The following is a 117,695-nucleotide window of genomic DNA, read 5'->3' on the forward strand; positions in this document are numbered from 1 at the left end:
ATTGAGCACTGGAAATGTGGCTAGTATAGCTGATTTTGAATTTTAGTTAATTAAAATATTTATTAGCCAATGAGCCCATGTGGCTAGGGGCTGCCATACTGGACAGCGCAGCTGTATGGAATGTGGTCGCTGCTTAATTGGCTGCTGAACCCTGTCAGAGAGCTGGCGCTAGTTTTCAACTGTCTCAGGTAACCGAAAAATTATTTTTTGTATAAATAAAACGATGAAAGAACCTCTCTTAATTTGTGTAAATCAAATTCGCAGGGCTCTCGAGTCTTATGTAGGCAAGTTAAGTGAACTCAATTGCTAACTGTGGTCCAGACGGTGGTGTCCAGAGTGGGCAAAGCGAATGAGAAACTGCTCCCAGAAAGGCATTATTACAGCACAGTTATGACCACTTGCATCTCCTTATTTCTTCCTCGTGTTATGAAGGGGCTTTGTAAATGGGTAAAGTGCCATATGGATTTCCCACTGGAGTAGAATTTCCCAGTGAGCCCGTCCCTACCTAAACACTCCCCACAAAAGCCTATTAGAGACTAAACGAAGGGGCATCGTTCCGTTCAGACCAGCACCTATGGGGATTCTTAGTGAGAGGGTGTAACAGAGGGAGGGTGGCAAAGATGGGGTAAGAAAAGAATAGGTGGGAAATGAGGGATAGAACTGAGTCAATAGAAAAGAAAATTATCTGGTGTCTCGGGTAAGAAACCAGCAATTTCTAAGAACTCCGTGGTGAGGATGCCTTAATGTACATTTATTAATTATTTACTAATGTGTGCAAACTCATTAATTTACCCCTGGGGAGATAAAAGATTCAGAAGCTTTCTGTGACCTGTAAGTCGATGGGAAGATGGGGATATGAGGGAGGCTGACCCCCTTGGTCATCAGAGTCCGTGCCCTGAAAAGGCAGGTGGAGAGTAAGGTTGGAGAGCTTAGAACTTCAGAGAAAATACTGAGGAAGGCAAAAAGCCAGCTGCTCTGAGTCCCAGCTCCAGGGCTTTCTTGGCCTGGGAGGACTGGGGAGGTTGAGGCTGGCAGTCCTCCCGCAGCCCTTCTCGTACATCAGACGCGAGTGGAAGAAGTTATGTTCGCATCCATAAGCCAGATTTCCCGTTCTTGTTCCCGTTTGCCCACTCTGGACTGCAGGGCCCTGCCCAGTTCCCGCCAGCTCTGAGGGAGCCCTCGGGAGGTGTCTCACGGGTGCTCCCAGACCAGTCTGTCAGTACAGTCAGCGCCAACGGTCATCACCGACTGTTCCTCTCCTGCTTCTCCAGCTCACGACCCTGAGCAAGGGCATCTCCTCTCTGCCTCTGAGGACAGTGCCCCTCATGAAAATGCCCATGTCTGTCCCCAAAATGCTGTCTTCCATGTTTCCAAAGCTGCTGAGCAGAGGCACCAGAGGTGCTGGGCTCCAAGCACAAATTTCCCTGATTTCGTGAAATATTTTACTGCCTCAGCACTAGAGCCACCTTACGTGTATCACCCAAATGCCCAGACCTCAGCAACCTGTGACTGCCAAATAAGGTTATTAAAGAAACTCAAAACCTAACTTTTAATGATAATGAGCTCCTCACCTGCCTCCCACCTGGTAGAAACCCAGTTCAATAGTTCTCTTTTCGGTATTTTGAGCCACCCTCACCCTCAGGAACTTATGCTGCCCCATGATTGACTCACTCACTAGCTTCCTTCCCTGCCTGGGGATCTGGTGTTCAGTCACATGTATGGGCCAGGCAGGGAGTGGCCAGACTCTGGAAATGGGATCACATCAGTCTTTGAGCGTCTTAGCCCCACCCAGCTGTTTCAGATAACACCCAAGTGTTTACAGCCGATGTCACCCCTCCAGCTTGAAGGAGAAGACAGCCATCACACAGGTCCAGCCATTCCCAGAGTCCTACAGGAAACCCAAGCTGGCCCTGTGGCTCCTGTGCCTAAGGTAGTGGGCCTCAGGGTTATGTAGGAGCCAAGGGAAAACGTCTTTGCCCTGTAAATATTTGCTGAAAAATCAACTGACAAAAGGCAGATTTGGCTGGGCACGGTGGCTCATGCCTGTAATACTAGCACTCTGGGAGGCCAAGGTGGGAGGATCGCTTGAGCTCAGGAGTTCGATCAGCCTGAGCATGAGTGAGACACCATCTCTACTAAAAATAGAAAAATTAGCCTGGTGTAGTGCATGCCTGTAGTCCCAGCTACTCAGGAGGCTGAGGCAGGAGGATCCCTTAAGCCCAGGAGTTTGAGGTTGCTGTGAGCTAGGCTGATGCCATGGCACTCTAGCCAGGGCAACAAAGCAAGACTCTGTCTCAAAAAAAAAAAAAAAAAAAAAGGAAGAAAAGAAAGAAAGGCAGATTAACAGGAGAAAAGGCATGCAAATTTATTAACATGCACACGGGGCAGAATCACAGAGTAGTTATCCCCCCTTCAATGGGGCACAGAAACTTATGTATTCTTTTTCATACTGGAGGGAGGAGATGGGGAATGTAGACAATTCTTTTGAGGGTCAGTAAGTTATTAGTAGGGATAATGAATGGACCAAGGAGACAGAAATTAATTTGGAAATGATTCTCCTTGGAATTTGAATGAGCCCAAGAGGCAGGCACCGTCCTGTGGAAAAGTCCATCCAGGAGAGGTTGCGTTCTTTAGTCTCTTCTTCTGCACTCGGTTATCAAGTAACAGGGAGGGGACGAAGGCAATTGTGTTCTTTGGTAAGAAACTTTCTTGGACAGATAAGGAAATTCTGAGAGAGTCCCTCCCTGCACCTGGAAAAGGAGGAACAAGACAAGGTTAGAGGCTTATTTCTAAGACCTTTCCATTTTGCCCCTTTCCATTGCCCCTCCGAAGGTTCTGTGGCTCTCCCATTGTCTCCAGGCCTTGGCACTCAGGGGCACTTCTGCCAGAGTCAGGACTGGCCCTCGGTGTCAGCGCCTGGGCTCCAGTCTCAGGGACCGAGCTCCAATCCAAATTCCCAGCATGACTGGCTATGATTTGACCCTCACCTCTCTCTCCCAGAGACCTTCTCACCCACAGCCCTGGCCAGCACCCCGGAAATACGCACTGTAAGGAAACATATGTTCTTCCATTTTCTGCTTTCGCAATTGGCACAGTCATCTTCCTTGGCCCCAGCAAGCCACAAGCCAGCGCCAGGGGCAGGTTCCAGGACAGAGGGAGGGAGTCCTGTCAACAGGTGGAGCTCTGGATTGGCAGCACAGGGCAGCAGGTGGTGGGATGTTCATCAGTCTGTGTGGGAGTTAGCAGCAGTTAGCAGGAGGGGACTGAGGGATCCCACTGTCCCTGTGGTGAAGAGCAGTGGTGGGAACCCCCAGAGGCTCCCCAGTGCCTTTCTAGGTCACCAGCAGCCTCAGTGACACAGGGAGCATGGGTCTCTGCTGGAGGTGGAGAGCAGCTGTGCCCCGCACCTGCAGCTGCCTCCCTTGGGAGAACAACAGAAGACTCCACACTCAAGGGGCTCTGATCACTACCCCAAGCCAACCATCGCCCCTCCCTGGGGCCACTGTGTTTCATATCCCAGGAAACTTCAGCTCCCAGAACAATCTCTTTATGGCCTAAAATGGTGCTTGGCACACAGCTCATACTCAGAAAACATTTGTTGAATGAATGGAAGACTCTTAAAATCAGGCTGCTTAATTGTAGCTGCTGGTTTCATGGCAAAACATTTTTACTAGTCTGGCCAGAATCCTGCCCTCACTCCAGTCAGACTGGTTTGGATGACTTCATTTCACGGAGCTTGGACTCCTCAAAACAGCATCCTCACAGCATCATCTCTGAAAACAACACCATCATCTCAAAATAACACCTCCCTGTGTCATCAGCCAAACGTCTCAGCATCATCTCTCAAAACACCACCTCACAGCATCCTTGTCCTCTCCAGCAGCTCAACTCCTCTTTCCTGGGGCAGCTAGCAAATGTGGTGAGGACACCAGCAGGGACAGGTGACACTGCGTGAGGGACGTGTCTCCTCAGAAGGTCTGGAGGAAACACCTATCAAAATTCCTTTCCCAGAGGTGTTTTGGTGAGAGTGAGTAGATACCTTCCCATGATGAGTCCTATTCATTCTACGTCTGTTTCTGAAGGGCTGTTACTGAAAGCTCAGCACTTATCCCTGAGGCCACTTCAGAAGAATAAGAACAAGTGGTTTGAGGAGAAAGAAAGAGGAGTTTATTAATTTGCCAGCAAATGAAGAGGCTGGCAGACTCCCATCTCAAAGTACCAGCGTCCTACATCTGAGCAGAAGTACAGAGGTTTTTTTATTTTGGTTTTGGTTTTGGTTTTTACATTTCAGAGAAAGAATGGGTCAAACCACAAGAGTGGAGGAGACCCAGAGCTTTTAAAAGTTCTGATCAATCCCATCTTTGGCTAAGGCTATCTCATGACCCGCCCAGATTAATCCTCTCTTTGGCTAAGATAATCTCCCAACCTCTGCCCAGACAATTCCCTAGAGCCATCTCCTGTGGCACAAAGAACAAAAGACATTCCCTGTCCCTCCCAACCACTGGTCGGAGGCAGGGGTGCAGGTCCTAGTTCTCCGAAAGGAGCGTGGGATGTCTTAAAGAGACATAAAACATTTTGCCATTTTCTCAAGCCATTTCTTCTGTTACAGGGCTCACTCCATATCAGGCACTATTCTATTCATAGAAGCTGAGGTACAGCAGGGAACAGAACAAAGTCCCTGCTCTCATGGAGTTTACACTCTAATGAGGGAAGATGGACAAAAACAAATATTTCAGGTGGTGATTGTGCTAAGAAGAAAAACCAGAGTAATGGGGTACGGAATGGCTGGGAAGGACAGGAATGTGTGTGTGTTATCTGAGGAAGAGTGTTTGGAGAAGGTGTTCCTGACACAGGGGAAGGGAGCTTTGTGTGTGCATCTGGGGGAAAATGGTCCAGGCAGAGGAATTAAAAACACAAAGACCCTGAAGCAAGAGTGTCTGTTGTGCTTCAGGAACAGCAAAGCAACCAGTGTGGCTTGAGTGAGGGTGAGAGGGGTAGGCAATTTGAGAGGTGGCAGGGAGCTAGATCATGAAGGTGGGGTGAAGATTTTGGATATATTCCAAGTGGCCAAAGGAGCAATTAAAGGGTTCTGAGCAGAGAAGTGGCATGATCCCACTTGAGTGATAAAAGGAACACACTGGCTGGGTACTGACTAAACTAGACTCGGGCAAGGGTGGGAGCAAGGAGGCAGAAGGCTTTGCAGTGATCCGGCTGAGCGCTGTCATGGTGGAAGTAGCTGGAAGTGGATGGAACCTCAATATATTTCAAAGGCAGAGGCAACAAGATTTTCTGGTGAATTGTATGTAAGGAAGAAAGATAAAAGTCAAAGATGACTCCTGAGATGACTCAGATCTGAGCAAATAGGAAGAATGAAGCTACCATGAGGAAATGCTTTCAACCCTGGGATCTTGTATTTCTCTGAAAAGAAAATGAAAATCAGGAACCAAGAAAAGGACATGCTAAGGACCTGGGTACAGTGATCATAGTCCACTGAAGTTGGTGACCCTGCAAATGTGTGTACTGAGAGGCGTGTAAGTACAAAAGGAGCACAATGAGGACCACGACACCATTGTGGGTGCCAACGCAGCTGAGTACACTGCATACGTCCCGGGTGAAGCTACAGGCGTGCATTGGGACAGGCGTGTGCCATGCAGCACACTTGGGCAAAATCTTGTTAAAACAGCAGCCTGGAGGGCAGTTACTCATCTTATTTTAACTAATTTATGTACTAGACTTTTGACATGAATTGTTCAGTAAGATTCATCCACCTCTAATATCTTCTACGGCAAAACTTTGAGGTTTTATTTGGGATTTGTGTATGAGAAACCCATACCCAGGAATAAGACCTGCAATTGGTTTACTCTAAATTCTCATAGACAATAAATTACTAATTTTGTGCAGAAGGATTTGGCCTTGGACTTCAGTTTTTCTTACTTATAAGCTGGTGAAAATCCATAACTCATACAGCCAACAGCATAGTCTTTTCCTCATAGGTTTCCTTTGTCCAGGGAATCTTCCAGATCCTTCTTGGCGAGCACCACACTGAGATTGTCCCACATGGTGAAGTTCGCTCTGTGACGTTTACTTCTAGTTTCAAACAACTTGTTCCTACTCATGGTCAAGAATTCTTATTTTTTGCTTACACTCATATTTCAAAGAGGATCTGTTTCTCTGATACCTATAAAATGCTGAATGCCAGCTCTCCTTCCAGCCAACCACCTGATGGGGTAGTTCTGTTTCCTGCCATGATGAGTTTCTGTCTGGAATCAGCCTTCTGTGTGAGCTTCGGCAACGGGAGGTGTATCCTAAACCCCTTCTGAGAGGAGCCATTGTTACACACAGCACACAGGAGACCATAAACATAGAGGCTGCTACACCACCAGGAAGTTTTCAGTAATATTTTGTATATATTTTGCTCATAGGAATGCATCTCTAGTTTAATGACAAAATAAGAAAACACAAACTACTTTGAAAATCTTCATTCTTGGAAGCCTATAAGGTAGAAGGTACCAGTAAATTTTCCCTGACAGCATGGACTAATGGTGATGGGATCTCACTGTGTTGCTCTGGTTGGCCTCAAACTCCTGGGCTCTAGTGATCCTCCCACCTCAGCCTCCTGAGGAGCTGGGACTACAGGCACAGGCTCAGCTACTTCTTAATGTATAAGTATAATTTGCCTCCCTGACTCACCTGCACACAGACTCAGAATCATTCCAGTGGTATGCAGGTCAGGCTCTGGGAATTCTGGACGCGTGGCCTGCCTGGGACAGTACAAGGTTTTTTGGGTCTAGTTTTGCCCTTGCCTTAGTGAGAAACACTGGACAACGTCACAGATATCCCTGTTTCGAAGACCCACCTTTCTTGTTTTAAGCAAGGAAAGCCCTACTCGCTATATGTGCAAGTGTGCAAGTGTGAGGAATAACCAGGATGTTCCCCCTGAGTACCATAACAAGCTGATAGAGCCCCGCCCCGCCCGGGCATGTTCTTATTCAAGAAAATGCTTCTGGCTTGCCCTCTGATATTCAGGTGGCCTCTCTTTCAGGGGTCAATAGAACATACAAGATTTTAACCCCATTGGCCTCATGCACAAACATTTAGAGAACACAAGCAAAGAAACTCGCAGCCACCGTAGGTTATCTAAGCTAGAAAAATTGTTCCCATAACCCAAAACATGCCAAAATCCAGATCTCCATTGTTTTATTGCTTGTCATGGAAGAACAATAGGTAGTCAATGTTTAGTTAACAGTGGAGTAATTATTTTTTTATAGCCTTTTGGGCAACGGGGTGGAATTCAAGGCTGCATGAGCCATGTTGTTCCATAGAATGCCACCAGAATGATACTTTAAGACTGGAAATAAAGCTTAGAAATCCTCTACTTGAGATTGGATGTTTCACTGGAAACAAGGTATTATTCAGTGTTATGTAAGTTCATCAGCCTGTGAACACTAAGAAATTTTCTCACAATTCTGAAAATGAGAAGTTGATGTAAACCAAGCCTTCACAGATGTATAATATCTTACGAAACTGGGCTCTATCCTGGAAGGGGAAGGCAGCTTATGGTAGCTATGCATGGGCTGGCTCAGAGCTCTTGCTTGGTTTCAGTACTGAGACAAGACTCTAATAGGCCAGGATGCTATGAGGGGAAAAGCCAGGAAGTGAAGCAGACGTTACCATAGCTCACTATCTTTTTCTTTTCTTTTCTTTCTTTTTTTTTTTTTTTTGAGACAGAGTCTTGTTCTGTTGCCTGGGCTAGAGTGCTGCTGTGGTGTCAGCCTAGCTCACAGCAACCTCAAACTCCTGGGCTCAAGAAATCCTCCTGTCTCAGGCTCCCACATAGCTGGGACTATAGATGTGCACCACCATGCCCGGCTAATTTTTTCTGTTTTTAGTTGTCCGGCTAATTTCTTTCTATTTTTATTGGTAGAGATGGGGGTCTCGCTCTTGCTGAGGCTGGTCTCGAACTCATGACCTCAAGCGATCCTCCCATCTCAGCCTCCCAGAGTGCTAGGATTACAGGCGTGAGCCACCATACCTGGACTTTCTGGGCACTCTTAACTGAAAGAACAAGCTGAAGCTCACGGGAGAGGAATAGACCTGTGACTGGGTGGTGTGAGCCTTGACAAAGAGGATCTCTTTTGGGTGATCAGAATCTATGCCCTCCAGCCAAAATCCAACTTAGTGCTGCCTAAACTCTTTCCCTCCCTCACTGTGGTTGCCTCAGGCTGCAGAGAAGTGGCCCTTTCTAGTTCCATACCCAGTACTCAGACTACAGGTATACAGGGAAGACATATTGGTCCCAGATGAATGAGAAAGCTATCAGAAAGATTTCACTTACACTAAGTCAAAGCAAAAAGAAAGTGTGCCAGGTTTGCCCATAATAAACTCCTATAGGAAGGAAAAAAACAATTACCTTTCCATGAGGCAAACATACAGGCAGGAGGGAAGGAACACATCACACCAAGGACAGAGAACCCAGTCTAAAAGAAACCATACTCTAAGAACAAAGGCACTCCATACAAAAACTTGTACGTGAATATTTATAGCAACATTATTCATAATAGACAAAAGGTAGAAACAACAAACATGCTCATCCATTGGTGATAGAGAAACAAAATGTGGTATAGCCATGCAATGAAATATTATTTGGCCATAAAAAGGAATGAAGTACTGATACATGCTCCAAGATAGATGAACCTTTAAAACGTTATGCGAAGTGAAAGAAGCCAATCTCATATCTCATATTATATGATTCTATTTATGTGAAATGTCCAAAATAGGCAAATTATCTATTTTGCCTTTCTAGACAAAAAATACATTAGTGATAGCTTAGAACTAGAGAGTGGAGGAAGAGGGGAGTGATAACCTAACCATACGTGGTTTCTTTTTGAAGTGAATAAAAACAGGCCGGGCGTGGTGGCTCACGCCTGTAATTCTAGCACTCTGGGAGGCAGAGGCTGGAGGATTGCCCAAGGTCAGGAGTTCGAAACCATCCTGAGCAAGAGTGAGACCCTGTCTCTACTAAAAATAGAAAGAAATTAGCTGGACAACTAAAAATATATAGAAAAAATTAGCCGGGCAGGGTGGCACATGCCTGTAGTCCCTTCTCCTAGGGAGGCTGAGACAGGAGGATTACTTAGGCCCAGGAGTTTGAGGTTGCTGTGAGCTAGGCTGACGCCATGGCACTCTAGCCCGGGCAACAGAGTGAGACTCTGTCTCAAAAATAATAATAATAAAATAAAGTGATAAAAATATTGTAAAATTGACTTTGGCAATGGTTGTACATATCCATCTACAGATTGAAGTGTATATGTTAAACAGATAAATTGTGGCCGGGCGAGGTGGCTCATACCTCTGGGAGGCCCAATTGGGAGAATCGCTGGAGGTCAGGAATTTGAGACCAGCCTGAGCAAGAACAAGACCCCAAGACCCCATCTCTACTAAAAAATAGAAAAAATTAGCCAGGTGTGGTGGTGCGAGCCTGTAGTCCCAGCTACTCAGGAGCCTGAGGCAGGAGGATTGCTTGAGCCCGTGAGTTTGAGGTTGCTGTGAGCTAGGCTGACGCCACGGCACTCTACCCATGGTGACAAAGTGAGGCTCTGTCTCAAAAATAAATAAATAAATAAATTGTATGGTATGTCAATTAAATGTCAATAAATCTGTTTGAAAAATAAGATCTATCAATGTTGTCAAAAGAGACACATTTAAACAAAAAATAAGAGACAGAAAATTTGAAAAAATTTAGGTAAGGGCCAAGACAATAGAAACTACACTGATTATTCTAACTGAGAAAATTTAACGCAGAGACTTGGTTAAATAGGCATTCAAAAATTGGCAAAACAAAAAGGGTCAACGAGATAACAGTCTTAGCAACTGCAGTAAGCAGCTTCCACCCCTGGGGAAATAGAGGAGTAAAAGAGATGGATGTTTTCTGAACTTAGAAAGTGAGAGCAGGAAGGCCATGGAGTTGGGACGTGGACCTCTGAGGAAGGGGTGCCCTGGTTGCTCAGGAGTTTGGAGAAGAGGCCCCATGGGACTGACCTTACTTCTCTGAGGAGGGGTCCTGTCCAGCGGTTGTTTATTCCTCTGAGGGGGTACCACAAGGCTGGTTCTAGGAGTGTGCAAGGAAAAGCTGGAAACTGGAACCAGCTGCTGCAGTTGGGCCGACGTGCTGTTCTGGGTTCACTCAGACAGGAATCACATGCAAACAGAAAGGAGCGAAAGGAGTCTTCTCCCTTCTCCTGCCTTCTTTTTCTTTCTTTTTGCTTTTGTTTTTTAAAGGGGGAGGGTGGTGGGATCTCCTGCTTTCTGATTTCTTTCCAGTTGCCTACTCTTGGCAGAGCCTAACAGGAAGTGCAGTTTGCAGGTTTCTAACTTCAGCATTGCAAAGGTCTGAGCGGAGAGACAATGGATTAATAATCAGGACAGATGACTTGATAAAACATCAAAATGAGATGAAAAGGATGATTGCCAAGCTAAGGAAACACTGAAACCAAAACAATCCTGTTACATTGCACCATGGCACAATTTGGCAATGAATCAAGTTGAATCGATAACATGGAGAAAAGGTTTGATTTAATCATAGTAAATTCAGAAGACAAAGAAAAACTTATTAAAGCAAGTAGCAAGAAGATAACATATGTGAAAGACAAAGATGTTTCAAATAAGAAAAATCATAGCCCAAGAATCTATCAAAGGTTAGAGAAAGACATTTAGAAATATTACACAGAAAAATTTCCCTGAAGTGACAAAATAACTTAATTTTCAAATATAAGGGTTTTATTGTAATACCAGGAAAATGTTAGAGAATGGTTGGCATTGAGATACATTGTCGTTAAGATATAGAACTTCAAAAGTAGAGAAAAAATTCTTAAGTGGGTTAGAATCAAACTAGCCTCAGACCCTTCCATAGAGCAATGTAGACAAAGTTCCGAGGGGAAATTTTTTTTAACAAAAGCAAGACTCAAGAATAGTTGTTGTCTAAGTCTAAATAAAACAAGAAGGCATTTTCAAACATGAAATAATACAGAATATGAGGCTATCTTGAAATGGATAAAAATATTTTGCAGCTCCTCTCATCAAAAGGTAAAGTCTTTTTCTTCATCTTTTGAATGTGTGCTGGCCTTATGATTTGTTTTTCCCAATGAATTGTGGTGGAAGGGATAGTACGTGAGTTCCAAGCCTAGGCCTCAAGAAGCCTTGCATCTTCCATGCTCTCTGTCTGCTCCCACGTGAGCAAGCCTGAGCTGGCTTGCTGGAGAGGAAACAAGGCACTTTGGCCGATTGCCAGACCTCAACGATCCAGTCCCAGCCAAACTACCAGCCCACTGCAATTTCAAAAGTGATCTGAGAGAGCTCCACAGAGCCTTCCGGTTCAACTTAGCTAAATTTGCCAATACACAGATTGTGATCTAATAAAACGATTGATGGGAGTGGTTTATAACACGAGTAAGGGCTAACCGATACATGACCAAATCCAAATAACCAATTCAAAATGAAGTCAGAAATAGAGCGGTGAACAAGGGATGCATGTAAATACTAAAATCAAGACAAATCAGTAGGGAAATTGTGGATAAATAGAATATAAATGTTATAAGGCCTGACAAGGTAAAAAAGATAAAAGCAAAAAATTAGAAGTGCAGGGAAGAGGTGGCAGAAAGTGAAAGAGTGCGAATTTATCTTTAATAATAGGGGATTTAGCACTGACCAACATTGAAACATTGTTTGAAAAGTTACTCTGTCCTATTAATGATTTTTATAATTTTATGAGAAACCTTTTATGAATCAGTCTCTCTTGAGATGAAGTAACATGCATCTGAATGGTTCCTTCAGTTTTCTTCTATTGTTAAATTCAAATAAGAATACATTCAACACTGTATTTTAAAAATAGTATGTGCAGGAAGAACCTATTCCTGTTAGTGTCACTCTATCTATGTATCTCTCTTTCCGTCCTTAAATCTGAATTTATGAAGATATTAGTTTTCTGTGATATTAAAATTGGGATGGGCCAGGTGTGGTGGCTCACGCCTGTAATCCCAGCACTTTGGGAGACCGAGGTGGGAGGATTACTTGAGCTCAGGAGTTTGAGACCAGCCTGAGCAAGAGTGAGATCCCATCTCTACCATAAAGTAAGAAAAAAAACCCAGCCGGGCATTGTGGCTCATGCCTGTAGTCCTAGCCACCCAGCAGGCCGAGGCAGAAGGGTTGCTTAGAGCCCAGAAGTTGGAGGTTGCAGTGAGCTACAGTGACACCACTGCACTCTACCCAGGGCGACAGAGTGAGACTCTGCCTCAACAATAACAACAACAACAAAAACAAGGCAATTGAACACCTCTCCTCACAACCCCCTACTCTTTTTATAAAAATTAAAATTAAGGCCGGGCGTGGTGGCTCACGCCTGTAATCCTAGCACTCTGGGAGGCCGAGGCGGGTGGATTGCTCAAGGTCAGAAGTTCGAGACCAGCCTGACCAACAGCGAGACCCCGTCTCTACTAAAAATAGAAAGAAATTATCTGGCCAACTAAAATATATATAGAAAAAATTAGCCGGGCATGGTGGCACATGCCTGTAGTCCCAGCTACCCGGGAGGCTGAGGCAGTAGGATTGCTTAAGCCCAGGAGTTTGAGGTTGCTGTGAGCTAGGCTGACGCCACGGCACTCACTGTAGCCCGGGCAACAAAGCGAGACTCTATCTCGAAAAAAAAAAAAAAAAAAAATTAAAATTAAAATTGGGATGATTTGAAATTTTTTGTATTTTGGAAAATTCTATAAAGGGCTTGTATTAGTTTTATCAAAACAACAAGGGTTTAAAAAGAGTTTACAAGAAAGTTTTACAAATAGTCCCAGTGGAAAGGGAGCACTTGCACAGAGAATGTCAAAATGGCATTATGCTCTAAGATGTGATCTGTCTAAATTGGTGGTTCTCAATCATGGCTACACATTATAACCACTAAGGAGCTTTTAAAAAATACCAATGTCCAGACCCATTAAATCAAAATCTCTGGGAGTGGAGCCTGGGAACTAAAATGTTTTAAATGTTCCCCAGGTGATTCTGATGTGCAACTCTGGCTGAGAACCACTTGACTCACAGGCCATATAGACACATTCCCAAGATGCAGTGCTTGTTGCTGGAAGGTCAGGACATTCCATTCTATGCCTCCTCCAACCCACAGGACGTCCACACCAGGACCAGTCAGTCACTGAGGAAGAAGGAGAGAACGAATACTGGATTGGCTATGAGCAGTCTGTTTTCCCTTACCATCATAAGATGCCTGTCAGCAGGGACCCTGGCAACATGTTTTCTTGTTTACATCCAGGAGAGAGACTGGCTTCGTGCCCCTAGAAGCTCTGAGTTGGCACCTCTTTGTGTCTTTTACTTGCCCATTACAGAATCAATTTCTAGCGAGCTGGATAGAATTATTGTGATTGGCTTACTAATGCTTCTCAAACTTTATTGTGTATAGGCATTGCCCAGGAATCTTGCTAAAATGCAGATTCTGATTCCGTAGGTATGGCATGGGGCCAAGATTCCGCATTTCTAACAAACTCCCAGGTGATTAGAATGGCTATTGAGGTGTCAATTACAATGTCCTCAACTACCAAGCACACCAGATATTTGCATTAGCTGAGGAGTACATTTTTTCCTTGTAGGTAAATCTAAAAGAGAAGCCAACTGTAATCAGAAGTGCTTAATGAGCATGGCAGATTGCAAAACATATGTGAAGGCACAGAAGCAAGAAACTGCTCACTGTGCATAAGCAATCAGGGGCTGGAGAGGAGAAAGGGACACAGGCAGAGTCAGATTACTAAAAGGCTGGGCTTTAACCTGTGTCCTGCAGAGCACAAAACCTGTCAGAGACTTTCCATAAAAAAAGTCTTCTACCGTCAAATGTGGTTGGGACACATTGCATACTATGCTCCTCACTTGGATATTTACAATGCACATTTTGATTTTAAAGGTGCTAAGACATCTGGCAGTAAAGAAACCTTTTGTCAAATAGAGATGATATCTCATAGGCAGGGCAGGCTATATAATTTTTGGAGCCAAGTGCAAAATGAACATGAGAGGCTCCTTTTCCAAAAACCATTAAGACTTTCTATGGTGACAAGAACATTAAACCAACTGTAGAATCCTTCCAATCTCAAGGTCTGGTGCAACTGCACAGGTCACACGGTCACGAAGCCAGCCTTGCTCATGGAGGTGTTGAGAGCATTGAAAGAGACAACGTGGCCAGGCGTGGTGGCTCACGCCTGTAATCCTAGCACTCTGGGAGGCAGAGGCGGGAGGATTGTTTGAGCTCAGGAGTTCAAGATCAGCTTGAGCAAGAGTGAGACCCCGTCTCTACTAAAAAAATATAGAAAGAAATTAGCTGAACAACTAAAATTATATATAGAAAAAATTAGCAGGGCATGGTGGCACATGCCTGTAGTCCCAGCTACTCGGGAGGCTGAGGCAGGATTGCTTGAGCTCAGGAGTTTGAGGTTGCTGTGAGCTAGGCTGATGCCACGGCACTCTAGCCTGGGCAACAGAGTAAGACTCTGTATCAAAAAAAAAAAAAAAAAAAAGACAATGTATGGAAAGTGCTTTGGTGTTGTATACTGTAAGCGCAAATAAATAACTTTGGTATACACAGGGCTTTTATTTATGACTACTGGTTGTAACAGGACGTCACTTCATCTAGCTCAAGGAAAAAGCAGAATTTGTTATAAGGATCCAGGCATGTATGTCAGACTCCAGCCAACTGTAGAGGCAGCCAGCCAGGCACAGAAGTGGAAGAGAAACATTGTCTGGGCTCTTTTTTTCTCTCTCAACTCCACTCTTCTCTATGGGTTCCTTGTTTACAGGGTTAGACAAGTCAGCCCAAGAGATCCCAGGTTTAAGGGACTTCCCAAGGGTGACTGGGGTTTCATAGTCCCAATTCGATATACTGAGGGAGGGCCACTAATGGGTTTATCTATTTTCACTTGGACTGAGCAACTTCTGCTGTTACCAGCCCAAGGGACAGCAAAGGAGAAATCAGGCAAAGTGTCTACCTCCCAGTATCTCCCATTTTTACTCAATCAAGGGACATTGCTTAAAGAAACATCTATTAACACTGAACAGAACACAATGGGAAATGTCATCGTGGGTGATGGGGAACAATGGGATGGTTGAAGCAGAGGCCTGTGTGCCAGGAATTGGATTTGCATTTTAGATGGCAGTGAGCAGAAATGATGGGAAGGAGTAAGTCTAGAGATAGGAAGGCTGATTAAGAGCCAGTTACAGAAATACAGACCTTGGAAACAAGGCTGGTGTTAGTGAGGGGGCAGAGGAAGAGACTGTCTCCAGAAATACTTAGGAAGTGAAAATCTGCAAGGCCTGGTAAGTTATCTAGACAGGGAGTAGCATTTCCCAAGTGTGCCCTGTTCAGTGTTAACAGATGTTCCTTTAAGAAATGTCCCACGACCAAGTAAGAATGGGAGACACTGGAGGTAGACATTTTGCCTGCCTTCATTGAGCTGGTAACAGCAGAGGAGTCTTTATGTACAGTTACTTAGTCGGAGTGAAAATAGATAAACCCATCAGAGGCCCTTCCTCAAAATATGGAATTGGGACTAAGAGACCCCAGTATCCCCAGGGACGTCTCTTTGCAAGAGAATGAAAAGGTGGTGGCATAGCCATCTGTGAAGACAGTGCAGGAGTGGGAGCTGGGGGATGGAAAGTGACTTCAGTTTTTAACATGCTTAGCAACAGAAAGAACATTAAAGTGTAAATAATCTAGTCTCAAATTTGAGCCTGTGGTAAAGGCTTGAGATGGACTCTATGTCAGACATTTTTTGGTAACAATTAAAAACCGAAGAGCTCATGCGTTCAGCAGGCACTGGGGGACATAGTGGAACAAAACACACATGGTCCCTGCCTTCGTGGGGCTTATGGTCGTCTAGGGAACACATACATTAAGGAAAGTAATTACAAGACCCTGAATGTTTACGAAGGGCCGAATGTCAGGAGACCCAGGCGCCCTGCAAACCATCAAGACCAAGTCGGACACGGTGCCCGTGCTGTCCCACATTACAGCCGTGTGACAGGGAGCGAGTTGGGTCAGACTCCAGGAACCACTTGTCTGCAGGAATGCCGGGCCAGGAGGTCGGCTGCGCCTGGGCTGGGCCGGTTTGGACTCTCCAACTAGCTTGTAAACTGCGCAGGAGAGAACGCTCAGCCTATGAGAAAAAACAGCCACGAATGACAACCGCTGGTCGCTGGAGACCGACGAGAGTTTCCTTTGTGTTCGCCCCGCCAAACACTGGGGCCGACGATGAGCTCAGAGACCGCTCCGCGGGCCCTGGGAGCAACCACCAGGAGAGTGACGGTCCACGCGCGGGAAGCAACTGTCCTCCTCCAAGCGCATCTGCATCGCCTTGTCGGGGGAGGTAAAGGGTGAAAGCAAAAGGCCTGATATGTCCGGCTCCTGTGGGTGTCAGCACCCGGAAGCGAAGTGCTACGAGGACCCCGCGGTGGCGCCACCGACACCCGCACGCACAGCTGGGGGAGAACAATGAGCTCCTGGGAGGAAGCCGAGGGAGAGCGAATTCGGAAGTCGAGGCCCCACGCTGGCAGACAGCTGAACGCAGCGTTCGGGAACACCACGCCTGCGCCGTCCGAGCCGGGCGCGCGCTCCCGCGGGGCGCCGAGACCAAGCCCAGGAGGGCGGGGGAGGGCACGCCGAAGGGACTGCCGAACAGGCGAGAGCGCAAAGAGCGTGCGCATGCGCAGAGCCCTCGCCTGCTCGCGCCCGGAGCGCGGGAGAAGGGACGCAAGCCACTGAGAAGAGCCGCGCCTCGGTGAGTGCTCCCCCTCCCCTTTCTCCCGGAGTGCTTTGCGCGCGCCCGGTGGGCGGGGGGAGGGGAGGTGGCGGTGGCAGCCATGTTGTTGTGAGTCTCTGTGTCTCACCCTCGGTACTTCGGTGGTTCGGAGGAGGAGGGGGAGGAGAAGGAGGAGGTGGGGTGGGGGGGGAGGGAGGTAGGTGGAGAAAGAAGACATTGCCGCCACCGAAGGCGGAGGAGGGGGAGGACGGCCACGAACGACGCCGTCGTGTGCCCAACGGTCGGTGTCCCCGGCTGAGGCAGCGCGGCCGCAGCAGCCCCGTAAGTCAGTCCGCCCTCGCTCCTTTTCCCGTCCTTTGGCGCTGCAGAGCCTGGCTCCCTGCGCTTTGTGTGGCGGCCTCGGCGGGAGCAGACCGTCGGCGGGAGGGAGGCCGGGGCCTGCGGCGTGCCCGGGCGAGCTGCGGCCTGGGGCCCGCTCGCACAATGCAGGGGGAGGGGTGCCGGAAGGGGGTGTGCGCTGGGCGGGGGAGGGGGCGCTGCGCTCTCCTTTCCCGCTTCCTTTCTCCCCCGCGCCCCCGCCTCGCGGGCTTGGGGCACCGACCGGGTTCGCCCTCCGTTTAGGCGCTCTTGGGGCTAGAGACCGAGCTGTGCGCCCGCTCCAGCTCTTGGGTTCGGAAAGTGGGGGAGAGGCCGGGTGGATCTAGAGAAGCGTGCGAGTTGGAAGTGGGTGAAGAGGAAGGAGTGGGTTTCTGCAAACAAGTGTAGGGATTCTCCAAGGCCCGAGTGTGTCCAGGAAAAGCTTGTGGTAGACATATGTGGGTTTGAAAGCAACAGTGACTTAAGTTCGACTTGTTTAGGTGCCATTGGTAAGGAAGGTTGTGTTTTGTTATAGGACTAGATTTCAGTACTCAAAGAAATACGGATTAAAACCAAGGACAAGATGAGCGGTTTCTAGTATTTTAGCAATAGTTTTGTGTCTGAACTGGGTCAGATTTTGGGGAAATAATTTTTTTAAGGTTTTATACCCAAACACGTGTAAAAGTTGGTGCTACTTCTGAGCACATAGCTGGAGAAAACGCACTTTTCTTAGCTTTTAATTCTAACATGTATTTAAGCTTTTGGGGAAAGGAGTGTATTGCCGGCATATTAGATTCAATAAGACATCGTGTCAGGACTTAGTACTTTGAGATATTTTACTTGTTAAGAAAGCTGGTGACATTTTTTTGGTGAAGGTTTTTAAGAAAAGCTTTAGAAAAATGCTTTTAAACGCTGCAGAGAAATGTAATATCAGTGAAGGTATTGTATGTCGGGAAAACAGTTTTAGTAAAGGAAGTTACCTGAGGATTTTAAAAGCTTGTTTAATGCTTAGATTCGTGTTTAATATGTGACTCTTCACCGTGTGACCTGGAGTTTTGGAGGAGGATTTAAGGAATTCTGACTAAGAGTACTGTTAAAAATACAACGATGAATATTTTTAATTGGTCGTTTCTGTTAGTCTTTTAATATCCTTTTAAAAAATTATGTACTTAATGTGCACAGTCATAAATGATGGCATTTCCCTTGTTGCAAGAATGTCTTTAAAATTCCAATTTTTGCTGGAATTGCGTTGTGTAGAATTGTCTCCATGTCCTTGAGGGCAGTTCTTTATGCAGGAAAGGTTTACACTGATTTTAAAAATTAAAGTTACATTTCAAAACCTGGCTTTTAAGTTCAGGTTATTTTTTTAAAGTTCAGTTTTGTTATTCTCCGCACAAGTGTAGCTATTTTATCTTCGAGTTAGACTTCGCATTAGCAAATGTAAGTATCTTCAAACAATTTAAGTAAACTATTTAATTTTAAGATATGGTTTTCTTTACTTGTCTTGAGTCCAAAGTTGTTAGGTTTTTCAGTATTTCAATTTTTTAAAAAAGCCTAAATTGCTGACATTTAAATTGCTTTTATAAAGCTATCACTTTACTAGGCCAAATTTTCTTAGGCATTACAAATACTGTATATAAAATACCAAATACAGATTTAACAACCCCTTATTTAACACAGATACTAATACTTGAATTTTGTTTCTCCTAAGCCATCCATACTTGTTTATAAATCTTCTGGTGTTGAAAGATAATTTGTCTTCCTGGGTAGGTACTTAATCCTAGTTAACATAAGTAATTATGGTCAGATTTGGGCCAGGTGTGACATCCAGAGTCAATTTTCTCAGTAACCAAGCTGCCTCCTTTTTATAGACACTGACTGACAGGGTCTTCATAATTTTAAGTGGAGGTTAGCTCCTATCTCCTGAACTCAAGTTCTGCATACTTTCTAATTTAAAGACCTTGCTGGGTTTCTAAGACATGAAAATATTCTGTATATTTTCACCTTAAAGTTTATGGGCATTTAAAATATCTGAATATTTGAATCTCACATGGTTTTGTCTGACTTGCATTCACAGCTTGAGGCCATCTTACTAACAGGTGTGAATAAGATAAAAACTGCACAGATAGCTGGGTAAATTGGTTTGTGACATTAAATAGATTTCTTGCTGTTTTTAAGAAGGCATTAAAATATAGTCTGACTTGCTCCTATTGTCCTGCCTCCTCATTCTTTGTATGGCTCAGACTTTTCCTCTCTTTCTCTCTCTGGGAGTTTTCCCTCTGCAGAAAGCACTTAATTTGTTCTGTTTTTCATGAGACTGCCTTTTTCTAGAGGAGGACAGAAGTTGTACAGTGCTACCTGTTGACTGGGTTAGGATAATTATGGGGTATGGTGTTGGGAAGCCACTTGGCCTAGATCTAAATTACATCTTCAGTGTACCTTTATCAGTAGTAAAGGAGATATATGGATTACCATCAGTCTAACTCCTGTCTCAGTTCTGAATTTTGGTGTGGTGGGAAAAGGTTTCCTCAAACTCTATCATTTAGAAGCTAACATTAATTAGTTTTAAAAAACAAATATAAAACTTTTATATTTGGAGACAGAAGATAATTTTCATTTAAAATTTATTGCTTTTGTAGTTGAAAAAGTGAACTTATAGAGAAGTGTTTTCAAGCTTTTCCAGTGAATGAAATACTATAGAATTACTATATAGGTAGATATATGATGACTGCTTTTTCTTCTCAGAGTTTCAGGTAGCAGTATGTTTAGAGACCAGTTAATGTTTTTTTCTCTAGTGACTTTTTCCTTCAGTAACTCAAAAGATCCATCTTTGTAAATAAAAAATTAAGACTTGCCTAATTAAACGTAAAAATCACCTTTTAAAGGGTTGTTTTAATTCTTAATGAAATTAGAATTTTTTCTTCACTTCTTGCTCTTACTATTCTCTTGTGAAGGGATAAAACGTTTTAGAGTAGAGTACTGGGAAACATCCATATGTGCACACCTCATGTGCTTATGATTATAGCTGCCAAGTACAAAAAAGGGAAGTAGTATGAAATGTGAAAGGAGAAGGGAGAAAATGGGGTAGTTGAATTGTCAGAATGTTAGATTGACTGCAAATGGGCAAGGGAAAAAAGGTGGTAATCACCTACTTGGAGCAAAATATGTGTTTGGACCACAGTGATCCCTTCCCCCTGAAATGTGTTTTCTGGAAGCAGTTTGGTTCAATTGGCTATAAAATGACACTACAAAACCACCTAGTCAACACTGCCTAGGAGGGTGTAACATGTAATTTGCCTGCAGACATACCTATGGTGCGGTGGTGGGGAGGTGGAGGTGGGGAAGGATTATGTACATTTTTTTTTAGTCCTGAAAAAGACACCAATAAGCATGTATGGCATCTGGTTTGAGGATAGTTCTTTTTGATTTCTGTTGTAGTACACATGTCAAGGGTAGCAAGTTCTAGATCTCAAAGTGGTGATCTCTGATTTTAGGCACTATTTCTGAAAGACTTATTAAAGGGCTCAATGGAAGAAAGTCTTTTTTTTTTTCCCCCCTTCCCTCCCGCCTCCCTAATTTGGGAGAAAGTCTTAACTAAGATGCGATTAATCTTATTCATTCAGACATTAAAGAAGGTAAATGAGTAGTAGAGGCAGGGTAACCATAAATGTAGGTCTTTATTAGGCAGTCAAATAAGGCAAATTTTAGATACAGTAAAATATGGATTGTATCCTATTATTTTGTTAAATACCAAAAACGTATACGTATAGGAGTTACTTGAATCTTCCATTTTGATGACCAGGTCAGTTGTTTTTTTTTCTAGGTAATTTATGATGAACAGAAGACCAGGTCAGTTTTTGAACTAGTTTATTAAGAACATCTTGATAGTATTTTATCAGTACTTTTAGCATGGTTAAATGCAAAATATTTTCTTTTTCATTCTTTTTTTTTTTTTTGAGACAGAGTCTCACTCTATTGCTCCGGCTAGAGTGCCGTGGGGTCAGCCTAGCTCACAGCAAGCTCAAACTCCTGAGCTCAAGCAATCCTTCTCCCTAAGCCTCCCGAGTAGCTGGAACTACAGGCATGTGCCACCATGCCCAGCTAATTTTTTCTATATGTTTTTAGTTGTCCAGCTAATTTTCTATTTTTTTTTTTTTTTTTAGTAGAGATGGGGTCTCGCTCTTGCTTGGGCTGGTCTCGAACCCCTGAGCTCAAACCATACGCCTGCCTCTGCCTCCCAGAGTGCTAGGATTAAAGGCGTGAGCCACCTCGCCCAGCCACAAAATATTGTTTTCTGTGGTAAAATTTGAATCTTTAAAACCAATTCAGCATAAACAGAATTAAGTTTTGAAGTTAAGAGAGGCTCTAGGTTTTGTCTACAGTTTTTTTTTTTTTTTTTTTTTTTGAGACAGAGTCTTGCCAGTGCCGTGGCATCAGTCTAGCCCATAGCAACCTCAAACTGTTGGGGTCAAGCAATCCTCCTGCCTCAGCCTCCCAAGTAGCTGGGACTACAGGTGTGTGCCACCATGCCCAGCTAATTTTTTTCTTTCTGTTTTTAGTTGCCCGTCTAATTTCTTTTCTTTTTTTTCCTGTAGAGACAGGGGTGTCGCTATTGCTGAGGCTGGTCTCGAACTCCTGACCTTAAGCGATCATCCTGCCTCTGCATCCCAGAGTGGTAGGATTACAGGCGTGAGCCACCATACCCAGGCTTAGTGCCTTCATTTAATTTCTAAATTATGTGGATTCTATACTAGCAAAAATGGAAGTACTCTAGGCTCTTGGGAAAAATAAATGGTTTGTCAGTTTTTACCAGAATTCTGGTTGAGAAAATATTCATGGGATATGGACATTTAGCCCATTTGTAGTCTGAATACTCTAAGTTGTATCTTCTCATTAAGCTAGAGTACCAGAAACCTGCACACATTTGAGGTTCCAGGCCTGTTGTGTGTCAGACTGTCTGTAGATATTGGTGATACATGGTTCTTGTTCTTGAATTTATTGTAAAGTGGAGAGAAAGAGTTAAATTCGTGATTACAGTGGAGTACACTACTAACACCAATGTGGTGTTACAAGAGTGCTGTGGACGCAGGGACAGGAAAAGCTTTCCACAAGAGATGAAGCTGAGTCTTAAAAGATTTGCAGAAGTTAAATTAGTCAAGAGATGGGTGAAATGGCATTCAGCCAGAGGGATTGATATCTGTAGTGACCCTGATGGGGAAGAATGGCAGAGATTAAAATGCAGGCATAAACTCATGCTACTCAGAAGGCTGAGATGGGAGGATCACTTGAGCCTGGAAGTTGGAAGTTGCAGTGAGCTATGATGACACCACTGCACTAGCCTGGGCAACAGAATGAGACTCCGTCTCAAAAAAAATATTTAAATACACAAACTGGGTTTTACTTTTTTTTTTTTTTTAATAGGGACAGAGTCTTACTCTGTCACCCAGACTAGAGCACCATGGCGCCATCATAGCTCACTGCAACATGGAGCTTCTGGGCTCAAGTGATCCTCCCATCTCAGCCTCCTGAGTAACTGGGACTATCGGTATGTGCCAACATGCCTGGCTAAATTTTTTTATTTTTGTAGAGGTAGGGTCTTTTTGTTACCGAGAATGGTCTTGAACTCCTGACCTTATGCCATCCTCCTGCCTCAGCTTCCCAAATCGCTGTGATGATAGGCGTGCGGCACTCTGCTTGTCAGGTTTTACTTTTTTAAAACCCCAACGTGTCATGAAGGTATGGCTGAAGACATAGTAGGTTTGAGTGTACGTGTAAATTTTTTTATTTTGACTCTAAAACTTTTGGAAGCTTACAGATAAGACTGAAATGAGGACATTCTTTTAGGTGATGCTTATTTTATTGAAAAGATGTTTTTCTGTAATTTCTTAACAAGCCATGATACACAGTCTGTTTATAGGTATATGTATTAGGAAAAATCTAGTCTTGCTCACACATTATCATAAACATACATATTCCTTTGAGATAAGCTATAGAAATCACTTATCTTTATTTTATTTTATTTTATTTTATTTATTTATTTATTTTGAGACAAGAGTCTCGCTCTGTTGCCTGGGCCAGAGTGCTGTGGCATCAGCCTAGCTCACAGCAACCTCAAACTCCCGAGCTCAAGCAATCCTTCTACCTCAGCCTCCTGAGTAGCTGGGACTACAGGCATGTGCCACCATGCCCGGCTAATTTTTTCAGTATATATTTTTAGTTGTCCAGATAATTTCTTTCTATTTTTAGTAGAGATGGGGTCGGTCTTGCTTTTGCTCAGGCTGGTCCCAAACTCCTGACCTTGAGCTACCCTCCTGCCTCAGCCTCCCCAGAGTGCTAGGATTACAGGCATGAGCCACCACTCCCTGCCAACGAAATCACTTATTTTTAGTGCTTAGATGTGGCATATTAACTAATTCATTCATTAAATATTTGAGTCTTTCCATATATGAGGCCATTGATTTCTAAGTTAATATGACTAGAAGAACTATATAAATGTGTTTAGTGATTTTATCATGTATATATTTTAAATATTTTAAAAAATACAAGTAGCGCATGGGAAATATTATGGGAGTGAAGAACTATAAAATTAAAAATGATGTGTATCCTTTTAGCAGATATAACCACTGTTAACAGTTACATGTAACTCTTTTTGATTGTTTCTTATGTAGCCACATATATATGGACTTGTGTTCTATTTTTACAAAACTGGGATGATAGAAACATGGACTGGTTTTCACTTTCCCTTTTCACTTAATATCCTGGAATATTTTTATAGTTTTCTCCCCTCCCTACTACAGTGTCCTTGCTATTTTGTCCTTTGACTTTTCTCATAACTAATAAACACTGGCATAACCAGAACAGTTGACAAAATTGTGTTAAGATTTTTTTCATTCTTAATTTTGAGAGAAGTTTTAAAGTCTGATGGGTAAATTCTATTATTAATACTAAAAAATGCCAATTAAATGCCATGAGAATTAAGAGAAAGATTGTTTGGTGTGGGTTTTATGGAGAAAGAGGCATTTGAGCTAAACTTTGTGGGGCTTGTGGAATTTGCCAGTGAAGACATAAATGGTAAAGAACTGTCCAGGGGGCTGCTGTATAGTGTAAGCAAAAGGAAGATTGGAGAGGGCCAGGCATCATGGCTCAAGCCTATAATCCCAGCACTTCAGGAGGCCAAGGAGGGAGGATTGCTTGAGGCCAAAAGTTCAAGACCAGCCTGGGCAACATAACAAGATCTGGTTTCTGCCAAAAAAAAGAAGAAAAATTAGCTGGGTGTGGTGGCACGCACTTGTAGTCTCAACTACTTCGGATTACTTGAGCCCAGAAATTTTAGGCTACAGTGAGCTGTGATTGTGCTATTTGCACTCCAGCCTGGGTGACAGGGCAATGCTCTGTCTCCAAAAAAAAAAAAAAAAAATTAGAGGAAAGAGCTTTTAGAGAATTGTATAATTAACATATTAGTTGAGTGATGGCTTATGCTTGCTTGGTGTGAGAAAAATGGGGCTTTTGGGGTCTTGATAGTATTGAGTTCTCTGCCATTTTAGTAGTTTTGTTTATTAGGGTAGGGAAGTTGGCCACAATGCCCTTAATTTGTGAAGTAGGAATATAGTACCTACTTTGGAGGATTATTGTGAGAATTAGATATAATGTGCCTAATATACAATATCTCTGGCATAAAAATGGGTGTTCAGTAAATTCTGTTATACTCTTTGGGGGAAGATTGTCTGGTTAAAAATTAGTCCCAAAATTTTCTTTCTTATGTGGAAGTCAGTTTTTAGGAAAATTTTGGCCGGGCGTGGTGGCTCACGCCTGTAATCCTAGCACTCTGGGAGGCCGAGGTGGGTGGATCGCTCAAGGTCAGGAGTTCAAGACCAGCCTGAGCAAGAGTGAGACCCCGTCTCTACTAAAAATAGAAAGAAATTATATGGACAACTAACATATATATATACACAAAAAATTAGCCGGGCATGGTGGTGCATGCCTGTAGTCCCAGCTACTCGGGAGGCTGAGGCAGTAGGATCGCTTAAGTCCAGGAGTTTGAGGTTGCTGTGAGCTAGGCTGACGCCACGGCACTCACTCTAGCCTGGGCAACAAAGTGAGACTCTGTCTCCAAAAAAAAAAAAAAAAAAAAAAATAGGAAAATTTTTTATAACACTAGTCAAAAGTATGATTGAGGAAGTAATAAGCCCAATTAAATTTATATAATGACTTGGACCCTAAATAAGTTAACCTTGAGGAAAGGAGCCACCTTTAAAAGCTATGGTTGATAAATGTTTTGTTTAAAAAATTTTTTTTTTCATCCTAATCGTGTACCTATCTCCTTCACGATGCAGCTTAAATACCATCTGGTTCATGTGACTTTCTGTTTTCTTTGTTTGCAGTAGGTAAAGTTAGTGCTCAATGATGATGTTCATTAAAAACAGTCCAGGGAGGATAACTACCAAAGAAAAAGTCATAAGCTGCTTAAGTCACTCTCTTTGTGTATTGACTTTTACATTTAGGTGACTCAACCAGGTTTTTATGTAATTTTGTTGTGTTTGTACTTGGTGCGAAAGGTAGCTGCAGCCTCCAGGTATAGAAGACTGATTTGGAGAAGTAGTGCCACTGGGAAGTTGCTGCCCTCAGGCATTTTGTGTTGGTAAATGTCCTCAGCACTACAAAAAATGTGAGGAGGAAGAGCCTTGTTCATTGTCTTGATTAAAATGAGCATTTTGTATTATATATGAAGGCATTTGTAAATTCATAGTCACTGTCCATATACTAGTTGATTTCATGATCTGAATTCACATTTCCTAAAATATAATGTTTTTTTCCATTCAGTAAATATTGAACTTTTTTTTTGTTGACCAGTCAAGTGCAGTAGTGAGAAGAGGGGAAAGTAGTAGAGCAAGGAGTTCAATGTGTAACTGACTGTAAACAATCAAGTGAGACAATTCACTACCTTCAGACTAGCCAATATTGAACATTTAGATGGCTAAGACACAGACCCTAGTCCCTTTGACCCCAGAGATTAATTTCTACTGTGGCTTTAAAATATAATTAAAGGATTATGAAAATGTGATGATTCGTGTCGTGGTGGTGTAGAGTGCTTTAATACCACTTATTGTAGCTCTAAATGCTTTTTTCTCATAACTTTGTGGTAGTCGTATGGTAAAGAATTGGATATGTCTGAGAAAATATAGTATTAATGACATAAATATGATATTAATGTATTTTCTTGATTCTTTACAGAAGCAGTTTGTCAACTTTTTGGATTATGTACTAGTAAATATGAAAACTGTCACAGAACTTATTCAAGTTGTTATTTGAGGTGCTTAATCTATTTTACTCACATAATTAGTCAAATTAGCTAATAATGTTAAAATTTAGAATGACCAAAATAAGACTTATCTTTTTTCTGTGCTAGGAAACAGTCATAACATCAGAAACTAACTTTAATTCAAATTTATCTCAAGATTACACTGGGTCTTGGTCATAGAAAAGTTTCTATGATGTATTTTCTATGTTAGCAAATTCTAATTGTTAATGTTAAAGGAAATAATATTGGGAGGTTTCAAACATTAGTAATGCAGACCAAGAAGACCTGAAGACAGAACTTACACCCCAAGCAGTACAGTGTGCCATAGCTCCTGAATACATTTTCTTCAAATAAACATACAATTCAATATTTTTTTTTTTTTTTTGAGACAGAGTCTCACTCTGTTGCCCAGGCTAGAGTGAGTGCCGTGGCGTCAGCCTAGCTCACAGCAACCTCAAACTCCTGAGCTCAAGCGATCCTCCTGTCTCAGCCTCCCGAGTAGCTGGGACTACAGGCATGCACCACCATGCCCGGCTAATTTTTTTTTTTTTTATATATATTTTTAGCTGTCCATATCATTTCTTTCTATTTTTTAGTAGAGATGGGGTCTCGCCCGGCCTGCAATTCAATATTACATAACCAGTTGCTGGTAGGTTCTGTTGCTTGTTAGAAGAAAAGATCATTTCCTCCTAAGATCTAACCATTCAGGGTGAAGTCATTAAATTCATGTCCAAATTCTAACTTTTTCATTGCCATCAGATGACACTAACATTTGTAGGTGCTACAGAGATAGCAGATTGGCATTTTGTAAAAATTTTGAAGTCCTACTTGCTGGCATGTGTGCAACCCTCTCCCAACCCCTTTGCCTTTATTATTGCCAATATGGAAATTATCAGAAGAGAGTTGAAAATGTTTATTTCTGTCCTGTTGTCTTGTCCGATTTCTCTTTCCTTGAGATTGAAATAAACAGTAACACCTTAAACTGAAAAACTGAGCCTGAGTCTTGCTGGGTGAAGTTGTTGGTATTTTTTTTTAATGTTTTCCCTGTAGCTCCCCCGTCATTGAAAGATAATAAAAATTACCTTCCTTTAGTTGTGATCTGAAATCCCCATTCATTTTAAGGGAAAAAAAATAATGCCTGAGGGTAGTATAAGTGGAAAGGTTGAAAGCAAAGCCCTGATGTTTAACTTTTACTGTGCTTTTATTGGGGAGTGGATTATTTGCATTTGATTTTTGTGGAGCAGTCAAGAGAGTAAATGCACTAGAGTAGAGGTCAGAAAACTATGGCCTGTAGGCCAAATTTGGCCCATCATCTGTTTTTGCACAGCCCACTCTGTCGGAATGGTTTTTACATTTTTAATTTGTTAGAAAAAATTAAAAAGAATAATATTTTGTGACATTGTGACACACACATAAAAACCTTATGAAGGCCAGGCACGGTGGCTCACACCTGTAATCCTAGCACTCTGGGAGGCCGAGGCGGGTAGATCGTTTGAGTTCAGGAGTTCGAGACCAGCCTGAGCAAGAGCCAGACCCCGTCTCTACTAAAAATAGAAAGAAATTAGCTGGACAACTAAAAACATATAAAAAATTAGTCGGGCATGGTGGCGCATGCCTGTAGTCCCAGCTACTCGGGTCGCTGAGGCAGAAGGATTGCTTCAGCCCAGGAGTTTGAGGTTGCTGTGAGCTACGCTGACGCCATGGCAGTCTAGCCCAGGCAACAAAGTGAGACTGTCTCAAAAAAAAAAAAAAAAAAAATAGGAAATTCAAATTTTACTATTCATGAAGTTTTATTGAGACACATCCATGCTGGTTCATTTTAGTATTGTTTACAGGTGCTTTTGTGCTACAGAAGCAGAGTTGAGTAGCTGCAACAGAGACCACATGGCCTGCAAAGCCCAAAATGTGTACTGTCTGGCCCTTTACAGAAAGTTTGTTGACCCCTGTACTAGGGACATGATTCACTCCAACAGTTAGAATGGATCCACAGAGCTAAGAGACCTTTCAAAATTATCCAGTTACTCAATGATCTCATATTTGGGCCACAGATAAAAACCTATAAGTAAGCAAAAAAAGGATATCAGTAAATCTGCTGTACTTTAATCTGTTTTTCTTTCTTTCTTTTCTTTTCTTTTTTTTTTTTTTTGAGACAAGAGTCTCAACTTTGTTGCCTGAGCTATAGTGCCGTGGCATCAGCGTAGCTCACGGCAACCTCAAGCTCCTGGGCTCAAGCGATCCTCCCAACTCAGCCTCCTGAGTAGCCAGGACTATAGGCACCTGCCATCACACCTGACTAATTTTCTTTATTTTTAGTTGCCCGGCTAATTTTTTCTGGTTTCTTATTCTAGTAGAGACAGGGGTCTCTTTCTTGCTCAGGCTGGTCTCGAACTCCTGAGCTCAAGTGTTCCTCCTGCCTTGGCCTCCCAGAGTGCTAGGATTAAGGCATGAGCCACCGTGCCTCACCTGTATAAGCATTTTCTTAATTACATACCCAAATATTTTTGATAGCTACATAATACCGTATTTTGTAATGATATGTTACATCCTTTATAGGTAAGGGTTGAGAAATCTACCTTCCCAGTGTAAACAGACATTACAGTGGTTTTCATACATTCAGTCCACCAGACTAGCTATTCCCTTGCAGATAACCACCTGTGTATATGGATCACATCGGTGATCGTTCCGCAGTGAGCTCTGAGTCCTGCCTTAAGTCAGACATGCTCTTCTGTTCTACAGCATTTGAAACTGAAGATACTGTTCCTGAATTTGTTACTCAGAATCCTAAATTTTAGTAAGAGCTCCTCGGGAAGCTAATGATAATGGTCTACAAAATGAAACAATTCCTTTATATGTTCTGGTTTCAGCAGTTTCTTGGTTTTGTCCTTCCCCCACATTGACTGCCTTCTTGGCAATCGTAGATCTTAGAGGTACTTTCTATTGTCCCTGCATAATTTTTCTCTTGGAGGTCAGCTTTGAGGATAGTGGCCAAAGCTCAGACTCACTGACATCTGAGTTTAGTGTAGCATAAAGGTCTGATCTTTTCATTTTTGGTTATAGATAACAGTAACCTAGGGACTAAATATTTCACTATTTTATGAGTTTGCATTTTCTTACGGATGCGGTGAACCAACTTTCTGGGAGTTGGGTCTGTCTTTAAGTTCTATTGGTAACTTTTACCTTTAGTAACTGAGTGTAGCACAGCTGCTGTTCCACACCATGGGTGACCACTTGGCTACCCAGGAATCAAAAATTCCTCATCCCCCATCCTTTGTCCTCCCAAACCACATGTTTTCGTGAGCCAGGGCTGTACTGGCAAATCCCACTTCTGACACCAAATGTAAGGCTGTAGGGGAAAAACTCGGTTTCTGCTGCTATGCTCTCACAACACAGAACACTCTGTGACCCCAGATGTATGGGGGTATCATACAAGCAATCAGTTCTGCAGTGAATTCGCCAGTGGACACCAGCTGGGTGTCTTGTAACTCAATTCTGATACTCTTTACCTGGGGAGAGCATCAGATCCCACAGATTGAGGGCTCAGTCCCATAATACTACCCCCCTGCCACCTCAGATGTCAGTTGCAAATTGTAGGTTTTCACCTATATTTCCAGCTGGCTATAAATTGGGGGTTCCTATGACCCCTTCCTTGTATTTATTTAATTTTCTTGAACAGAACTCAGGGAAACACATTACTTACATTTACCCACTTATTACAAAGGATATTGCAAAGGATGCAGAAGAACAGCCATATGGAAGAGATGGATAGGGCAAGCTATGGGAAAGGGGGCATGGAGTTTCCCTTCCCTCTGTGTGTGCCACCTCTAGGAACCTCCACAGGTGGAGCTCTTGGAATTAGAACTCTATTCTTTTGGGGTTTTATTAAAACTTTGTTATATAGGCATTGAAATTGTTGGCTATTGGTGATAACTGAACCTTCACCCCCTCCCACCTCCCTGGAGGGGGTGGGTGGGAAGGATTGAAAATTCCAACCCTCTAACCAAAAGGTTGGTTCCCCTGGAGTCCAGCCCTCATCCTGGGGTTATCTAGGGGCCCCCAGGCAATAGCTCATGAGCATACAAAAGACACTGATCATAGTTCACCATACCCTTGAGCTCCTAGGCTCAAGTGATCCTCTTCCTCAGCCTCCTGAGTAGCTGGGACTATAGGTGTGCACCACCATGCCCAGCTATTTTTAAAAATTTTTTGCATCGTAGTGAGATGAGATCTCACTATGTTGCATCAGCTGGCCTCAAACTCTTGGCTTCAAGTGATCCTCCTGGGTCTCCGAGATTGCTGGGATTATAGGTGTGAGCTACCATACCTGGCTATAGAGCTTTTTAATAGCTGACTTTTGAGTGCTTATGCTTCAGCCTCTGTTTTAGGTATTTTGTTACTGAATTCAGTGTTCCCTGGAAGTCCACGTGGCCGTTAACTGTGGTTACCCTCACATGAGGAAATTGAGAAAAAAACAATTTAGATTACTTGTCCAGAGTTACAGAACTACTAGGTGCCACAACTATAATTTGAGTTCAATTCTGTCCCTTTGTAAGCCACGTTAGTAAGCTTCATTGAGGAGTCTGAGCTTTATCTTTAAGGGAAGGATTAAAATATGAGAGTCCCATGATCAGAGTACAGGTCAAAAAGATGACTAATTACACTTTGGAGATTAGATTGTGGGATGGGGAGACAGGTAGAGAATTGCACTGTTTTAGGTAAGAGGTGATGGTGGTTTGAACAACAAGACAGCTGGAAAATGGATCAACTTAAGTGACTTAACAGGACTTGATAAGGGATTGGGTATTGGGTGTAAGAAGAAAAGAATTAAAATTAGAAGTAAGGGCGAAAGAAGAGTAAATTTGAAATTTCCTGTGGCACATCGGGGAATGGAAGGAGATAATTGGGAATTTTAAAGAGGAGAGATTTGTGATAAAATGAGAGATTGCTAAATATTGTACTCTGAATACTGTATTCTCAAAGCAGCTTAAGTAAAGTAAATGTTGCTTTCAGGTAGAATTGGATCACCATTTTATTGGTAGAGAGTGTATTTTGCTAAATATTCACAGTGAATTTTTTTTCTTTTTATCATTTCACAGGTAGAAATTTTTTTATCATTGCATAGGGCCCACAAATAATGAAATCTTGAGAAATTTTGAAAAATCTTAAGGAATTAGTAATGCAAAATAATTTTATAATAGGAAATACAATATAAAAATACAACTATTTTAGTGCTGAGTTTGCTTCTTTACTTTCCATCTGTTCTTTTGCTTAAGAACCCCTGACTTCCTGTTTTTCCACACATTTTTATATACAGGGTGTCCCACAAGTTGCCATACCTTGAGAAAATTGGAAGTTGTACCCACCTGTGGACAGGGCAAACCTGTCTTCATAGAGAAATCAGTTCTTGTCTATCTCATGTCATGCTAATATTAGTAATAACAGCAGTATAAATCAGAAATAGTTGATGCAGTCTGTTTAAAGTTTCTTTCTACTAACTTTTGTTTTTGTTATTCAACAGGTTTGATCTTTGGATGAAATGAATCATGATTTTCAAGCTCTTGCATTAGAATCTCGGGGAATGGGAGAGGTAAGTATGTATGAATACTAAGAATTTATATCTCACTTTAATTATTTTGAGCCATTGAAACTTTTTAAAACTAAATCTTATTGAAATAGTGGTTATATGCTTCAAACTAAACGGGAGGTTTTTAAATCTCAGATTATACAATCGTTTAGTTGGAATTTTAGCTTTTAACTTTTAGCAGTAGGTAATTTTTAATATGATTATTTGTGTCTAGGTGATTTGATTGACTTGGTTAGATAATGCCTTATATTTTGATAATGAACTATAATTAGCTTTGCTCAGAGGAAAATGACTTCCTTTATCCTTGTTCTGTTGTTTTATATATGTATGTTGTGTTTGGTTTAGCCACACTTGATTTGTTCACTATTCTCCCTCTAAAAAATCTCTTGTTCACCTAAAGCTGTTTGGTTAATAAACTTCTAATTCTTTACAAGAGTCTACTGAAAAGACCTGTCTGTTGTCCCATTGCTATCTTCAGTAGAATTAATCAGTTCATTAGACTTCTCCTAGTTCTTTATTATATTGCTGTTTACAGTTTGTTTTATATTTGTCTACCCTGTAAATTGCTAGCTTTGAATGCCTAGCACAGTTAGGTACTTTACATGTTTGAATGGATTTTATCATTCCTGTTATTCTATGTTTTTCTTTGGGGTACCCAATTTAACCTCACCATTACATATTTCAAGGCACCAAAAATACTTAGCTTCCCATATAGCTAATGAATATTTAGAGAACTTTATGAAAACTCTTGTGGTCACATCTATATTTTGTCATGTTCTATACTACTAACATAGACTTTGATAATAGAAAATAACAGTGAACAGACCTAAGACGTGTAATTAACTGCTTGCTCCTGGAGATTATTTTACTTTGGTAGATTAGAGACCTTCATGAGACTCACTCCATCCAATGCTGTGCTCTTCAGATGCAGAAAAAGAGTCCAGTCACTCCTTTGGGCCACAAGAGGGCACCCTGCAGCTAGCTAACCCTCCCCTTCTTCAGAACAGCGTTTTCCAAAGAGTTTGTCATTTTCAGAGGACTGATTTAAGGGTGAGTTAAGGTGCTTAAGCTTAAGTATTGCCAAAATAAACTTGTTAGTTCAGTGCATAAGGTAAAATTCTGGGCCCCAAGAAAAATTTGAGAGGAGTAATTTTTTTGTTAAAGAAAAAAAATGTAGCTTCATTACAGTGCAGTGTCTGCTTAGGCATTATTTATGCTGTGGGGGAATAAAAAGGCAGTTGAAAAGGGCTCTTGTTCTTTCCCTGCCACTTGTTTTCTTTGGTCTTTAGGAAGCAGAATAACATAATCTTAAAAGCAGATTTGAACAGTGTTTCAGCTTTCTAGTCTGTGAACTTGTTGATTCTTTTAAGAGCAGGTAGAGTTACACACCCCTACATTAATTCTAGTTAGACTCCTTATACTTTACTTCTTAGATGTATATTGTGTATATGTTTATAAATTGGCTCATTTTTTCCCTTTCTAAATAATATTTGATAAATCCAAAGGATATCTTTAAAAAAAATGTCATGAGCAGAAACGTAGTTGAAAGAGTTTAGTTATTTGGGGGCGGAGGAAGGGTATCTGAGGTTTTTGATAAAGAGGAGCTAGGTTGAATAGCATGTTAAATGAAATAAGCTTAAATCCAGGCTTTCTTAATGGACATGTCAGATACAGAGTAAAAGTGATTAGAATTTAGACTACCTGGTGGATAGCAGCAGGTCAATGTATCTGACCTTCATCCAGTAAAAATTTATTTTTAAATAAGCTGTCTTCACTAATTAAGTTTTTTTCTTAACAGTTTACCAACGAATACTGTTAAATCTAAGAGATAGCTAAGAAACCTACTCAGATTTCTGTCTCTGGATTCTCTCTCCCACAAGCCTTTCTATCTTTCCTCATCTCACAGGCAGCAGGGAACCTTCTGGGATTTCCTTCTTTGCCTGTCTCTCTCTCACCAGTCTTCTCCTCCTTTCCTGACAGGTGAGGTTTTGGTTTTTGTTCTATCCCAGAATTCTTTCATTGGAATAAATTTTAAAAAGGCTTGAGTTTTCTGGCTCCTGAGTTTTCTAAAAATGTTTGGGTTTTTTTTTATGCAAACTTTTTAAAAATAGATTGTCCTATTCTTGATTTTCTGCAAAAAATAGTTTTTGCTTATTGTGTCTTAAGTGTTGTAAATCTCTAGTGTACAAAGCATTGCATTTGCATATAGGACTAATTTCAAATGTATTATGTTTTGTAGATCATGATGGCTTTACTGAGCCATCATCAAAAGGGCAGTTTCTTCTGGTTGTTCGTCCAAAAATAAGGACAGATTTGTATTCATCTATTCATAAATTCACCCTTTCTGTTTTTTCCCTATAGCATATTTTTGTCAAAAGACCTGGCAGCATTATGTCATGTGGCTTAAAGAGCAAAGCTAATCCGCAGGAGACTGAACTCCTTCATTAGTGTAATGTTTTAATCAAATACACTGCAGAGGCACATCCCTATTATCTTCTTTACATTGTTGAGGTGTATATAACTAGGTTCCTGTTTATTTTTTTAAATAACAAGAAAGAGGATTCTGCCTGAAATTCTTTGGGGGAATGCAGGGTTTAACTTTAAATCACTGAGTTAATGTGTTTTATTTTGAGAGTATTTTTATAGGATAGTATGATAAATAATGCACCCTTTTTTCTGACACAATATTTAAAGAAAATGTTACAGAAAATTTATGTACTAAGATTCCACATGGTGTGATGAAGTGGAAAATAGAGGAGTAAGGAGACTTCTGTTTTCTCTCAGATCTCTCACTAGTATTATGAGTTTGAATAAGACTATTTTAAAAATAGTAATAAGAATAACCTTTTGTATGAATCACCACTCTCTCAAATGCTCTAGCTTTGATGTGAACTGTTAGGGATAACTGGAATGGAAACTTGCCATTTCAGATAATATTTAAAGAGCTGATCATAGTTTGTCTACATAATCCCTATCTTAACAAATCTGTCTTAAACTTTACCTACTATAATTGGAAGAATATCGTGATAATATCTTAAATTGGTTTTTTTTTTTTTTTTGAGACAGAGTGTCGCTCTGTTGCCTGGGCTAGAGTGCTGTGGCATCAGCCTAGCTCACAGCAACCTCAAACTCCTGGGCTCGAGCAATCCTCCTGCCTCAGCCTTCCAAGTAGCTGGGACCACAGGCATGCGCCACCATGCCTGGCTAATTTTTTCTATATAATTTTAGTTGTCCAGCTAATTTGTTTCTATTTTTTTTTTTTTTTTTTTTAGTAGAGACAGGGTCTTGCTCTTGCTCAGGCTGGTCTCGAACTCCTGAGCTCAAACGCTCTTCCTGCCTCGGCCTCGCAGAGTGCTAGAAGTACAGGCGTGAGCCCCCGCACCCGGCCTGTTTTTTTTTTTTTTTTATTATACCTAGTGGTGGATACTGGACAATTTTAGAAATATTGATGAGTTAAACTAATTGAGAAGAACTATCTTCTGTGATAGTTAAGTGTAACGAGAAGGACCTCAGAATTATTAAAAATGGGATCAAATCCCATTGCTACCATTTATCAGTTGTATATGGAACCTTAGACAGTTTAACCTCTGACTCTGTTTCCTTATGCGGAATGTTACTGTGTTAGGTAAGTGTTATCCCAAAGTCATGGGGTTTCATCATACCCCTGGAATATTAAAAACTGACTCAAGAAAATGAAAAAGGCAAATAGCTATAGACAAAATCTTTGTAGTGAATAATAATTCTTTGAAATAATTAGCCAGTTAAATATGAGCCAGTTAGTGTAAACTCATGTTTTATAATAAAGGATTCATACTTTTGGTAGTCAAAGTATTTCATATTTATGTGTTTGCCATGTGCTAGATGCTGTGCTAAGCAGTACTTATGTTATTTCATTCTAGTATCATAATAATTCTTATGACAGGACCTTTATTATTATCTTTCCTTTACAGATGGGAAAACTGGAGCTCAGAAAGGTTAAAAACCAGCCCAGAGCCACACAATAGTGCTTGAACAGCAGTTTGAACTCATGAGTGTCTTGACTATTTACAATACTACTTCCTGTTGGAAGTGATAGCATTTAATAATGTTTGCTGGGGATACTAAGGAATATTGGGAATGGAGAAGATTTGGGGAAGTGGTACAAGTTGAAAAAATAAAAAGTAGTATTATCTTTTATTAACAAAAAAGATTAAAACCTGGAAAAGCACCATTCTTGGGTTCTAGGAAATTACCTTGTATTTTTTGTTTTCTCCACAACTTACTTTTTAGCATTTATTCTTGTTTTTTATGAACTTCAGTTGTAAGTAGAGTGACCTTACATCCTGTATTTGCCCAGGACCATCCAGATATTTATGTGTTATACTATTATTACTATAATTCTAATAGCATCCCCTTTCTCAAACTGTCCCAGTTTGGATTATAAGTTATATGAACACCCTAATTTCAAACATCATAATGTAAACATTTAGCTTTTAAATCCTTTTGTCTTTGGATTATGTTAATTTGATTGGTTTGGAGATTTTATATAATTTGTATTAGAAAAATCTGAAATATAAGTATACCTTGTGTAAAGCCGGAACCAGGAATTTCATTGATTGATTGGTTTTTGATGCAGTATGCTAGGGTGCTGATTGATTTCTTTGGAGATGGAGAGGGCAAGCCACAGATACTTTTTTTTTTCTTTTTTTCTTCCTTTTTTTTTTAAATTTCTTTTTCTTTTTTTTTTTTTATTTTTCGCTTTCTCTTTTTCAACAACTCAATTTGAGTACTGACACAGAAACTTTTTAAGGAAAGGACATTGTATATTCACTTAGTCATATCCAGATTAAAAGGATAGAAGAGTAGGTTGACAAGAAACTCTTCGAGTTGCCTAATCTTGGTTTAGAGCTTTTGTTAGTTAGGGAACTAATTAATATGAAGTGATATTGTATAACATAGTTTACAGATCTGTGAGGTTTCTTAGCCTTGTTTTCTGTTGTAATATACTTCCCTATTTCTTTTACAGTAAAAGAGTCTCCAGGGGCAAATCTCTGTTTTTATTGCTGTTCTAATCAGTGCATTATTGAACTTTTTCTTTTCTTATTCTTCTTTAACTATTCTGTCCTGAGTTGTTGCCTTACCCTATATTTAGTCCATTTTAATCTATTCTTGGTCACCAGCTAGTAGTTTCTCTAAAAGTATTTGAATCAGTGTCTAAACTGTCACAGAAAAGTTTCTAGAATGTTGGTGAAGGCTTTGGTAGAAGTAATAATTTTAACTACTGAATTGTTTTTCTGTGCATGAAAACTTAAAAATGTTTGCAAAATGGAAAGCTACTTATAGTATAGTGCTTGGCAAAGTAGGCATGCTTGATAAGTGGTTGACAGATTTTTTTCCCCCTAGCTATGCAATTACATTTTAAAGCAGTTGTCAATGAAGGCATTCACAGAATCTTATCCCAGAAGACTCTGGAACAGGATCCTAAAAGAAGTTCTGTTATTTCTACTACCTCAGAAAATTAGCCTGTTTTAGCCACTTCTGGGTTTTTGATAAATGCTTCTGTTAGTTATAACTTTTAGATTCCTTACTTGTTCTCTTATTTTGAAACAGATTTTTCTTTGTGAAGTATGGGATAAAAGCATTTCTTTATTCTTTTAGGAATTATTTTCATCTTGAAATGGCTTATTTTTAAGGGATTAACTTGTTTTACTATGAATAAACATTCAGTTATTTAAATATATCAAGTATGGTGCTTTAATATCAATATTAGCTTTATGTTTTGTTTTAATATTTACATGAATCTTACGGTGAGATTTTTTAAATTGAAGGAATGGAGGAGGCTGTAGTTTATGTACCACAATCTTTGTTAGAGCAAATTATTGTCTAAAATGGCTATACTTTATAAATACAAATTATTTACAGTCCAAGAAGATCCTAATATCAAAAAACTTCTTGTTTTAAATAGTTTCTTTTAAAATCAGGAATATTTTGTTTAGCAAAAGATCTAAGTTAGGAGTATGCCCAAATTGAATTTTCCTCCCTCCCTTCAAAGCTGCTACTTTTGTTGTGTTTTTGTTTTTCCATTTTGGCTAATAGCACTACCATTTACCTTGTTACCCATGTTTTGAAAGTTTTATCTTTTTTACCCACCTTCCCCACCATTTGTGTTCAGATCCTTTGACTCTCAAATCTGTTTTACTTTCTCACTTCTTTCTGCGAATACCCTCTTTCAGTTCTTGCTATCTTGGCCCTCTTGTTGTAATTCTTCTCCTTGCCCCCTTCTCTTGGTTACAACTTGAGTTGTTTTCTAAAACATAAGGTCACTCTTGCTAACTTCTCTTGATTCCTCATTATTTCAATATGATATCCAGCTTCCTTACCATGTCTTTAGGGGACCTCATAATCTGACCTGGTTGACTTTACCAGCATCGTTCTTTGGCCTCCCCAATATCTGTTCCTCCATCTCATACCCTGTTCTATACACTGTACATTTTCTCAAGTTTTTGCCTTTGTTCATGCTTTACTGTATCTTACACACAATCTTACTTCTCAATCTTATCTCTTGCACAGATAATCTTACCTCTCAATTTAGTAATTCAGGTGTTACTAAGTTAAACATTTTATTATAGTTTATATGTTTGCGGGCTCCCTAAATATGAGGTCACTATGCCCTTAAAGAGGCAAACACAGGAAATTTAGTATGGTAAATATAGTAATAGAAGTATATACAGATTTGATTGTCAACCCTGAAAGAGTGGTCATCTAATTGTGGGCTGAGAGGGATGAGTATCTTATGAGTGCTTCTTTAAAATGCTAAGTGCACGTCTCCGAAAACCGATCTGTTCTTCTCAAATATATCCTAAGTCCTCCTCCTCTGGGTGACAGGGATGGTAGAAAGGAGAGACCTGGATGAATATTAAAGAATTATTAAAAATTGCCCAAATATACATTTTGAGTAATCAGTGAATGTTTGTATCAACATATTTTTATGTGCTGTGTATGTCGCAAGATAGGACAAAGCATAGCACCTTGAGATTGCTAAAGATTGTGGGCCTTTTCTATGCATATTTTCTACTATCCACGGTTTCTTGATATGGCATTTACATATTGATAGCATTCAGGAGCCAGTAAGAGTTGTAAAGTTCACTTCCACTGAGTAACTGAAGTAAGAAAGAAAAAATATTTTCCATCCTGGAAACTAAGGATAAGGAGGTGGTCTAAGGACAGAACTTGGAAGTGAAGAAAAATGGTAACCATTTGTGTGGATGTGTTTATTACGTTAAATGTCCTTGAGGAAGAAATTTAATAACCCTTTTGAATAAATGCATATATGAAGAGAATAGCATAATAAAACGTTTGAAAAAATGTAGAAAAGTCAGAAGTGGACTTTGGTTAATGTTTAGGTCTAGAATTATTAAGGCCAGTACATAAAAATAAGTGAAAAGTTATTTTACTTTAACAAGACAATTCAGAAATAGGTCACTCTGAATTTTCATTAGCTATAAAAACTAACATGTACATATCAGTGATATGTTTGCTATCTCCTGTATGTTCATTCTTTGTAATCAGAATAAAATTTAACTGTGATTCCCCCCCCCCCCCGCCCCCAAATAGCTTTTGCCTACCAAAAAGTTTTGGGAACCTGATGATTCAACAAAAGATGGACAAAAAGGCATATTTCTTGGGGATGATGAATGGAGAGAGACTGCATGGGGAACTTCTCGTAAGTTACCGGTGTATGTGTGACAATTATGAATATACTCAACGCTTTTTTTTAAACAAACCCTGCCCACCCTCAGCAAATACCAGGAGAAAATTTGTAATGTCTTTGAGGATTTTATAAGTCTATGCACATTTTCTTATGGCAGTTAACCCTTGTCTCTCTGGTAGCACATCTGTTGTACTTGATTAGTACACTTAATTTTAGAAGTGTTTGTTACAATAACATTTTATTAAGAAGTTTTTTGGTTTTTGTTTTTTAATTAACTCTGATTATAAAATTCTGAATTCCCATTAAAATAGAGGACATATTAATTTATCCATGGGAATTTTCAGTTGTATTAGATGACAGTGACTATCTAATTGCAGCTCAGTCTAGCTTTAGACATTTGCTGCACCCAGAACGGAAGTAAACTGCCTTGATAAGACCTGAGGGAGCAGGTCTTTGAATGCTTTTTATTTCTTTAAGTATTAGGGAAGAGACTTAGGTCTAAGAAACTGTTAAGGGAAAATTTACTGGTGTATAAGGAGTATAATTTGCAGAAATGACAGTATTTATTGTCATAAAGAGCATCATTATATTCTTAAGATAGCATATCATTTTACTGATTATGTTTTTAAATGATTATGATTTATAAAATCTGAGAGGTGTACAGATAGAATATCAACATGTATTTTACAAATAAGTTTTCTCTTTTTATTACCAAGTTTAACTCTTCTTGCTTAAACTATGCAGAATGACCAAAGTAATATGAAAACAAATTTCTGGATGGTAATTACCAATTAACATTGTATTTTGAGTGTAAATTACCAGGTGTTTCTTTATTCTGCATATCATTAAAATATGTTGAAAGATCTTAAGCTTCAATAGATTTTTTTAAAATTTGTTGTTCAACTAAAATAATTGCCAAAAAGCTAAAATTCAAAATTAGAAAGTTGTAGAAAATTGTATTTTTTTTTAAAATACTCATAATAGGATGAAAACTTTGGTAACAGATAATTTAGACTAAAATTTTCTTAAAATGTTGGAAATTTTGAGTTCAACCGCTACATAATATTCCAGCTTGGAGAATACAAACATAAATGAGATATGATCCTTGCCCTCAAGGAATTTTTTTTTTTCTGAATTAGAATTAATATTAGACTAGACTCCTAATTTAAAATATTCAGTAATTTGGACTGGATGTATTTTCCCCACAGATGACACATTCTTTGCCAAGAGTACATGTGCTTGATAACTTGATTGATGGATCTGTTTTGAAAGTTGAATAGATAATTTCTTTATTTACCAGAACTAAGTATTTTTTTAAGGTGTTAAAAAGCAAAGCACCTTGAGCACAGAATGGTAATGGGAGGTTATTTTCAAGATGGATGGTAGGGAAAATGCCAAATTTATAATTTTAATTGATTCTTTGTACTCCTCCCTCTCCCAACTTAACTTTGAGCTGCATAGATAAAATTTTGAAGTTAAATATTAGTCTTTTACCAGAAAACATGAGAAAATTAGAAATGAATGGAATTTCATTTGTTTACCTAACAGTTACCGAATGCCAAGCATGTACAAATATGAATAACACATTCCTTGTTCTAAAGGAATTGTCATTCTAAGAAACATCGGTTTTTCCATAACTGCAGGAGACTTATATATCACACCCTTCCTCAGTTGAAGTGAACTGCTTGTAATTGCCAGTTTCATTATGTTCTCCCAGCACTTCTAGGCCTTTGAACATGCAGTTTCTGTAAACTGAAATGCCTCCCGGTACCCCTATTCTCCCAAATTTTCTTACTTTAACTTTTTATCTTTCATATTTAGTTTAAATATTACCTCCTTTGGTAGTCACTCTAAGACTGCTAGGGATTGATGCCCCCATCTTTCTGTTCTTATAGTATCAATACAAATTGAAGCATTTGTATTCTATTCTGATTAAACCTGTAGTCTATTTGAGGGCAAAGACCATCTTGTTTGTGCTTGGATTCTCTGTGCGTAGCTCAATGCCTAGCATACTAGAGAGTAAATCAATATTTGAACTACGTAAATGCATGAGTGAATGATTGAATGAAAGGATATCATGAAATGGAAGTGTTATAATTTAGCTTAACAAAAGTAGCATCATTTCAAAATTACTATAGTTAATAAAATTATGCTCCTATGATACTTCATCCTAGGTAGTTTAAGGGCTAGACAGACTTAAATTCTGTTGTATTAGTGATTTTTTTTCAAACTCATTCATTTGTCTTTATAGCATTAAAGCCATGTGTTATGATCTCTCCAGCCCATAAACTGTGAGCTTGAGAAGTGGTTCTGCCAATTTGGAAGAAGTTATTTTTATTCTTCTAGATTTTATCCCTGAAAGTTTTTGTTATGAATTGTTACGTTGTGAATCACCAAAAGATGGTTAACTTTAATATGATTCTTACAAGCAACTGAGCCTTCAGGTTAATGTTTCTGCCTTCGTTGACCTTTTTAGTTTGACTGCTCTTTACAAAGGTTTTTACCTGTTTATTACCAAATGGCTCTTTCCTTCTGTGTTTTCAAGAGATGTGCTCCAGCCAGTGAGTCTCAACAGAATGAAGAGCTTTCTATAAAAATTAGTAATAATATTCAAAATAAAACAATATGCTAATTTTTTATACTGTGTATATTAATTTGTGTAACTACATTTTGTTTCATAAAATGTACAAATATGTAATTACATCCTTTCTTCCAAACAGACCATTCAATGTCCCAGCCTATTATGGTACAGAGAAGATCTGGACAGGGTTTTCATGGAAACAGTGAAGTAAATGCAATACTGTCTCCGCGATCAGAAAGTGGAGGCCTTGGTGTGAGCATGGTAGAATATGTATTAAGTTCTTCTCCTGCTGATAAATTGGATTCTCGATTTAGGAAGGGAACTTTTGTAAGTATTTTGAATAAAGAAATATTTAATATTTGCTTGGTAGTTATTTGGTTTTATTTTGTTTTTAAGTCAGATTGTCCCCCTCACTCCTTCCTAGAGCTAATAAAGGAAATTTTATATCCATCTGCGCTCTTGTTTTCATCACTTGGCCACTTCTTGAAATACATGGAATGATAGAACTATTAGAAATATTTATGATCTTAACCATGTTACAAAAATTAAGCCATGTTAATTTTTAAAGATAATTTACAAAATTAAAATTGCTTACTCCTGGTAGTGCTTGATGAGAAAATAACTAAACAAAATTGTATATGCATTAAACTAAACAGAATATTAATCTAGTTTGTGGTGTTAACTGCTTTTTCAGCACCGCTATAGTTAAGGTTGCCTTAGCCCTTCTGTTATAAATCACTAGTTTGTACTCAAATTTTTGGCTTTTGATAAATTAGTTGACTACAAAATTAAAATAAGATTTAATGCTTTTATTGTTTAACATGCACTGTAGTGTAGTTTTAGTCACCTTATGGTGCCTTTTTTTTTGTTTTATTTTGTTTTCTATTAACTATTCAGAATCAAACAGATTCTTTTTCCTCAGGGCACTAGAGATGCTGAAACAGATGGACCTGAGAAAGGAGATCAAAAAGGCAAGGCTTCTCCATTTGAGGAGGACCAAAACAGAGATCTTAAACAAGGCGATGATGATGATTCTAAAATAAATGGCAGAGGTTTGCCAAATGGAATGGATGCCGATTGCAAAGATTTTAAGTAAGATTTTAACTTTCTAAAGAAGAATAGCGTATCTCTGTAGGGATTATTACTATTAGTTGATGTGACTCACTTAGACATTTTTCCAGTTTAGGTTTATTTCCTTTGTACCTTGTGTTAATCTAGACAAATAATTTTTTTAAAAAGAAAAATTAGTGATTGAACCATTTTTAAAATAATCTTCAAAACTGTCTCTAAAACAGTACGTGCTGTTGAAAGAGTAATATTAGAAGCTGCTGTTACTTTTCTGCTAATATGGTAGCCTAAATTTAAACTTTCCTCTCTGCTCTAATTTAGTGGAGGTTTAATCTGATTTTTTTCCCCCTTGGGGTTGCTTTTGAGCACCTTTAAGTGGAGTTTTCCTCTTCCTTCTACCCCTGTATTTATTCCCTGCCTTCCATTTAGCTTTAATTTTAGAAATGAGATAAAATTAGCTTAAGGTACAGTGACCTGTCTTATGAGTTTATGCTAATTCCTGATATCGTTCCTGCATATAGGAAATGGGGAACATGTTAGAGACTTCAAAAAAATTAGCTTCAAACCGAGAATTCTTTCAGTTATAGCTTTTCAGTTGCCTTTTTTTGGCAATTAAGTAAGAATTTTTTCTTTTAGTTTTTGGTCTTAGATTAGACAGTGTTCATTTATGTACATATTAGGGAGTTGTTTCTTTATATTGATTTCCTGTACTTTTTATTTCAATAGTGAGATGCTTTGGAGCCTATACCTGAAAATGAGCTTTTTCTTTGAGGTCTTGCGAACCATGGAATCTTAGATAAAAGAATATAGGTACATGGTGGGGGGTACACTTTTACATTTATTGCTTTTAATTATTAAAAGCAGAGTAACAATGCTTCTTAAAAACAGAGCGATTTCTATCTGTTCTGAGTGCAAAAAAGCATCCAAAACCAGTAAACCTCTTTTGATAAGAAATAAGTTTAATGTTAATCAATTTGTTTTAGAACCTTATCCTGATCTTGCTCTTCTGCTATTACCTACCCTAAGTTTTAGTCAAGAACATGCATTTAAAACTTACTTGATTATATTATAAACCCTTCAGAGTATACATTTATAATTGAAGTGTTAATACACCATTAACTATAGCAAGAAAATAGCACCACTGATAGCATAATGATTTTTGTTACCTAATATGTCCTCTAGTTTTTGCTATATGTTATTTCCTGTGAAAGGTTATACTTCTCCCCTTAAGATATTAATATGAACTTAATGTCTATTAGCATTCTAATTTTATTTCATTAAGTTTTAGATACATGTTTAAAACTATTAATTAGATACGGTATTAGTTACTACTTGACAATGTAAAAACATTTCAACAGAATAGCTGTGGCCATATGGTCACTGTGCCAGCACATCATTAATGTACATTAACTGGTACATTATCCATATATACATTACTGGAGTAGAATGGAAACGTATGAAAGAACTATGGGGCTTTCTTTTTTTTTTTTTTTTTTTTTTTTTTTGAGACAGAGTCTCACTCTGTTGCCCAGGCTAGAGTGAGTGCCGTGGCATCAGCCTAGCTCACAGCAACCTCAAACTCCTGAGCTCAAGCGATCCTCCTGTCTCAGCCTCCCGAGTAGCTGGGACTACAGGCATGCACCACCATGCCCGGCTAATTTTTTCTATATATATATCTTTAGCTGTCCATATAATTTCTTTCTATTTTTAGTAGAGATGGGGTCTCGCTCTTGCTCAGGCTGGTCTCGAACTCCTGAGCTCAAACGATCCGCCCACCTCGGCCTCCCAGAGTGTTAGGATTACAGGCGTGAGCCACTGCGCCCGGCCTCTTTTTGTTTTTTTTTGTTTCTTTTTTTTTTTTTTTTTTTTAAATTGGCTGATTTCAAAGAAGATAATTTCGGTTTCATTTTTTCTTCCTATATGTACTGAATGAAAAATGAATATTTGGAATGTTCATATGCAAAATTGGGTGTAGCTAAAGGGAAAGGAAGTTTGAAATCTTCTAATGTTGCAAGGAGAGTGGTTTTTGTTTTGTTTTGCTTTTTAATAAAATGTAAGTTAAATATCTGGAGAACAAGTCTTAAAATCAGGGAATTGCTTTATAAAGTAGTCTGTACATGTTAGCAAATTTTTCCAATGTGGAGCACCAAAGTTGGGGACAGAATTAGATGTAACCACTGGCATTAAATGCTAGATAAAACAGTTAATGCCATTTACTTAATGTACTTATGATTGAATATACTATAAATGCATGGTTACTCTGAAAAATAAATGAGTTCTTATAAGGGAAAGGAACTTATGTAAATATTTATGTAAATATTTATGTAGAATAAAAGACTTCAGATGAGCATCAGTTATGTCTAGAAATAAGGTGAAAACAACGTTTAGACTATGAAGGATGATAATGAAAATACAATACTTAAAATTCAGTCCAATGCAAATGAATTTCTTATAGAAGTTAAGGAGGCCATACAGTAGAGAAAGTTTTTGTTTTTTTTTTTAATATAGAATATACCTTTCATGTTGTATGTACTTAATTTTTGATAAATATGTGACACATTTCTTTCTGATGGTTTAAACTGAAACAGTTTGGGATGCGGATGGTTTTTAGAGAGTTGTCATAGAGGGCTTTCACAAATTGTTGTTTTGTTCTTATTAGTTAGAACTAGAAGGTCATCTCCTTGGTCTCTTCAATAAGGAAACTGGGGCTTCAAGAATGAAATGATTTGCTCAAAATCTTACTTAAAGGACAAGAGTCAAGAGTAGTTAGCCTTTTATTTTAGTTCAGTGGCCTTTTTTGTTATGTCCCACATTTTACTCCCTTAAGTGATGAAGACCATAATGATCTCTTATGGCCAGATTTTTCCCTTAAATATTATTAAACAAGATATTATGGCAAAATTATGTGCTGGTGGGCAGCATAGCAGTATGGTGGGTTAAGTTTTGGTATTGAGCTTTCAAACCATATTTACTACTTAATAATCTGCTTTTCCTACTTAACTGTTAATTTTGTCTGTGGTTTGAGACAGGTTTCTAGTAGTATAAACCTAAGTTGTGATATTGGCCAATTTTCTTATCTGTAAATTTGAGTTACGTCTTTATGCTATTCAAATTGAGTATAATCATTGATAATATTTTTTAAATACCTTCAAACTATGACAGTTCTTAAGATGAAAGTTGTATTAAATAAAACAAAATGTGATAAAGTGGCATGGTTAGTGACCCGGAATGCCTTATTTACTGTATTTATCACCATTTGTTTTTATGATTTTTCTACTTACCTGTTTTACCTTTTGACTTGTTACTTTTACTCATAATCTTTTCTATTTTCTTCATGTAGTCGTACTCCTGGAAGTCGACAAGCCTCTCCAACTGAAGTAGTTGAGCGCCTGGGCCCCAATACTAATCCCCCAGAAGGATTGGGGCCTCTTCCTAATCCTACAGCTAATAAAACAATTGTTGAAGAATTTTCAAATCCTGAAACTCAGAATCTGGATGCCATGGAACAAGTTGGTCTGGATTCCTTACAGTTTGACTATCCTGGTAATCAGGTACCAATGGACTCTTCAGGAGCTACTGTAGGCCTTTTTGACTACAATTCTCAACAGCAGGTAAAGCATGCTCTTTCTTTAAGAAGTTCCTCTTAACTATATACTGGTGTAGCCTGAAGTGGTATGAGACATTTGACATGAATGATAAGGGCTCTTGAACACTTAATGTTTTATTGATTGAAATGTCCTGGTGATAGTTGAGAATGTGCTTCAAATAAGTGTTTAAAACAATTTATTCAAAGCTTTCTAATTAGAAATGAAATGTTTTGACACTGATCTTTGTATTAAATATTTTCCCTAATAGCTCTTTCAGAGGACTAATGCACTAACAGTTCAGCAGTTAACTGCAGCTCAGCAGCAGCAGTATGCATTAGCAGCAGCCCAGCAGCCACATATAGGTGAGTCTTCATAAGTTCCCATTTTGACTAGAGTTAAAGACTGTAAGAAAAATCTTGTTTTTAGAAAAAATCTTGTGTTTAGAATGTTTGATTTTTCATTTGCTGATTGGTGATATTTTGTTACTTTTTAAAATACCTTATTGATATCACAGAATAATAGATTGTATCGCAAGAGTACTAATTAGGGAAGAATTATTTCTCAGTATTACTTGCATCACTGATTAAATGAAATCTATAACTGATAAAAGTTGTCAGTGCTCAAGATTTTTCCCAACGTGAAGTCGAGAGTCAAACACCTAGAAATTCAAATGTAGTTATTTGTGTCCATTATCAAATCAGAATGTTCATTTAAAAATTATTTTGAAATAGGAATCCCAAGAAAATTTCTTAAAAATATTTTCTTCCTACATTAAGTTATTTGGTCTTTGACCTTTAGTCTTTACTGTTAAATATAATGTGAATTTTTATTGCTATTGGGGTATTCTTATTTTTGCTTATTGCTCCCCTCCCAGTATAAATTTTTACTGTTTGTTAATACACATCAGTCCTGCTGGTAGCCATTTCGTGATTAGTTCCCCCCCCCAACTGTTTTCTTGACCCTTCCGTTGGTAGAATATGGAATAAAATAAGTCGAATACAAGTTTTTATTTTGAAATAATTTTAGATTCACATGAAGTTGCAAAAGAGTACAGAGAGATTCCCCATATTGTTTACCCAGTTTCCCGTAATGGCTACATCTTAAATAATTATAGTATTAACACAATATCAGGAGCAGTATTACGACATTGATGGCGATATATATAGTTTTGTATCATTTTATCACATGTAGATTTGTGTAAGCATTTTTATGCCTATCTGATTTTGGCTAAACTTAATTCCTGGTTAGAAAAGGTGTGAATACTCAACATCAGAGTTGGGGAGGAGGGGGAGGATATACTAAGTTGGTTCTCTTCCCTTAACTTTGTATTACTTTGTATCAATGAAGTAAGGCTTCTTAGGTCCCAGATTTTATTTTTGGTTTTAATCAAAGATGTCTACATTTATAAATGACTTCTAACAGCAGCATGCACTCTTGCCCTGTTTCTTTCCTCCTTCTCCCCAGTTCCCTTTATCACTGTACTTTTTCCATCCATCATCTCATTGTTAGAAATGTACTGATTCCTCTCTATTCATGGGCCAATACAAATTTTTATTTCTTGAGACTTTATGATGTATTTTAGTATTTTATAGGATAATACACCTATTACTTTTCTTTTTTTTTTTTGAGGTTTGCTTTTTTTCCCCCAACCCCGAACTATGTAAACTACAGGGATTAGTTAATTTTTCATATGAACTTTCATATCAATCAGTTTATCTACTTCCAAAAGATTGGGTTATGTTTTGTAATTTACTTAGGGAAAACTGAATCTTTATGACAATTAATTAAGTATTCTCATCCAAGGCATGATATGCCTTTACTTTTGTTTAGGTCTACTTTAGTGTCATTTATGAGTACTTTAAAGTTTTTCCTCATTAAGTTTCCGTACTTCTTGATAGGCTTATTTTATGTATTTTATGTTTTGTTATTGAAAATGGCCTCTTTCTTATCTTTTGTTACAGCTTTTTTTTTTTTTTTTGGAGACAGAGTCTCACTCTGTTGCCTGGATAGAGTGCTGTGGCGTCATCCTAGCTCACAGCAACCTCAAACTCCTGGGCTCAAGCAATCCTACTGCCTCAGCCTCCTGAGTAGCTAGGACTACAGGCATGTGCCATCATGCCCGGCTAATTTTTTTTCCGTATATATTTTTAGCTGTCCAGATAATTTGTTTCTATTTTTAGTAGAGACGGGGTCTCACTGTTGCTCAGGCTGGTCTCGAACTCCTGACCTTGAGCGATCCTCCTGCCTCGGTCTTCCAGAGTGCTAGGATTATAGGAGTGAGCCACCGCGCCGGGCTACATTATAGCTTTAAATTGCTATCTGTGAAAGCTCTTGAATACCATATATTAGATTTTATGAAATATTTTTAATAATTGGATTATACATCCATCTTGGAATAAAAAAGACTTTATTCTTTTAACATGTACTTTCAATTTGTTAGTGTTTTATTTAGTATTTTTGCATCAATACATAGAAGTGAAATTAGTCCCTCGGTTTCCTTGTGTGTATTTGCAGTTTTTGTCAGGTTTTGTGTCAAGATACTTCATAAAAAGAATTTTAGAAATGATTAACTTTTAGGCCGGGCGCGGTGGCTCACGCCTGTAATCCTAGCACTCTGGGAGGCCGAGGCGGGTGGATTGCTCAAGGTCAAGAGTTCGAGACCAGCCTGAGCGAGACCCCGTCTCTACTAAAAATAGAAAGACATTATATGGACACCTAAAAATCTATATAGAAAAAATTAGCCGGGCATAGTGGCGCATGCCTGTAGTCCCAGCTACTCGGGAGGCTGAGGCAGTAGGATCGCTTAAGCCCAGGAGTTTGAGGTTGCTGTGAGCTAAGCTGACGCCACGGCACTCACTCTAGCCTGGGCAACAAAGTGAGACTCTGTCTCAACAAAAAAAAAAAAAAAAAAAAAAAAAAAAAAAAGAAATGATTAACTTTTAATGCCTTAGAGTATATTGAATAGCATTGAACTTACATAATCTTTAAAGAAAGATAGGACAGAACTTTTCTGTGAAGCCATCTTGACAGCTCAATGCAGTTAAACTTGAAAACCTAAATAAAATGGAAGTATTTCTGTGAAAGCATAATATATCAAAATTGACCTCACATTTGAATCTTAGTTCCACAGTTAAGTGTATTCCTTGTTGAAAATCAATTCTTTTTAATCCAAGTTTGCCCAGTCATCTGTTAGTTGGCCAGTAGTTCATTTAGAGTAGCACTGTACAATAGAAATACAATATATACCACATAATATTAAACTGATATTCAGACTATCATTTCAAAATGTAATCAGTATAAAACCTACTAATGAGAAATTTCACATTCTTTTCTTCATATTAAGTCTTTGAAATCAGATGTACATTTTCCTACTTGTGACTAGTCCGACTTGAGATCAGCTATAAGTAGGAATGCACAGTGGCTGTATGTGGCTAGTAATTACCGTACTGGTTAGTGCAGCTCCAGAAGATTTCTGTTAAGTGGGGTTGACAAATTCTTTCTATAAAGGGCCAGATAGTGAATATTTTAAGCTTTGTAGGCCATATGGTTGCATTCACAATCAACTCTGCTGTTACAGCATGACAGTGGTCATCAATGATATGTATATAAATATATATTTCTGTGGTCCAATACAGCCTTTCATATGGATACTGAAATTTGAATTTCATATAATTTCCATGCATTACGAATTATTTTTTCAACAATTTAAAAATGTTAAAATTGTTCTTAGCTAGTTCATACAAAAATAGGTACAGGCTAGACTTGGCCCCTGAGCTGGGCTAGAAAGAGATAATAGATAGATGCCATAGAACGAAAAAAATGACAGGATTGTGTAGGTGCTTTGGGAATGTTTGCAGTACAAGAAATTGAGGAAAAAAATCCATAGGAATAAATTGGGAATAAAGCCATGTGACCCGCAGAGGGCTAGAAGAGGAATAAACAAACAAAAAGAGGGCTTATATACACTACAAGGATTGGTAATCAATGTAAGGTAAGAGCCCCCAAGCCGACTTGATTTGGAGATTTGTGTAGTCAAGATAATCGTGAATACCATCTGATGGACGGGTGAGTGCAAGAGAAACTGTCATGTAAGAGAGCGTTTCAGACAGAAATGACAGTACAAACAAGCCCAGCCAGGAAAAACAGTAATATAACAAAGTTTCAAGATGTAGAAATAAGAGAACTTTAAAGTTCTGAAAAGAATTTAGTGTCTATAGAAGCTAGAGATCATCGGAGGTCTTGAGACAACAGAGTGATGTGGAAATGAGCCATTTCATGATCTTATAAATAAAAGTCATTGAAAAATAGTTGTAAGTGTGCTGCATAATTGACTGGCTAACACCTAGGACTAAATGAACTAGAAAATAGAGAACACTGAAATTACCCATAGTAATCAGGACATGAAAAATATAAAAGAGAAATGAAAAGCTATGGGAGTAGATTAGGGAGTAACTAAAGATGTTCGAGGCATTTGTAAAGTAACTTTCCCTGAAGTCTTGAATAACACATGCTTTTTAAAGAAAACTCAACATTGTAAGGATTTCAGTTCTCCCTAAATTAATGTGTAGATTTAATCTTGGTCAGAATTCCAACAGGTTTTTGTTCTGTTTTGTATTTTTTGAAACTTGAAAGTTTGATATTTGTTTCAGAAAAGTAAAATCAGAAAATTAGTGAAAAACTTAAGGAGGAGGACTTGTTCAACCATCTTTTAAAACAATTATTAATTACAGTGATTAGTACCTGGCCTAAAAATAGACAAGTAGACCAGTGAACAGGAAGACTATGAAATAGATTCTTGTGTGCATGCACGCTTGTTTGGGGTAGAGTGGTGGAATGAATTTTAATTGACATGTCAAATCAACGACAAAAGAATGATTATTTGGAAAATAGCTTGGAGATATTAGTTCTTATTCCTAATGGATTGAAAACTTAAATGAGAAAAACAAAGGCATAAAAACACATTTTGCCTTGTTGATAGCCAAGGAACCATAAATTAAAACAAAGTAGTTTGGTTTTTTTCTAGAATGTTTTACTTTGCCTGTCAGATTGGCAACTATTTAAAAACTTTGATAATGTCCTATTTTGGCAAGAGTGTGGCTTACATCCTCTTGATAGGAATATAAATTGGTACAATATTCCTGGCAGATAATCTGGAAATGTGTATCAAGAATTTATATGTTTTTACCCATTTTTAAGTGAATTTTCATAAAGATATAATAATGTAGAGATCTGTGTAGTTAAAAAGTAATGGCATTATTTATAGCAAAAGATAATGAACCACCCAAATATATATATATATATATATATATCACTAGACTGATTAAATCACATTCCTTCTCTATAGAATACACATTACATAGTCATTAAAAAGAATGAGCTAGATATATATCTATAGACAGAAATCTATGCTTAATTAATAAGTGGGTAAAGCATGTTAAAATACCATTATAAATTAGAATACCAAATGTATGAGTAATGTGTATTTAGAAATTAAGGAGACAAACCTTTCACTTTATATACTCCAGTTGTATGTGAATTTTTAAAAACAATCTCTTATCACAAAACCATAAAATATTAAAAAATTATATTCTGGTTTTTAGACTTTATAGTGGTATAAGTAGAACATGAATACTAATATGTTATTTTTTATTCTTGTCATAAAGATAATTCATGATAGATGAATCTGATGGGAATCTTAACTTTTAACCTAGGGAATAGTTAAGAATGTAACTCTGAGCAGATGACTTTAAAATGCAAGGATTTTTATTGACATTTAATTCATATTTCCTTTATAAAAAGCAGATTTTTCTAAATGGCTGTGTTGTATCTAGGAATAAAATCAAGTTTGTTGTGACCTGTATTTTTGAAAATTTAAATAGATTATAGAAAAATTGAGTGCAATATAGAGTACAATGGAACTTCATAAGGATAAATTTTTTTCTGTAAGACTTATTTGTAGTATATATGTATGTATATGGACACTAGGTTGAAGTAAAATGTATTTCATATTGTGGATCACAGTCAAAAACTTGGAAAGCTCCTATAATAACAGTTTTAAAATATTTTCTAAATTCTGATTTTAAGGCCTAGACTTTAAGAAAAATACTCCTGTAGAACGCTTTTTAAAAAATTGAACCTTTTAAAAAAATCTCCTTTAACTTTAAAAACATTTCATTCTTGTTCATGATTTTCTTTTCTTTTCTTTTATTTTCTTTTCTTTCTTTTCTTTTCTTTTCTTTTCTTTCTTGTGTGTGTGTGCAGTGATGCAGCTCACTATAGCCTCAAACTCCTGGGCTCTGGCTCTAGCGATCCTGCCACCTCAGACTCCCAAGTAGCTCGGGGACTTACAGGCATGTGCCATCATGCCTGCCTTCCCCTCCCCCCCACCCCACCCCCCCCTACTTTTGAAGAGACAGGTCTTACTGTGTTGCCCAGGCTGGTCTTGAACTCTCGGCCTCAAGCAGTCCTCCCATTTGGCCTCCCAAAGCACTAGGATTAGATGTGTGAGCCACTGCACCCAGCCTTGGTTATGATTTTCTTATCTTCCACTTGCCTCAGTTACTTCCCAAAAGAGACAGTCCTAGCAACACATTTTCAAAGTAATTTTTTCAGTAACTGGTTGAAAAGTTTATACAATGATTCCTCAGTACCTGGGAATTTCTTGTTTGTTTAATGAGTAATGCAAATGTAGTATTTTCAAATCTTGTTTAGACTTTACTAAATCCAGATCGGCATGTGTTAGACTCAGAAATGGGCTTAAAGTCACTCTCCTTTAAGCTTTTTCTTATTTCCCTATTGCTGTCAGGGTAAAGTCCAAACTACTTAATATGAGAGGAGAAGCTCATTATCCTTCATTCTGGTTTACCTTATCTTCTATCATACCCCATCTTTTCCACCCACCCCTTCCAAAGTTTGTTAGATCTCCCACCACTGTGCCCATAGCACTTGTTATACTGTATTCTAATTGCTAATTTATCTGTTTTTCTCACTAGAGTGCTTTGTGAGGGCAGATTGTATCCTCTTTCCTTGCTGTCGAATTCCTAGCTCATAGTATGTCTTAATAAAGATTTAATGAAAAACTATTACTGAACAGCAGTAATTTTAGCTCTAACGTTTATTATGTCTGTTGTGTGGTAGCAGTATATAATTGTTTCATATTCAACATCTAATTCTCACAAAAAATCCTATATCGATAACTTTCCTCTTATATTCGATTGGCTTACATTTCAGTTTTTGTAGTTTTGGAAATCTTACATTGTCAACCATGAATCTCCATTTTAAGGACCAATCCCATTTCTTAAAAAACTTAGAGTCAGTATTACATACCCCAAATTACTGAGCAAAAATTTGAACTATTATCTGCTCCCCCACTCCACTCCAGATTCAGAGTAGAAATGTTTTTACCTAATGAAGAAAATCATACTTTACATTTTTATTCATTATTTCTCCCCCTTTTAAATATAGCTGGTGTATTCTCAGCAGGCCTTGCTCCAGCTGCATTTGTGCCAAATCCATATATTATTAGCGCTGCTCCTCCAGGGACCGATCCATATACTGCAGCAGGATTGGCTGCAGCAGCAACGTTAGCAGGTAACTTACTGTTCATCCTTGTTGCTTATTATGGATTTAGTTTTAATGTTGGTGTAAGCTTTATTTTTATCTATTTGAGCAATTTGAAATTCCTAGGAGATTCTAAAGGATTATCCAGAATGAACTGAAGTTTCCAGGGAGTTATTTTTCAACTGTAATGCTACAGGGGAAAGTTTAAGCGGTAACTCTTACCTCCTATACCCTATTGGTTTACATTTCAGTTTTGTAGTTTTAGAAATCTTACGTTGTCAACCATGACTCTCCATTTTAATGACCAATCCCATCACCCTCAGAGACATGCAGAGTTACGTCTTAAAAAATAAATTGGATGGCCGGGCGTGGTGGCTCACGCCTGTAATCCTAGCACTCTGGGAGGCCGAGGTGGGCGGATCGTTTGAGCTCAGGAGTTCGAGACCAGCCTGAGCAAGAGCGAGACCCCATCTCTACTAAAAATAGAAAAGAAATTATATGGACAGCTAAAAATATATATAGAAAAAATTAGCCGGGCATGGTGGCTCATGCCTGTAGTCCCAGCTACTCGGGAGGCTGAGACAGGAGGATCGCTTGAGCTCAGGAGTTTGAGGTTGCTGTGAGCTAGGCTGACGCCACGGCACTCACTCTAGCCTGGGCAACAGAGTGAGACTCTGTCTCAAAAAAATAAATAAATAAATAAATAAATAAATAAATTGGAGGTAGGTGGTGTGAATGCCCAGGTCAGGGATAACATAAGATATAAAGACCTTCAGCAGTCCTGAGAAAATGCATCTCTAAAAAGTTTCTTGAGCAGTATTCAAATGGTACAAGCAACCTGGGGACAAAAAGTTAGGGTAGAGTTGAAAAAACTTATTAAAAATTGTCAAAGCCTGAGATCATCACTCAAAATCTGAAATAAAAACCAAAGCTGAATTTATTGCTTATTTAAGTAAGCATAAGTGTGCTGGTCAGTCATGGTCTTGCTGAACGAAGTAATATGCTGATTGTAATTAGGGTTTTTGGTTTGGGAAGAGTTTGTGTTAGGTTGAGTTAGTTACAGAGACAGAAATGAGTTAGTCTCAGGTGTGGTTTATGTTGGTTATACAGGCAAGAATTGATTTATGTCAACCTTAGAATTGTGTTCACTGAAATGTGTCTGCTGGTGGAGTAATTTTAAAAACTTAAGGCTGTCAGGGATTTTTTGGCTTTCAGGGATATCTTCACTGAGATGATTGTCACCAGTCAGACAGTTTTAAATCGACTTCTGGTATTTATTATCACAACTGTAGACAGGCAGTCTTTTCTGTGGAGTAGGGACTTTTAAATTCAAGATCTTGTTTTACAAAGTGGGCAGGAGGAGTTAATTTCAAAGTCTTGTTTGGTATCTTAGCTACCAGACCGAAACTAACCTGTCACATTCAGTAGCCTTTGGTGTAGATTTGTGTGTGAGACTTTTCTGGTGCTATTTAACTGGGTGTTAGTATGTAAAGTGCTGACATAGTATACATACAGAGAACCATTAACCTATGGCACTGAAAGGAACAACTTTAAGTGGTCATTTAGTTTGCGGAGATGATAAGCTTTCTAGGACCAATGGTATCCAGTAGAGATACAATATGAGCCAGAATATGTAATTTAAAATTTCTAGTAGCCATATTATAAAAGTAAAAAACAGATTAAATTAATTGCAATGATACGTTTGGTTTGCCCCAACGTGTAGAAAATATTTCAACATGTAATCGATATTTTTAGAATTATTAATAAATATCTTCCCTTTTTTTCCATGCTAAGTCTTTAAAGCCTGTATATATTAAATAACAGCACATCTTAATTTGGAGCTCTCTACCTTTCAGTTCATTAGTCACCGGTAGCTTCTGGCTGTGTTGGATAGCGAGGTTCTAGGTAGATGTCAGATTTGTTTTGCTTTTACAATGTATCCTTTCTTCATAAACTCTTTTCTTTTCTTTTTTTTTTTTTTTTTTGAGACAGAGTCTCACTCTGTTGCCGGGGCTAGAGTGCCGTGGCGTCAGCCTAGCTCACAGCAATCTCAAACTCCTGGGCTCAAGCGATCCAACTGCCTCAGCCTCCCAAGTAGCTGGGACTACAGGCATGTGCCACCATGCCCGGCTAATTTTTCTCTATATATATTTTTTTAGCTGTCCATATAATTTATTTCTATTTTTAGTAGATATGGGGTCTCGCTCTTGCTCAGGCTGGTCTTGAATTCCTGAGCTCAAACAATCCGCCCGCCTCGGCCTCCCAAAGTGCTGGGATTACAGGCTTGAGCCACCGTGCCCGGCCATAAACTCTTTTCAGCACCAATCTTTAGAAATATATTTTGCCTTTAAAGTTCTGAAAGCTCTTCCCCCCCCCCCCCCTTTTTTTTTTCCCCTTGAGACAGGGTCTCACTCTGTCACCCGAATTCTAGAATGCAGTGGATCATCATAGGTCACTACAACCTCAGATTCCTGGGGCTCAAGCTATCCTCTTGCCTCAGCCTCCCAAATACCTAGGGCTGGTAGTCCTGTACCACCATACCCGGCTAATTTTTCTATTTTTTGTAGGGATGGGGTCGTGCTCTTGCTCATGCTGGTCCTGAACTCATGGCCTCAATCAATCCTCCTGCCTTGGCCTCCAAAGTGCTAGGATTACAGGTGTGAGCCACCACACCCAGCCTAATTTTTAAAAAAAATTTTTTTGTATAGATAGTGTCCTGCAGTGTTGCCCAGGCTGGCCTTAAGTGATCCTCCTGCTTCAGCCTCCCAAAGTTAGAGGCGTGAGCTACCACACCTGGCCTAAAGCTTTGATTTGAGTGATTTAGTAAAATATACTGGGCTTTATTTTCTTACAGAACTAAGTGAAACTGATATACAAATTAAGATGTCCTAAACTTTCACTGCTAAGATTTTAGGGCATGTCTGTTGTATCAGGAATCATTTGACATTTTATTCATTGCTTTAATGGTGAGGCTTACTGTTTATAATACTATTTATTCTCCAGGAATCAAATATTATCTTTCTTTGAGACAGAGTTTCCCTCTGTTTCCCGGGCTAGAGTGAGTGCCATGGCATCAGCCTAGCTCACAGTAACCTCAAACTCCTGGGCTTAAGCGATTCTCCTGCCTCAGCCTCCTGAGTAGCTGGGACTACAGGCATGCGCCACCATGCCCGGCTAATTTTTTCTATATATATTTTTACTTGACCAGATAATTTCTTTCTATTTTTAGTAGAGACAGGGTCTCACTCTTGCTCAGGCTGATCTTGGAACTCCTGACCTCGAGCCATCCACCCGCCTCGGCCTCCCAGAGTGCTAGGTTTACAGGCGTGAGCCACTGCGCCCGGCCTATTATCTTGAATAAAGTAAAATAGAGCAGGAACCATTCATTCAACATTTCCTAGGTCTTACCTTTACTTTCCTCTGTTCTTACATTATGTAGTTCTTTATCTTGACTCGCTAGTCTCATTTTCCTGACCACATAAACACTGATATCTCATTTGTTTTCATATAATTTTCAGTTGCTTTGTGGGAATTGTGACTAGTGCTGTTTCAAATGTGAAGAATATTTTTAAATTTAAAGTTAACAATTCAAATACTGTCGTAGGAGGCTTAATGCCTGAATGTTCCCTAGTTTTGTATTATAGATTGTAAAGCAAGATTTTTTTTTAAATTATAATTCATTTGAATAGTCAGAAAATCCTCTTTATGAGAGAAGTGATGAATTGAGCATAAGAAATCTTAATAGTTTTATGGTATGTAATATTCCCTGGATATATTACCTGTATTTATCAGTATCAGATCCATAAATAGGCATTCATTAAATGTTGAATAGATGGTGTTAAATGTCCAGTTACTCCATTGGTGGCCTTGAATTTTGCTCTAAGATCCCTGGTGTCACTCCTGAACACTTTAATAATAATCCATACCTGGATGATGCTTACGCCTTAAAGAATCAGAAAAAATAGAGTATAACACGTGTAACTGGGTAGAAGATTAAAAGGACATGTTTTGCTCTAAGTCTTATGCCTGTCCCCTTTTATAATCTAATGGTAACCTCATGTAGCTATAAAATCTAGTGACTCTTCTTTTTTGGGGGGGCGGTTTGGGTGTGGGGTTTAGGTCCAGCGGTGGTTCCACCTCAGTATTATGGTGTTCCATGGGGGGTGTATCCAGCCAATTTATTTCAGCAACAAGCTGCTGCTGCAGCAAACAACACAGCCAATCAGCAGGCAGCATCACAAGCTCAGCCTGGACAGCAACAGGTAGGCCTTTTTTCTTTAAATAGTGTCTTTGAAATTAAATAAATTCTTTGAAATTCTATGAGCTCCTGGTGTTTAAGATTTGTGTCCTTTTTCTCTTTTGTTTCCGCAGTATATAACGTGGTACCTGGCATATAGTTGGTTATTTATTGCATGGGATTTTCCCCCCAATCAGTATTATATGTATTTAGAGATTTGGTGTATTCCCCCATTTCTGTGTTTCTGTTATTTTGCTGTCTTGAAATCTCTAGCAATTTTAGAAATTTCTTCTTCATCACTTCTTTAGAAGTATATTAATGTTTCTGTCAAAATAATTGTCCCTTCATTTTTCTCCAAGCATTTAAATTGTACTTCTAAGTGTTAACTGAATATGTTTTACTAAAGGTTAGATTTAATTTCTTAAAGAAGGAAGAAAATGTTTGTTATGGATTTCTAAAAAAAATTTTTCAGCCTTTTCCCTCCCTCCCTGCCTTATTTCCCTCTTCTTTTTTTTCCTTTTTTGTTTTGATAGGGTCTCCCTCTATCACCCAGGCTAGTGCAGTGGCCTCGTCATAGCTCACTGCAACCTCAAAGTCCTGGGCTGAAGCGATCCTCCTGCCTCAGCCTCCTTAGTAGCTGGGACTACAAGCGAGCACCACCATGCCTGGCTGATTTTTCTGTTATTTCGTACAGATAGGTCACATTCTTGCTCAGGCTGGTCTCAAACTCCTGGCCTCAAGCAATCCTCCCATCTCAGCCTCCCAAAGATCTAGGATTACAGGCATCAGCCACCATGCCCAGCCCTCAGCCCTTTTCAAAGAACTATCTTGATGTATGTTGTCGCTTACTTGGCAGTTAAACTTCATTCTGAATTTCCTTTATTATACCATATTGAATTTTCTTTTAATACTATATTGGTGTTCTGTTGAAACTGTCCTTTGGCTCAGTCCTTGTACATCATAACACAGTGTTATTTAATAAATTATTTTTTGTACCCCCCCAAATCTGTTGAAATTATTTTTTAATCTGTATCTTTGGGCAACCAGAAAAATGTCACATTATCCTTTTTTTTTTTAAAAAACGTGCTCCTGAGGAAAGTAAAAATGTCACATTATCTTAACAGTACACATGTGTGCTTAAATCCTGCTTGTCCTGAATTATTTTTATATTTCTGAAATTAATGATTGTTTATCATGTTTGTGTATCATAACTGTAACAGCTGTGTGTTGTAAAGTAGTAAGACTTGACCAGCCGTAAGAGGTTTCACCTTGTTTTGATGTAATTTTGTTTTTTTATTGAAGTTTGTTTAAAAGCAGCTTTTTATTCATTTTCATTAAAGCTTCTGAATTCTAAAAACTTGATTTGATTTGAAATTTTTACTCTGTATCACTGTCTTATAACAAATTCATAATTTATTTCCTTAAGCTTCCCGTGTTTCCATTTACAGCCACAGAAAAATCATTTTAATAAAATTTAAATTTTTTAAATCTTGTAGTTAAGATTTTGCCATTTGTCCTACTCTCAAATCTTTTGTTTTTTAATATTACCTTGGTAAAGTAAAGAGCACAAATCATAGAAATAATTTTTACCCAAAGACATTCTGAAACCTTCACGCATTGTGTTTTTGATATTAAAGCATTTTGTAATTTTTTTCATGCTAAATCTACATTCCATTGCATATAACTGTTCAAAGACTACCAAACAGCTATTTGTAATATATACACAGCTGTCCAAGATAAATTTACTTATTTGTTATTTCATAATACACTTTTTAAGAAAATTGTTTGACCTTTGTAGGTTCTCCGTGCTGGAGCAGGTCAGCGTCCTCTTACTCCCAATCAGGGTCAGCAAGGGCAGCAAGCAGAATCCCTTGCAGCAGCTGCAGCAGCAAATCCAACTTTGGCTTTTGGTCAGGGTCTTGCTACTGGCATGCCAGGTATTTAATTGGTTATTTATGGAAATCTGAATAGATTTTAAATGTTAAATGTAGACATTCATACTGGAAAGTGAAAAAATCAAGAATTGTATTTAAAATCTTGCCTACCTTGTAATAAATTGTTTAGAACTTATATGCAAATAGTTGAAATCAGTACTGTTTGTGAGAATCCATGACAGGAATGGCAAATATGTATCAGAATTCTCAGTACAGCCATTTTTTTCACACTCTGTTTTTGGTATAAACCACAGCATTTTTCCAGCTGATCCTAGCCAGGAAGTTTTAATACAGTGGTTGAAGAAATGAAAGCAGTTGGTTAGAGTTGGCATGCAAGACAAAACCTGTTTGCCATTCCTGCCTTGTAAGAATGGTCGTTTAGTTAATGTAGAGAAGCTTGCAGCTAACATTTTCTACTTTAGCATTGTTTAATCTTGTTTCGCCCATTTATAGCATTTTAAACTATTGGTATTTATAACTTAATAGCAACAATGTCTGTAAGTATCGGAAAGGCTAATGCATTAGAAAATTAAAGTAGAAAATTCCTGCCAGTTGCCACTGTACAACTTTTAGAAAAGGGCAACAAAGTAGATTTTTGTGGAACTAGATGTAAAATCACTACTTTAGTAACAATGGAGGAAGGAAGGGATTTTTCTCAAGCCCAAAAAGCAGCACTTGTTTTGTTTTTAAACTGAAATTTAAAGGCTACATTTGAATGTCATAACTTCCCATTCTCTCCACTTCTGAAGACTCACTTTTTAAGTATGTTATTTTTCACTTCTGATATATGAGTGGCTATTACTGTAACTATATATTGGTTACTTGTTAATGAAATGTGAGTTTGTTTCCGTTTAATTGTAAGGTAATTTTTAAATTCAAATCATTTAGGAAATGTGTTCATTGTATTGGAAAAGATATGACTTATTGAAGTTTCTTTTATATATTAAGTGCTGGCAAATACTTCTCTATGTAATCTTAAGGATTTCTATATCAGTTGCATTCATTGTTTTCTCTCTGGAACTCTAAGATCTGGGTTTATTATCTTATCCTCTGGATAAAGAGAAGATTTTCATACTGCTGTCCCTGAAGTACAAATAATATTAGAATGCAGGGCATTCTCACTGTTTTTTACTCAAGCCATATATTTGCTCCCTGAAAGCTGCTGTTCTGGAGCCATTGTGTATTAGAGGCCTTGGCAAAAGTAGCCTTTTGAGAAGTGGACTGTGAAGCTAAAGTTGTAGGCAGAAAGAGGCAAGACTTAAAAGAAGTGTGCTAGGAGTTTTTGAGAGCCACTAAGAATATTTTGGATTTTAACAACAGAGGAGAGGAGTTGTGGAGTACAACAGTCCTTCCTGCTTAACTAGTTTCTCAGGGGAACCTGGAATTAAGAGAGTACTTCTGGCCTGTGTATATTTTATGTTTCGTATAACTATTACTGATCTTTCTAGGCTCTTGATGCCAGTCCCGCTATTAACTTATTATAAATACCTTGGCTTCCTTTCATATTGAACTCGTGGTCGTCTTATCTTTCTTAGAAACATCAAAGTATGTTGCTGTTAATTTTATCAACCGTAGTCTTAGAATTTATTTTTGTATTCACTTTTCTTTCCATTGCATGAGAAAGTTCTGTTGCTTTCTTTCTGTTGTTCAATAGTGAATTCTGTTGGTGATTCTAAAAAAAGTAACCTTTCATACTGTATTTGTCTAAAAACAGTTGTATTTTGGAGTGATGATAAAAAAATAGATAACTCTTTTAGGACATGCCTTAAAACAGGTTATTTTATTTAACCTTTTGAGCCAGAATATTTAGCCCCTTTAGAAATATAAACATAAAAACCAGTTTCTAAAAAGGGGCCTTCCTAGAATTAATATTTCTATATCTCAGTGCCTTGTGAGCTTTTCATATGATAGCTGATGCTGCCTTTGCTTCATTCTGCCCAGGACTATGATGAAATAATTCTCATTTTCCATATCCAAATAGTTATAAACCTAATGAGCTCTATTAAGAATAACTCGAGAAAAATTGATGTTCCTTCCAGTCCCATATTTTAACTCTTCCACTTTTTATCTTTCTTCAGTTCTCAATTATATCAAATTCCTGTTCATTGTCCTATATTTAACTCTTACTGTTTCATCCTGTGTGCTGTTTTTCAGTCTTGTATCTTCAGTCTTTTCTCGTCTGCCACCTCCTTCTCTTCAACCATTGTGTTAGTCTGCGTCTTCGTCCTGTAAAGTTTTGTGTGTATTGTGCTCCCTTTATGGACTACTTGTCAAAATTTACACTCTACCCGACACTTTTTAAGCCCTCTGCTCCATGATTCCTTTGCAGTAGCTCTAACATTACTTGATGATAATTGCAAATTATGACTTCCTTTCCTCCACCCTTATTTTTCTGTTTATTGTATTTCTTCCTGATACAACTCTCTGGGACTCCTTTCTCTTGTGTGATATTTTACTCTCTTGGCATTCCCACCTTTCTCATTGCTTTTTATCAGTCTTTGTTTCCTCTGTGTATGTCCTTAAATATAGAAGACAATCTGGCTTAATAAACTACATGCTTTGGAGGCAGATCTGCTGATTTTCTACCATTTAGCAGTTGTATGACCTTGACCAAGTCATTTTCCTCTTTGAGTTTTGGTTTCAGTATTGGAAAAATGCAGATACTTTACATTCTTTAGGAGAGTCTGTCTACTTTAACCATTTCAGCTATCGTCCCTATGAGTTTACATCTGCATCTTAGATTCTTTTGTGAACAACTAACACATGTCTACCCTGTGTACCAGACATTACCATGTGTATGTTCCAGCCATTCCTCAAACTGAAAGTGTCAGAAAATGAACTCATCTCTCCAAATTTGCTTATATTATTATTTATCTTGTTTCTTTCTTTCTTTCTTTTTTTTTTTTTTTTGGTGAGACAGAGTCTCACTCTGTTGCCCAAGCTAGAGTGCCATGGTGTCAGCCTAGTTCATAGCAACTTCAAACTCTTGGGCTCAAGCAATCCTCCTGCCTCAGCTTCCCAAGCAGCTAGGACTACAGGCGTGTGCCACCATGCCCAGCTAATTTTTCTATTTTTAGTAGAGATGGGATCTCACTCTTGCTCAAGCTGGTGGAACTCCTGAGCTCAAGCGATCCTCCTGCCTCGGCCTCCCAGAATGCTGGGATTACAGGCATGAGCCACTGTGCCTGGCCTTAACCATTCTGTCTTGTGTTCATTTCTTTTCTCTGCTGTTCTTGTTTAGCCTCTGTCTTATCCTCTCACTAACTCTTTTTCTGCTAATCTCTTTGGTTCATTTCATCTTTTTATTCTCCTTTTAGGTACCCTTGACAAAAATACATGTCAGTTTATACTGTTCTGGTTCTTACATTTTATCTAGCCCCAAACTCTTTTTTTTTTTTTTTTTTTTTTTGGAGACGGAGTCTTGCTCTTTTGCCCTGGCTAGAGTGCCATGACATCAGCTTAGCTCATAGCAACCTCAAACTCCTGGGCTTAAGCAATCCTGCCTCAGCTTCCCGAGTAGCTGGGACTACAGGCATGCGCCACAATGCCCGGCTAATTTTTTCTATATATTTTTAGTTGTCCAGATAATTTGTTTCTATTTTTAAGTAGAGACGGGGTCTCGCTCTTGCTCAGACTGGTCTTGAACTCCTTGAGCTCAAACAATCCACCCGCCTCAGCCTCCCAAGTGCTAGGATTACAGGCGTCAGCCACCGCTCCCAGCCCCCAAATTCTTTTTAACCTAATCTGTGACATGCCTCTATAGTCCTATGCTTTACCATACTGGACCACATACTGTTCTCCAAATACAATAGTACTTTTATGCCTCTAGTCCTAGCTCATGTTCTTCTTAGACTACCGCTCCATAAATTTTAAACAGAATTGATGTATATAGTTTTGCTATTTAAAAATCTGTCTTTAAACATTTTGTGATTAACTTTCCTTCTCATCTTTTAATACGATCTCTTCCATGAAGCTTTCCTCAGCCTTTCCCAGTGCTCATTCATTAACAGTTTCTCCTCATTCTGCCTTACTGTGGCACATTACTTGCACCTTTCTTTAGTACTTGTCTGCCTTGCATTTCATTTAGCTATTTGTGGCCTATTTTCTCAGTTCTACTTACTTGAACATGCTGAAAAATGGGAAATGTCTTTAAAGTAGAAAGAGTTTTATTTCTCTCTCTTCAGGAAAGTTATTAGATATTAGATCAATGTTATGTCTTAAAGTAAATGGCATCTCGGAATTAAGAAAATGGTGTATTTCCTTCTCTATTAGATTGTACAGTTCATTAGTATGAGGACCATGCTTTTTTTTTTTTTAAATTCCCTTTCCGCACCCTTCATACACTCAACCACTCAACAGACTTGCCTAGTAACAGAAATATAATACAATGGAAATTAGAAACTTTTGAACTGAATTATAGTGAAAATACTACATATTTAAGCTTGTGGACTGCAACTGAAACAACATAGAAGGAGACTATATAGGCTTAAATGGAAACATTAGAAAAGAAGAAAGACTGGAAATGAGCTAAGCATTCATCTGGAAACTAAAGAGAATAAACCCAAAGAATGTAGAAGTAAGCCAATAGTAAGGCTGGAGTTGATGTGAATGGATTTGACAAACATATCACAAAAAGGATCAATTATCCCAAAAGTTACTTTAAAAAGACTAAGTTGATAAAATTCTGAGAGGCTCATTAAAAAGAAGGTATAAATATCTAGTATCAGGAAAATCAATCATAAGGTATAATATTAGGAAATATCTCATGTTAGTTAAAAAAATGTAGACTGAACAAATGCATTGTGGTGTCTATCTTTACAGTAAATAGCAACTCCATTGTTGTAATACTTAAGCCAAAAATAGGAGCAATTCTTGACTCCTTTTTCGCCTCCCCTCCACACCCCACATCTCGTCTCAACAAATCCTGCCAGCTCTCAGAATTCAACTGCCTTTCTACTTCCACCTCTTCTACTCTGACTTGGTCCCCATTACATCTCACCTGGATTAGGTTTCTGTCTATGTTCCCATGTTTCATCTTACCTCTTCTTTCTACCCCATGAAGTCTGTTCTCTACACAGTAGCTAGGAGGGAAAGCAAAGGCACAATAGCTCCCTCCTCCTAAAAACCCTCTAATGAATGGTTTCCTACCTTTTTAGAGTAAAAGTTCAAATTCTTACAGTGGCCTGTAAGAATCTGGCCCACTTGTTATCCAACTTACTTTCTCTCTGTCTCTCTTTTAGCCATACTGGTTTACTTTCTGTTCCGTTTGGAGAGCCTTTTCTACAGATATGTGCTTGACTTGTTCTCTCAATTCTTTTAGATTTTTTCCTCATATATCATCTTGTTATAGAGATTCTTCTTGACCCCCAATTTTAAATTACCAATACAACTGTCACCACTCAATACTCCAATCCACTAATTTTTCTTTCCTTTTAATACTTAAAACTGTCTAATGATTTTCTTTCACTTACTTTTTGTCTCTATTTGCAGTAGAAAATAATCTTCTTGAGAATAAAGATACTGCTTTTTATTGTTCCCCGCTCTATCCCAGTACTTAGAATAGTGCCTGTCATATGGTAGCTACTTGATAAATATTTGTCAAGTGGATAAATGCATGAAAAATTAATTAAGCTAAGTAGGGAGTGGAAGAGGGAAAGGAACAGCATTCTGTGAGAAGGAAACAAAATACACCAAAGCCCTATAGTGAGAGGAAGCATAGTACCTTTGGGGAACTTGAAACTTCATTTTTCCCACCACACAAAAGGTATGAGTGTGTCAGCTGAAACTAGAAAGATGGCCAGGGACCAACCAGATCATACTGTGGGCCATATTCTGAGTTTTACTTTTCATTCGAAACCCTTTGGAAGGTTTTGACCAGGGCTGTGGTATTAGATTGGGTATTAAAAGATCACTCTGAAGAGTAAGTTATAGAAGTGGGGCAAAAGAATGAGTGCAGACCATATAGATCTAGTTTGGCAGGATAGTGGCAATCAAGAGAATGGAGGATTTGAGAAGGATTTAGAAGGTCAATGAACAGGTCTTGAGAGATGAATCAACTAGGCTGTTTCCTCTTTTTGGTAATTTATGTATGCTATTTAAGTAGCAGTTAAGTGCTATTTGATCTGTCAGTATAGTGTTTGCAGCCAGCTGTCCAAATGGATTAACTTTTATTTAATTCAGATATTCAGTAGATGATGCGTTTGAACTAGAGTGTTTTTGTGTGTGTTGTACCAGTTAAAACTATTGACTGACAATCTACAGATTGAGATGTGCTAGTAATGTGGATGTTTCATTAGCAGTGTGCTAATGCTTATTCTTAGAATTACTGTACTTACCAAAAACCAGCCTTTTCATATGAAAAGTATCAGTCTTAATGGTGAAGTGTTTATCCCAGCAGTGTTTATTGTACTTGAAATGAATTTAACCCACTGTGTTTGAAGGCAATAAAATTGTCATGCTGCTTTGTGACTAATTTTACTGTGACTTTTGCTTCTGTAAAGCCTTAACAAGATAAAACTCAAAAATTCATGTTGGAATGTATTATATTTCAGTGTATTCTGTGTTTCAAAAAACTTCTGAAAGTATTAGAAGTTACCAGTACATTTTTGCAGGTAATTGTTAGGCTATTGGGCCTGAGTCCTTGTCACTGTATAAGACAACCTTTCTCAACCTTAGTTCCAAGAGAGAATTAAGTCTTATTGCTCTAAAAATTTCCACTCTATATATTAATAATAGTTAGCTTCTCTCCTGTGACTCTAGAGTGATAATTGTTATGTATCATCCTTGGGAGAATTGATAGAACAGTCACTCCAGTCATTTTCTGTGTTCTTCCGTTCAAAGAATCCCCATTGAGAAAGTCTGCAAAGAAGTAAACTTCACTCTCCTTTAGTTCTAAATGATACAGATTATCTGCCTGTGCTCAAGGCTACAATAAAACTAATGCCCACATAATCTTTATTCAAACTCTAGCCTAAGAACCTTTACAAATAGACCGTAGGATTTTAAGGTATCTGTTCAGATCATGATTTAAGTTTTTAAAGAGATACTTACAAATGAAAATCCAAGAGTGCTAGTAATGAGGCACATGGTTTAGAACTTTACTGAACTTGCATAGTAAACCTTTCTTACAGTGTTCTACCTCACTCCCCTGCCCCCCAACAAGTCTTTTTGTTCATCCTCCTCTCAGCGCTGACTAAATGCTGACATTTTTCTAATATCAGCTCCTGATAGCCTACAGTTTTCTATAAGGAAAATACCTCTTCATTTTGTGGCCCATAAGTGAAAGGCATCTCTGTTACAGATATCTCTGTTAAAATTTAGACAAAAAAATGTTTAATGACATTGTATTTTTCATGTATCATGATTTTCTCAAATGTGTTGCTTTTAATATGGTAACTAAGGGTTTATAGTAATAGTATTAAATAGCCGTGTTTCCTATTTGAAAAAAATGCAAGTGTAGGGTGAAATAAATATGCGTGTTTTTATTAGTAAACATTTATTTTAATGTTATCTAGGCTATCAAGTACTAGCTCCAACTGCCTATTATGATCAGACTGGTGCCTTAGTGGTTGGCCCTGGAGCAAGAACTGGCCTTGGAGCTCCAGTTCGATTAATGGCTCCAACACCTGTTTTAATTAGCTCGGCAGCAGCACAAGCTGGTAAGTGTAACTGACGTTTTTAGGATGATATTTTTCTGGTGTAGAGATACAATTTTAAAAATACAGAATAGTTTTCTGTGTAGTTTTAAGAAGTATCTGAATTTTCTTTCTTTCTTTTTTTTTTTTTTTAGCAGCAGCAGCAGCAGCTGGAGGAACTGCAAATAGTCTTACAGGCAGCACAAATGGTCTGTTTCGGCCAATTGGCACTCAGCCACCACAGCAGCAGCAGCAACAGCAGCCAAGCACTAATCTGCAATCTAATTCATTTTATGGGAGCAGTTCTTTGACTAATAGCTCCCAGAGCAGTTCTTTATTTTCTCATGGACCTGGTCAACCTGGAAGTACATCTCTTGGCTTTGGAAGTGGCAGCTCTTTGGGTGCTGCTATAGGCTCAGCCCTCAGTGGATTTGGTTCATCAGGTAAGTTTGTTTTTAAGATAGGTGTACTCTGATAAGTGGACATGAAGAATAGGTGTGTTTTTAATATTAAAATAAGCAATAATAGCATGTAGTATAGGAAGACAGGAATAAAGTATTGGATTATTTGTTTAATTTTATAGAAGAAAAAATATTCCTGCAAATCTTTTAAACATTTATAAATGTTTAACTCACTTCAAGAAGCCCAAATATAATACATTTCCTTTTTCCCCTGAAATTTATTAATAAGAATTTATAACTGGAATTTTTATTTTAGTAAGGTTTGTTTGGATCAATATATTGTATATAAATTATTAGCCCTTCCTCATTCTCTACATAATATTAGTGTTTGAGGAGATAAATATTTTGCCTTCTTAAATTTTTGGTGTTTTAAAATAATTATCTTTGTGTGCTTAGCAGATGGTTCACTCTTACTAAATGCTTGTGATTCATTATGGTTTTACTTGGCATAATCTATTTTAAAATTATATAATGAAATGTTCTAAATAGAAGCCCCTAAGAAACAACCATTATGCTTATCTTTAGATTAAATAATTTAGCATTTGTCACTATAAATTCATTTAAAAGAATACCTATTCACATTTCTTAACTTTATATAACATTTAGAAATGAAATTTTAAATAGCTTCTCAAATAAATAATTGACCCATACAAACTGGTTCCTAGATATTGTGACTGAGGAAGAATTAAGTGAAATCAGAAGAGGCCCACGTTGACTCCATGTTGACACACTTTGTATATTCTCTGAGGCTTCCGGAGTATTCAGGAAACATTAGGAAAAAAACAGCTTACCTAGTTCTGTTGGTACAATTGGCAGCCTTTAATTCCGTTAGGGCAGGGCTATTATTTGGACCTCAAGAGATTTTCTATTTCTTTACCTTAATGTTCTAGAATCCTTAATATCTGCTTCTCATCTATTTTCCCACCACATCAGATTATATTCTTTTCTGGTGTGGAAAATGGCAAAACTAACATATGCCAGTCATCATTAACCGTGCTTGCCAGTTTTCTAAGGATGGAAATGTCTTCTGAACTTCTACCATTCATATTTATTGAAGAGATGGTCTAGAATAGCTATAAACTATTAGAGGCAGAGTGCTTTTTTGTTACAATGAAATATAACAAGGAAATGTCATACTTGCCTAACATAAAATTATCTAAAGAATGGGCACAAGAACTTCTGAAGGAAAATCCAGTAAACAGGGAGATTGTGTTAAATCTTTTAATTTTCCTACCTTAGTTTTTCATTCCTTTTGGAGTTTTGTATTTTTATGTCCAGCTCACGCACTCCCATAGGACTGATTCTTTGTCTCTAACACAACTGGGACATTTTCCCGAAAGAATCCTAAATATTTTGAGGAAAACAGAACAAGTAACTTAAGAAACAAACTTTGTGGAAATAACTAGTTTCTAAACTACAGATTGTGCACCCTAAATAATCCAGGAAAGGTAGAGCTTTGGTAAACCCCATGTTCCTCTTTCTAGTGTAATGTGTCATTGATGTATGGTGTAGATTTATAGGACCTCCTGCTCGATTCTTCTTCCAAATTCCCATTTGTCTCTTAGTTAAGACGGTTTCTCTTACATTCAGAAACTGGTTGGCATGAACATTTTGTCCCCTCCAGATGCCCTTTTCCCCAAAATTGATCTCCGTGCCTCCCTTATTTATAAATATTGCTTACTCAGTTCTGACTTGCAGTCTGAAAAAGATTTGTTTTTATCTTGCTTTAGAGGCCATTAATGATTACCACCCCTGAAAGCCAATAACCGATCATCTCCCTCTTGGGTGTTTTGTGAGAGTTCATTCAAGTGCCACACATATGTACTCTTACAACAAGTCTGCCCACTGCCGTCCTACATTATGGCAATTACATACTTAGAGGAAATCTAAGATATGATATGGTTGTGTGCATGTGTACACATAGTCGTTCTCTTACCTCTATGATGAAATTATTAATGTTTAACAGTGTTAAATACCCTATTTCATAATATAGTTGGCCAAGAAGCTTAGCCATTGTAATATAGTAATTAAATCATCCTTTCTATGACCTATTATTTTAAAAGAGCTATTATAATTGAAGGTTTGTAATTTAACCTTTTTTACCCAGTTGATGAATGATCAGCAGTCTCTCTGGCCTCTTAGATATTTTAGGTGCACTTCATATCATATTTCATAGTCATATTGTTGCAGATAATTTAGGAATAAAGTAAAACTTTAAAGAGCCAGCTTCTTTATGTTTAAAGTTATTTCTGAATAATTTTTAAATGTTTGGCTTGGATTTTCCTTTTTGGAGGAAAATAATATTGCATGTGTCATTACTGATTTCTTTGGTTATTTGCCAGGGGAATGATAATGCTGCTCTCGTTAGAGAGCTTTTGTCTTTTTTCCTTGTCAGTTGTTTTCTGAAATAAATAGGAATTTAAAATGTAGCCATGTTTTAAAAAATCACTTTGACAGTGTCCTTTTAAATTAGCATAGTTAATGTAGCATATGTTGACAATTTTGCCAAAACCAAGTTAAGAGGAGCTATTTATTACATTAGTGTTTATATTTGTTTTGCCATTAAGACACATATAGCTATCTAGTATTTTCCTATCACATGATATCTTAAAATGTGAAATTTTCAATAAACATGATCAGTCTTTCAGAAACTTCACTGGCTGGTATAAAAGATTGAGTAGGTTTATATAATCTTTTGCCTAATATGATAGCATGAGCCTGTTTTTTTTTCCCCTCTTTATAGAATTCTGAATTTTGGCAAAACCAACATAATTAAGTTTTTATCTGTACTATAAGCTTAACATGGTCTACCCATCATGTACTGTCCTTAATTTTTTTTCTTTATATCCTGTATGACCTACTTATGTATGACTTGTGATTGGAAAACAAAGATTTAATAGAAACTTCAAAATTCCTTGAAAAGAATTGCCATATTGGTCCGAATATAGAGCTTGCCCTTAAGAAAAATTATTTGGCAGGTTAAGAAGTATAATATGAAATTCTTAGATGTAAAAGGCATTCAGTTAAAAGAAGCCAGCACTTACAAATACGAAGGAAACGTAATTGATGAAAATGCGGACTCTAAACGAGATTTGATAATTGGCAGTTTTGCACAGCCCTTACACACATGGTAAAGAATTTGATTATCCAGATATGTATTGATTAACAGCTAGATCTTGGTTTGCTCTTCTGAGCATGCGTAGCTCACCAAAGCCTACATGGTAGTGTGAGTCTATTCTTTGTGATTTTGTGGAGTATAAAAAGGAAAGGAGGCTGGCCTGGTGGCTAATGCCTGAAATCCTAGCACTCTGGGAGCCTGAGGGGGCAAGGATCGCTTGAGCTCAGGAGTTCTAGACCAGCCTGAGCAAGAGTAAGACCCCATCTCTACTAAAAATAGGAAAGATTAGCCAGGCAACTAAAAATAGAAACAAAAAAATTAGCCAGGCGTGGTGGCAAGCTCCTGTAGTGCCAGGTGCTCAGGAGGCTGAGGCAGGAGGATTACTTGAGCCCAGGAGTTTGAGGTTGCTGTGAGCGAGGCTGATGCCAGGGCACTCTCCCTCTAGCTCGGGCAACAAAGTGAGATTCTGTCTCCAAAAAACAAAAAGGAAAAGGATAAAGAGGCTAGTAGTTAAATTAGGGATTAAATAAAAGGAATTGGGTATGAAGTACAATAAGGGTTGTGAGATAAGAGAAATTGTATATTTTCTAAGGTAAAAAAAAACCTTGTCATTCTTCACTTGAGTAAGGACCCAGGAAGCCAATAATAGAATCTTAGGAATGCAAGAGTCCTGGAAGGATAAGTGAAAGCATGCCAGTTAGTGTGATAAGGGTAATGAGGGCTACTAATCTTCTAAAAGAAAGTGTAGTGTTTTCATATATGTTTTGTAATTTAGTTGTTGGAGAACAAGGGAGAATGTGTAGTGTAAAAAATACTGAGGAATTAGCTGCTGTGTGTACTTCACAACTGACTGATATTCGGGCCAATATGGACTTAAAGGGCTATGTTTTGAACACAGCTAGAAGCCACATCAAATGTGAATGGTGAAGGAAATGTATTAATATTCCATTTATTGGGATAATCTTGTCTTAGCATTGAGTCAAAGTATAAGAATCAGGTTCCAGAGACTAGGATACTACCAGAATTTAACCATTTGGAATTTAATCTCTAGCATGTCCTAATGCAGACAACTTGCAATTCCAGGGTTTATAAATCATACCAGGGTATTAAAGCACAGTAATCATATGTGTCAGTGGTAAACATGTGTGAAATAATGAAACATATGACTGCTCTGTTAATTATTTGGTTACTTTATTGGGGTGCATTTATACCCTTTTATGATTAATAAGTTAGTATATATAGTTATCACAGTAATTATCTTCTCCATAATGTTTCTAAAAATAATTATTGTGATCACTTCTGTTATTGCCCAGCAAGAGTTGGGGATAGATTTTATTCAGTTAACACTGTATGTAATTAGGGTTTTTTTTATTTCTTCTTCAGTTGGCAGTTCTGCAAGTAGTAGTGCCACAAGGAGAGAGTCTCTATCTACTAGCTCTGACTTGTACAAAAGATCTAGTAGCAGCCTAGCACCCATAGGGCAACCATTTTACAATAGTCTGGGATTTTCCTCCTCTCCAAGTCCAATAGGCATGCCTCTGCCAAGCCAAACTCCAGGACATTCACTTACGCCACCGCCATCACTTTCATCACATGGATCCTCATCCAGTTTGCATTTAGGTAAAAAAAAAACCAAAACCCTTTTTATTTGTATGTATACATGTATGTGTGTTTGTGTGTGTGTTTATAATATATGTAAAATATTTAATGTTGGATAAAACATGCCAAATTGCTTTTGCTTTTAGATATTAGCCTTTTGAAAAAGTTCTACTTTCCTGAAAATTCAAAGTGAGGGTCTAATGTACAGTAAGGTAAAGACCCCCTGTTGTATCTTATGTTTCTTTTATGAAGTACAATGGTGTGTTTTTTTCTTGTCTGTGCTTTTGATTTGTGTGTTATAGAGCATCTGAAAAGTCAATTATTTATACATGATAGTGAAAAAGAAATTTCACTATCAAAAGTTTTTGCACACCATAAGAAAAACATTAGTCACACAGTTACTTACTGAACTTAAATAATTTAGTTAGTACAATGGTTTTTGCTTTGGCCTTTGAACACCTGGCCACTTTACCAGTTACATTAGGAAATATGAATTTAGTGTGAGTTAGAGAAGCTTATGGGCTTGGGCCATATATTTCTCTTACTTTTGAATATGTTAAAAGAAAAATGTTTTAGGCTTGTTGTACCCTGAAATTGGAGCATTTTTGTTGATGTCTGTATTATAAATTCTCCTCACCCCCAAATTATTAAATTGGTGGTTGCCTTTTTTCCCTCTCTGGGCAAGTATTTATCGTGTAGATAATAATATATTTTGCAGAGTTTTTAGACATCAGAGGCGGTGTATAAATCCCTATCTTGTCAAAGAAAATATTTCATTAAAATTAGATTTTGAATTTTGGTAATTCTAGTTTCCTCAGCTGAAACTGAGGGATTCTGTTGCTGACTTGTATGTGCTTGGAAAGATTTAAATCAACTTGTGGTTAAACAGTAATGTTGCTATTGTATGTGGATAAGTTAGTTGATTATGTTTGACCTCCCCCTCCCAATCATACGGGTGTAGCCTTTTTTATCTTAAAGCCCATTAGTACAGTAAATGTCCATGTAACAAAGGTATCTGTTGCAGTGATCATTTATTGTACAATGAGCTAGATTTCTTTTTTAAAACTCCTGGTCCTTTGCCCCAAATTCTGTGCCTTTACTCTTTTGGAGATATTGAATACATACAACTGATTAATTTATTCAGATAGAGTCCTAAGATCTGCTTTGCAGCACTATATGTGCAGACTTACCAGTGTTTAGCCTAATATTCTTCCTTCATTTATCATCTGTTCTTAGTCACAGAAGCTGCCCAGTTCCTGATTTCTATCATTACTACTCAGACACCCCCTACTACATAAAACATGTCTTTGAAATGGACATAAAAGTTTGGAACATAACAAACCCAACAATAGACCTATCATAATAGTTTTGTGTTTTATTGTTAAGATATTTGTCATGTCCTGTCATCTTTTCATAGGTAAGTTTCAGATTAGATTCCTGTTCTGTTAGCTTGTGTTGTGTTTAGAGCCTGTATGAATAGCAGTAAATGTGGTTCTATGTAGCTTAGCAATTGTATATAAGTTACTTTTTAGATGTCTTCATAAGTAAACAGCAATCTAGATATATACTTCTCCACCCTTCTTTAGACCATAAAGAAGAAACCAGCCTAATAGATGCTTAGGGAAGGAATTCTAATCAATTAACAGAAATAATCACTACTTGGGTCAGCAGTTCTGCATTTGATACTTTTGTACCCATAGTTAAACTTCTTAGGTTAGCTTCAGCTTGAAATCTGATATTTTATAATAATATACCTCTGATTGGAATTAGGAATTATCTGCATTATTTTCTTTTGTGTTCTTCCAGTTCCCAAAGCTTTTAGTTGTAGTATGACTGGCAATGTTGTTAACAATGAATAGACCCCTACCAGGTTGAAAATAATTCAGATGATTTCATACATTTGCTCTTTGCATACTGTTTATGAAAATAATCTCTTCTGCACTTCCCTATGATTGAATCATAATGCAAGGCTTTCATGCTCTCTGATCTATATTTTTTTTTTTTTTTTTTTTCTTCTTGAGACAGAGTGTCGCCCTGTTGCCCGGGCTAGAGTGCCATGGTGTCAGCCTAGCTCACAGCAACCTCAAACTCCTGGGCTCAAGCAATCCTCCTGCCTCAGCCTCCCGAGTAGCTGGGACTACAGGCATGCGCCACCATGCCTGGCTAATTTTTTCTATATATATTTTTCAGCTGTCCAAATCATTTCTTTCTATTTTTAGTAGAGACGGGGTCTCGCTCTTGCTCAGGCTGGTCTCAAACTCCTGACCTCAAGGGATCCTCCCGCCTCGGCCTCCCAGAGTGCTAGGATTACAGGCGTGGGCCACCGCGCCCGGCCTGAGTGTTCATTTTTTTATAATGATCTAAAACATTTTTGTTCAGATTTGTAATGCTGTCACTTACTATTTTGATGTTAGAAGCATAAGAAAATAATTTTATTTTTCTACTTTCTAGTATGTGTTACTAAGAGATTCCTTTTTTAAAAAATATAACAATATCATCTGTTTAAATTAGTAATTTCTTATTAATTCTTATTAACCTAATTGACTAAATGTCTTTTTCTAGTTGTTTTGTTTGAATTCATCCAAATAAGGTTGATATATTGCATTTGTTTGTCTTTTAATCTGTAATTCTTTTTCCTTCATCCTTTTTTCCTTTCCACTTACTTGTTGAAGAAACTTTTGTCCTGTCACATTTCTCACACACACGATTTTGCTGGTTGTTTCTCCACGATGCTGCATTTGTAATATGGAACTTTTCTATAAAGAAGAATAAGTTGCCCTCATCAATTGTGAGGTTACCCTGAAAGACAGTTCATATAAGGGTCAGGATAATGCATGATGCTTTTTCTTTGTTTTCTAATTTTCAAAATAATGAGTTGATACCCTCCCAACCTCTAAAGGTGACTCAGGTTTTTATCTTCATCTTTATAAATTGATAGATTTGGGGAATAATGTTTTTCGTCCATTGCAGTCTGAGAGACATCAATTTTATATCTATTTCTTATTCCAAAATTATACCATCTTTGGTTGTTTGGAGCCCCTTCATATTGGCTCCCATGTTGACTATAATTTTTTTAAAGCAGCACTTAAATTACTGGAGGTTAGAGAAAGAAATGGAAAGGAGCAAGGAAAGAGAGTAAAAGTTACTTTAAGATTAATAGTTTTTTTTATCCTGAAATGCAAAGAACGGTGTAAAAGTCTAGGCCTTTAGGTTCAGTGTAAAAATATTTAAAGTGAATTATTTTTTCATGTTGTATTGATCTATAGAGTTGGAGAAAAAAATCTACCTGCAGTTTTTATCAGTCATTGTCTCTGATAGAAGTCAGCATTTCATTTTGATATATTACATTCCTTGTAAAGAACATTGCATAATTCCAGTATTATCTCACTTTTCTACCTGGAGCTACCAGCTAGTTCCTTCCTTGTTTTCTTTCTTTTTCTTATTCTAATAAACTTATGTCTTAGTGGTTTCTGATTTACTCCAGTCTTTATGCTCATAGTAATTTTTTTATATGGAACTTCTTAGGTATAAAGCAGCATTCTGTATTTTTGTTATTTGACTTAGATTTTGACAAACTAATGGCTTCTTCCCTTGTACCTATTTGGTTTTGAACTGGCTTAATTTTTTCTTGAGAAAGGGATACTAAAAGGTGTAATCCAAACTTTGAATTTGGTGAAATTAATTGACAGGTGGCTATCATTCCTGGCAATTCATTAATGTCATGTGTTAAGTAAATAATTGTCCTTTGGTTTGCTGTGGATTAGAAAATTGCATGACTTGTCTTTTCTCCCAATCACAGAAAATTTTATGTTAAAAACATAGACAGGATAATACTAACTTTAAGGATCATTCTGTTAAAATTGCTGGCTTTTGGCAGATTTGGTTAGCTTACTTCAATTAGAATGAAATATTTTAAGAATTAAAATAAGTAAGGATACAACCATTTTTCTGAGTTTCATATATATGGTCAATAGTGGGAGCAGAAAACAATATAAACTATTTTGAAGCTTTCATTGAAAATACTGCTATCCTTTAAGTATACAGTTCCTTATAACTAAATAGCATTTGATAGGTTTCTAAAGCATCTTCATATTCATTATTTCATTTCATTCTGATTGTTGACATAGACTGGCTGAATATCTTCATTAAAGATGAGGAAATTAAAGATCAGATGAGCCTAAGAGACTTGCCCAAGCCAATAAACGATAGAATTTAGGTTAGCATACAGTTCTCATTCCTGATACTGTCCTTGCTTTTTCCATTACGCTGTTCTATAAGGAGCTGAACAGTGTTTCAAAGCACACAAATATATTTTAATCAGCCTCTCAGAAACTAATATTTACCTCACTGTGGTGTAAGTCATCCTTTTTTTTTTTTGGTTAAGATGTGCATAAGATTACCAGATTTCTAGATCCCTGTACTTAGTTATTCTTGAGATTTCTATAAAAACTCCTGTCTAAGCACTTAACTCCCTGAAATAAGAATATTTGGTAATCTAAAGTATATTATTTAGGGACTGGCTATAGGGCAGCATCTTTAGTGCTCAGCCGAATATTATTTACAGCTCATGATAATGTAAACTAAAGCACAGCTTTAGCCCTTTGATATGTCTGAAAGTAATTTATTTGCTGATGAGTAGGAAATGTGTTGTGAAGAAATTCTGAAATTCTATTACTGTATGGAGTAATTTGTGATGTTTGGTTCTCTGTATAAAATTATTGGTTTTAGTTGTGCTAGCTTTGGGGCACAGTCATTTTTGGCCATGTATTTTTATTGATTACACTTTAATAACATTATCCGTGCTTTGTGGTTCTGATGTCTGAGAATGTTTTCATCAGTTTATCTCAAATTTACTTAAGATAATCACAGGTTTAAGATTAGAAAATACTTTATTTGATCCAATGTTTTGATCAGAATCACTTGGGGCACTTGTTTAAAATACCTAGTGCTAGAATTCACAAGAAGGTGAACAGTTTGGAAATGTGTGGCAACAGTTTTTGCTTGTTACAATAATTGTGGGGATTCTGTTGACGTTAAATGCCCAGCAGGGAGATACTATACTTTATGTAGTTGGCACAAAAAAAGATCATTCCAGTGAAATTTCCAGAAGCTCCTGTGTAGATACACTGAATGGAAAGAAATAATTCATAATTCCCATACAGTTTTACTCCAGTGTCATACTTGATTTTTAACTCATAATTCTAGGATTTCTTATGTTCCTCATCATCTGCCTAATGCATTTTTTTCCTTCTACCTTCCTTCCATTGACCTGAACTCTGCTTACCATTGCATATTTTAAATTTTTGAAAAAGAACTTATGGGATGAAAGGCAGAAAATAGAAAAGGCTGATCTCTTTTTGTATGTGTTTCAAAATGCTTTTTTCCCCTTGATATGTAGTTTGCTGACCTTAATTTTATATATTATTTACTGTCATTTTATTGTTTTCCTTTTGCTTCATTAACCCTACCTTTCCTTCACGTTTGCATTTCAGCTTCTTGCTCAACTTTTTCCTCTATCTTTTCTTTTTATTGAGCTAGCAAGTAAGTCTTTATATTACTTAATTACTTTGTGTTTAAATCCTAGCCCTCAAAACATTTTCACACAATATGGAAAAATTGAACTTTTAAATTTACCAGCTATATCTATTATTAGGGATATTACCTTTTGTAATATATCCAGGTACATGTTCATGTGACTTTTTTACTTTATATGTGATTCTGTTTTGAAATGTGATACCTCTGTATGGGTTCATGTTAAAAATTCATCTTTGGCTTTATGGAAAATAATTTGTAGTTACTAAGAACTGATAGAGATTATTTTTTCAATTTTTTGGGGGGATGGGGGGCAGAGTCTTGCTCTGTCACCCAGGCTGGAGCGCAGTGGTGTCATCGTAGCTTGCTGCAGCCCCCAACTATCCTCCCACCTCAGCCTCCAGAGTAGCTGGGACTACAGGTACACACCACTCCACCTGGCTAATTTTTCTGTTTTTAGTAGAGAAGGGGTCTCTCTTGCTCAGGCTGGTCTTGAGCCCCCTGGCCTCAAGCAGTCCTCCCGCTTCGGCCTCTCAGAGTGCTAGGATTACAGGTGTGAGCCATGGTGCCCAGCCTAAAAAATTCCTTTAATTTACCAAGAATTCACCTGGAATTTACATCATTGGACTATGCTTATAATGTACACTAAGGATCAAAAAGTAGCTCTTAAAATACAGGCAGATATGCTTCATGAGAGATTTGCAGCGTTAGCCAAATTACTTAAAAATGAAAGCAGCATATGTATCTATTGGGATTGTATTACAAAATTATATATGTAGAGAATATTTTCACATGAGAGAGTTTCCTTGTGATGTACCTAGGAATAAATCTAATGAGAAAGGGCAAGGTCTTGTACATTGTAAACTATAAAACACTGACAGAAATTAAAGAAGACTTAAATGCAAGGACATAACCGTGCTTTTGGCTGAAAGACTCCTCACTACGTCGAAGATACCAGCTTTTTACTAATTGATCTATAGATTTAGTGCTATCAAAATTTTTTCAGATTTCTAAAAGAAATTAAGCTGAAAAGCAGAACCAAGCATAGTCAAGACAATACTAAAGAACAAAGTTAGGGAACTTAATACTGCTAGATACCTAAATTTATAAAGAATACAATAACTAAAATTGTGGTATTGGCAGAAGTATAGTATAGGTCTATAGATAAATAGACCAGTGGAACAGAATAGAATATCCAAAACTAGACCTGCTCATTTAGTTACCTGATTTGTGACCAAGGTGCCCCACCAGTGTATAGCAAAAGGATGGTGGTTTCAGTAAGTTGTGCTGGAGCAATTAAATATCGAAATGAGAAGTGAACTTTGACTTCTTTTTCCCACCACACGCACACATATTTCATTCTTAAAGAAACTAAGTGACTTGTAGTCATGACGTTAGTATGAAGCAGAGTAAAAATTTTGAGCTCAGATCTGTCTGGCTTATTCTAAATATCATACTGCCTCTCAAAGGATGCTTTTATTTCTAATATCTACCTGAATAAATTAAAAGGATCTTGTTCCCTAAGTTTAGGGTGTATTTTTTTGTTCATGGGGGGTGTTGAATGTCAGTGTATATTTATATAGGCTTCTTTCTGGTTTTACACTTGCTACGAATTGACCTTTAACCCAAATTAAATGTTCTTCAGGGGTTCTTAAAATATTTTACTGTCAATTTTTAAATTAAAATTGATAAAAATCTCCTTTATGTGATATTTTAAAATACTTAAATAGTGTATAAACAGCAAGTTTTATTTATAGTTACTAATTACTATTTTATGTTTATCTTTTGCATAGTTAGCCTCCTTTTGAGAATTTTTATGTGTAATTAGAATTTTTGCTTATTAATTCATTCAACCATTATCAAATACCTACATGCCAGACTCTGCTTAACTGGAAAAAAAAATCACCATCTTAATCCACTATCATCAAGTTTGTAGTTTTGTGGTAAATACAGACAAGAACAGCAGTTATAATATGATCGTAATACGATTGCCTTACTATGCTTTATTTAATAATTCTCTTATGGCCGGGCGAGGTGGCCCACGCCTGTAATCCTAGCACTCTGGGAGGCCGAGGCGGGAGGATCCCTTGAGGTCAGGAGTTTGAGACCAGCCTGAGCAAGAGCGAGACCCCGTCTCTACTAAAAATAGAAAGAAATGATTTGGACAGTTGAAAAATATATATAGAAAAAATTAGCCGGGCATGGTGGCGCATGCCTGTAGTCCCAGCTACTCGGGAGGCTGAGGCAGGAGGATCGCTTGAGCCCAGGAGTTTGAGGTTGCTGTGAGCTAGGCTGACGCCATGGCACTCTAGCCCGGGCAACAGAGCGACACTCTGTCTCAAATAATAATAATAATAATAATAATTCGCTTATAAAATCATACTGATTCTTTCCATTGTAATTATCATTTTTCATGGGTTTTTTGGTACCAGTACTATAGACCGGATTATATTAGTTGCATCTTAGTTTGTTTTCCCCACTAGATTAGTAACAAGAAAGCCGAGACCTTTCTCTACAACTTTAAGAATATTCAGATTTCAGTAAATGTTTGAGTAGTTGAATTTCAGTGGTTTTATTTGCTTATTTTTTGAAGAGACAGGGTCTTGCTGTATTCAGGCTGGAATGCAGTGGCTATTCACAGGCTTGATCATAGTGTACTGCAGCTTCAAATTCCTAGCCTCAGCAATCCTCCCACCTCAGCTTCCCAAGTAGCTGGGACTATAGCTGCTTGCCACCATGCCCAGCTTGTTTTTCTGTGTTTTGTTGACAACTTTATTCTTAAAGACACTAGCTACTTTCCTTTCTTAAAAAAAAAAAAAAAATGTTTTGTATCCTACATAGATTTCTACATTAAAAAGCATTATTTGGCCTTTCCCAACCAATGTGTTCTCTGTTCAGTTGTGTTAGGATCATACTCTTGAGGATATTGCACTAAAATGAAATTATGTGACAGTTGGGGAGTTTTTGTTTTTACATGTATGTAAAGTTTTTTGTTTTTCTGGGTTAACTACATCTTTCACAGTACCTACTCAGTTCAGCCTTCTTCTCACTACTATAACAGCCACATCGTGAGAGAAAATAAATGTTCCCATAATGTTTGTCTGGAATCAAAATTTTCCCCAATATCCATAATTTTGAAGCAAAACTTAAGATTACATAAGTCCTTCTTAGTTTAGTGATCATGAAACTAATACCGAATGTGTTAACCAAAGTATTCAGGTCAAATCTGAAAGGGTGATTTGAGATACTCAGGGGAAAAGCTCACCTTATTACTAATTTTTTTTCAGGGGGAGGAGAGTAAGTTTTTTGTTTTTCTTGTTTGTTTTTTAAAAAACAGGGTCACCCACGCTGGTGTGCAGTGGCTTGAGGGGAGTAAGTTTTTAAAAGTGTCCTCATATTCATTAATTGCAGAGTGGGGTAGTTTTTAGTAAATATAGGTAATTTTTGAAACTGCACAGAACTACCCCGTTTTGATGGAATAATAGAAATTGGCAAGCTGGGTTATTGATAGAAATGATGTGATACTAGCCTGAAGACTATGTAGTTCATATGTAAAACTTAGCCTGTTTTAAATGCTCTTTGATGAATGAGGGAGGATTATTAAATACCTTCTGTGGTGATAGTCTCCCCTTAACTTTTTTTTAAGTTTAAGCAGTAGAGACTAAAAGGTAAGATTTGAAAATTGCTTTTAGAAAAGGATCAGGAGCAGTAGGAATGGATACAACTGATTTTTATTTCCTGTTTTAAAACATTTGGTGTATAGTTTGCATCTAATGTTTGCTTACATATTGTCATAAAATTTACAGATTTAAGATAGGTAGCACACTTGACATGTCGATGCTGTTTATATTAGCCTATTAAAATGATGTGGAAGATGATTATACTTTTAACTAGGATTACTTAGGGTTTTAAAGTTACCGTAGCCTTAATCTTTCTCCCATTAAAATTTTTGTGTCATTATATGGCAACTATATAGTTGTTAATTAGAAAAATTTTATATAGTTCATGCTCTTTGTAACTTCAGTCATTTTTCAGATTTAAGAATGGCATGTGGCATTAAATGTTCTCCAGGAAGTATAGCTGAATATAACTAAAAACTTTAAAGTGAATTACACAGACATATGGTAAAAAATTCAGTCTAATTATTAGCTGTACTTCCTTGAATAAGTTACTTGGGTTCTCTAAGCCTGTTGTCTCATAAGTGATATGGTGGAGATATGTTTGTTTCATAGATAATTAAGAGGATGGCATTCTCATACAGCGATGTTACAATAATGTATCATAAAATAATAGGACAAACACTTGCAAGTTTAGAGAAACAAAGATTTTTACTTTAAATGCAGTGTTTATGTGCAAAAACTTTTAAATTCTGAGAAAAATGAAAAAACCCCACACTTGTCATTTACATATTAATCTGGAAAGAAATATTGTCTTACTATTCCTTTATTCGATTGTGATATTTCTATGTTTTATTATCTTTATTTCAACATTCACTGTTCGTGTGCGTGTACTTTATTATTTAAATGTGTAATAGTATTTCAAGTAGTATAGGATTAACTTTTATTAATTAGAAATAGAGGACATTCATATTAGCTTCCTAGGCCTGCTGTAACAAATTACTATAACCAGATGGCTTCAAACAGCAGAAATTTATTCTACTCACAGTTCTGAAGCTATAATTCTGAAATCAAGATGTTGGCGCGGCCAACTGAAGGCCCTTCAAGGCTCTAGAGGACAGTTTTTCCTTGCCTCTTTCTACTGGTGGTTGCTGGCAATCCTTCGTGTTCCTTAGTTTGTGGACACACTGCTCCAGTGTTTGCCTCCATTGTCACATGGCATTCTCTCTGTGTCTCTGTATCCAATTTTTCCTCCTCTTATAAGGACATTAGTCATTGGATTAGAACCCACCCTAATTAAGTATGACCCCATTTTAACTTGTTTACATCTGCAAAGACCCTCTTTGCCAATAACTTTACATTCACAGATACAGGCAGTTAGAACTTGAACATATTTTTGGTGGGGGACACAATTCTACCCTGTATTGTCTGGCCTCTTGTTTCCCAAGTGTAGCCCGGTCTTAGCCAATTGGATAATCGGTAGAAGCTGGAAAAACTTGGAAGCACATAATATAACAAAATACCACAACTGATTGGCTTATATCATTTAAAAAAAATGACCTTTTGGAGGGCACAGCTCAATCCAGTACAGCATTTCATGCAAAATTTCCCTATTGCAGTGTCCAATACAGAGTGTTCAATAAATGGTTGCTGCCTTTTTAAAAGTTACCATGTATGGGAGGGTAACAAGGCCATGTTAATGTGCAACTGGTAGGCTGAGTTAGTCTCAGGGATAGTTGCCTTTAAAAAACAAAGTAATAAATTACTACATGCCATAGACCCTCAAGGTCTAGCACATAGTAATAACTATGAGTATTTAGAAATATGTAACCAAGATTCATGTACATATTGAGAAGCACTGCTCTAAAGTCTTTCCCCCCACTTTTCAACTTTAGGTTTTCCCGCTAAACTTAAGCAACATGTAGATAGATGTAGTAATAAGTCAGATTATCCAAGGATATCACAGTCTACTCTGAGTATCCGAATCCTGTTTTTGGAAGGTAATCTGAGAGAAAATACTGAACTAAAATTATTAATGGACCTCTTCATGGGCTAGAAGTAACTAAAATTAATGCTGTAAAATAGACTGTCCTCACGTTAGACTATTCCCAGCAACTCATTCTGTGTCTTTGATTCCTTGCCTACTGCAACTAACTGGTCATCTTCCATTATCGTCTCATTTATTTTCAGAGCCCTGCCTTCTGAAACAGGCTCTTCTCTAGTGGCCTATATGTAGTTGTATCCTTTTTAGGACCCCAAATCTACTTTTCATTTTTATTTGAAATCAGTAATTGAAAACCTATTTGTAAAATGAAGCTTTATATTATCTTGATTCTAATTTGTTAGTCCCCAAACACTGCTATCAGAATAACCTTCCGGTAGATTGTTTTAAAAATAAAAATTGTTCAAAAAGGGTAATTCAGTATGTCTTGAGTAAGGCTCAGGAATTTATTTTTGAATATATATACATATCTGATAGATTGAGTAGCTGTCATTCCAAATCCCAGGGTGGAAAATAATCAAAAGCAAAGGCTAATCAGATTTCTTTATTTTTGGTTGTTTGAGTAGTTATATTATTTTTCTTCCCTGTGTTTTTCCCAATACAGTCTGCCCTCCAGATCCACGGGTTCTGCATCTGCAGATAGTCTCGGGATGCAGGACCCACTGATAAGAAGGGCCGACTGCAGGATTTGAACATCTACAGATTTTGGTATCTGAGCGAGTCCTGGAACCAGTCCCCCACAGATATCAAGGGAGACTCTGTTTTTTTTTGTCTTTTTGACTTCTGATATTTAATAGGGAAGGATTCTAAAACAATAGACTTCTTAAAGAAATTAATGAAAACTTGTAAAATCTTATTATTTCTACTAGTAAAATAATAAGGCATTTGCATTTATTGAGTTGTTATGAGTAAATGTGAAAGATACTTTTGTAAATAGCATATAAGGGCAGCACACTGTTGTGTGATAAACTCTGGCCTAGGAGTCCTGGCTGATGGTGATGTGATGGTCCACATCACTTTTAGACCATAGTGACCATATCCATGAAATTATAGTAATGATCTACATTTCCTATACATATTCCTATTCAAATACGATTAAGAAGTAGTGAATGGTAGTGGGTACTGAATGATGAAGTAAAAGGGTCTGTTATCCATTTAATATAGTTTGTGCAGAACGTAATCTACTTTTAGACTACCAACAGCAGAAGTATGAATATGCGTGACCTATTTGTCTTTAACTAATTTTGGAATAATTTTAGACTTATGGGAGAATTACAAAATTAGTTTTAAAAAAATCCAAAATACCCGTCACCCATATTCTCCAAGTGTTATCATTTACCACATTTACCTTATCTTTCTCTTTCCTCCTCACCCCTTCCCCAACAAAAGTTATTTTTTTCCTGATACTTTTGAAAGGAGGTTGCAGGCATCATGTCCCTTATTCATTAATATGTCAGTGTATATTTCCTGAAAACAAGGATATTCTTTCATATAACCACAATTATCAAAGTCAGAAAGTTAACACAGATTTATTATTATCAAGTCAGCCAATTTTATTCACTTGTCAATTTTCTCATTCATGTCCTTCATAAGAAAGGGAGGGAGGGAGATTGATTGATTGATTTGGGGCCCACTTGAGAACTGCACATTACATTAAATTGTCACAGCTCTATTTTTAGTATTGAACTGTTTCTCTGTATTTTATGACCTTGACGTTTTTGAAGAGTAAAAGCCCATTTTGTGGAATGTTCCTCAAATCTCCAAACTGGTTTTGGGTAACCTGCTTTCAATGTGTAGACAACCTAATTTTAAATGTTTAATCTGTATCATAAATTAGGTTTCATTTTGCTTATTTAATTTGTAAGGAATGGTATCCTGCCCTGGATGAAATTAATTTTTCAGTTTTATAAATAAGACCTATTAGCCTTTTAGAATTGAAAGTCTGAGGTTTTTAAAACTAAATGCAGGCCGGGCGCGGTGGCTCACGCCTATAATCCTAGCGCTCTGGGAGGCCGAGGTGGGTGGATCGTTTGAGCTCAGGAGTTCGGGACCAGCCTGAGCAAGAGCGAGACCCCATCTCTGCTAAAAAAAATAGAAAGAAATGACATGGACAGCTAAAAATATATATAGAAAAAAAAATTAGCCGGGCATGGTGGTGCATGCCTGTAGTCCCAACTACTCGGGAGGCTGAGACAGGAGGATCCCTTGAGCTCAGGAGTTTGAGGTTGCTGTGAGCTAGGCTGACGCCACGGCACTCACTCTAGCCTGGGCAACAGAGTGAGACTCTGTCTCAAAAAAAAAAAAAAAAAAAACTAAATGCAGTTTAGCATTATTAGATGATTGTCACACAGAGGTACATCAGGAGTTTGGTGTTGGCAGCTGTTAGAATCAAAGAATATCTAGATATGGGAGAAATTCCCACTAGACATTGGTAGGATACTTGGAAGGTACGAAATCAAACTGGCTTAGTCATATCCTAGGGTAAGTATGTATATTGAATTTGGTGTTGAAAATCTTTAGCGCATTAAGGATAAGATTAGGCCTTATGTTTGAGGTGATGATAAGCAATGGCATAGAAATTGTAACGAATAAGGGAGAGAAGATGAGCACTTAGGGTACTACTAGGAAATTTGTGTGAGAAATAGATTTGAGATAATGACTTGAAAACTAGGTTGAAGGTTTTAGAAGATGTACTCTAGCAGGATGCTGTAGATTTTTATCATAAAATGATATCACCAAATGGCCTTTGAAAGGAAAAAATATAATTGATATGTATAAAAAACAGATTGGAATGATAAGCAAAACACCCTTACCCTACAGAAAGGACATGGATACTAGAAAAATCCCTGTGGCAATGTGTGGGATGTGATACTACTACCCAGTTATAGTAGTATTTGTAGAAGTCATCTGATGTATTGTTAAAGAATCAAATGGGCTAGTGATCATTTATTGTTATGAACAATTCTTTAAACTACATAAACAGAAATAATGGGGAGTTGAAGAATTGGCAGTAGTGAGATAGTATTGAAACACTGAACTCTTTGACATTTTGAATATCATACGTGGGTGTTGAGATAGTTTACGTAGAACTGGAACAAACAAGAATTTGTAGTTAGTGATTCTGGTATATAAGATGGTTGTTAAATTACACGCTGTTTACAGGATCTTTCAGAACTAAATCATAGGCAGTTGATGCTGTGTAAAATGTTTGTGCCCTCTAGTTGTCATTTAGTAAATATTTATGCACCCACTTACTGTCTGCTAGACGTTACTGTAGACACTGGATATCTAGCATGTAATTGAACATAATATTATGACACATTGTAGAAGGAGTTGGGGATTCAAATAAATAAATGTATGATATAGTATATAATTTGTTATATAATGAAGAAAAATAAAGCTAGGGCAGTAGAGACAGAAAATAAGAGGAATGCTCTAACCCAGTTCACCCTCCAGGATTATAACTTTTACTGCTCCCTGTCCTTGTAATTCTTTTTGGCCTTTAATGCCTCTTTATAGCTTTGCACTGACAGTGTGTCCTTGGGATCATCCATACCCTGTGGCCTGGATTGTATAATAGCACTATTCCACATAGAGTTAATGGTATAAAGCTGGTGGTTTTTGTTTGTCTGAGCTACTAAATCTGCATTTTGCGATTGTGGTTACATTTTTCTTTTTTAAAAGGACACTGTCAAGTACTTTTAAACTGTTATTTGTAATAAAAATAATATCCTGCTTGTATTTATTTTTTCTGTTGGATTGCCCTTTAATTTTCTTGTTTATAATTGAACATAAAGAGGCTTTTTATTCATTTGTCTTAAATGATTAAGGCTATAGAAATAATAATTGCTGTTTATTACTACTATTTCTTGTCTGCAAAATAATAGTATTTTTATGGCAAGTATTTTCAATAAAAAAATTAAAAATCTTTTTAAAAATAGTGTGTAATTTAGATTTACTTTAATATGGCTTTTTATAAAACTTCAGTCAGTGGGTGAACTAAGAAATGATTTGTCTTTACATAGAAGTATATAAGACTTAATACATTTTAAATATTTTCCTCAAAAGTACAGATTCAACACAGTGTTATTTATTAACAATGCAAATGAATTTCAATCACACTATTTCAATGTGTGCTTAAAATCTAAGTTTGCCAGCTACTTAAACTTGCTTGTTAACATAATTGAAAATTCTGTTGGTACTTTCAGTATTCTGGTATTGCCTTGAGTGCATATGATACTAGATCTTGTAATTACACTTTAAGCTGCCAAAAAACAAATAAGTTTTTTTTTTCCTTTGTGTTTTCTAGTCTCTTTTTTTCATAGGGCCAAATACATAAGTATATGTGTGAGATTTTCTCTTCCAATTTTAATTTCCTGTCACAACAAATAGGAATTAGTGGGAGAATATTTCTTTATTGACTGAATTTGTAGTTTAACTGTTATGAGGAACAACTTTTAAAAATATTTGCTGACCACAGCTGCTTTGTTGTAGGAGGACTGACAAATGGTAGTGGTCGATATATCTCTGCAGCACCTGGAGCAGAAGCAAAATATCGAAGTGCTTCAAGCGCTTCCAGTCTATTTAGCTCCAGCAGCCAGCTCTTTCCTCCTTCTCGGCTTCGGTATAATAGGTCTGATATTATGCCTTCTGGCCGCAGTAGATTATTGGAAGATTTCAGAAACAACCGCTTCCCAAACCTTCAACTTAGAGACTTGATTGGACATATAGTTGAGTTTTCTCAAGACCAGCATGGTTCTAGGTAGGTGATATTTTCTACCATGTTTTTTTATGGTGTCCCAGTTTTCTTCTATGAGAGTGTTTTTATAATGAAAATATAGTAGTGCCTGTTTTTTCTGTTATTTTGATTACATTGTTTCTGAATGACATTTATGCACTTGAGTGTCCTGATGTATAGTTTGTCTTAAAAAAAAAAAACCAACAATGTTAAATGCTTTTGCATTGCTTTATAGGTTGGTATTCAAGGTGACTTGGCTTAGATTGAAATAATTCACATTTCTTATAGGAAAATTTGCTGCCTTTTTACATTAAATAGATATAATGCTTGAGAGATACATGTGAATTAGCATTCTCAAGATAGGAAAATAGAATACTAACACATTTAGTAAATGTAAGATTTTGTGTGTGTGTGGTTTTAAGGTAAACTTCAAATTTTTTAAAAATTGTAAGTTAGATAGTTGCATACAAATTTTACCTCCCTATATAGTCATGCATCATTTAACAATGGGGATATGTTCTGAGAAATGTGTCATTGTGCAAACATAGAGTATACCTATACAAACCTAGATGGGATAGGCTATACACCTAGGCCATGTGTTACAGCCTGTTGCTCCTAGGCTACAAACCTGTATAACATGTTACTGTACTGAATACTGTAGGTAGTTGTAACACAATGGTAAATATTTATGTATCTAAACATAGAAAAGGGTCCAGTAAAAATACAGTCTAAAAGATAAATGGTACTCCTGTATAGAGCACTTACCCTGTATAGACCTTGCAGGACTGGAAGTTGTTCTGGGTAAGTCAGTGAGTGAGTTTAAAGGGCCTAAGGACATGACTGGGACTGGACATTACTGCAGGCTTTATAAACCCAGCTTACACTAAACACTCAGCTTACACTAAATTTATGTAAAATTTTTCTCTTTAATAACAAATTAACCGTAGCTTACTATAATTTTTTAAAATGAATAGCTGATAACTTTTTTAGTTTATAAACTTTGAAAATTTTTAAACTTGTTGAGTCTTTTGTAATAGCACTTAGCTTAAAACACATTGTATAGCTATACAAAATATTTTCCTTCTTTGCATCCATATTTAAGCTTTTTCTATTTTTAATTTTTTTTTTTTTTAACTTTTGTGTTAAGAACTAAGTCAAAGACAAACATTTCCTAGGCCTACGCAAAGTTAGGATCATCAGTATCTTGTCGTTCACATCCATGTCTTATCCCACTAGAAGGTTTTCAGGGGCAATAACAAGCATGGAGCTGTCATCTATGATAACAATGCCTTCTTCTGGAATACTTTCTGATGGACCTGCCTGAGGCTGTTTATAGTTAACTTTTGTTTTTTTGTATGTAGAGGAGGGAGTATACTTTAAAAAGTATAGTAAATAAATAAACCATAACATAGTTGTTACCATTATAAAGCATTATGCACTGTTGTAATTCTGTGTGCTATACTTAAACAACTGGCAGCACGGTAGGTTTGTATATATACCTACATGACCCCAAACACATATTGATCAAAGTCTCACTGGTCATTAGGAATTTATCAGCTTCATTTTAATCTTAGGGGACCACCATAGTATATGCTCCTCTTATCATTGATCAAAACATTGTAGTGCAGTGCATGACCGTATTTGGAAGTTCCTTAAGAATAGCAAATGAACCTTGCATCACCCACAGTGGCTAGCTTAGTTCGTTCATACTGGGTGAATTTTATTTCTTTTATTATGGTCTAGAAGAAGATATTTAATAATGTGTACTGTGAAAAATGAACAACCAAGCAAATTTTTGCAATGTTCTTTTTCTTTTATTATGATATAACCAAACTAACCTAAGAAAGATTAAACATCTTTATGTCCAGGTTTTGTGTTTGTCTAACTATATTTTAAGTTAAAGTGTTACAAAGAAACGTTCTTATAACCTTTGTCCTTTTTGTTGTAAACCAGCAGCCTACAGTATATAGTGTGTTAATACTATTTTTGGAAATACTTTTATTTGTGTAAACACGTGGAAGGGGGGAATATAATAGTCAAGTAAGAGAGAGAATTGCAGATCTTGCTTTCAACTTATTGTTATGCCATTTAAATTTTTTTCCCACATAGATTCATACAGCAAAAGTTAGAGAGAGCTACTCCAGCTGAGCGACAGATGGTATTTAATGAAATTCTACAAGCAGCCTATCAATTAATGACGGATGTTTTTGGCAACTATGTTATACAGAAGTTTTTTGAGGTAAGCATGCATGCATATTTGTGTGTCCATGCAGCTATATAAATAATGCTAAGAAAAGCTCTGGAAGTTCTATAACAATAATTTCTTATAAAAATAGCTGTATATCTGGGAGAAAATATTTACAAATATGTATCTGGTAAAGATTTTTTTTTTTTTTTTTAAATGAACGGGGCAGGGGTGCTGTGGGGAAGGGTGTTCAGTTGTCTTGTTTGGTCTTTTTGTTGAGACACAGTCTGACTGTCGCCCTGGGTAGAGTATAGTGGCATCATTGTAGCTCACTGTAACCTCCAACTCCTGGGCTCTAAGCAATCCTTCTGCCTCAGCCACCTGGGTAGCTGGGACTATAGGCATGGCCCACCACGCCAGGCTAATTTTTCTATTTTTGGTAGAGACGGGGGTCTCTCTCTTGCTCAGGCTTGTCTCGAACTCCTGAGCTGAAGCGATCCTCCGCCTCGGCCTCCCAGAGTGCTAGGATTACAGGTGTGGGCCACCGCACCTGGCCAGTATCTGGTAAGGATTTTATATCTAGAATATATAAAGAAATCTAAAACTCAACAACAAAAAGACAGATAACCCAATTAAAGAATGGATAAAGGACTTGAACAGTCATTTGTCCATAGAAGATAATACAAATGGCCAATAAACCATGAAAAAATGCTCAACATCCTTAAATCAATAGGGAAATACAAATCAAAATCACAGCAAGATACCACTTTATGCCTATTATAGGATGTAATTTAAAAAAGAAAAGGAAAAATACCAGGCATGGTGGTTCACACCTGTAATCCCAACTCTTTGGGAGGCTGAGGCAGGAAGATCACTTGAGGCCAGGAGTTCGAAACTAGACTGGACAACATAGGGAAACCATGTCTCTACAACATAAAAAATTAAAAAAAAAAAAAAAATAGCTGGGCTTAGTGGTGTCCGGCTACTTCGGAGGCTGGGCAGTAGGATTGCTTCACTTTAGCCCAGAAGTTGGAGGCTCCAGTGAGCTATGATCGCACCACTGCACTCTAGCCTGGGTGACGACTAATAAAATTTTTAAAATGTAAAACCATGTAAAATGTGTAGGTAAAAGTGTGGAGAGATTGAAAACTTGTGCATTTCTGGTGGAAATGTAAAATGGTACAGCCAAGAAAAGGAATTAACATGCTATAACACGGAAGAACCTTGAAAACATTAAGTAGAAAAAGCCAAAGAAGGACAAACATTATAGGGTTCTACCTGTATGAAATGTCTGGAGTAGCAAATTCATGGAGACATAAGGTATTATAGATTAGGGCTTCCCAGCGGCTGGAGGAAAAGGGGAGTAGAACGTTATTGTTAAACTCATTTCTGTTTGAGGCTGTGGGAGAGAGTTGGAAACAGCAGCCAACAGCAGTGATGGTTGTACAACAGTGTGATGTAATTAGCACTACTGAAATATTAGGTTAAGTATGAAATGTCCAATTTCCTTAAGTACAAAGTTTGACACTTAATATCGCAGACATTCCACTTTGACACCTGTTTCATGTTTATTGTGAAAGTACATCGTCAGTCTTTCAAAGGCATATTTTTGGCTTGTGGTTATCTTTCAAGTATTTTCAGAACAATTTTTGTGAAACCATGCATAAGTCAAAAATTCCTGTTATTTTTTAATATGAGTTCCATCATGGAACCAATGCAGCACAGACAGCTCTAAATAACAACCAAGTGTTTGGGAAGGATGTGGCAAATGAGCCCCATAGGTGACCTGAGACCAAGGTGGATGATGAGCTGAAAGCCACAGTGAAGTGAATCCATCTCAACCTATGTGTGAATTAGCAGCAAGGTTTGACATTACTATTCAAATGGGACCATTTGAAACAAATTGGCAAGGTAGAGAAGCTGGATGGATGGGCTCCACATGAATTAAATGAGTGTCAGAAATCATCTCAAAGCTCGCCTTTCTTAGCTGTCACGACATAAAGGCAATGTGTTACGTGTGATAAAAATGAAGTTTTTCCCGACAATCACAAGTGTTTGATACAATGGTTGGGTAAAGACGAAGTGCTGAAACACAGTCCAAAACCAAATACTCATCCAAAAAGCTAATGGTGTCTGTTTGGTGGTCCAGCGCTGGTATTATCCACTACAGTTTCCTGAAACCTGGTCAGGCAATTACACCGGACGTGTTCTGCAACCAGTTGGACAAAAATGATGAGGATGCTTGCGATTAAGCAGCTCGAGATTGGTCAATAGAGACAGGCCAATTCTCTTGCAAGACAATGCTGAACCACATGTCGCACAAATAAGGCTGCTCAACTACAGAAGCTGGACTTAAAAACTCTCTTGTCATCCACTGTATTCACCAGACCTTGCACCAGCTGATTACCACTTCTTCCAGGCTTTGGATCACTTCTTGCAAGGAAAAATATTCCATTCTCAACAAGCTGTGGAAAACGTCTTTTGCTACTTCATCGCCACTTGCTCTCCAGACTTCATTGCTGCTGGCATAAAAAAGCTACCATTAAGATGGCAAAACTGTGTCAATACTTCAGGTGCACACTTTGAATAATTGTACTGCTTCTTGTTTGAGATATAATAATCTACACTTTTGATTTGAAATTGGACATTTCATATTTAATGACCTAATACATATTTTAAAATCGTTAAAATGACATATTTTATGGAGTATACATATTTTATCACAATAAAAAATTTTTAAAGGTAAGCATGAAATGAGGTTTATTGAGGAGAAAAGATAGGATTATAGAGCAAGAGCAAGATACAATAAAAAATTTTAAATATATGAGCCTACTTTAAATGAAAAGTTTAATATTAATCCTGATGAATATTTGAAAATTAAAGTGTTGGGAGTAAGTCTTAGGTGAACCAGTTAATGAATGATAGTCTTTATTTGGATTTGTAGATGTGGTTTATCTTGTAACTTAGCAAATTTTTAGATAAACATCTGTGTTGTAGCTTGACTTAACAGATTTTCTCCTCAATTACATCAGAATATAGTTTGAGAATTGTCTGAGTGAGAGAGTTTTAGTGGCCTGAATATATGGCTCAGAAGTTTATATATTAAAGATGGGGATTTTGTTTGTTAGGAGTGAAGGATGAAGGTGTTTACTTTTAAAGGTGGTTGATCTATAGTAACAAGGAAATTTTAGCTAGTATGACTTAACCCCCAAAAAGTAGCAAAATTATTATTGCAGCCTAAGTCTGTCTTAATTAGCTACTTCCTGAATACTTACCCAAAGGTATTATTTTAAAAACAGATTCAACGGGCTGCAAACACTGTCTTATTCAAGTTTAACAAAGTAATGTTATGGTCACTTTTTATTAATATTATATTCTTTTCTGTCAGTTTGGAAGTTTGGATCAAAAATTAGCCTTGGCTACTCGTATTCGTGGTCATGTTCTACCCTTAGCCTTGCAGATGTATGGCTGCCGTGTTATTCAGAAAGCATTAGAGTCTATTTCATCTGACCAGCAGGTAATTGTAAGTTAAGACAAAATTTTTGTATTATTTTATTCAATTTTTAAATTATTTTTTATCTTAGAATAATCTTGAAATGAGTAAATATTTCCACAACTAGACTAAAATATTTTTAAATGTCTCAAATAGCACAATACTAATTAAAAGTTACAAAGCAGATCATTTCTAAATGAAGATATTTGAGTACATACTATGTGCCAAGCAGAATACTAAATGATGGCTGTTTTTACTATCTTATTTGATTTTCTGTAAAATCAGAATGCGTTTTACTATTTCCAGTGTTTATTTGGGTTGTATATAATGTTTCTGTTATAAGAATAAAATGGAGTATTACTCAGCCTTAAAAAGGAATGTAAAAAATTTTTTAAAGAAGAATAAAATTTTTGGCCGGGTGTAGTGGCTCACGCCTGTAATCCTAGCACTTTGGGAGGCCGAGGCAGGAGGATCGCTCGAGGTCAGGAGTTCGAGACCAGCTCTAAGCAAGAGCGAGATCCTGACTCTACTAAAAATAGAAAGATATGATCTGGACAGCTAAAATTATACATATAGAAAAAGATTAGCCAGGCATGGTGGTGCATGTCTGTAGTCCCAGCTACTGGGGAGACTGAGGCAGGGAGATTGCTTAAGCCCAGGAGTTTGAGGTTGCTGTGAGCTTGATGCCACGGCACTCTAGCCCGGGCAACACAGTGACACTCTGTCTCAAAAAAAAAAAAAGAAGAAGAAAATTTTTAGCAACAAAAGCATTACTATATGCCAATTAAAAATATATATATATATAATTTTTTTTGAAATCTAGCTCAACAGAAAAGTAACCTAAGAATCCTCTTAACAAGATTTATAATTTTTTGAGAGAATATATAAATTAAGTGAGAAATATTCTGTGTTCTTGGAAAGTCTAAATATTTTAAGTTAATAAAGGATTGATGCAAATCCAACCATGTATTTGTGGGCCTTTTAAGGGGGGATAACTGATCAAAATAATTGTTACAGTTATTTTAAATGGAGTAGAATATTGAGATTAGGGAATGAGGATAAATGCTGATCCACCAGATTTTTAAAATATACTGTGAAGCAACACTAATTAGTGGGGTTCTTACACAAGAATAAACAGATTTTAAATATGAAATTAACCCCAAGTAGATACTATTTTCTATACATAATTTATGTATTACAATGAAAACATAAGCGTGAAGGAAATCATTATTTCTTAAAAGATAATTGCAGTTCATGATATAAAGAGATCAGCTTGACTCTCATACAATAAAAGTAAATTCTAGAATTAAAAACAATGGTATTATGTGGATGGATGGTTACGTATTTGTACATGTATATACATTAATCAGAACGTTAAAAATCTGTGAGAAAATACAGTTATTCCTCCAGAGGAAATCTTGAGTTTCAGAGTAATTGGAGATATGTCACAATGGAGAAAGAGAAACAAATCTGGTTACTTAAAACCATAGAACTTCTCTGCCACGTGTCAAATTGGTATAGATATTTTAAATGTCTTTGATATTTAAACATATATAGCATTGGGAGTAAGTCTTGGGTGAACCAGTTAATGAATAATGGTATTATATTTATTTGGATTCTTAAGTATGTTTGATTTTGTGATTTAGTTTATTTTAATTTATACATAAACATCTGTGTTGTAGCTTAGTAGGATTCTTCCCCAATTATGTCAGAATGTAGCTGAGAGTTCTTTGGGTGAAAGATACTTAAATGTGAATTCCTTTAGACTAAGTGTGCGTGCTCCATTTCTCCACAGTACCATTTTTATTGCTCTAATTAGGCACGTAGATTATTAATGGTGAAAGCTAGGAAGTTCTTTATTATAAGAGCATCAGGAAGAACAAAAATGCCCAATAATAATTTCTTCCCTTACGGGAATTATTGAGATAATATGTGACAATCACATGAACCACATGTGCTCAATTCCTTACTTTTTTCCATGCACTTGGTAGACTTCTGCAGCCATTAAAAATAATTCCTTTGGAGGGGATGATAAGTAGGGCAAAAAATGTAGAAGTCTGAATTAGTTATATGAGTTTACCAACTGAGAACAATTAGTGGATGATATATGCAGTGAAGACAGCTTAAATAGAGCAAATTCAGCACCACCAGGTTATTTCAACATGTATCATTCACATTATAATCCCACAAAATACATTTTGGTAATTTTTTTCTTATTTTGGAGACAGAGTCTTGCTCTGTTGCCTGGACTAGAGTGCCGTGGCGTCAGCCTAGCTCACAGCAACCTCAAACTCCTGGGCTCAAGCAATCCTCCTGCCTCAGCCTCCCGAGTAGCTGGGACTACAGGCATGTGCCACCATGCCTGGCTAATTCTTAGTTGTCCATATAATTTCTTTCTATTTTTAGTTGAGACGGGGTCTTGCTCTTGCTCAGGCTGGTCTTGAACTCCTGAGCTCAAACAATCCGCCCGCCTCGGCCTCCCAGAGTGCTAGGATTACAGGCATGAGCCACCGTGCATGGCCCATTTTAGTAATTTTTACCTTCATTGGTTTCTACTAATTATACTTCAAGGAAAAATACTTTAAACTTCTATATATTAAAAAAAAAATACAAATAGGAAATACTTTTTGAGTATACTTTGTTCCCAGGCCAGTTAGTATTTTTAATTTGATTATGTTATTTATTGAGAGAATTATTTAAATGGTATCTTCTCTTTTACAGAGTGAAATGGTAAAGGAGTTAGATGGTCATGTACTCAAATGTGTGAAAGATCAGAATGGAAACCATGTTGTACAAAAATGTATTGAATGTGTTCAACCACAGTCACTGCAGTTCATCATTGATGCTTTCAAAGGACAAGTAAGATTGAGTTTTGGCTTCTGATTTGTTAGGACATTATTTTAGAATTTTGAAAGTTAACACATTTGTCGTAAGTCACAAGATAAAACACAGCACTCGGATATAAAAATAGGAGACAAAATAGTAAATGTGCATTAATTTCGTCCTCCTTCTAGAGTTAGTAGATAGCTTCATTTTTTTGAACCTGCAAAATGTAGAAATACAAGTTATAATCACATTACTTTAAGAAGTAAAGGTAATTGCTATTAGAATGTAAACCAGTGTTTTCCAGATTTCCTCGTGGAGGAGGAGGAGGGAAGGAGACTTAAGACTGTATAGTAATACAGAAAATACATAGTAATTAATGGCATTTAATTAAATGTTAAACTACCTTCTCTCTTCTCGGCCGTTCATTAATCTTCTGGTTAGGTTCCTTTAGATCAGAATACCTTTAGCTCCTAAATTGAGCGCTCCCTCCTCCCACATCCCAGTCTTTGCCAACGTGGTGGTCATATTAAATGTGAATCCATCACCCTTCTATTTTCAACTAATTCTAGGTGTTGTCAAAAACCTCTGTGCCTCATAAAACTGTTAAAAAATGTGAGAGAATGCAAATAATAATTTTTTACATTTTATTAAGGTGTTTGTGCTTTCAACTCATCCTTATGGCTGCAGAGTAATTCAGCGCATCCTAGAACATTGCACTGCAGAACAGACCCTACCTATCTTAGAAGAACTCCACCAACATACAGAACAGTTGGTACAGGTATAAATTACCTAATAATTTGAAATGTTTATATATATTTGGAAATTTTTCTGATTTTTAAAAGAAATATGCTATTAAATATTATAGAAAGAGTGAAACAAAGCCTATTCTTCTGACTATACTATAGGATGTTTAGACAAAATTATTAATATCTTTTTAAAGAGTAATCATTATTCTTAAGGAATGACTTAGGTGAAGTAACTTTTAAATATTTGTCCTTAGGATCAGTATGGCAATTATGTTATTCAGCATGTACTGGAACATGGTCGACCTGAAGACAAGAGTAAAATTGTTTCCGAAATCAGAGGAAAGGTCTTAGCCCTGAGTCAACACAAATTTGCCAGGTATTGCTGTATTTTCTAATTCCAGGGCTCAATTCTTTGAATTTCTTGGCTTTTATTAGTAAGCACAAAAATGGATGTAGACTATATCATTGAACTACTTACTGTCTTTTTTGGTGGTGTTAAAAAGCACATACAGAACATTGCTTTTACTTTTTAAAAATCGACATAACAAATTTATTTTGCCCATATAATACTATTGTTGAAGTCTGTATTTAAAAAAATCATTTATCTACAAGACCTGTAAGGAAATGCAAATTTATTCAGTACATGTTCTTGAAAGTCTCAGAACTTACTAATGATGTAATTGCCTTTTTTAAATTATAATTTTAATATGTAATGTCCCATGATGCCAATTTCTGTTTTAAAAGCAATCACAAGACAAGAGAATCCCATCTTGACTCTTCTGTTTACTACTGCATCAGAGTAGATTCTTGATTCCAAAAGTCAAGAAAATTTTGGTAGAAAGAAAGAATTAACAAAATCTTATCTACTTTAATTTTTAGCAATGTAGTAGAAAAGTGTGTTACTCATGCCTCCCGTGCTGAGAGAGCTTTACTGATTGATGAAGTTTGCTGCCAGAATGATGGTCCTCACAGTGCCTTATACACCATGATGAAGGACCAGTATGCCAATTATGTGGTTCAAAAGATGATTGATATGGCTGAACCTGCTCAGAGAAAAATAATCATGCACAAGGTAATATATTGCTAACCTGATTTATCTGTAACTTCAGGCTACACATTTAATTTCTCTTGGATTTAATTTCTTCATGTATTATAACTGGATAAAAAAATTAAAATTGATGGATAACTTTGGCAGATGTTGGTATGGTTTACCCTTTTATTAAATTCTTAAGGTAATCATATTGATTAGTCATCTGTTTACCAATGTTTGGCATTGTTCTTTCTTCCCCCATCTTATTTAAATACTCAGTTATCCCCCCTGGGGGTTGGTTCCAGGAACACCCCCTCCCCGCACCCATGGATATCAAAATCCACAGATGCTCAAGTTCCTTCTTATATATAATGACACAGTATTTGCATATAACCTATGCACATTCTTCCATAGACTAAATCATCTCTCTATTAGTTATGATACCTAATACAATATAAATGCTATGTGAATAGTTGTTATACTGTATTGTTTACAATACAGGAAGCAATGACAAGAAAAGTCTGTTTAGTACAGACTTAACTTTTTTTTTTTTTTTTTTGAGATAGAGGTCTCACTATATCACTGTATTGTTTAGTCTCGTCTCGAATCCTTGGGCTAAAGCAATCTTCCTGCCTCACCCTCCCAAGTAGCTGAGATTATAGGTGTGCGCCTTCTTTTTTTTTTCTTTCTTTCTGTCAATTTAAACTTAAAACTGTCAACTTCTTTCTTCTAAAAAAAAAAAATGTGTGTGTGTGTATTACATAGTTTTGATCCACATTTGGTTGAATCCATGGATGCAGAACCCAACCCATGGGTATGGAGGGCAGACTACACTTGATTTACTAATTTACTATATTATATTACATGGGTGAACATTGACTTTAATACATTTTTCTGAAGAGAATTTTATGTTGATTTCTTTTTGGGTAGCACTAACTCCTAATACTTTCCGTTCACACTGTTAACTCTCTGTATCATCCTACTAGAATCTAATGCCTCTTTAAGAAAGAAATCATCTATTGCAATATGAAGACTTAGTATTAAAAAGAATACTGAAAGAAGTAACATTTTGAATACTCTTGCTCTTTTTCTAAATGTATTCCTTTAGGAAACATGAAATGAAGAACATAACCTGTTTGAACCTCACCTCATTTAGAAAGTGATCTCTTAAGATCGCTTCCAGCCATAAACGTGTTTTGGCCTTCTGATTTTTAAAATTCGTCTTTAATTTGATGTACTAAATTTTCCACCTATTTTTTTACTTTATCATTTCTGCTTAAATGTATACATACAAATAATTTTTAATCTTATTTTTTAACAGCTACATTATTTATTTAACCAATAACATATTTATGACATTTGGATTGTCCCTAATTGTTATATATAAGTAGTGCTTTATACAAAAGCTTTGCACAGTTATTTTGGTAGAATAAATTCCTGGATGTGAAATTGCTGGGTCAAAGCATTGTAAACAATTTTGTTTTAATAGATGCTGCCAAGCTGTGCTCAGAGTATCTTGTACAAGTTTACACATCTATCCAGTATGAGAATCATGCCTGTTTTACCATGCCCTCGTCAGTGCCAGTTATTGTTACTTACAAAAACTTTGCTGGTCTGGCAGAAGAGATAATGATAATATGATTCCTTAAAAATTTAATAGCTCACTAGCACCAGGTGTGGGGATAGCACACGCCTGTAGTCCCACCTACTCAGAAAGCTGAGGCAGAAGGATCGCCTGAGCCCAGGATTTGGAGGCTGTGATCACACCATTGCAGTCCAGCCGTAGTGACAGAGGAAGACCCTGTTTCTTTCTTTCTTTTTTTTTTTTTTGTGACAAAGAGTCTCGCTCTCTTGCCCAGGCTAGAGTGCTGTGGCGTCAGCCTACCTCACAGCAACCTCAAACTCCCTGGCTCCAGCAATCCTTCTGCCTCAGTCTCCCGAGTAGCTGAGACTACAGGCATGCGCCACCATGCCTGTGTAATTTTTTTCTATATATATATTTGTAGTTGTCCAGATAATTTCTTTCTGTTTTTAGTAGAGACAGGGTCTCGTTCTTGCTGAGGCTGGTCTCGAACTCCTGACCTTGAGCAATCCTCCCAGAGTGCTCGGATTACAGGCGTGAGCCGCGCCTAGCCAATCCTGTTTCTTCAATTAAAAAAAAAAAAAAACAAAAAACTTCCTTGCTGTTTAGAGTCTCTGTTTGCAATGTGACATAGTTCAGACTTAGTGGTTTGTTTATTCTTTGAACAAATATTGAGAGCAGATATTTGGAGGGATTGAGATTGATTTCCTTTTGCAAAAAGTAGCTTTCTTTCAATTTAAATTTTTTAATTGCAGTTGTTCTCTGTTACTCAGATTTGGTTGCACTTTTTAAAAGAGTCAAAAGAGTGAGAGACTAACTTAGATTTCTTAAGCAGATTATTTGTTTTTCAGATTCGACCTCACATTACTACTTTGCGCAAATACACATACGGGAAGCATATACTGGCCAAGTTGGAAAAGTATTATTTGAAAAACAGCCCAGATCTAGGGCCCATTGGAGGACCACCAAATGGAATGCTGTAAAGGAATAAGAGAAAGAAGATGATTTAACCATGTGAAAAGAACGTTTCTTTTGTGAATTATCAAAACACAACTCAACTATGAATCTTCAAATTTTTTTTTTAAAGCAAAACTATTTATTGACTTTATTCATCCATTTGTAAATTTTTTAAGGTTCTTGTGTATATTAGGGGGGTGGGGGTGGTAAATGATAAATTATATTCAGCCCTGAATGGAGACCTATCAGATTGGATTGCTGGCAAAGCACAGAATGCCTGTATATGATGTAACTGTATCAAAAAAAAAAAAAGCTGTCACATATTTTGTAAATTTTTACCTTGTAAAGTCACAAAAATAGTTTTTAAAGGAAAAAGTACAGTATTCTTTTAATAAACTGGCTTGCAGTCTGGTAGGTCTACAACCCCATAGCACAACAGGTTTATAGAGATGTATATAGAATTATAGTCCTTATTTTTTTTGTTTTGCGTGACGTGACGCCTTTTATAACAGATTAACAATCAACTGCATAAATATTAATATTTTAAAAAGAAAGTTAAGTTGTATTTTGGTAATTCACAAACTATCATGCAAATAAAAACGCAGCAAGAGAACAATAAAATGATTTGAGATGAAAAGAACCTAACATTATTTACAGTGGACGTGCTGTTTTAATACAAATACTGCCCTAAAATGTCTCTGGCAATGTACAGAAATATTGTATATACTTACATATGTAATTGTTGTAAGAGTTAGAAAAAACAAAATCATGGTGACACTTCCATGCAGTTAAGTGCACTAAATGAAAAGTTAAGTCACATATTAACTTTTCAGTTTGGTTTGCAATGAGAAAGAGTGGAAATTTGTATTTTGTTTTGCTTATAGAATTACAAAAATATGTTGAGGAAGTGTTGAGCTTTATTTTGCTTTTTCATAGTAGATGCAAAAAGTAGGAATCAGATAGAGGTAAAAAGGGGCCACTGAAAAGTGAATTTGATAGCTCAACATTTAAGCATGATTACATATTCAGATAGCTTTTTTTGCTTCCTATAAATATATGCATTGTGTGTGTAGTAATAGGTGTAAGTTTACACTTTGAAAGCAAATCTTGTTTCGATGTTATTATAAAAGCCTTGCTAATTTAGTAGTGACACCTTCCTTGGTTGTACAGGTGTACATTTGTAAACCTTCATGCTGTAAATGGAATTTGTTTTATCTCTTTGGGAAACATTTGCATTTTAGTGTACATTTATGTCCCTGCCCTCTTTGACCTGGCAATATAGTGTTGTATAATGTAAATTTATTTCTCCAAATTGAGAGTGATTTTTTAAAAATTTTTTATCTTTATATGGTTTAAGAAGTATGAACCAGCTTTCTTTTTATTATTGTGAGAAACATTTTGTTTTATAACATAGTTGTCAACTCTGTTAATATGGACATGCTAGGATTTGGATCACTTTCAATTGAAGTCAGGGTATTGTGCATAATAGAAAGTATTGGACTGAGATACTTGGTTACCATGGAGCCAATGCTTTTTCCATCTTATTAAATGTGATGTGACTTTTTTCTTTGTACAGAAGAGTACTGTATTTTTGAATAGCCTATTCCCAAGTAAGAGCAAATCTGTATGATACCATTTTTTCCTCTGGACATAAACATTATAACAGTAACATGATGTACATTTACAAGCGGCCTTATGTACATTTCCCAACAATCTTTTTAAGGCAAAATTGTGACCATATGTGTATAATTAAAATCGTTTTTAATCCTTTGCCTATGAAAATATTTTGGAAAAAAACTTGCTGTGTATATTCAGTTTCTGAAAGATAAAGAAAGTGCTTTGTATTTTGTTGAAGTCAGTATTTTGTATAAACATTTATGTTAACTCACTTATGTTTAGTGCTGAAAACTAAAATGAACATGCTGTCAGTTGAACATGGAAGGGATTTTTTACTAGAGGTCTGCAGAGGAAAAGCAGTCCTTCTGAGCACAATATTGAATATAAAGGTTTTATCACTTAGCTGTTCATATCATGAACCTAAAAATAATGGCATAATGTTTGGGGTGCCAGGCATACTTCTTAATGTTTAATGTTGAGTTATTCTAGTTTTCTAACCCAACATTCCTTGGTGAGGCCATTAAATCCTGCCACCTGTCATTGTTCCTTCTTGTAGTCACACTGGTTCATCAGCATGTCCCAGTCACAGTAGCAGTGCTTCCCCTACCCCCACACAAAGCTGCTCTCTTCCACTCTCCTAGTTTGTTTTGCCAGCCATAGAGTGTCTTGGCCCCTTGTCAAAATTTTGTTCCCAGTATCAGCCCATGGTTTCAGGATCAAAGCTGTCCTTGTTGGATATTGCTAATAGCTAACCTGTCTTTGTACAGTTGAATTCCTAGTCTTCCTTCATTCTTGCCCTCTGTTGGCACAAGCAGTTAAATCTCTGCAATTTTAGAAGATGGCAGTTCTAGAGAATATTACATTGGGAAACTGAACCCTCTGGGGTCCTGATAGTCCCATGTGTCCCAATGCCGACAACCCAATCTTCCCAATACCCTTAGGCCTATTCTAGAAAAACACATTGTTGTAGAAATGTTATGGTCTGCCATTTTTGGTGTCCACTCCAATCCCACCTTTTAGGAAGTTAGCGTGAAATTTTGGTAAAATCTGAGAATGACACTTCAGATTAAAGAAATTTAACTGGGCAAAAACACCTAGGCTTTACTCTTGAATGTCTCCTTTCTGATATGGATTGTTTCTGGACCAGTTTGTCCTAAGTCCTGGCTCTTATTGGTTCATATGAAATAATGTTAACTTCACTTCTTTGTATATTATGTATAAATTAGAAAATGAAAAAATGTGTGAATAACGTATGAAATAAACCTGGTCTTGTGTTTTTCTCTAGATAAAATAACCCTCTGTACCTCAATTAAGATCACCCATTCAAGTTTACTCTGACTTAAGGAAAACAATATCCTGACTGCCCACAGAACCTTGGAGCTAAAGAGTTCTTAACTCTGAGAACTTTATTACAGGATGGATCCTATAGGAAGTTCAATATTAAGTAGGGTTGTTAGTGAACTTTACGTTCGTATACTGTACATAAATTTCTCTAGTTTCTATTATGTTCCAGTCACAGAACTTTTAAAAAATATATATTTACCAAGAACTTAAACCAGATAAAACAGTTTTGTCTTCTATCTGGTAGTGTAAGGGAAAGAAATTGGCTAAATGAAGATTTGATTCAAAGTTTCTTGGACAATTAGAGTACAATGGTTCGGAGTTTGGGTTCTGGAATTAAACTGCCCAGGTTCCAAACGCTAGCTTCCCATCTGTTAGGCAAATGGTTTCATCTTTTAAGTCTTGGTTTCCTTGTGTAAGATAAAGGGAATGATACCGACCTGCTGAGATGATGAGGATTAAAGAGAACATGCATGAAGTGCCATGGCAAGTGAGAACTTGCTACTTGTTAGCTAACCAAGCAACTCCTGTGTATCACTTGGGGTTATTAGTAACTTTATAAACAGCTCTTGATTCAAGTTGTAGATAAATTGCTAAGTTATACATAGATTTGCTCTGATGTGTATGAGCTGCCAGGTTGCAGAGAAAGGCAATGTGATGGAGAATCTCAATCCCTCCCTCTCACAGAGGCCTGGAAGCCGCTGAGGTCTTGTGGAGGTCAGACAGTGGTTCAAGACCATCAATCCATCCCTGCCATTCCTCACATTCATCCTTTCCATCATTTTCACTGGCCAGTTTGGGAGCCCTTGATGCTGTGATTATGTAGTAGTAAAAGAACAGGACTGCCAGCAAGTCAGTATTTTGCTGAGCATTTGATTACAAAGAGCTACCTACGATTATTTCTAAATGTCTGCTTTTTTAGAGGCGAGGTCTTGCTCCATCGCCCAGGCTGGAGTGCAATGGCTCGATCATAGCTCACTGCAACCACAAACAACTAGGCTCAAGGGATCTTCACGCCTCAGTCTCTGAGTTAGGTAGGGCTACAGACACACACCACCTGGCTGTAGAGACAGGGTAGTTAAGTTGCCCAGGCTGGTCTTGAACTGGCCTCAAGTGATCCTCCTGTGTCAGCCTCCTAAAGTGCTAGGATTATGTGTGAGCCACCCACCTGCACCGATGTCTGCTTTGAGAATTGAGCCATAGTTGTAGTCAAGTGAGGAAAAAGCCCTCTGTGGGTCCATCCAACTGATGCATCAAGTTTGAGTTTCACCTGAAGAAAGCCACAGTAACACTCCTTAGTAAAGCTCTGCCAATTTGGCTTATAGCAAGGAGAGCACTGAATTAAGAAACATTTGCCTGTTGGCGTTCGAAACCATTCCCTCTTGGCCGCTGCGTGGACTACAAAGTTAAGTTGACGGAGGCCTCCCCAAAGCAGTAGGTATTTAGAAATCAGAACCCAAGAGGGTTTCGCCCTACACAAAGCACAGGATTCCACCCTCATAGAAGATACGGAATATTGCCCAATAATTCCGTATGAACATGGCCATCTATGACTCCTAAAGGAAGTCAAGGGTTGAGAGGATCATGTGCCTTCCCTCCACACACCTCTTGGGAGCAGGCCTGGCGTCCATGCAGTTGAGCAGAAGACGCCGTCCACTTCAGGGCCGTGTCTTCACTGTGTACAGAGCACCTAGCTCATGGCCAGACGGAGCTTACTGCAAGAATGGCAAACACTGGAGGGAAACCCGCGACAAATCATCCCATGACCAGTAGGATCATGTTGACAACGTTAGGCCTCACTTACTTTTTGGAAAGGCAGTAAGCCTGACGAAAAAGAAATACCCTATCTCGAAAGCTTTAGATGTAGACAGGAATCAAGATTTCAAAACTAAGTTGTGGGGGAGAGCACGGTGCGAAGTGCCTTGGGCTGAGAAGGGAAAGGCAGAATGAGGAGGAGGGGAGGGCGTCATCCACTGAGCACCTCCTTTGTGTCAGGGGTTAACTCTAGGTGCTGGGGGTGCAGCCCTCAAAAAGCACACATCCCAGTGCAGGGAGACACAGAATGAGGTCCTTGAATAGAAGCAATAATGTGATTAACACAGGAAGTCATCACAGATGCTGGGGCGGAGAGTGGCCAGAGCAGCCGTGGAGGGCGGGCCGAGCCGCGGCGGCGGGGAGACGGCAGGAGCGCACAGTCCGCGGTGCGATCGCAGCTGGGGCTCCCACGACCAGGGCCGACCGCACCCTCTAGCCTCACCCTCCAACCCCACCTCCAAGCCTTTTATGGGAGGAAGCCTTGGAAAGCCAGGGCTCCCAACACCTGGAGGGGGCCTTCCCCGACAGGGGTTAGCAGGAAACCTCGCGATCATCCTGGAGAAGAGCAACGTTTGGGAACCCTCCTCTCTGCCCCACTCCTTCCTTCCAAAGGCAGTTCCGGTCTGGGCTGTGGGGTGGGAGCTTGCAGGGCACCTGTGATCTGAGGAGGGGTGTCACCACCCACAGGTTGGGAGGGTGGCAGCTTCATCTGTATTCCAATCCCACTCCCTCCCGAGTAGAGTGGGGAACTAGGGAAGGGACCTGGAGGCCAAAGCTGTCCCAGGATGAGACAGCTACACACACTGAGGGGACAGCCTCCAGGTGGGCTCACTCCAGAAAGGGGCCTTCGGAAGCGGCAGGCCCGCCTGGGTGACACCCTCCGCTCTCCCTGCTTCAGTTTGCTCACCTGAGCAGAACCCGGCAGGGCTGCTGGGAAGGCTGCCTGGGCGCAGACGCAGGAGGACCGCCACCTCCTAGGCCTGCGCTGAGCACCCGGTGCCCGCCCTGAGCCGCGCCCGGGGGTCGCCGCCGCCGCCTGCCGCCCCCCGCCCAGGGGCGCCCCCTGCCGGCCTCCCCGCCAGCAGCGCACAGCAGCTGCAGCGCACCCCGGGGAATCGCTCAGGCTCCAGAAGCGTTCTTCCTTTAATTACTTGGGATTGATCTTTCTAAACCGGATTATGACAACACGCCCTGCTTTCCTGAACAAGGAAAGAATCTCCACCCACCACCCTCGTGGCTCCAACTGCCATTCATTATATGACAGCCTGTAGCTGTAGCACATACCCTGTCTATCCTATCCCACCATAGCTCAGCCCTAATCTCTCCCGTAAGATCCGAACCCCGAAATCCCGCAGCCTGAAATGCAACGTCTCCATTCGAGTGTTCCACTGACCCCACGTCCCCTGTCCGGAACTGAGCCCACCTTCTTGCCCAACCCTTCTTTTTCTCTGCCTCTGTCACTTCCCTTCTTGAACAAATCGTCCCCCAAAGCCATACGTGGAGCGACTAAGTAAAGTATTACTCTCTCTCAAATATTTCATGAAACACGCACAAAATATGTATTCATCTGCAGTTCAAATTTAACTGGCATCCTGTGTTTTTATTTGCTAAATCTGGCAACCCCACTGCCTACCTCTCCAAGCCAGTTCCTCCCATTCTTCTCAATCCAGGTCTGGAACCCTCTCTGGAGGCTTCCTTGGACAGATACAGGGAATAACTCCTCCAGGCACAATGTATGATCACTGTGATGACCACGTACTGGAATTGCTTGTCTTCTTGTATTTCTCCAACCAGACTATGACCTTTTGAAAGGCCAGACTGTTTTTTGGCTTTGTTTACTTTCTCTTTTTCTTTCTTTTTTCTTTTTTTTTTTCTTTTTTTTTTTTTTTGAGACTGGGTCTTGCTGTGTCACCCAGAGGCTCATTGCAGACTCTAACTCCTGGGCTCAAGAATCCTCCGGCTGAGTACCTACAGGGCCAGGCCACCATGCTGGGCTAATTTTTTAATTTTTTATTTTTTTAGAGACTGGGTCTCACTATGTTGCCCAGGCTGGTCTCAAACTCCTGGCTTCAAAAGATCCCCTAGCCTTGGCCTCCCACAGTGCTGGCAGCCACCTGCCTGGCCTCAAACTGTAGATTTTTCTCTCTCTCTACCCAAAGCCTGATGTTAGGAAACGCTTACAGATCATGGAGCCAATACAAGGTAAGCATGTTTTTAGCGGCAGTGTCTCAATCAAGAGCTATCATACAATGGTGCTTTCAGGGGTCTATTGGCCACTGCACCCAGAGGTTTATACTGCCAGGTTCTCTGAGTTACTTTTGAAAAATATTAATACTTGAGCAAATTCTTATGGTAAAAAATGTTTTCAACCAGTCAAATGTATACAAAGTAAAAACAAACAAAAAGCCTCCCCTTGCTGCCTCCACCCTTTAATTTCACACCCCTCTTAATAGTCAATCGCTGTTAACACTATAGTATGTAACTTCCAAATCTTCTTCTTTGTATTTATTAGGCTATAATAAAAAGCCTAATAATATTCCGAAAAGGTGGAATCATATAGGACACATTCACTGAACAGAATTAGAAATGGAGGACAAAAATATAGCTTAGAAACAGAAATAGAAATACATCTATTAATAAAGCATGTCTTAGAAATAGAAATGGATTTATTACTAGAAATAATCTCAGAAAATTTAAAAATACTCTTCTTAATAACTCTTAGGTTAAAGAGCTAATCTAATGTGGGATAAACTATTATGGCTTACTTTCAAAAGTAATAACAATGAGAGTCTTATATGTCAAAATCTGGGGGATTCAGGCCAAAGGCTATTTAGGGAAAAATGTTTAGCCAAGAAAATCTGAAGCCAAATGAACTCAAGAAGCTAGTAAAATAACAATAAAAGAATTACAAAGAAAGTAGAAAGAAGGAATTAATAACAAACTCACACACAAAAAAATCTTGATTGGTTAAAAATAATGAATTAGACATGCTTTTGGCAAATCAGAATTTTTTTTTAGACATTAGTAAACATATAAAATCATGGTTTTTTTTTTAATAAATTAGAATATTACATTAAAAGTCTACCCATAAATTAAAAACCCAAATTAAATAAAAATTTTCTAGGAAAATACATAGTTCCAGAATTGACTTGAGTGGGAAACTTGAATAGATCAATAGTCATAAAAGAAATTTAGAGAGTACTCAAAAGAACAAAGTTGGAGGTCTCACACTTCCTGATTTCAAAACATATGACAAAGCTACATTAATCAAAAGGTACTGGCATAAAGACAGACATATAAACCAGTGGAAGAGATTAGACAGCACAGAAATAAACCCTCGAGTATACATACGGTCAAATAATCTTCCACAAGGTTACCAAGACCATTCAAAAGGGAAAGGACAATCTTTTCAACAAATGTTGCTGGGAAAATTTGATGTCCACACACAAAAGTTGGACCCTTACCTTTCACCATATACAAAAATTAACTCAAAAGGAATAAAAACCTAAACATAAGACCTAAAACTATAAGACTCTTAGAAGAAAACATAGGGGAAAGCTTCGAAACAATGGATTTGGCAGTGATTCTTGGCTATGGCACCAAAAGCACATGCAACAAAAGGCAAAATAGATAAATGAGACTACATCAAACTAAAAACTTCCATGCACCAAAGGAAATGATCAAGAATGTGAGAAGGCAACCTAGAGACTGGGAGAAAATATTTGCAAATCAGTATATGATAAGGGGTTAATATCCAGAATATGTAAAGAACTCCTGCAACTTAACAATAACAACAACAAAAAAAGAACCTGGTTAAAAAATGGGCAAAGGACTTGAATAGACATTTCTCCAAAGATGACATAAATGGCCAAAAAGCACATGAAAAGATGCTCAACCTCTTTCATCATTAAGGAAATGCAAACCAAAAGCACAATGAGATATCACTTCACAAACCCATTAGGATGGCTTCTACTAAAATTTTTTTAAAAACTAGAAAATAAGTGTTGGCAAGGATGTGGAAAAATTGGAACCCTTGTACACTATTGATGGGAATGTAGAATAGTGTAGCCTCTATGGAAAAAACAGTATGGTGGTTCCTCAAAAAATTAAAAATAGAACTATCACATGATTCAGCAATTCCACTTCTTAGAATACATCCAAAACAGTTGAAAGTAGGATCTTGAAGAGATATTTGCCTACCCATGTTCACAGCATCATTCACAGTATCTAAGAGGTGGCAGTAACCCAAGCATTCACTTACAGATGAATGGAAATGGGTAAATAAAATGTGGTGTGTGTGTGTGTGTGTGTGTGTGTGTATATGTATAATATATATACACACAAAAAAAATGAAATATCAGCCTTGAAAAAGAGGAAGTTTTGATTACATGCTACATACAACATGGATGAAAAGCCAGGGCATTGTGCTAAATGAAATAAGTCACAAAAAGACAAATACTGTATTTGCCCAAATGAGTTGAAAACTACGTCCACACAGAAAACTGCACACAAATGTTTATAGCAGCTTTATTCATAATTGCCAAAAATTCAGAGCAACCACGATATCCTTCAGAAATGGATAAACAAATTGGTGTATCCATACAATGGAATATTATTCTGCAATAAAAAGAAGGGATCTTATCAAGCCATGAAAAGACATGGAGGAACACTAAATGCATACTACTAGGTGAAAGAAGCCAACCTGAAGAGGCTACATACTGTATATGTGCAGCTATGAGACATTCTGGAAAAGGCAAAACTATAGAGACAATATCAAGAGCAGGGGTTGCCAGGGGTTGAGGGCAGTGAGGGGTGAGCAGGTAGAACACAGGGCATTTTTAGAGCAGGGAAGCTGCTCTGTGTCATGCTGTAATGGTGGAGACATGTCATTACGCATTTGTCCAAACCTGTAGAATCCACACCACTAAGAGTGCACCCTAATGTAAACTATGGACTTTATTTAATAATAATGTACCAACATTGGTTCATCAGTTGTAACAGATGTACCACATAAATGCAAGATGTTAACAATAGGAGACCAGCCCTGGCAACATAGGGGGACCCCGTATCTACAAAAAATTAAAGAAAAAATTAACCAAGTGTGGTGGTGTGCTCCTATTGTCCCAGGTACTCAGGAGTCTGAGGCTGCAGTGAGCTATGATCATGTCACTGCACTTCAGCCTGGGTGACAGAGCAAGACCCTATCTCTCTAATAAAAAAAGAAAAAAAAAGGAGAAACAGTGCATATTGGGGTGGGGAGGGGTCTCTATGGGAACTCTCTATATTTTCTACTCAATTTTTCTGTAAACCTAAAATGGCTCTTAAGAAAGTCTATTAATTTAAAAGGAAGGAAGGAAGGGAGGAAGGGAGGGAAGGAAACCACTCCTCACACCACAAAGGGCCAGGCTCCTGGTGGGCTCTTGCCAAGTGTGAGTTCCTGACCTCTGCCCGAGCACCTGTCCTCTCTCCCCTCCAGCCCCCCAGCTCAGACTTCCTCAGGTGTGTGTAATCAGGCATCTCTGCTAACTGCCCTCGGGTGACATTCCCACTCCTTAGCCCCTCACCATCCTACTCCAGCTTCCCGTCAGCCCCACCCTGCCGCTGTCTTCAGGCCTGGCCGCAAGCATTTAGGGGACACCATTACTTGGTGCTGCACAGATGGCCTGGCCCTTGCAGGCCCCCAGCTGGCCGAGCCCTCCTCCAGCTGGAACAGCCTTTCCCTGGCTCTGCTGCCTGGCGGAACTGCTACTCAACAGGCAGGTTTCTGCCTGGACACCAACTTCTCCAGGGAGCCTTCCCTGAACTCCACCCCCACCCTGGTGCTGGAGGCCCCTGGCTCCTGAATCACGTCATCACAGGACGCTGAGACTGGAGCTGTCCCAGGGCAGGACCTGGCTGGGAACGGGTGCTCACTGCCAGTTCAGAGCCATCCAGAGGAGCGGAGGCACAGCCTTCTGGGAGAACAGAATCTCCTCCCAAGCAGCCAGGCTGCTCCCGGCCTAGGCAAGGACGTCCAAGGTGTCCACGCGAGGATGCTCAGCAGCATTGCTTGTGGTGGCAAAGCATTTAAAAATGACACCTATCAGAAGGTGGATGGTTAATAAACCAAGGTAAAGCCAAACTGGGGAATCCCAAGAGCAACTAACAAGGCTGAGTCTGGTCTACAGATACTGACATTTCTAACACATACTGTCGGGTCAAAAGGCCAGTTGTGGAAGATGTTAAACAACACATACACACAATCATGTATTTGTGTAAGTGTCATTTATGTATGTAAATGGATGGGAAAAGGTCTGAATAAGCCCCACCAAACTGGGCAGAGGAGTATATCATAGGAGAAAGGAGGCAGCAGAGAAGTTGGGAGGGGGTTTACTTTTTCCTCCACATACCTCTGTATTATTAGAATTTTTTTATAAAATGACTGTATTCATGTATCAGGTGTATTTGTAAAAATGGGATGAATCTATATATGCTGACTTGGAAATGTGCCCAATCTATGCTGTTAACATAAGAGTTAACACACACAGGCAATTGCGTAGACACAGGAAGCAAACTGGAAGGATCCATCACAAACTTCTAACAGTGGTTACCCCTGAGGAGTAGGCTAAGGGAAAAGGAACTTTCAAGTTTTATGTTCTATGCTTTGGTACTGTTAGAATTTGTTAAGACACACAAACATCAATCTTGTTGCTAAAACAAAAATAAAACCTATTTTCTTTTTTTTTTTTTTTTTTTGAGACAGAGTCTCCCTTTGTTGCCCAGGCTAGAGTGCCGTGGCATCAGCCTAGCTCACAGCAACCTCAAACTCCTGGGCTCAAGCGATCCTCCTGCCTCAGCCTCCCGAGTAGCTGGGACTACAGGCATGCGCCACCATGCCCGGATAATTTTTTCTGTATATATTTTTAGTTGTCCATATAATTTCTTTCTGTTTTTAGTAGACACGAGGTCTCGCTCTTGCTCAGGCTGGTCTTGAACTCCGGAGCTCAAATGATCCACCTGCCTCACACCTCCCAGAGTGCTAGCATTATAGGCATGACCCACCGCACCCAGCCCTATAAAGCCTATTTTCTACGGAAAGTTTTGGTGGAGGACTGAACGAATGGATGAGATGCGTAAATTAAGAGATTCTTTGGCCAGAGGCTTGTCGTTCCACGCTTGTGTCCTCAGCGAAAAGGGCGTGTCTGGAGAGGCGAGCAAGGGACACCATCACTTCTGCTGCTCAGAAGTGCAGGAAAATCACCTTCTTGTCAGAGAGGGCTCCCCAGCACCCATGGGTGCAGGACTGCCACCCAGCTTTTCCCACCTTCCCGGCATAAGCCCAGTGACTGGTTTCCAGTGAAACATGGCACTTTCCAGCCTCTCCTGCCTGGCCCACGCTGTGCCCCTTGCTGGGATCACCCTCCCCTTTCTTCTGCCTAGATGAGCACTGCTTGGCATTAGAGACCCCTGCCCTGGACTCCCTCGGCCCGACTGCCCGCCTCCTGTCGGGTCCAGTGTCTCAGTGAGGGTCCAGTGCCTCTGAGTGTCTCAGACAGAAAGTGGGGTCCTCGAGGGCAAAGGCCATCTCCTCACCCAGAGTCCCCAGAGCCTGGCCCTGACGTTGAAGGGAATTCCCTTTCAGCTTCACCAACACTTCATACCATGGGATTTCAGAAGGAGGTTGGGAAGATAACCAAGTGTGACACCGCGTGAAAGCTCACGGGGCTTATGTGTCAACAAGAAGTGTCTTTCCCCATCAGGCCTAGACTGTACGTGAGTCAGGGCACTGGGTGGTCAACATGGAGACACGTGGGGACAGCAGGTCCTGGGAGAGAGTCTGGTTCCCATAGTGTGGTGTCCAGGATTAGCAGGTGACAGGGTGAGACCTGAGGAAAATGAGCTGTGCTAGTTAAGGAAGTTCCCTTCAAATATCCATGGAGGTTGGCTTGGATCCTGAAATCACGGGCTGATGCCAGAAACAGTAATAACAGCAGTAGCTGAAAGTTATAGACTCTTCCCTAAGTGCCAGGTGCCAAGTGCTTCACACATGTTATCGTTATCTCGTCTCCCCCTTGTAACAACTCTGGGGGGAATGTACTATGATCATACCCATTTTATAGATAAAGAAACTGAGGCTTAGAGAGGTTGTATGACTTGTCCAGGGTGGCAGGCCTAGACTTGAAATCCAGACAGTATGATGCCAGAGCCAACACCCTTAAGTGCCATGCCCAGGCTCTGGAACTCAGACCCCCACAGGCCCAGGGGCTAGTGGAGACCAGAAATGCACACACTGCGACTTGCATCTTCAGCTGGTCTCTGTCTTGATGGGATGTGGGTTCAAGGTACTAGCTTTTCTGATTCTGCTAAAAAAGTCAGAAATCTAGATTCTGATATGCAATTTCCTTATGGAAATCTCCTTTGTTAAATGCTGTAAGGGAAAAACTCCTCCAGGCCACATGCAGCCCCGAGGGCTGTCAGTTTGCAATCTCTGTCTGTACAGCCTCCTTGCAAATACAAAGTGACCTTCTTGTCTTGTCTGTTCTATGAATTTGCATATGTGTCCTGGGGCTGGAGGGGAGGCATACCTGTGCGTGTGAGGTGGGGTGCGTGCAACAACGGTAACACTGTGACTTACACAGCCTGCTTGCAGTGAGCGCAGAAATCCCTTCAGAGCCCAGCCCAGACTCTCCCCTGTGGGCTTTAAAAAGCCTAACTTCTCTGTGATTCCTAGGGTCCCACCTCCTGCCAGGTAAAATGCTAAGTGTCTTCCACGCATATGTCAGAATGTATTCAGATTGTTTACAGAACTTGCCCAGTGGCAGAGACAGACGGTGCTAAGGCTGACAGCCACACCCCAGTCTATCTGCCTCTCACAGTGAATCCTGTCGCAGGCACCTTCAGCATCAGGAACCTGCAGGGAGCGCGCAGGTGGATGGCCAGGCATCCTGCTGGCCACTCTCCAGTGCTTGTCTCGTTCAATCCTCACAACTGTCTGCGGAAGGTACTAGTATTTACCCAATTCATAGAGGAGCAAATTAAAGCACAAAGAGGTCACACAGCTAAAGTGGCTTTAAGAACTGTGGAAGGAAACTGCATACAGGGTCTCTGTAAAGCCCCTGGCCAGCTGAGTGGGTGGGGGTGGGTGGGACAGATGTGGCCTGCCGCTTCCCCGCTCCCCTTCCCAATAGGGGCTGAGTCAGAGAGGGCCTGGGGCTGCTCACACACCAGGTCATTGATGACTCCTTTTCAGATGGACTGGTGTGGGCCAGGGGCAAGGGGCCCCACCCCAGGAAGTGGCTCACAGTGACTGGGCCTGGCTGCACCTGGAAGGGTGTGGCTGGCTTTGGCACACTTACCTGTGGGAGAGCTTCCTGTCCAAGCCTCCAACAAAAAGGCTGCTCCTTGGGGCAGCCCAGAACTGAGTCACATGCCCGGGGCGGGGTCCACCGCAGGACTTCAGCACCCAGCACTGACCCAGCCAGGGAGGCCACTTCTCACGCCAGTCTGGTCCCTAAGAAGCTGGCTGTTTACAGGAACCTGATGGAAGGACACCACTTCCTCTCTGTGGTCCATCTCCAAGCCTCATTGCATCCTACGTCCTTCATATTGCTCAATCCTGTCCACCCTCCCCCCCATCTTCATGTCCTTGGCTCTACATGTCCCAGCCCGCAGTCTCCCTCCCCTGCAGCCCATCCTCCACACAGGTAGGGTCTTTCTAAAATGTAAACCTGATCCTGTCTCTCCATTGCTCTGAGACCTCAGTGGCTCTTCTTGCCTGGGCACAACCCTTTAGTGGCACAAGGGCACAGGCTCCCTCTGATCCAGCTCTCACCAGAGGTCATGTCTCCCGCCAGTCCAGCCCACTGCAGGTTCCCTCCGGTTCTTGAACATCCTGAAGGTCTTTCTTGCTTCCTTGTCTACTCTTTGCGGGGGTTCCCTTCCCGGAATGGCCTTTCCCTGCCCTACCTGCCTGTAGCAGACTGAACAATAGCCCTTAAAAGGCTGGGCCCGGTGGCTCATGCCTGTAATCCTAGCACTCTGGGAAGCCGAGGCGGGAGGATCACTCGAGGTCAGGAATTTGAGACCAGCCTGAGCAAGAGCAAGACCCCGTCTCTACTGAAAAATAAAAAGAAATTAACCTGACAACTAAAAATATATATAGAAAAAAATAGCCGGGCATGGTGGCGCATACCTGTAGTCCCAGCTACTCGGGAGGCTGAGGCAGGAGGATCGCTTGAGCCCAGGAGTTTGAGGTTGCTGTGAGCTAGGCTGACGCCACGGCACTCTAGCCGGAGCAACAGAGCGAGACTCTGTCTCAAAAAAAAAAAAAAAAAAATAGCCCTTAAAAAATAGCTTCATCTGAATGCCTGGAACGTGCGAATGTTACCTTATAGGGCAAGCAAACAGACAACAACAATAACAACAAAAAATGGTGGGGGGAGGTGTCTGCAGATTTGCAGATGTGATTAAGTTAAGCATTTTGAGATGGGGATGATTATCCTGGATTATTCTGGTGGGCCCAGAATGCAATCCCCATATTCTTTTTTTCTTTCTTTTGAGACAGAGAGTCTCACTATGTCACTGGGACTAGAGTGCAGTGGCGTCATCACAGCTCACTGCAGCCTCAAACTCCTGGGCTCAAACGATCCTCCTGTCTCAGTGGTCGAGTGGCTGGGACTATAGACACACACCACGATGCCCGGCTACTTTTTCTATTTTTGGTAGAGATGG

At 38.3% G+C, this 117,695-nt stretch overlaps 1 protein-coding gene across 20 annotated transcripts; it reads left to right on the plus strand.

The window, feature by feature from the left end:
• The first annotated feature begins 15,267 nt into the window (after positions 1 to 15,267).
• On the plus strand, positions 15,268 to 105,138 carry PUM2 (pumilio RNA binding family member 2). 20 transcript variants are annotated; one of them, XM_069495051.1, is made up of 21 exons: positions 16,740 to 16,817; positions 31,970 to 32,038; positions 39,629 to 39,737; positions 42,446 to 42,633; positions 43,229 to 43,398; positions 46,715 to 46,985; positions 47,230 to 47,323; positions 54,426 to 54,551; positions 58,641 to 58,783; positions 60,557 to 60,695; positions 68,207 to 68,350; positions 68,482 to 68,769; positions 73,289 to 73,525; positions 89,150 to 89,417; positions 91,503 to 91,632; positions 94,967 to 95,095; positions 97,793 to 97,930; positions 98,550 to 98,675; positions 98,898 to 99,019; positions 99,523 to 99,715; positions 102,107 to 105,138. In XM_069495051.1, exons 2-21 carry the CDS (start codon positions 31,988 to 31,990, stop codon positions 102,236 to 102,238), a joined length of 3,198 nt encoding a protein of 1,065 aa, XP_069351152.1. In that variant the 5' UTR covers positions 16,740 to 16,817; positions 31,970 to 31,987; the 3' UTR covers positions 102,239 to 105,138. The 20 variants fall into 20 exon arrangements, with proteins under 20 accessions (XP_069351156.1, XP_069351160.1, XP_069351152.1 ...); XM_069495062.1 differs by lacking the exons at positions 16,740 to 16,817; positions 73,289 to 73,525 and adding exons at positions 16,874 to 17,120; positions 32,961 to 33,085; XM_069495050.1 differs by lacking the exon at positions 16,740 to 16,817 and adding an exon at positions 16,874 to 17,120.
• The last annotated feature ends 12,557 nt before the right edge of the window (positions 105,139 to 117,695 follow it).

Source organism: Eulemur rufifrons, chromosome 19, assembly GCF_041146395.1.
Source record: "Eulemur rufifrons isolate Redbay chromosome 19, OSU_ERuf_1, whole genome shotgun sequence".
In the NCBI taxonomy this organism is placed as follows: domain Eukaryota; kingdom Metazoa; phylum Chordata; class Mammalia; order Primates; family Lemuridae; genus Eulemur; species Eulemur rufifrons.

Coding starts and splice junctions, on each gene's coding strand:
- PUM2 (XM_069495047.1), top strand. CDS start 31,988: ATGAATCATGATTTTCAAGCTCTTGCATTAGAATCTCGGGGAATGGGA. Junction 58,784..60,556: donor CTCAGCCTGGACAGCAACAG/GTAGGCCTTTTT, acceptor TGACCTTTGTAG/GTTCTCCGTGCTGGAGCAGG. Junction 95,102..97,792: donor CATCTGACCAGCAGGTAATT/GTAAGTTAAGAC, acceptor TCTCTTTTACAG/AGTGAAATGGTAAAGGAGTT.